The sequence below is a fragment of the Vigna unguiculata genome, chromosome 7, assembly GCF_004118075.2.
Source record: "Vigna unguiculata cultivar IT97K-499-35 chromosome 7, ASM411807v1, whole genome shotgun sequence".
In the NCBI taxonomy this organism is placed as follows: Eukaryota; Viridiplantae; Streptophyta; class Magnoliopsida; order Fabales; family Fabaceae; genus Vigna; species Vigna unguiculata.
Window position 1 is genome coordinate 33,038,115 of NC_040285.1, and position 141,343 is coordinate 33,179,457.

The 141,343-nt window shown below is 30.6% G+C and overlaps 10 protein-coding genes across 17 annotated transcripts; 5 read left to right on the top strand and 5 right to left on the bottom strand.

Moving 5' to 3' along the window:
* Positions 1-9,641: 9,641 nt before the first annotated feature.
* LOC114190691 lies at positions 9,642-21,813 on the bottom strand. Of its 3 annotated transcripts, none has more exons than XM_028079671.1 (13): positions 21,337-21,807; positions 20,602-21,133; positions 16,715-17,040; positions 16,503-16,595; positions 16,272-16,362; positions 14,489-14,582; positions 13,542-13,639; positions 13,166-13,235; positions 12,511-12,614; positions 11,086-11,202; positions 10,827-10,903; positions 10,495-10,539; positions 9,642-10,419 (listed from the first exon to the last, which is right to left on the bottom strand). In XM_028079671.1, the coding sequence occupies exons 2-13, from the start codon at positions 20,932-20,934 to the stop codon at positions 9,906-9,908; spliced, it is 1,962 nt and encodes a 653-aa protein (XP_027935472.1). In that variant the 5' UTR covers positions 20,935-21,133; positions 21,337-21,807; the 3' UTR covers positions 9,642-9,905. The 3 variants fall into 3 exon arrangements, with proteins under 3 accessions (XP_027935472.1, XP_027935471.1, XP_027935473.1); XM_028079670.1 differs by having other exon boundaries at positions 20,602-21,115; positions 21,337-21,806; XM_028079672.1 differs by lacking the exon at positions 9,642-10,419 and having other exon boundaries at positions 10,491-10,539; positions 20,602-21,115; positions 21,337-21,813.
* Positions 21,814-26,766: 4,953 nt separating this feature from the next.
* On the bottom strand, positions 26,767-31,424 carry LOC114189533 (protein-tyrosine-phosphatase PTP1). Of its 2 annotated transcripts, none has more exons than XR_003605688.1 (9): positions 31,079-31,424; positions 30,903-30,999; positions 30,739-30,821; positions 30,485-30,625; positions 30,249-30,383; positions 28,929-29,077; positions 28,686-28,822; positions 27,242-27,311; positions 26,767-27,057 (listed from the first exon to the last, which is right to left on the bottom strand). XR_003605688.1 is itself a non-coding variant. In XM_028078121.1 (9 exons), the coding sequence occupies exons 1-8, from the start codon at positions 31,265-31,267 to the stop codon at positions 27,246-27,248; spliced, it is 1,002 nt and encodes a 333-aa protein (XP_027933922.1). In that variant the 5' UTR covers positions 31,268-31,423; the 3' UTR covers positions 26,767-27,057; positions 27,242-27,245. The 2 variants fall into 2 exon arrangements, 1 of the variants encoding a protein (XP_027933922.1); XM_028078121.1 differs by having other exon boundaries at positions 28,686-28,827; positions 31,079-31,423.
* Positions 31,425-41,429: 10,005 nt separating this feature from the next.
* Positions 41,430-44,534, top strand: LOC114190299 (receptor-like protein EIX2). Of its 2 annotated transcripts, none has more exons than XM_028079130.1 (2): positions 41,430-42,486; positions 42,610-44,534. In XM_028079130.1, exons 1-2 carry the CDS (start codon positions 41,580-41,582, stop codon positions 44,151-44,153), a joined length of 2,451 nt encoding a protein of 816 aa, XP_027934931.1. In that variant the 5' UTR covers positions 41,430-41,579; the 3' UTR covers positions 44,154-44,534. The 2 variants fall into 2 exon arrangements, with proteins under 2 accessions (XP_027934931.1, XP_027934932.1); XM_028079131.1 differs by having other exon boundaries at positions 41,430-41,889; positions 42,751-44,525.
* Positions 44,535-47,088: 2,554 nt separating this feature from the next.
* On the top strand, positions 47,089-49,405 carry LOC114190000 (multifunctional methyltransferase subunit TRM112 homolog A-like). The gene is made up of 2 exons (XM_028078736.1): positions 47,089-47,253; positions 48,718-49,405. The coding sequence occupies exon 2, from the start codon at positions 48,765-48,767 to the stop codon at positions 49,131-49,133; it is 369 nt and encodes a 122-aa protein (XP_027934537.1). The 5' UTR covers positions 47,089-47,253; positions 48,718-48,764; the 3' UTR covers positions 49,134-49,405.
* A 5,064-nt stretch (positions 49,406-54,469) lies between these two features.
* Positions 54,470-57,836, top strand: LOC114191858 (probable arabinosyltransferase ARAD2). The gene is made up of 3 exons (XM_028081297.1): positions 54,470-55,185; positions 55,297-55,550; positions 57,001-57,836. Exons 1-3 carry the CDS (start codon positions 54,567-54,569, stop codon positions 57,550-57,552), a joined length of 1,425 nt encoding a protein of 474 aa, XP_027937098.1. The 5' UTR covers positions 54,470-54,566; the 3' UTR covers positions 57,553-57,836.
* A 3,138-nt stretch (positions 57,837-60,974) lies between these two features.
* Positions 60,975-71,571, bottom strand: LOC114189700 (putative 1-phosphatidylinositol-3-phosphate 5-kinase FAB1D). 4 transcript variants are annotated; one of them, XM_028078348.1, is made up of 13 exons: positions 71,286-71,571; positions 69,824-70,081; positions 69,684-69,717; positions 68,946-69,602; positions 67,854-67,998; positions 67,443-67,784; positions 65,808-66,653; positions 65,260-65,576; positions 64,782-64,908; positions 64,466-64,603; positions 62,691-64,016; positions 62,119-62,385; positions 60,975-61,573 (listed from the first exon to the last, which is right to left on the bottom strand). In XM_028078348.1, exons 2-13 carry the CDS (start codon positions 70,062-70,064, stop codon positions 61,250-61,252), a joined length of 4,764 nt encoding a protein of 1,587 aa, XP_027934149.1. In that variant the 5' UTR covers positions 70,065-70,081; positions 71,286-71,571; the 3' UTR covers positions 60,975-61,249. The 4 variants fall into 4 exon arrangements, with proteins under 4 accessions (XP_027934149.1, XP_027934151.1, XP_027934150.1 ...); XM_028078350.1 differs by having other exon boundaries at positions 69,851-70,081; positions 71,291-71,569; XM_028078349.1 differs by having other exon boundaries at positions 68,946-69,596; positions 71,291-71,569.
* Positions 71,572-91,031: 19,460 nt separating this feature from the next.
* Positions 91,032-95,973, bottom strand: LOC114189606 (angio-associated migratory cell protein). Its single transcript, XM_028078218.1, has 11 exons — positions 95,796-95,973; positions 95,381-95,554; positions 95,132-95,176; positions 94,767-94,886; positions 94,474-94,619; positions 94,191-94,338; positions 94,008-94,091; positions 93,487-93,602; positions 92,534-92,598; positions 91,577-91,667; positions 91,032-91,466 (listed from the first exon to the last, which is right to left on the bottom strand). The coding sequence occupies exons 2-11, from the start codon at positions 95,508-95,510 to the stop codon at positions 91,242-91,244; spliced, it is 1,170 nt and encodes a 389-aa protein (XP_027934019.1). The 5' UTR covers positions 95,511-95,554; positions 95,796-95,973; the 3' UTR covers positions 91,032-91,241.
* Positions 95,974-98,574: 2,601 nt separating this feature from the next.
* Positions 98,575-104,445, top strand: LOC114191402. The gene is made up of 4 exons (XM_028080573.1): positions 98,575-103,122; positions 103,216-103,816; positions 104,204-104,257; positions 104,390-104,445. The coding sequence occupies exons 1-4, from the start codon at positions 98,575-98,577 to the stop codon at positions 104,443-104,445; spliced, it is 5,259 nt and encodes a 1,752-aa protein (XP_027936374.1).
* A 3,709-nt stretch (positions 104,446-108,154) lies between these two features.
* Positions 108,155-110,606, top strand: LOC114192389. Its single transcript, XM_028082097.1, has 7 exons — positions 108,155-108,260; positions 108,331-108,393; positions 108,473-108,605; positions 108,715-108,818; positions 109,149-109,320; positions 109,423-109,563; positions 109,691-110,606. Exons 1-7 carry the CDS (start codon positions 108,190-108,192, stop codon positions 110,342-110,344), a joined length of 1,338 nt encoding a protein of 445 aa, XP_027937898.1. The 5' UTR covers positions 108,155-108,189; the 3' UTR covers positions 110,345-110,606.
* A 3,744-nt stretch (positions 110,607-114,350) lies between these two features.
* On the bottom strand, positions 114,351-121,228 carry LOC114190313 (somatic embryogenesis receptor kinase 2). Its single transcript, XM_028079145.1, has 11 exons — positions 120,698-121,228; positions 119,151-119,283; positions 118,959-119,030; positions 118,160-118,303; positions 117,932-118,003; positions 117,773-117,844; positions 117,583-117,695; positions 117,008-117,139; positions 116,583-116,924; positions 115,458-115,852; positions 114,351-114,988 (listed from the first exon to the last, which is right to left on the bottom strand). Exons 1-11 carry the CDS (start codon positions 120,780-120,782, stop codon positions 114,674-114,676), a joined length of 1,875 nt encoding a protein of 624 aa, XP_027934946.1. The 5' UTR covers positions 120,783-121,228; the 3' UTR covers positions 114,351-114,673.
* Between the last annotated feature and the right edge of the window lie 20,115 nt (positions 121,229-141,343).

Genomic DNA, 141,343 nt, shown 5'->3' on the forward strand with positions numbered 1-141,343 from the left:
AATAAGATTTAAACTCCTTAAAAAAAAACATTTAGGTATTTAGGTATCAGACAGAGTGAATAATCTCATACATATGAATGAGGAATCATGTGTATACGTAGGTATATATGTGGTGAATGCCACAGAATTCAAAAGTTGTTAGTTACGTGTGATTATGGTTTCTCTGGAAGGGTCTTGGAAAGTTAATTAATGTCTGCTGTTGATGACAGTTATACCTTGTTTTCAAGGTGATTCCTCAATCTGGTAATCTCCCAAACTATTCATCATCAAAATTGATGTTTTGATGTTTCTTATGTTAGGCTCCACCATTTGATTGTGATCCGATTTGTTTGATTTATTTCACGGGATAATTGATGTTATCTGTAATAATTTTTTTTTTAATAATTTTTCTACTAAAAATTTTATTTTTGAACTGTGATTTGATTCGTCTAATCTCTGTCATGAGACAATTATGTAACCCTCAACATCTGATATCCGTCATAAGATAATTATGTAACCCGTAAGATCTTATTATTTGGAGAATGAGAAGCACATCGGCACCATCTTTTGACCAGATTAATTATAATAATGGTCGGTGGAAAGTGGATAAGAGATTAATCTTACAGTTTTCTGAGTTTTGGTGACACTCATATTCATTAGGTAGACTTTAATAGAAGAAGAAAAAAACTCAGAATCTATACCTACATATCGTCCTACAATGGTATACGTACTTTACTTTAATCTATGAATGAAGAAATTAATACTACACACGTGGAAGATGGAGTCAATTACTACTCTTCTGTGTGAACGGGTCAATTAATTATGAGGAGTCGAAGACTGTGTTGGAGATAACGTAGTTTACTGCACTATCATCACACAACATTCATTGTAAGATCACTGCTTACGTAATTTGGCGTTGGTATCATAAACTTATCCTTTTGCCATGAATGTTTAGTTCTTGAAAAATACGATGGATAATTAATTGTAGATAACCTATTGTCGGTAAATTTTAGTTCATCTAATTCGAAACCTTCTGTGCCTATAATTAAAGTATGTTGGTGACGGAAGCCCCGGAAAAATAATTGGAGGTTAGAGAAGAGGGTGAAAAATAATATTATCTTTCAACAAAGCGTGTAAATTATGGTTAATAATCCCGTGAAGTTAAGTTTAGAAAGATTAAGCATGATGGAACAAGTGTTGTTCTCATGAAAAATGAGCATTGTCAAATTTAATGAAAATTCATGAAGTACGATGTAAATCAATTAATGTAAAATTGTTTCAACTCAATCAAGAATTGAACCTTCATTCTGGATAGCAGAATCGAAGTAGTGAATTTTTTAATATCTTCAACTACCATCTTGTCAAATCAATTTACATGACCACATCATGTATGGTTGACTCTATTAGATAAGCTCTCCCAATAATTATTAGATGACGAGAATTGCCCGAACTCACACCTCAACCACTTTAACTAGTCATGAACACCGAGTCAATTGTGGTGCCAACATCTACATCAAGGTCATAAATAGTTGTTCCATGAACTCTTGTTTTCATAGATCCTCTTGAATAGGTAGGACAAAGAGTTTCTATGAAATTTCTTCGCATATATCCACACTAGATGCAACAATATTATACAATCAAGGTGTGCATCAGTGCTAATAATCAAGGTCAATATGTCTTAGGCCATGAGAAACAAAATATCCTTGTGAGCTTTGATCAATTAAGACATCCTATAAACAATAATGTTTGAAATTAATAATAACATATCATAAAAACTTGTAACTTAAGAGATAGGTGAGATTTGTGAGGTACAGAGTCCTTTTGGTATCGTATGTGGTCATTATCAAGGGATGGAATAAAATGATCTGAGACAGAAATATGCATATAGATGCCATTACAGATCTGATGCGATGAAGTTGTGAAATGGAGAAGGTGGTGGAGGTAGTTTCCACGTAGACATGACATTAGTTTTGGTAGAATAGTTGTATATACTGCATGTGTATCGTGGAGATGAAATGGTAGCATATATCTGATGTTGTGACATAGGTGGTCGGCGATTAAGAATGTGTGTTACGTTACGTTGAGAAGTGATTAAGAGGAGAGGAGAGGTATCAGGTTCTGAGTGAGTAGTGGTCACAGCGCACTGTTACTAACCTATGTGGCTTCTATATCAAGGCTTCACCATTCATATCTTAAGAGGTAAGTGAGGTATTTTTCAAGGATGACTTGGCCCACTCTGCATCACTTATCTCACACTGCTATTCTGTATCAGATATATATTTATATCCTTTACCTTATTCATAAATCACAGTAAATAATTGATAATGTTACTGGAGAGTGATAATGCAGTAGGGTTATCATCAAGACAAATGAAAGATATTGAATGAGTTTAGTTTGGTTTAATTTTAGACTTCATAGAATGGAATAGCTAAGGTTTCTTCTGTTTTCTAAGCAATTCATTGCAACTTTAGTTCAGGTTTGGTAATTAAACTGATTGATTAAATAATAATATTTTTTACAGTTTTTTTTTTTTTGTCTCAGTTTAATTTTAAATTTTTATTTTAATTTCTAAATAAAATATTCAGAAATTTTAATTTATTACACATACATTTTAAAAATAATTGTTCTACAACGAAAAAGTATCATAGTGTCAGTAGCTGACATTTATGTGAGTCATCATATCGTTAACTTATCCGGAATAATTTTGTTTGGTAAACTAAGTTTTCGATTTAGACTACTAATATATAGTATAATATTAAATTAATTTAGAATCTTTTAAACATAAGAAAAACTAGTAGTTTGACTTGTGTACTTTTTTTAATATCATGTACATCAAATATAAAATCAATTTATAATATATAACTTTTAATTTTAAAAACTAATTTTATGAAAATGAATTAGATTTAAAGTGAATTAATAATGACATTTATAATTTAACTAAGATCGCTTATTTATATGTGAAAAAAAAAGGAGAAAAATAGTAGAGATATTCTTTGATTCGCTAACGTAACATAAAAACTAAATTCTATTTGATTAACCATTTGTATGAAACTTTGCTATTGTGCTTCTGAAATGCATGTTCCTTGGTACATTGTTAAAGGACAAGAGAATAAGGTGTAGCTAGATTATACAGATAGATATATACACTAATTCAAACAAGCAACCTTTAAAATGTAGATGGAACCTGTTCCTCTTCAACATCTCATCTTTCTCTTTACTCGTCTCTCCATAATTATTAACCTTACAAAATTTCCATTATTATTATCAACAAAAATAAATCAATACGCTAAAACTAACAATAAAAGCAATTTATCACATAAACAGTCTATTTTCAAAACCTAGATCCGACGCTATGATTCAAATTTCAGAGACCAATAATAGAGTGTTCTTAATTAAAAAAGAAAAGAAAAAAAATCAGGGTTAAGTCAACAGCTAATATTCGAGAATAGATCCTACATGGGGAGTGCTCCATGAAAAAAACACCATAATGTTATAGTAATTAACTATTTTGATTTGTTGACAATAACTCTCTTAATATTTTGTTATTCTTTGTTTGGTCAGATATAAGTTGGTTTGATCTGTTATTGATGCCCCTTTGTTAGGTGTTAGGCAAAGTTTGGAGATTACTCATCTTCTGTTGTATTGAAGCATATCAATCTACTTCACATTTTTCGTATTTAATGAAATTCATTGTTCGATTTGTAGGAGGTTAAGGTTTGGTCACGATGATTTTATTTTTAAGAAGTGTTTTGAAGGATGGAGGAAAACAATAATATTTAAATTGCGTTTGATTTCAACTATTAAGCAATATGAAGCATATTAAATGTACTGGAACAGATGATTTTATTAAAATTTATCACATTATTATAAGTTTAAATTAAAAAAGAATACTTAAAGCTTTTATTAATAGAAGTGGAATCAAATTGAATATAAAGAAAAAATGAAATTAAAGAATGATTAAACTCTATTTTATGTATGAGAAAGGAAGTAAAATAAAAAGAAACAAGAGTAGTGATGGAAGGTGGGTGTGGATAGTAGTCTAAGGTCCAAAAATGTGATATTGGTTTTTTGAGGCTCCCTTTTAAAGGCCTTGCCTCATTAGCCTGTAAGCACCTGTCAAATTATTTTCCAGAAAACATTGTGAACAGATAAAAGAATACATGATGATGATGATACCAAATGTTTATTAAAATTCATCAAATGTAAGAGAAATAAGGATATGCATACATGTACATATTTAACAATAGGTAAATTAATTAGCCACATGTGTATGTAATTCGGAAGCTTGAAAATTATATTTGATAGTTTAATGCTGATATTTCCCATTTATCATCTGCGCTGTCACAGAATTAGGATCAATATATATTTTATAGTATGTTAATTTGAAAACATTTACTATTCAACGAAAAGAAAGAAAAATAGTTCTCTCGGCACTATTTTGTTGTTTTAATTATAAAAAATCAAAAATATTATTTTAATATTTAAGATCAAAACTAGTTTGTTTTTTCTATATAATTTATAATTTGTTAAAGATGAATTATTTTGATAGTCAAAAATTTTGACTCTTATAAACTAATTCACAAATTAATTATAAATTTTTACTGATAATAACAATTATTTTAATTATCATAATTTTTAGTTTATAAATTATTTTTTAAATTGATCACTATAATAATTAATTATTTTTTAACTAAAATTAATTATTATTTTAAAAAAATTATAACTTTTTAACAATTCGAAGATTTATTTTGATGACCGTGAGTACAATATGAGTCTTACGTTTTATTTTATTTTCTTCTAATTTCTTTTTTGTTTTGGACTTTTCAAATGTTTATAAGAAGCTAAAATTTACTTCTTCTTTTTTTAGGTTTGAAACCAAACTTACATTTATGTTTATGTTTGAATATTTATTATTTGTATATTTCAATATCTTTTTTCTTTTTTATTTCTATTCTTATTGTGAGTTAATCTTTATGTTTGATACTTTTTAGTACGAGGATGGGAATCCTTTATAAACCTAAATCTGAAGTTAAACTCCCAATAAATCTAATGTATCTATAGATAGAACTTGGTTTATTATCCATCTTTAACCTCAAACCTTTATACAAATCACTTAATTAATTTCTGAAGAAGTCCAAAAGGGAAGTTAGGTTGCTAACCAAGAAGTAAAGGGATGAAATGAAAAATTACTTTTTGACTTATTTTTTAACAAATTTTACAAAGTTTCCATAAATAAAATTAATATAAATTAATATTTTATTTTTTAATCAAAATAAAGTAATAAAGTAATATATTTTTTACTTAAATAGATAGTTTGTCTGTAAAAAAAAACTTTGTTAAACTTTTATTTTCTGGATGAAATACTATTGTTATAGGTTGATGTTATTGTTGGAGTATGAAATGAATGGCCATGAGAGGTATACGTATGGTGAATTCAAACCCCCAACGTCTTATTATTATTATCATTATTTTTATTAAACATGTGTTTTGCTTCCTAGCTGTATGAAAAATTACACAAAGAAGTTTTCATTTTGAATTTCATAATTTCATTATTACAACATTTTATAACGTTAACAAAACTAATATATGTTATTTAAAAATTTTGAATTTTTTTTTAATAAAAGGTTATGATTGATCAAATATCACTATAGAATAAATAAACGCAACCAACATCATCATAACCCAAAGTTTATTCACTATTTACACGTAGAGACTATATAAAACGTAAAAAAATAGAACATATAATCGTGAAAACTAATTAAGAGAAATTGAAAAGAAACAAGCTAATGAAATGATCCTACAAGACCAAACTTTTTTCTCCGATTTTTCCGACACCTTTATAAATCATATTGTTGGATATGTGTTCCTGTTCAATGAAGCCGGAGGGGGACATATATCTGCAAAAGACGTTATTGATGTCATATAATATAATTCAGTTATCTGATTATAATTGTGAAGTGATTCGGTTATAATTTTATGCGAATGATATTATAACTTCTATTTGTTTTACTTTAATTTTTTATTGTTTGAGTTGGTTTGATATGGATTATTGATTAGTGTATCGTTATTTTATTTTTTAAAAAATTAATGTCTCACGTTAAATCACATCAAACAACAAAATATGTAAATCAAGAAATAAAAATCATATCACAATTTTTCATATTTTTAATGTCAAAGTTATTATAGTAATTAACATATAAGAAAATAGAGTAACAGAATATGTTGCTTGCGGAGCATGGCATCTAAAAAAAATTGAATATGTTTATGTGGAGAGAGACACAGAAACCTGAAATTACGTTTGATATGCTGTCAAAGGCACAAAAACAGAAAAAAATTACGTGGGAATAATCTCTTGCGAATTAGGTGGATAGTTAACTTCATGACATAATGGCTTTTCAAAGCAGGCAACCTTCGAGCTTTTCATCACTTTGGATAATGTTATTGTTTCCCTCTCATGCTTTCAACAGGAACACACACCAACAACACGCATCTTTTAACATTTTGGCATCATCTCTTTCAATTGCATAAAACTTAATCTCATCTTCTATGGATTAATTTCATCACAATCTTTATTAGGTAAACCACATATATAGAGGGAAATTTCAGAATACTGTCCTACAATCTTATATAAATGTCATTTTTATATATCTGTTTACATTATCTTCGTGAAAATCTCACATCAATTATAGGTGAATTAAGTTCAGTGCATGGGTCCTCTCTCACTTGATAGTGGCTCAGTCTCGCAACAGAATCTTATGGACAAGCTAGCAAAGTTTTTTGTTTGTTTTATCAGTCGCAAGAATAATCTAGCAAAGTTTAAAAAATAGAAGCTTTATTTAAAATGTTCATATAATGTATAACATGAATACGTAAATGTCGCAATTATGACAATTATTTAGCAACAACATCTGTATATAGATAATGGAATAAAATTTGCAGAAGGAGACATGGGCTTCGATGCAAGGATGATATATACCTTTTTTTTACATTCTTTTGTGCTCATTCGGTTGTCGTCATATAGGATTTATGAATATACTATGTCTGAGATGAGATCATTATAGCATTATAGCATTATAGCATCTGTGATTTCTTTCAAGTGGAGTGGAATATATTGTTGCAGAAGATATCGATCGACTCTTAGAGGTAAAGTGGAATGGGTAACAATTGAATCGTGATATTTAAATTATTATATTTTTAAATAAAAAGAGTTATATCATGACTAATAACTATAATTTTTTGTCTGGTGATAAGGATTCGTTCTTAATTAATATATATTTATATATAAGGTTAAATATGATTCTGATCCCTCAACTATAAATAAAAATTGGAATTAGTCTCTCTTTGAAACTTGAACTCAATTCAGTCCTTCAACTTTAGAAATGTGTGAATTTAGTCATTTTAACCAAATTTTGTTAAGATTGTTTGACATTTCGAACACATTTCTTAACTAACATTCAACTAACATTGAGGTAGAATTGTGTCAAATGGTGCAAACAATTTAAATGTTATCATGAAATGCATTCGAAATGTCAAATAAACTTAACAAAATTGGATTTAAAGGACTAAATTCACTTGGATCAAAATTTCAAAGAAAGATTAATTCCAATTTCTACTAAAAGCAGGATAAAAAATATATTTAACCCTTTTATATATATATATATATATATATATTAATTAGTAAGCATTTTTTACGTACAGAATAGAAGAATCTCTGACATGTCCCAACTATGACTGGAATTATGTCTGGGAATCAGTTTGTTTTGCATCAGGTTCTCATGTTCTATTAGGTTCTTGGAGCATTCTTGGATATTGGATTGGAAGCAATTATTCATTTTATTTTTGGCTATTTCTTCATCAGCTTCCATACCTTCTATTCGTACCTCCATAACATAAAAAGATAGGTTATGTAAGTTAAAATATAATTTTGTAGATTTTTCAAAATAAGACTTATGATCTAGAGAAAAATTATGTAATCGAAGGAAATAATATACAGCAATATTTAAAATTGTGTAATCTAAAGCATGTAAGTTTAATTTATCTATGATATATTTTCTTATTACATTATAGAATTGTTTATTTAAAAAAATGCAGTTTCGAATTAATTGTAAAGATGTTATGACAAAGATATATTAATCATTTTGTATATTGTATGAGAGTAAAGAATAAAATATGGCAAACCCTTTATTTCTTTATGTGGAGATAAGAATGAGTAGGGTCACAATAGAATATTAAAGTATACCAATCTACCTACTTAAGTTTTAAAAAATATACCAAGTAATTTTAAGCTCATCTCCTATTAGTTTTTTATATATCCATTCTCGTAATAGTTATCCTCACTGTATTATATATAAACTTAATAAATCAATGAAAAATATTAGTTAAAAATTTACTATGAATTTTCACTCTCACACTTCCTAATTTTGTTAAAATTATTATTAAATTATAAAAATTATTTTATCATTCCTAATCTTATATAAAAAAATATAAAAATTATACGGGAGATTTTTTAAAAACATAAACTAATTCTGAAGTTACGAAGAAATTAATTTAATTTTTTTTCCTTACTTTTTTTTTCTTATTGGAGGAACTTGTGGTGAAATTCGTTTAAAGACAGCCATAAAGTTTTGATCATTGTTAACTAAACATGTGCTACACATATGCATCCATTTTATATGTGCATATTTTAATAATTAATTTTATGTCATTATAGAATAAATATATATTTTCTTACTTTTATTGATATCAAGTGCCAAATGTTAATTTATGTATTAATAATTTCTTTTTCAAGATTTAAATGCATCTTGTATTTAGATATCCTATCTCATTTTTTTAAAAAAAGTACTCCTATCTCAACCATTATATCGAACAATCTGTTTATGATCTTTTTATTATATACAATTCAATTGGTTCAGTTTATAACCCGTTGGTTAAACAAATTATTTAGTACCTGACTAAGTCAACTTACATGCCAATTTTAATAACATGGATTAGAAAATAGAAAATGCCTTACACATCAACATGAAAATCGACAAATGAAGAGGACACTCTACATTGCACTTCAATTTAGAACATGATCTGTTAAACTAAATTAAAACTAAATATTTTTATAACATGAAAATCCAAGCTTTAAATAAATAAACCAAACTTCAACACTTTTCTTGACTAAGATTTCACGCACCGAACTGCAAAAGATTTAAGAAAAAAAATACTATAAAAAGATCAATAATCGGTACATAGGAAACATGGGGATTTCTTCCTACACCCTCATGTTTCTTCTTGCACCCGATGGTCATAGTGAAATGACTGAATTGTCCCTTATTAAAAAATTTACACCTGTCTGTTTACTTTCAAATTTGCATTAAGGATTATACCATCTGAAATATAAATTTGAATGAAAGATTATACCATCTCAAACATAAATTTGGACTATGATTGTTTAATCTGAAATGTAATTTGGATTCCAGATTTTTATTTTTCCAAATTTGTATCCGGAAACATGTTATGTATCAGTATTTCTTTCAGTGTTCTGTTTATGCAAGAAACATCTATCACGCTATCTATAAATATTTGCTTAGGAAACTCCTTTCCCTTCATCTGCTACTGCCTTCTCTATATTCTTAATTGATTCATATATGTGTATATATACACACAAAAGATTGAGAGAAGAGAAAATTATAGAAGAACAATTATTATATGAAGATGTAATCTGTACATATACATCTAATGAAAAACGGTGACCCCCTTTGTCCCCGCCCCATAATCATCTACAACAATCTCAAAAAGACTATGGCTCACATCATATCACTCTTGCCATGGAAATCAACAAACATTTCTCATGGCACACAAGAAACATAAGGGAGCACTTACCTTGAACTCATTTAATTCAAGCATCCCCTGTTGCTTAAAGACCAAGATATGCCACACAACTATGAACTTCCAATGTTATCCACCCTATCAATCACATCCAAGGCCTTCATTCGATCAATATCAAAGTCAATGACAGGCACAGAAGGTAGCCTCCTTGTTGAGAATATGTCATTTTTGTTTTCACTGATTGGGGAGTGACTGCTACTCTTGCTTAGCCTATGGTGTTTGCTCAACCTGGTTTTGGCAGTGTCAAATTCTTGGCTCTTACTAATGCCTGGTGTTAGCTTCCTCTTGCCGACATCTCGGAGCATTTGTTGATCTTCAACTGTTAGCATGGGGGAAGAACATGTTTTCTGTGTAAATAATTGCCCTGTCTTTTGGGTAGGAGAACGGATTGGTGATTTAACTGGGGACCTTATTCCTCCATTTCCAACTCTTACTTGGCTGACAAGATGATGGAGCCAGATAACAAGTTCAAGTATATAAGCTTCTGTTTTGTCTTTATCAGCATGGTGCAGTGTTTCAATTCTCAACAAATCGGTCTGGCCGGCGGGTTTCCGGTTCACCTCAGACCTACACAAGCTGACATTAGAAAACTAGGTAGAACATACAAACATAAAGGAATAGAATCCGGCGATCTGTCCTCACCCAGTATTTGCCCATTCTCCAACCCATCCAAAGCCATGATGAGCTCTGAATTAATCCAAAGTGAAAAACAGATAGTTAAATTTGAGAGCAGAACATGTAGAGGTTAATGCTAATTGAATAGTAGAACATAGTTTATGAAAGCTAATGCCTAATAGTAACACGGTTAAAGCAATGGTGTCTTTAGAACAAGCAACCTGAATTGCTATTCAAAAATAGAATGATGAGCATTGTTGTTTAATGATCATAATGGAAAACAAAGTTAAACAGATTTGTTGTACCAAATGCAGTACTAGGACATCTAGGAATTGCTTAGTAGGGATTAGTAAATATACTTCGTTGTGTTGGCAGCAATAGGGACTAGCCACTGCAATATTTTCTCCATTTCAGCTTTGATTTGTGGGACAGTAAGCTGCAAGAATGTTTTAGATTTAGAATATTAATGATCTTACTTGGAAGAAAGTGAGATAAAAATTCCAATTAGATTCAATCTTTCTAAATGAAAAATTAAAGGGACAGATATCAATAACTAATCAAGTATTTATGGTATGGATACCCAACTAAGAAAATGTATGATGGAAATGGAATATGCACCTCTTCTTTAACCTGAAATGACTGTAACCTTGAGCGCAATGCTGATTTTACATTAGGCGGAAGCCCTTGATATAAGGCATCCCTTGTATTAGGAGGCACAGAACTTGATCGAGACACCTGGTTAAATTAAAATGTAAACTCAGGGCTACCTTCCTAATAGTCTTGCTATCATTTTCTTTAGAAACAAATAATAGTGCAGTTGTGACCATTTGTGTCTCTCTACCAGCTTGAATAGCATTATATATATAAAACTATAACACAGCCTTTTCGCCTTATAGAGTTGGCACCATTTTTCTATTCAATAAAAATATATGAAATGATTAAAAAGATTTTTTCATTGTATGTCAGATGACACTCGTTTATTGGAGCATGGCTACTCATTACGTAATCATGATCTTATTCGTGCAAATATAAGAAAGGGCTTCTGTGTTCAATCTTACTTCTCAAGGGAAGTAGGTAATACCCAAAACAAGAAATGAAAAAGAATTGCATCTCCTGATTGACAGCTTTGCTTCCTAGTGTGTGTATCAAAAGAAACGAGAAGTGGCCAATCAAATTTGATCAACTTTTAAAATTTTCTTCTAATGGACAAGCTTAACTTAAAATATTCAAAAGAAAAAAAAAATCACTCATTTTATTAACTGCATTTAGTTATTAAAACTTCACTTGGATAAACAAATGACGAGAACCCAGATAGCCATAGAATCAAACTGACTTTAAAATGCGGTAGGAAAACCCGAGATGTTCCTACAGTACCCAACTGATCAGTTTCTTTTTACCATAGAGGAGTAGTATTCTTCCTTCTGGTAACATCTTTTAAATAAAGTGAACAGAATGACAGATTAGGTCAAATCACATAAAGTCATTAAAGAATTCAGAATAGAGGAATTTTGCAATATATAAAATGTCTTGTATTAATAATGATTGAGTTACAATACTAAAGTATTTACAAAATCAGATACCTTGAGCTGCAAGATAGTCAATTAAGATCTAACTGTCTACAACAAACTCCAGCTATCCTAATAGAATTACAGGTGGCTCAATGCTAAGAATAGTATAATACTAATTATCGTAAACCATCATTCATACCATTGTGACAAATATGAAGAGAGAAGAGAAAACGAGATAACTGTTTCATTTCATGAAAATAATATAAAAAGACAAGTTGAAAGAACCAATACTATCACCATATCCCCAACATTACCATGAATAGGAAGCTGATTTTGAGGTGATTTTTTTAACACACTATTATGCTTGTTTGTGACCTATGTAAATGCATTTAATTCCCTTCTTTTCTTTCTTTCTCCAATTTTTGTTATTAACAACAATATTTTACAGCCAACAATGACGAAGAAAGACAATTGAACTTCCAAGACCATGACAAATATTAGAGATTATGTAATTTAAGTAGAATCCTAAACTCACAAGAGTGTCAATTTGAGTGATAATGTTCGCATAATGCAAAGCAAGACCGGCAGATCCCAACTTCTTGTGGTTACTTTGAGAATCTTTCGCTTGCTTATCAGTATCTGCAAGGAGGAAGAGGTATAAAACAAATGTTTTATTGACCTGGTATTTTAGCAATGGCAACGGATGCTCTACATTTTGTCAGTAAAATGAAAGGAGGAGCAACTAAATTGAGCGGGATTAAAGAACAAAATAGGTCAGGACAAGGTGAACAGATCAGAAAATTCATTCACAAAAAACATAGGATAAGTTAAAAACAAATTATGCGAAACAAATTATTATTGCATCAAATTGATGCACACAACTTCACATCAAACCATTGAAAGTACATGAGCTTTACAACTATAACCATACAAATGAATTGGCCCTTGTGCCCTTGTTGAATACCATATTCAGACTATATATCAATGATATAGCAGAGTTTTTTTCATCAATAAATTAAATACTGTTTATATAAACAAAACTCCAGCGTGTTTGACGAATACATGACAGGGAAATAAATAGATATGTCAGGTCCACCCTAACTCATTTGTCCATACTCGGAACAAAAGTAAAGAATATCAAAAACTTAACTAAACACAATAAAAAATACTGGAAATTCTTGAAAGCGTACCAGAACTACCAAATGCTTCATGGATCTCCAAGTATAGAAAATGGACGATGTCTACAAGCTTTTCCATCACCTGCAAGTACAACAATCAGAATTTATACTTGTATGATGAGAAAATGCTCAAGAAAAGGAGGCTGAAAGAATTGGAAAAGTAAATTTTATTAGGGAAAAGGGGGAACAAACAAGGGGAAATGAATTTAGTTAAACTGAAACAACAAAATACAATAAAATTAATTCAAGGATTTCAGAGAAAGCACGTTTCAGATGCCAAATCACCAATACTACAAAACTAAACAAATAAAAAATATTAAATCTAAGATCACCTTCTATTACAAAAATTGCATTAACTGAAAATATTTATAGAAATAACACTGTTTACCTCTTCCAAAATCTTGGACCATAATGATTTTTTCTTCAGATTTCTTACATGCTTCTTTTGACTCTTCAGTTCTGCTCTTAAAATTGCAAGGCTGTCTCCTACACAGTTTATAATCATTGATCACTCAAAAATATGAATATTATTGTGATAAAAAAGACCAACATAGTTATAACAACAAGAGGAATAAGACTTAGAGGTAAGTTTCATATCACAGGTTAAGTTTAAGTAACTAACATAATGATAGGAAAATGAACTAAGATGTCACCCACAACATACAAGCTCAGTAGTTAAAATGGAGAAAGGCATCAGAGGTTATTTGTGACAACAAAGTACCAACCAAACTAAAAAGAAAGCTTTATCATATTGTTATATGGTAGTGAATGTTAGGTTTTAAAGATATATCACGAGAAAAAGGTGAGAGCCGAACAATTGAATACGTTAAGATCAATGTGTAAACACACAAAAGACAATACAAAATAATTTTAATATTGTATATGAGGAGATATTGGCTGGATATCTATTGAGAAAGAAATGGAGAAAATTGGTTAAGGTAGTTTGAATACAGGCAAAGAATGCCACTAGAGGATGAATCAACATATTTTTTTGTTAAAACTACTATAAACAAGACATTGACTCAAACAAATAACTTTTCAAATGCATAATACAAAAAATGGAATTTGTTGTAGCTATATGTTATTATTCATTATTTCCTTTATTTATTTTTTTTAGATATAATTACACTTGCTTCCTCACTATATGTAACTATTACAGTTTTCCTTATTTGTACTTAAAGTAATCATGGTTCTGGGATATCATTTATAACCAAATCTGTATACATCGTAACTTGCATTGTACAGTTTTCAATTATCAGAACTAATATTGATTTTTCTTCATGTCTCAAGTGGATTTAATGACAACTGGATAAGTAAATATAGGCCAACATCTACCTCTTTGTGTGGCATTTGAATTGTCCTCTTCTTGAAGCTTGCGCCGATAATCTTGATCAAATCTATCTAAAGCATGCAATTCATGGTATAATTCCTGCACGCAAAGAAAAAGGTCTAACTAAATTAAGTCAAGTCTTAGATTATAATATTTTTGTTAGTACCTGATTAACATGATTAATAAGAATGTAATATTTGATTTGACTAAGAAAATAATACAATTACCATTCAAAATATATGTCCAAATTAGAATATACAATGGTGGTCTCAAATAAAAATGTTTATGTAAATAATGACGCACAAGTAACTTAGATTATAATATTTTTGTTAGTAGTTGATTAGCATGATTAATAAGAATGCAGTATGTGTGTATGATCAAAAAGGAATGCAAGTAATTCAAAAATATTAAATTGACAAGCTATTTACCCACAAATAAAAATTGATATCCAATTAGTATAGCACAGATGTTGCTTGTGTTTGTTGAGTTCAAAGTTGAAAATTAAAATGAAAAGGTGATAAATGCCACATTAATGTAACTAAAGGTATGTAAAATTGTCAAAGCTTAGTTTGTAAGGATAATTTCTTATCGAAAAAGTCTAATATAACATTAATTACTCTTTTGTCAATTACAACCTTACTCTTCACCTAATCTTTAATTATAAGCTTTTATTGTAATGTGAAATAAAAAAATTCATAACTATTTTATTAAGAACTAGAAAATTGTGTTTCTTGATTTCTACAAAAGAACCTTAAACAATTGACAAAATAAAACGGCGGGAATATTTATCTCAAACTACATAATCACTTTATAACTTAATTGTCCATATCTGATTCATGATTTCTTTTTTTTATCAAACTTTTTTTCATAATAAAATAAGAATATTTGGAAATCAAGCTTAACTTAAATCATACAATTGTTCATAGGTTTCTTAATATGCATAACATGACGGATGAAAGAAAGTGGCAATTTCATTGAGAAATAATCCGTAAATTCAAGAGTGTAAAACCCAGAAAGCACAGGAAAAAGGTCCATCTAATTATCTCTCAATCTCAATGTGCAAATGCATGACCTGTTTATACACCTTCTTTCTTATAAGAAGTGCAATAGCATAGATAGCTAAGATTAAAGTTTCAGATATAAAGTGGAAATATCCTAGACAGTAAATTATCAATCTCTGAAATGAAAGTTTATATCTAATTAAAGATGGACGGTGACAGTGAATCTAAATAAGCTACCTTTACAAACATGGCTGCAGCATAAAACAGAAGTGAATTCAAGTAATAACATGCAATTACCAAGCAATTGAGACAGCTTTATTTTCTTCATATGATTGTAGTTTTGTTTTAAGTGATATTCCTGGCAAAGAGAATGAGGGTGATAAAAGAATTTCAAACTACAACAGAGGTTTGTTTGAATAAAATTCTTCATAAACACTTTTATAAGAGAAAAAAATAAATTAAAAAGTGAAATAAATCTCTCTACGAGCTATTATATAATAGCTTCTCCAAAATCTGTTTTTTATACTCTAGCATAAGTTAATTTAAGTTTATGGAGAAGTTTATTTCATTTTTTTCTTGTTTTCTTCTCCTAAAAGTGTTCATAGAGAAGTTTACTCAAAGAGACCCCAAAACACAGTTTCCCATTAGTTTAGTGCAAACTGTATGTTGAACAAAGATACAATACTCAAATACACACTTTAACAAAGATATAAAATGTTGAGTTTAGCATACAAATCCGAAGAAGATGACAGGCATATGCATTGTTCCGTTTAACAGGCTTACTCACAGCTGTATATTGAACAAAGGTCATTAGTTGTTGCATCACAATTTCTGCCTCCTCTTTCAATTGTTTTTGTGGTGTAAGCTCTGAACCTAACCTAAACATCAACAAAGGCAAAGAAAACCATAACTAACACAATGTTAGATGTTACAAGAAAATATATAAATAAAGATTAAATCCACTCAGCTATATTTGTTCTTAAGAAATATAAGATTAAACCAATTCAACTACAATTACTTCTCAAAATAGCGATCTAGATTGTGCCACTGAGGATCTTTACAACGATTTCCAAAACGCACAACTTCTCCCGAAAATATTTTCAACTCTTCTCTGTCAAAAAAGAATAAGAAAGCGAAAACTTTAAGAGCAGTAGTAGCTGAAGAAAATAAGCTCCAAACTAAAGCAAGAGTTCTACTAAGTTGATCATGCAAATATCAATTATAATCTACCTCTTGTCTGCTGCAGCAATTCTTAGGAGTTCATCCATATCTCTGGATATCAAATTTTTCACTCCTTCAGATGGCAGAACCACCTCTTTTAAATGTCTGATGTTATCTTTTGAAAGGGATTGCATCAGATTGGCACCCTTAACAATTGTGTTTGCAACTTCGAAGGCCAAAATTGAAATTTTATTCCCTTTTGTTGACACACCCGACGTAAAACCACTACTGAGATTCAAATTTGTCATACTACTACCTAGTGTGTCCAAAACTTCTACTGCCTTGCCAAGCCCAGCTGTACCAGCTCTTCCTAAAAGTGAACTCACTTCTGATACCTGTAATACACCAAAAGATAAGATAAAAAGCCAATCTAATCCCTTGTTTGCATATATGGGAAGCCTTAAAGACCCTAAAATGAGGAAGGGGCGGGGGGGGAGAAAGGAAATGGTAAAGAATATAGATCCAATCTAATCCATGAGATCAAGAATAAGTTCTTCTTTAAGACCAATGTTTGGCACCATGTGAGGTATTAGCTCATTAGAAAAAAGGAGTCTAATTAATATAATCAAAAGCACAACATATGTAAGCACTTCTCTGTAAACTCACATATCTTCTAGTAGAAACTCCAGCCTTCTTATGACAAAGAACAGCAATTATCTAGACATATAACCCCACAATATTGATTAGCAAGAAAAAAGGGAAGGTCCTTCCCATTGCACCTTCCAATCAATTGGCTGACATTCACTATAACTCTCCTCCCTAAAAACCTCACAATGTGTTGCCAAGCTGGGACTCTTGCACATCCACCGTCAAGCCTCTGGGGAATATTGCAATTGCAGTTTGTTATTATTTTCTCCTATTCATAGATTGCTTATGCATTATTTGTAGTGGGACACTTTTCACACATCCCTCTCATTCCTTCCCTTGTTTGTTAGGACACTTGACACACATCCTTGTTATTCTCTTTCTTGTTGGTTAGATCCAGTTTTCTATACAGCCCCTTGTACTGATCTTTTCTGCAATGAGAATGCATGAAATCATTTCATAAGAAGTATCTTCAATGCTCACTGTAGGTTCAAATGTGCTTAGGTTTTACCTTCACTTTGATACACTAATTTTGTTGTATTGGCCTTAGCTAGTGATGAATCTTAATCACATTTCCAGAGAAAGATAAAAGAGAATTTGTATTAATGTTAAATGAATACAAAAGTGACTGAGTCTCTAATTTACAGGCCTATATATACTATCAGGACTCAGTAAAGGGGTCCGTCAAAACTCCTAACAGATACAGCTCAATACAAAATACAGAGAAGAGTATTCTCTTAAATCTGAAGAAGATTCACTGAACCAATTTAGAGAATTAAATACAAAAAATAATAAGAAATGTCCCGTTAATAATTAAAATTAGCATAGTTTTGTACATATTGGAATTTTTTATGGATATTGTTTTACATAAATACACACTAAACTTCATGAAAAATCGCAGAAAAATGTGGAATATGCTCCCATTGCCCAGCAGCAGTCTTGTCAATGCAGGGTGAGGAGTGCAACCTGGCACAAACTATACGTACTGCCATAATCGTTTTTAGTTACAAGGATGTCCACTAATGTACTCAGCGCTCCGCAGCGAGAATTCCGGAAGCAGCTCCATAGCAATGGTCTGATAGCATTGGGCAATGAATCAGCTGCTGCATATATAGCATTTTGCACATTTTTTAGGAGACTTTCTGAATTTTTTGGATTTTTGAATGGTCTTCACATCCTAAGTTATTGTTTGTGTTTGTTTTGTTGTTGTAACAACTGTATTATTGTTCTGAATTTGTTCGTTTGAATTTTAATTTCCTGCTTTTTATGCGTCAATTTTATTTTTCTGTACCTAATGTATTTTGATAAGGTGGAAATCAACCAATTGTAGCCAGATTAGGGTTAATGAGAGAGAGATATAAGATTCCGAGTCAGATATATGAAAAATTGAGATATATGATTTATATAGGCTCTAGAAATGGAGACGTATAGGTTGTGTGCACTGTTAGAGAATCTTATGCTCAATGCACAAGTGCTTAATGAGTGCATCTAAAGGAATTAGAGTATTTTCTTTGACAACTAGGACATGTTGTCAAGAAATTTAGACAAGATTGTGAGGAAATTTATTGTGAGGTAGAGGTATGACAGAAAGCCAAGGAGGTAAGACACGAGTTACTTTATGTTTTTTAAATGTTTGTAGTTTTTGAGTCATTTTGAGTCCATTTGGCGAAATCCAAAGTCCAACTTAAGTCCAAGCTAACCCTCACAACTAACCACTAACTGTGATAACTTAACCTGGATTCACATAACTAATGCCAAAATTGGTATTGGTACTTAACCTAGTCCGTGTGGGATGATAACTCACTTTATTACTAGTTAACTAGTACACTTGCCGGACAAGGTTGTGATAATTCTTAGTTCACACACATTCACCATAGCACTCAGTGACCACCTTTCACCAATGATTAACTGAACACAATTTGCACATCACAACAAAACATGTCAGTTGAACAGCTAGTTCTGGTGAAGAAGGTGCTAAGTTTAAGTATTACCAAGGGAAGAGTGGGGTGCTGACAAACTTTAGTTGAAAAATCATGATCATAATCAGTCACCAGAGATGAGAGATGAGAGAAAAAGCAAATCACAGATTGAGCATGAGACCACAAGAGGAGATAACTGGAGTAAGATTGAGAGAAGTGGTAGATACTAAGAGTGACCTACGTTCCCATGATGATATAACAAGATGAAGAATCAGTCATGCAATGACACAGAAGGCCATAGCCCAGGGCAGAAGTGCCAATAGCGCATGGTGACCATTGTGAATAAAGGAGAGGTCCAGTGGTGTTTGCATAAAGAGAATTGCAAATGGGTAGGGAAAGACGTAAATAAGAAGTGATTTTAGGGATTTTGGAACCTGGTCAAACAAACACAAACCAGTCTTTTTTACTTGCTCTGTCTTGCTGGGGACCAACGATCCCACAATTGCACATGGAATGTCGCAATCCAGCTCCAACCTTACTCCTTGACAATCCCAACAACAATTCAGCTTGCCTAGGCGTGTTCGATTGATAGATCATATGATCCTATAAGGTAAATCACGATTTTAATAACAATGGTACAGATGACTTGGGATCACTGGAAAAATTTTCCCATGTCAGCTCGATTAAAAACTATAAGTTTGGTTTTACAGGAATTCCAAGCATGGAACTGTTTATGTGGTAGAAATTGGAGATGCAGTCTGCCCGAAAATCAATATGTTGTCACTGTATGCAAATTTGGCAGCTCTTTAGCGAATTTCATCAGTGTATGTTATCAGAAGCTCTGACCTAATAGCTTAAGCATTTTGGAGAAATAATCTTGATATTGTATCAAAGCCTCAATAGGCAAGAGCTCAAAAGTTTGATGTTTGATGCCACTATTCTAAATAAATGTGAATTGGTGTGTTAGCAAGGCAAAAAAAATGCCTGAGTTCCCACACAATAGCTTAAGCTTATCTTTGTCAGAATGAGATACTTAAATTTTTAAAGGTATACCATTTTAGCTAAATATGCTTTGAGATTTGGTTCATGGCTTCACCTAAGAGCTCTATTCATGGTTTTTTCAAGAGAGATTCCGTTTCTACTCTGAAGACAGTGTGTTTTCTTTCTCTGAGTAGTAACTTGTCCCCCCAACTGTACCTCCCCTCTTTTCTCTCTAATGAAAGTACTTTTTCTATAATAAAACTTCTTGGTTTTCCTTCATATTCACACAAAAAAACAGCTTTCCAGCCAGAGGCATCTTTGCAGCATATTGATTATTCGCACTTCCAAATACAAAATAAGCTAATCCAACCTAGAAGAATAAAAAGATCAAACATGAGAAAGGTAACTCAACTTAACAGCAGCTTGCTTGGACTTAGATTTATGCGATAAAGCCCTGGACAGGCGAGGAATCCCATCATTGATATCATCTGCCATTGACCCATACGAAACATTTTCCAATCCAGTAAACGAAAACGACTCCCGTTGATGTTTATCCAAGTCATCATCATCAGGAAGCACATTTGAATTGCTATCTATACTTCTGGGGGGTCCAATAGACTGATAACCCATTCCAGCTTCACTATTAGCATGACCATTAGCATGCCTCGAGCTTCCACTGAGTGCATTATCCACAGCTACACCATCAACAGTGCCTTTCCATGACCTCGAGCAAATACCTCCCATGTTATGTCCAATTGCTTGTGACTCTATAGTTTTACTCTCTGTACACAATGCCCATACAACACACCCTATAACTCAAACAAAACCTCAACACAGAACCTTCAATTCACAGGAATGGTATAATCGAGGCACAAAATTTGATGATACCAATTTTGATCACCCTTACTGCTCCACTCCATCAACTCTGTTCAAGTCACAAAATCTTTTCCGAATTAGAAAAATAAATTAAAAATCCATAAAATCTAACATAATAAAAAAATAAATCCAGAGGAAAATTAGAGAGACCCAATTAACTAAATTAGAGAGAAAAAAACGGAACACCCCAACCCATGAATCAAAGCTATTCTACAGAAACCCAATAGAGTGGTGGATCCATTAAAGGTAATCGACAGGGTAGAGAGATACCAGAAGAAGAGATCTGTGAGAAGTTGCATGTGTGCCATTCTGAGAGGAAGATAAAAGCAAAAGGGGTGCAAGAGAAGGTGAATGGCAATGGAGGGTCAAAGGGATCCAAGAGAAGCAAAGAGAAGTTGAGTGAGCTTTTTTGCGCTCTCTCTCTCTCACTCACTCTGTTTCACATACACAGAGTCCTCTGCCCCCGAAGTGAAACAGCAGCAGCTGGCACACGCAACACAAAGGCACAGAGGCAGACTCAGTGAATCAGCTATTCTCTCTCTATCTTTCTCTCTCCACTGTGCTGTGTTGTTCCATTTTCAGCGATGGTCAAAACGCAGAGTTCACACACACATCACAACACAGCACAACCCCACTAACTGTTGTTTTGTTTTATTTTGACCGTGGGTGAAAATGAACATCAAAATGTTCTCCCAACTACCAATGAAACACATCCATTCATGGGGTTCCCTTCGTCTTTTTCACTGCCTTCCTCTCTCTCTCTCCTAATGACAACAATCGCCTTTGTGTAATAAAAACATTTTTCTTGACAAACCTGAAATTTCTTATTTCATTCCAAGATTCGGAAAACACAACATTGTCCATTTCCCAAATCAAATCACATTACACGTGTCACAAGCTTTAATCAAAACCTTTCAGAAAAAAAAAACATGTTTTTCTACAGAAGAAAGAAGAAATATGTCAAATGTTACTTGCTAGTAATGTTGAGGGTAATGAAGCGATAGAGAAAGGTATTTTAGTGTTGACTTTATTGCATATGGAAATCATATTTCATTACATAGAAACTATCGATGGAAAAATACTAGATCAATTCCTAACGGTTAAAATTTACTCTTTTAATTGAAATAAAATATACTAACAAGAAAGGAAAATATACTAAAATATTGTTAATTTTGCATCAAAATTATATCAATGTGCTATTAAAATGTTCAGTTATTTTAATTTTATATGATATTAAAGCTTGTCTCCACATGTTATATTAACTTATGTATGTTACGTATATATAAAAGGTACGAAAATTAAATAATTTTTCAAAATATAATTAAAAAATGAGTAAATAAATTTTTATATAGATATACATAATTTTAATTAAAATATAAAGCTAACTGCTTAAATAATTATATTAATGTGGATTTTTCATCAGAATATTTATAGTGACTCTATATATTACTATGTTTTTATGTAAAATATTCAATCTTGAAAAGTGGTATAGTTATATTTTATAATTTAATATTAATAAATTTTACAATTATTAGTATGTTTCTAAACTTAAGAAGCATGCATTGTCAGCAAAAAAAAGTTCGTATGTATTGCCTATTGATAAAAGATTAGTTTTTATGTGATTTTTAAAATAATTATAAAAATAAGCAGATATATTATATGAGATTTTCACATTATTCATTCATGTGTTTATTTGTGTTTTCTTTTTAATGTTAGATGCTCATACATTTTTTAAATATTTCCATGGTTATACTGTCACCATTTCCTTTTTCAATAACTTACGTATTAATTAGTTTACATGTAAAATATTCATTTATGAGTTTATATATATATATATATATATATATATATATATATATATGAAATGGATTTCAACATTTGTGTGTGTCAAAATGGATTTTAATATTCAGCTATTTCGGCTTATCACGAGTTTAAGTTAGATTAGACTGAAAAAATTTTATTTTTTTAAGAATGGATTGAACTGAACCCGAATTTATTCAACTCACAGGTTTGAATTAGGTTGAAAGTGGGTTGACTCATAACCCACCAATAATAATACTATTAATTTTCTTATAATTAAAAAAATATAATTATTTACTACTCCTAATTATATAGATTCACAATTTGATATTTTTAAATACTAAGATATTGTTAAATAAAATTTAAATAATTTGAACGTTTGATTTATTTATCAAACTATATATATTGATACTATAACTTTTAATTGTTATCTTTATCATACATAATATTTCAAAAGGTAAAAAAAACATTCGTAAGTAAACTAATTCACTAACCTACTAAGAAATGAGTTAGATTCAATTAATTTTTTTAATTTAATTCGAATGAGCTAATCCAAATTGAATTGACTCGTATTGACAATCTATATATCGTACAAATATTTGTTTAATAGTATTTTGCTTGCACGTTAATCATTTCTTTGTATAATACAATGATTATATATAAATATTTATTGGTGATCGGAACTTATATCATTAAAAGAAGACAAATTATTTTATAAAATAAATAAAAAACTTAAATATCCAAACATTTATATATACTTCATTACATATCAGAATACTCAATTTTAAGTATGTCAATAAATATAAATAAGCTAAAAAAATAAAAGAATAAAGATAGTTTAACCTACCTTTTTTATCCACTTTTAACCCATTTCTTTAATTATCATTAGATTATCTATTTTGATTCTCTCAAATGATGTGATGTGATGATCTAATGGTAATTGAAATAGTGAATTAAAAGTGAGTTAAAAAAAGTGGGTTAAAATATCATTGTCCAAAATAAAATTTGAAATTAGTTTTCATCTTCTACATTTCCTTCATCTTGAATAAATCTTTAAATGTTAGTTATTGTTGATAAAATTAAGTTTAACTTCTTGTGCGAGAAATAATTTGTATTTATATGACAAAAATAGGTAAATAATGTGATCTGGACAGCAACATTATGTTGTTGTTGAACGAAAAATACTGCATATAACACCTCTTCCAATACAGAATCGAAAAGTAGTTCATTAATTTTTTTTGAGAAAAATAAAATTGATTTGGATGATTTGGAAGGGGAAGTAGGAAAAGTTGTGAGCTCATCTCTCCTCTAACAAAAATTAACTAAAAAATATATATAATTTTTGGAAAACTAATCCCCTCTTCCATTTCCAACAAGCACAATACTTTTAATTTAACTGATAAAAAAAACTTTTAAGTTCATTAATATGCCTTTAATAATCACATCAATTTGTAAAATGCAAAGTAACGGAATTGTTTTATTAAAGTTATTGATTAAAAAATAATTTTTAAAAGAAAAAATACAATGAAAAAGTAATAAAGTTCCATACAGTTTTGCTTGGGATATTTTGAGAATTTTTTAATGCTAGAATAGAAAATAAACTTTCATGGTACATTTTTTTTTTCTAAAATGGGATTACAATATTTTCTGTGTTTGGATTAATCAACCCATCTCCATCTCCACAAGTGATTGTGGGGGAATGAAAAGAAGATTTTCACCATCCTCAATTCACATCCAAAACACACAAACATGTATATATTAAAATTCTCATTTAACTAAGATCACAAAAAAACGTAGTATATAAAAATGTATTTTTGTAATTTTCTACTGTTTTGAACTGTAGTATATAACTCCTTTTTTTTTACCTACTTAGAAATCACTTTTGTATCCTTGGATTCTAAAATGTATTTGGCTCCACCTGGTGAAATAACGAGTCTACGTTGGTTTTTGCCGTGAAAAACAAAAGTAATTGAAGAGGACAATCCAAATGCACGGTTAAATCTTTCAGTGTAGGTTAAGCTTTTCAGTTGTCTTAAGCATGTAAATTTTCTGAAAACTATAACTACTCATATTCCAACGTATTAAAGCAACTTGTTAGACACTTTCTTGTGCGAAAGCTTGTTGAAATTTCAAGGAAATTTCTTAAGCATGGATGAAAAACCAAACGAAAAAATGGAAAGAAAAACTATATGCAATGAACATAAAAGCAGCTCTTGTCGGTTTGTAAAATCCCAAATGGCTTCAGATTTTTGCTTGTTAAGGTAAGCAGGGAAAAAATGCATCTTTAGTCTTGACCGATGGGTGCTAATATTTGTTTATTTTCATATATAGCCATTGACAAACACCCATTTAGAAGCTTCAAAACTTGTCTGAACTAGCTATTCAAATGATATGGTAATTTTTCATTAAAAAAGAAGTTTTCCAAAATGGTTTGGTAGTTCTTTAAATAGTTAAAAAAACTGCATGAACCTCACTAGGGAACCCCTAAAAGCATCATTACCTAAGGAGTAGAGTGGCATCCTGTAAATTAAGGTTGGTCAACTTGTAGGAAATGCAAACAAACAAGGACTCATTGATTAGGTTTCAGCTACAGTACCTAATCATTCCCCTGATGGATATGTAGCATAAACTAATCATTGCAGTGAGAACTTAGATGGCTAAATGAACATATTCAACTTCAGTGAGATGTTGTGATTAGATTTATGCTATGAATATGGTAGGATACTGACAGAAAAAACAAGAAAAGGATTGTAAGGAAGCTGGAAAATGAGTCTTTGAATATGTTAGTCATTAAGCACTTATGTTCCATAAACAAAATTGTATTAGTATGATGACCAGGGTAATCATATTTCTTAAATTTTAATTAGCAATAAACGAACCCAAGTACTGTAGATTAAAGTTTAAGAATAGCATTCAGTTCAGCCAAATTCATAAATATCATTAAAGCTAATGCTTCAGACTCGGCTAAAAGTACAAATTTTTTATATTCAAAATGTACTTAAACTATCTTATATAAATTATTTGATACTTTTATAAATCATCATAGAAACTTTACTAAGATAAATTTTAAATAAGTCAGACGAATTCTAAAGTTATTTTCAGTAATTCTTTCATATCCTTAGACAAATGTTCTTATATCATAATATATAAGTTCAAAAAAAGTTGTAAATAAATTATTCCAAATAAGTTTTCAAAAAATGACAAGCTATTCTCAACTTATTTTAGTAACCACTTTAGGACACTATAAAAATGGCTCATAACTCAAACGATTTAGCCTTATTTTTCCGTCTATTAAAATACAACTCATACATAGGTGCTTATAAATAAACGGGTATTCAGTATTTTTTTTATAATTAACTATTTATCCTATAAATGTTTAATTGGGATATGTTCCCAAATGGGATTAAGGTAATTAAGTACATTTTATTTTATTTAAATTAAATCATACTCATTCAATGCATACATACTTATTTGTTCTTGTAACAAAATAGAATTTGCATTCTTGTTAATGTGGGCGTATTATTACACTTTTTTTTTTTCACTAGAGCTCGTATTTACAATAATTTTATTATTATTTAATGGTAATAATATTTTGAATTTAATAGTTATGCACTATCTATGTAAACAGATTCACACTGCCAATTAATCAGAAATCATCGTTAATAAGATTTTTAAGACAATACTTGCTAAAAATAAACTTATAATATATAATACTGTGATTGTATGACTGCTTTATGCTGTCAACGCAAGGTTTATTTTTCTAATATTTTTCTTTTCTTGAACGTTAACTAAATATAAATATGCACAAATAAATAACCCGATAAATTTGCTAATACTCTTTGATCTCAGCTCAAGTTGACTAACCTTGAGACTTAAGCACATAAAATGGGATTACTTAACTTCAGTAGGGCAATGGACTTTTGATTATTGCAGCCATTAATAATTATGCCATTCTGTTCAACAATGTAATTCTAACAATATAACCAAAAGGATGCTAATATCTGTGAGCTTTCCCCTGCCTGCAATTATACATGAAAAGCTAGAGAATAATAGAGTCAAATTCATAAAATATCCAGAATGCTAGTGTTTCAGTGTCAGCTGCCGGGAGACATAAGCATTGCATGAACCAAAAAAAAGGTCGAAGAATTGGAAGTTAGCTTCAAAATGAGGCAAACAGCTTTCCTTCCAGCTCTGGATTTAGATCACACAAAACACAGCAATTCGTCAAGCTAGCAAAATAAAAACTTTGAAAAGGGTATAGCAGAATTAAAGAATAGAGGAAAACTCAAACAATCCTATCAAGTATAAAAAGAATTTGAGGACCTAAAATATTTATACCATCTGAAAAACTAGAAAAGAAAGTAGAAGTACGTACCCTTCTACCGTTGAGATACAAGGTCTTCCAGTTCATCTATGATAGCTTTATAGCAGAAAATGTACTGATCCTGATAAAGTGAGAATCACCAAAAGGTTCAACTAGTAAGCATATAGAAGAAAAGGGCCAGACGATAATAATAACAATACTTATGGTTTATGATTACAAATTATGGGGATGGAGGGAAGGAATATCAGGTTAACTGAGGTCTCCTCAGCCAAAAACCCTACTGGACTGAAGAATACAATGTCATCTTCCTTAAGATTTTCTTCGATTACATTAATCTCGTCTCTTGTTCTTAAAAATTATAGAAATTTTCCTTATCTTTGATTTTTGGTCTGTTAGGAGGGTACATGTCTATACAAAACTTTAGTCGGTGGTATTTATCTGATCAGAATTTGAAACAGGTCATTTAATTTCTGACAGAAAGCTAGAAATAAATTTCCAATGCCCCTAAGCTCAAAGATTAAAAAAAAAACATTGCATAAAATATTTGTGCTAGAAGTACTGAATACAATTGTGTCATGAAGAATCACAATAGTGTTGGGAGATTAGGCTCAAAAAGATAGTTTCAATTCCATAAGTTCAATGGCACTTTTTGGTGGAAAATGCATGAATTGTCATAACTTGAACTCACAGACAGTACATTAGTTCTTGATAGTTGTCAACCGTATCTTAATTGTCGTGTGCTTCTATCTCGATTGTCCATTCAACACTAGTTTTTTTATTTGATGGAAAAATGTTTTTTGCTGAGTGTGTTCAAGACCATGTAAATTAATTTTCCAAATTTATTTCTCTTCTTATTATTCTTAGTTTGAGAGCAAGTCGTACCCTATCTTATTTCTTAGAGTACTTATGTCGATTGGTAGAGCCTCCACAAGTTCATTTCTTTTTTGCCTTAATTACCTCTATATTCCACGTGAAGAATAGTAATAGGAGCATTGATCCTAGTAATAAACTAGTTGATAGAACACACTTCTCATGTAATTAAAAAAACAGGGATGGATACTTTCGAAGGAGGACTCAGTTCCTCAACAGAGAGTTTGATTACATCATATCTAGCCTAGTTCCTTGCAACAATCTGCCTTCATTACCATCAAAATGTTACTATTATTAGGAGTTCCAATGTGGGCAACACAATATTCCTTTTTTTCTAAACATATAGGAATTGATAGATTCTCCATTGAAGGAGAATGAGTTCTTTCAAACTTCTAATTTATACATCCTTGCCTAGCCAGCTAGCCTAGTTCATCGAGATAATCTGCCTTCTCTACCATCAAACAAAACAATACACCACACCATCACTGTTTTATATTTCAAAAGCTCCTGTGTTTTTATTAAGAAATGGAACTTGACTAACAAGCAGCACACCTAAATCTTGCCATTCAAAAAATCAGTATATTCATTAGTCGTACTTAAATATTAAATCAACAAATCTTGATACCTGGGTCTGAACCATTCCAATACGCTGGGCCCTGAACACAGCTACTGTGTTAGCAATATCCACAGCAGACATATCACCAGCAAGTATTCTCTGAATTGTGTTGTGAATTGTGCAATATGTTCCAGTTCTACCAATACCTGCACTGAGTGATAGAGTTTGTCTCAGACATACGTACACGTGATTTATTGTCATCGTCACTGCCATAAAGTGAATAAACACAGAAAAAGAAGGAACGAAATGAACCTGCAGTGGACCACTATTGGACCAAGGTTTGGTGGTAAATGGTATAATCTTTTCAAAATTTCACGCACAGCTAATGTATCTTTGGGAACTCCGTGGTCAGGCCATTCGGGATACTGAATATGCAAAACAGATATTGGAGCATCTTCTACCTGCAACAATAGATAAAGATTAGCATGAAACAAGATGCAATAAACATTGAAGATATAGAGAAATTGAGTGCATTCCAAAATTATAACAAAAAATTGTGATGTTTTTTTCTTCTTTTTATAGAAAAGGAAAGTTTGCAAGGGGGAAAATATGATATATTGCAGTAAGGTAAACCCCAGATATATAGCTTGGGATGAATAATATTTCAGGTTAGTATACATAATACAATTGCCCCCATCAACCTAAAAACCAAATTAACAACTAAAAAATAGTTTTCCATCAATCAATGCCAGATGGGTTTCGATCAATGGTTTCTTTCAAGTTTCTTGTGCCTATATAACTCAACACCAAATTGCCATCTTAAGACCACGAAAATAAAATATTAATAAAACAAAATAGATACCCTCCACCCAAGTTCACTTGATATGCAGAACATTTAAAAAACAAAAAGATTAAAGGTTATCGTTATGGAATTTTTATCTTGGTGCAAAAGAAATTAAATTTGAAAAAAATGGAAGAATATACAACCAAGGACAGGAAAAAAAAAAACTCCAAATTAGAAAAAACTAACAAATCGAAAGAAGGTTTATTTTTTATACTTATGTTATTTCTCCTTCCAGATAACTTTGCAAAGCTTTGTGTTATTATAGTTAGAAGGGTGTCATTTATTTCATGTTGATAAAAGTTCCCATCGTTATTTTTCTTAAAATATTTGAAGAGTACACAAAAGAATACCCTAAACTTCCAAAAACAAAACTAAGAGTCAACTGCTATATTTTAACCATAATCTAGTTCTAGAACCACCATCCCTGGCAAAGCATGAGCACAATCCACCATTTCATTAAACTTCCAAGTTAAATTTGTAGTGGCCTCTCAGGTTCTAGTGTTAACATAGTTGAGAGATATATTATTATTAAGGAGAGAACTCAGTTTAAGCATTAAAGTGAAGGCTATCTAAGAAAATTTCTGATATCCTAGGGTTTAGAGTAGGTATGTTTATAGCAATACAATTACAAAAGGGCCAAGAATTAGATGAAATAATAGTTTTCAACAGAAGGGGACCTCTTCCTGAATCTCACATCCTCCCATCTACAAACTAGTACCCGTGCCAATCTGTAAAGAAAGATATATAGTCTGAATGTCACAACCATTACAAGAGGAAAATCATCTGACCTCTCTATGGTTCACCTCTAAAAGGCGCAGCACCAATGAAGTTTCAGTAGTGTTCACCCATTTACCAATAACAGAAATATTACCAACTTCTCGAGGTCCATCCTCCGCTTGAAAATAATCTCCACACTTTACCATCTATAGAGAAAGTAAAAGAAAACGTAATTAAAAAAATACAACGAGGAAGAAAAAACTCAATATGTTAGTGCATAGGCTAGGAAGGGCCAAGTGACAAGTACCTTATAATTATCCACCAACCTTGTAAGCATGATAATTGCAGGGCAGCGATATTGAATAATCATCTCCCAGAAATCTTCATAAGTATGTGGAAGTGGACCTTGTGTGGCAATAAACTGTGACACGTTTCCAGAGGAGGAGGTCTGCATAATACATTGAAGAGGCATATGCAAGCCAATTTAACTATCTATCTAATCCCTCTAAGTCTCCTTGCACAACAGTTATTTAATTAAAAGCACATTAAATAAGTTTATACCGAGACCAAGCTTGCATTGATATACCCCTGTGCCGCAGGTCTATAATCCGAACTCGATCTGAGAACAACCCTGTTATTGTCAACTGAAACAAGAAGTGACAAAATTCAATTTCTTTTCCCGAAAATAAAACAATAATCCAATAAACCCTCGGCAACAAATTTACATGGCAAAACGTCCGTGTATCTGTTTTTGTTCAAATTGACGCCGTCAAGAGCGACGGTGCATCTTCTCCTCATCTCACTCGGCGTTATTCTGTTTGCCTGAAACCGCAACACAACACGGTGCGTTGAATCTTAGTGTGTTTGATATGAGAACAATGAATTAGGTTAGGGTGCGAACCTGCAAGTGTGCAAACTCCCGAGTGATGGTGTGAGGAGCCTGGAGTTTGTCCTTCAAAAGGTTGAGGGCTTGGGTGCAGAGGCTGACCTGATCCGCAGTGAGGGTGATCGGGGAGGGGCTATCGGGCGAGAAATTGAAATTCTCGGGAGGTGGTGCGGAGGAGGAAGTGGTGGTGGGGTTGCCGTCCATGGTGGATCTCCGGCGGGGACGAGAGCGAGTAGCGACGAGGTTCCCCAGCTCCAGCTACGGTGTATTCCTCACTTCACTGCAGTGGAGTTGACCTGACGCAATAACAGAATGCGCTGCTTACGATTCGTTTTTCCATTTTTATTAGACTGAAAATGAATGGCGTTATTGAATTTATATTGCCTCTCTAATTTGATTTCTGAAAAACAACTAAATTAAGAAAAAGAAAAAAGATCTTGAAACTTTAACATATGTCTTTCGTGTTACTTTTTTTGTAATCTTTGTTTTCATGTCTCACGTATTCCTTTCTAGATATGGCAACGGGTTGGGTCGGGTCGGGTACGGATAGTGTCTACCCGCAATCCGATCTACCAAAAGAAAAATTTGTTTGTTATCCGTTCGTTTATTCGTTGGGTATCCGCTTAAAAAATATTCGTGAATATTTTTAAAATCTGCGGGTACCCGTGGATACCTGATACCCACAAATATTTAAATAAATATGTATTTTATAAATTTTTTAATATAAAATTATAAAAATAAAATATAAATTAAATTAAGTTTTAATTATAATTATAATTGGGGTTAAATATCTTTTTTGTCCCTCAAGTTTCAATGAAATTTGGAATTAGTCTCTCTTCAAAATTTTTGACCAATTTAGTCTTTTATCTTTAGAAATGCGTGAATTTAGTCCTTTTAACCAACTTTTGTTAAGTTTAGCTGACGTTTCAAGCGCATTTTATGATAATATTTGAATTGTTTACACCGTTTGATACATTTTTTCTTCAATAGTAACTCGAATATTATCATAAAATGCGTTTAAAATATCAAATAAACTTAACAAAATTTGGTAAGAAAGACTAAATCCACATATTTTTAAAGATGAAATTGGTATAAAGTTTCAAAGAGAGACTAATTCCAAAATTCACCAAAACTTAAGGGACCAAAAACATATTTAACCCTTATAATTATAATTAAATTTGACATAATAAAATATACTATTACTTCTAATTTCAATTAAATTTAACTTAATAAAATAAAATTAAATTTTAATTTTTTGCGGGTAATGGGTACCCGCAAATACGGATAGTATGATACCCGTACCCAACCGTTTATAAGCGGGTATTAAAATACTCGTTACCCACTACCCGCAGGTAATAAATACTCACGGGTAATAATTATCCGTCATGAATTTTATCCGCAGATATCCACGGGTACGGGTATTTTTGTCATCCCTATTCCTATCTTTAAAACTGGATTAGGAAGCCATCTGTTAGAAATAAATTTTTGTACAACGAATTTTAACACAGAAATTGAAAATAAATAAAATATAATATTTCAAACTCAATTACGTTTAAAACATATTTGGTATTTAAATAAATAATTGAATTACGTAATAACACGATATTTAAATTTATTATGACTTGATTATAAAAATAAATTAATTATTTTTTAAATGAATTAATTTTAAATTTATCAAAATATAAAAACTAATAATATAGTAGTTCTAATATTTATTTATTTTATAAATGAAACTTAAATTTAAATAATAAATATAATAATATTTATATGATAAATAATAAAGTTTTGTCGGACTAAAAAAATTTTGAATAAATATTTGTCTGACATAAAAATATTAAAATGTAAAATAAAAATAATTTAAAAAATTATTTTTTATATAATTATAAAATAAAAATACACAATAATTTTAATAATTGATATCTACAAATTAAATTTTAATTATTATTATTATAAAGTAATTTAATATGTAATTACTTTAATTATTTTAATTTAATATATTAAAAAAGTTAACAAAATATAATATAAAATTTATACAAATAATTAATTTAGTTTCAATTTAAAAAGAGATATCATTGTTCCATTTTTAAAAAATTGAAAATGAATAATATATATATATATATATATATTTATTGAATTTAATATAATAATGATATTTGATATTAATATTAATACGTGGAATTTATAGTGTCATGTGACACATTACATATGTGGACAATGATTTTTATTTTTTTAAAAAAAATTAAAAAGTTAATTATTTAAAAAAATGGAGATCCTAGTTCATATGTATTTAGCATTATTAATAAGGTAATAACAGGAATTAACTAATTGAGTTAATTTTAAACTTAGATTGAAATAAAAATTGAGTTCAAACTTTTCAATCATACTTAGAACGAGTAATTAAACATGTATAAAAATGATTGTTGGGCCATGTAAGTCATATGAATGTGGTCAGATCCTAGGATTTTACAAAAACATTTCTTACAAATAAAAACACTTGTCAAAAACTTTCAATAAACCAAAACAAGTACAGATTGGGCTATACAAGGCACCCAAGTCATTCTATCGGCCCACTAAAGAAACAATCTTACACTTATTTAAGCTTCAATAAAATATAACCCACATCACTCATTTAATATTAGGTGGACTATTTATTTAATTCAATATAAATTATTCTAATTACTTAATTTAATTTTTGACTAAGATATCGATACACATGATTATAAATCCTTAATAAGCAACATTTTCAACATTTAAAGTTACTCATTCTTTTACATTATGTTTTCAAAACTAATTAATATAATTTCTTTCAGTGATGTCAAAATACAATTGCAGCACAACCATTCATACTATTAAATAGAATGGTAAAAAAAGTAAACAAAATACTTCTTTATTTATTTAAAGATAAAATAAAATGAAAAGATAATATTTCATATATCATCTCCTTTTAATTCCTTACCGATTTCAAAAGAAATTATGTGTTATAGCAAATAAATAGCTTGGGAGCACCATGAGTTCAAGACTCAAAGTATTAGGTTGTTTATGACACTGAGGAAAGAAGATGAAACGGTTACACTGAAAAACTGAAAAGACATTCTACATCGATTGGCTTAGATACGACATAGTAACACAGCTTTTACATTGAGAGTTTAGAAGACAACAATTCTTATGATAGGATATGCACCGTATGGCCTACCGTCATTCCTAACTAGATCATCGTGAGACGGTCCAAAGACAAACAGTCACAGACCGTCCGTTACAGACAGATAATTCTTTGGGTTGTTGATGTAGCCATCTGTAGTTGGTTTTCTCTCATTTTTTTAGCTATAGTTTACACATGTATATGGTTTTTTTGCACACATGATTTAAATTGAATAGATTAGTATACTATTATAGGAATATAATGATATGTTATGTTTGTGAATCAAGATATTGATAAAAAGTTAGTAATTTCTGAAGTGTTATAGATTATTCAATTTTATTTAAGGAGCACAAGATGGAACGAAAGGGGAGCAAATAATTTTATTTTTTACTTAGTAAATTTTGGATTTGACATGAAATTTGATTATTGAGTTGAACATTAATGAATTATGATGAATTGGTTTTTTGTAAAGTTAATCCAAGTTTAGAGATTTATTGTAACTTCTTTTGTAGGATTAATATGCTTGACTAAATGAACATTTGGATTGGTTTTATCTCATTACTTTAAGAATGTTATGACATGTAGAACTTGGAAAAATTAATGTTTTATCTTATTTATGTTGGAGATTGATGGATTGATCAAATTTAATTTGGTTTTAGATCAAATTTATTGATGGTGTTGAGATGTTTTGGAGTACAATCTCTAATCATATCCTTTTGTGCAAAGTACACAATTTATGTAACACAGCCACGTCTCACTGTTAGAAGAAGTATATATAAAATATATTAATAAATTCTCGTCCAACTTGTTAAATTTTCCACATGTAGACTGTCACTAATTTTCTACACAATGATTAGTCCGTATGGAATTAGTAATAAAATAGCAGAACCACTTTTCCAATTCTCACTCAAAAGTGAGTACGCGTTGGGCGACGACTTACTGGTCGTAATTGATCCGGACAAATAAATGTGACTTAGTGCTGTCTAATCAATTTATCAAACTCTAGAGTTACCAACACATTAAAATTATATCATAAAAAATTATTCATCTTTCTTCTATCCTTATTCAGTTTAAAATTAATAATATGTATTTATATAATAAAATTATTTTTTGTGTTTTTGACATTAAATGTATAATATTACATTTTCTTTGTTGTGTTTTTTATTTATTTTAAAAATATTTAATTAATATTTGAATCGATAAAAATGTACGAGTAAACTTTTTATCCAATAAATATATGATACAAATTTCATATATACTTTTTTATATGGAGTCAATAATGATGATAAATTTTTATCCTAAAAGTAAAGATTAGAAAGTAAATTTCCCACCTATTTCACCACACATTGGTGTAATGGAGAGTAACCTAAAATGAGAAAAAAGAGGACACAAAGTTCCTCCATTTGGAATTAAAGGCACACTATTCGGACACACGTGTTTTCCGTTGTAGAAACTACAAAAATAATGGACCAGAGAGGACTCCTTTAGAATGAACAACCAAATCTTCAACGTAGAGTTTATTACACGTTTCAAACAGTCAAAACGTGATATTGATTTAAAGAAACTGCGCCTAATTTCAATTTTTTTTCGTAGAAGTAGAAGACAGGAAAGACGATGAATTTACTACAAATTTATTTATGTTTATATTTTATTAAAAATATCCCTACGTTTAAAAATATAATTAAGTAGGAGTATTTAAATATTATTTTGGATATTGCTGACAATATAATCTCAGGACAAATACCCACCTGCCTACATAATATCTCATCTTTAGTTTTCAACAATGCTTCAAAAAGCAGCCTTACTTTTTCCTTGTGCAATTTTCTTTAATACAAAATGGAGGCATGCGTACTTCAAGTTTCTTTATAAGATCAGAGATCGACTTTATGTGATGATACTCATCAAAATTAACTCTTCTGGTTGAGGTCAAACATATACTGGTGAGTGAAACCTTTCCATCGTAAATTTCTCTAAAAACTTCAACTAGGAAAAAATAGTGAAATAAATTGAATTTTTGCATGATTTAAAATCAATTTATGTACTTAACTTTTGTATAAGTTGATTGCTTTTAAAAGCCCTAATTATTCTATTTTTATTATATTTTCTTACAAGCAGTATAGATAAGTATTTATAGATAATTTATCTAAAGAAAATATTTTCTTATAAATGTGTTGACAAATATAGAGAAAGAAGAATACTTATTTTCACATTCTAACTTTCAGTTTTTGTAAATTTGAATTAGTTATTATACAGTAAAATAAGTTGTATTTCTGTAAAAATTCTAAAAATATTAAATATGTTCTTCAGATGTTTTTCATCTTTTAAACTTTAAATACATTTTGTAGATATTTTATTATAGATGAAAAACCCATATAAAAAACAGTATTAAATAGTGTTCATTATGTATCTAATTAAGAGAACCTTTAATTATAAAGTTCGTATGTTAAAGTTGTTGTCGACATATATTTTTCTTTTGTCGTCATTTCTAACAAGACTTAAAAGAGTATGTTTCAATTTTAAAGAGATAAGAATTAAATGAATATATTTTTTAGAACATATTTAATCTCTTTGAAATTTTACAGGATGCAAAAAACATAATATTCATTATTATAATAGTTAAGCACACTTAATAGGAATTAATAGTAAAGTTGAAATTAAATATTTTGAAAAAAAGTATGATTTAGTTAATTTCATTACTATAATTACATTAACTTATAAAATATATTCCAAAGTTAAAACGTATGTTATATATATATATATATATATATATATATATATATATATATATATATATATATATATATATATATATATATATATATATATATATATATATATATATATATATATATATATATATGTTAATGTATATAATACTTTTCTCAAATTTCTCTATTTTTATTGTCATAGTACTTATACAAAATATACTACCTGATTTAATAATTTCAAATAATTCGATAATTTTAATAAACTTTCTTAATACTAGCGAAAAAAATAAAGACGTTCTCAGTTCTCACTTTTTTTTAAGTTTAAAAAATAATCTATGTTAATATTAGATACTGGAATAAAAAGATAAAATAAAATAAAATCATTTAAAATACGTTTTATTTTGTCTTAAAAAGAGAAAAAAAACATAAATTTTCTGGTAGAAAAGATAGCTATATATAATGTGTCTTATATATTAAAAAAGATAATTATGATAAAAAATAAATTTCAAAAGTGTATTAAATTGTAAATTTTCATTATAAATTATTGTAGATGTTATTTATATAGAAATACAAAATCATACTTGAATTTTAAGGAAACTAATTTTTTATTTAATCTTAAAAAACACAAATTGTTTTCTGTTTTTCTCCAAAAATATTGGCATGGTTAATGAAAAGGAAATATTACGCTTGCAGCACTCTGTTATTACGTTAGATATCCACTCTAATATAATGACTAACTACAATAGACTTACACATTTTATTATTTATTTGATCTATTTTATATTTTTACTTGTTAAGGATATTAAAATTGAAAAAAATATATTTTAATAGTTCTTAGATTAAATTACAGGTCACTCTCTAGTCAGTCAAACCAACCTCTCTCACGTATGATATGAGAAGGCAAAAGTAATGTTAAAAGTACATTATTATTATTTTCTTAAAATCTAGGAGAAATTTATATAACTTACTTTAATTGTTCTTAAACTTACGTATTCACAAGAAATGTTTTCTTTATTAGTCTAGAACCATAACAACTTTTTTCCAATCTTTTTGCCATAAAAAAAAAGATTTCCAATCATTTATCCACAAATTTGGCTCCTTTAAAGTAACTCACTTTTTGAGAGTAGTACAAAACAAATCTTAACCATTTATTAATAAATGAATCATGAATATTATATTTGTATCCATAATAAATCATGAATATATTGGCATATATGTAACATTGATTTTCTCACCAATAATTAATATTTGTATTACTCTTGTTCACTTTAAATGAGCAAAAATTTTCTTCCACAATATTTGACACATCGGTTTTTCTTATTTCACCTAGCCAGAGACTATTTTGGACAATATTTCACTTTATGATAATTAATGCATTTTATTATCTTATGTATTTAGGGTTTTATGATTTGTGAAAAAAGAAGACTAAAAAGTGATCAACTGCAAGGTAATAGAATGAAGCACTGGCAGCATTTATGAACTCGGTATTTGGATTTGTTTATTATTAGTTGCTCTATTTTGTTGCTTTGAGAAACACTGTTATGGCTGTGTTATTCTTCGTTTCTCTTTTGTCATTTGTTTTATGTTGTGTTAATCATTGTGGTTTTATTATACAAATATCCTCCTTTTTTAATGTAAGAGTATTGCGTTGATTTTGTTCTAAAATAAAATCTTCTATATGATAAATACTATTTATTCAAGAGATTATTTTCTTATTAAAAAAAATAAAGATAAACTTTTTCTTGATTATAATTGCTGGGTTCTTAGTGATATATTGTTAATGTCACATTGTTTTAAAAATAATAAAAATCTCATTGATTTGATTTATTTATTGTTTGATGTATTAGTATATTATTTCAGTGAAAATTTAATTAATTTAAATGATAAGTGCTCTGAATGAAAAAAACAATTAGTTAAATAATGATAATTAGTTAAATAATAATAATAATGATTAGGCTTACACGTTCATTTTGAATGTTTAAGTAATAACTCTTGTATTTATACACTTACACATAACTCGTTTTGTATCATGAAATACTTGTCTTTTCATCCCATACTGAAAATTTACAATCTAAATGTAATCAGACTATGTGAGCCAGTCTACCTTGTCTCGTTATTGATCCTACAAATTACAAGTGAGACGAAATGGATCAAAACGTTAATAAGTTAAAAAACTCACCATGTCCCACATTATTTTTTTCTCATGTTTATAAGTCAGCCTACACGGTCATTGTTATCCATAATATTATACCAACAAAATTTCAATTCAACTGAAATTTTGATGTTTACGCATATTTATAGCCATGTGTTTCTATGTATACAGAGATTGTTAATAGGTACATGAGAATTATGGTTAAGAAATAAGTAATGTGTATCGTTTTTATTTTTTTTAATTAAGTATATTAATTAAAATAATATAAATCTATATAACAAATTTTGTAAAAACAAAAATAATCTTTTAAATTTTTAGATAATAATTTTTTATACAAAACAAAACTTTAAAATTTGTAAAGTCTCTATTAAAAGGTAAAAAAAAAAATATTTCTACCAATTTTTTTTTAAACTTTTTTACATGTTTAACATTATTTATTTTTGTTGATTTTTTCTGATAATTTAAATTTTTTTATGTTTAATTATATTTAATTTTTAGCAACGTTAAAATATAATTAAAATATAATTTAAACACATATGCACAATACTTATAAGTATTTTTGTCATTTAAATAAAATAAAATTGTATTAATAGTTATTAGATCATATTTTATTTACTATTATACTTAATTATGTATTTTTGTAAGTTTTAATGTATATTAATTATCTTTAACCGATGTTTTAGGAACACTGATTAACAAGACTCTTATATTTATTAGAAGAAAGATATAATATTTTTAAATATTTTAAATTTATCTTTTAAGTGAAAAATTAGAAAATTTATTCAAAAATAAATTTTAATTTTATTTGTAATGTACAGTATTTATTATTTATCTTCTCCAAAATTTAATTTCATAATTATCCATTGTTAATTTAAGTATTAGTTTGATGAATTGAAATAAATTATTTCAAATTACTACTACTTATTACAATAATTTTAATATATTATTTTTAACTATTGAATTTATTTGAAAAGTTTATTTGTGAATTGTAAATAAATGTTAAATTTTTATTATAAACAAATGTTGAATAATTTATTATAAATAATATATAATAATTTTTATATACAGTTATTTATTTGTCCAGTTTATTTCAATTTAACACATTAAATTATATCAGACCATTATAAAAAGTTTAAATAACTATCCAAGTTAATATATACAACATTTTAATAAATTTTTTATTTATTATTTTAATTATTATTATTCTAATTCAAAATATATTATATAAAAATAATTAATTATATAATTTTTTTATATTTAAATATTAAATAAAGTTATAAAAAAATACCGTGCAGTACCAGTGAGGATAAAAAAGAGAAAAGTTCATCTGCTTCCTATTTAGGCGTGTAATGATACTCTTTCGGAAAATAAACTGATAAAATGAGAAGAGTTTAAGAATACAAAGCTCCTCTGTGTGAAATTAAAGACACATTATTGGGACACGCATTTCCCAGAGAGAGGATTTGTTTAAAATGAAATGAATAACCAAATATGGTCTGTGTTTACTGCACATGTTTCAAACATAGTCAAAACAGCCTAATTACAACTAAGAAAGTTCTACCACTATCATTGATTTAAAGAGAAGCCGCCCAATAAAGTTCAATTAACATTACAAAATATTTTAAAATATATCCTTTGAAACAGATATTTACATATAAAAGATTTTGATAATATGAGTGCGTCTTATATTTAATACTAAATGTTTATATATTTTTATTTCTCAAGTAAGGTGTCTCATTAAATTATTATTTTATTAATAGTGCTTAATATTTTATTACACTATTTATTCATATAGTTCAACATCTAAAAGATTTATAAATGTATATTTAGTATTTTTCCATCAAATACACACACTTGAAATACTCATACTCCTTCTTATCAATCTAATTCTTTTACCGACTTGAGGTGAATTTTTTCATGTGTGTTAAATCTGTGAAAATTTTTATCAAACTCATTTAGATATTGTCACTTGTCCGAAATAAAAAAATTTAATTTTAAAATACATTTATTTAAAACTATATAAAATAAAAAAATTAGTTAAAAAATAAAAAATTAAAATTAACAGCTTTGTTATATACATTTATTTAATTCAAAATAGTAAGTGTAAAATAGTGAAACAGGAAGATAGTTAATATTAAAAAATGGCTTTAATTCCGATAAAAATAAACACTTAACTTTTATCAAGTAAATATAAAAAAAAAATTAGAACCAATAATTCTTTAAGTTTTTTCTTTCTTTCTAAAACTTACAGAATTACACTAACTATGTAAATAAATAATATCAAATTCACATTTTTCTAAAAATCCTTTCGAGTGTCTTAATACGAACGTTATAACGTTTTTCACTGGTATGGTCTTGAATCGACACCACGCCATGAAACTTTTTTGTCCAAATCGTTGAAATACATTTTGGAACAGAATTCTATGAAGACTAACTTTCAATTCTATAAATAAAGTTCCTCTCAATCAAGTTCAAGTTGAAGTTCATCCCTCCTATCTTGCCTTTTCTCTCCTAACAATGGATACATCTTCTTCTCCATATGCACTCATCTTTGCATGTTTGCTACGGGCAATGATGTTCGACGCCGGTACTTGCAACTTCAATAATCGCTGCAGCGAAAAAGATACACAAGCTCTCTTAAACTTCAAAAAAGGAATCATGGATCCATCAGGCGTACTTTCTTCATGGTCCACTCAACACAATTGTTGTGAATGGAAAGGAGTTACGTGTGACAGAATCAACAATAGAGTCACTCACCTCAGTCTCCCATGTTTTACAACTACTCTAAATTACATTGACAAAGAAGATAAATCACACTGCCTCACAGGTACCTTTTCCTTTTCCCTGTTAATGGAGTTGGAATTTCTAAGCTACTTGAATTTGAGAAATAACGACTTCTTAGCTATCCAGTTTGATTCTGTGCATAATCACAATTATTATTCTAACCTATCTGTATCTAATCGTCCTCGGCAATTTCTCAACTCATCAACACTTCGTCATCTTGATCTGTCCTTTAACGAGAATCTTGTCATAAATAGTCTTCAATTTCTTTTTCGTATGTCCTCCTTGGAAAATCTTTACATCAGTGGCGTTGATCTTCACATGGAAACTAACTGGCTTCAACTAGTCACTATGCTACCATCGCTTTCAGTGCTCCAAATGAGTTATTGCCAACTTAAAGATTTGAGTCCATCTCTTCAACATGCTAATTTTACTGCACTCAAAATTCTTGATCTATCAGGAAATAAATTTCACTCAGAGTTACCTAAATGGTTATTCAATCTTAGTTGTGGTGTCTCTAGTATTTCTATTGGTTTATGTTCTTTAACAGGACAACTTCCTAAGGCATTGTTAAATCTTCGACACTTGGAAAAACTGTTTTTGCTAAACAATGACCTCAATGGACCAATACCAGACTGGATAGGTGAACTTGATCATCTACAAGATCTTATGCTCGATGAAAACATGTTTTCTGGAATTATTCCCAAAAGTTTGGGAAATCTATCATCCTTAATTCACTTGAGTCTTGGCTCCAATAAATTCACAGGAGTTGTGTCAGAGAGAAATTTTGCCAAAATGTCAAAATTAAAGAGCTTGGATATACAGTCTTCACCACCATTAATCTTTGATTTTGACTCCCACTGGATTCCACCTTTTCAACTTGAAGCACTAAGTCTCTCATTTTCAGGTCCTCACCTCCCTGCATGGTTATATACTCAAAGATCTATTCAGAGTTTATCTATTTATGGATCATGGTTTCAGGCCCCAGACAAATTTTGGAATTTTGTATCAAGGGTGCCCGAACTCACTTTAGAAGATAATTCGATAGTTGGGAACCTATCAAACATATTGTTAAACTCTACAGTCATACGTTTGTCATCAAATAGGTTGAAAGGTTCCCTGCCTCGATTATCCCCGAATGCAGCTGTTGTCAGTTTATCAAACAACTCATTATCAGGAAGTATCTCTCCACTCTTGTGTGATCATAAGATGCTGAATGGGAAAAGCAATTTGGTGTACTTGGATATATCTCTGAATCATTTATCTGGAGGTCTTACAAATTGCTGGGAGAAATGGAAATCACTGATTCATGTTAATTTAGGAGGCAATAATTTAACAGGCAAAATACCCCCATCAATGGGTCTGTTATCTAATCTTACCTCGCTACATCTGCATGAGAATAAGCTCTACGGAGAGATTCCTCCATCGCTACAAAATTGCCACATACTGATCTTCAACGTTCGTGGAAACAACTTCACAGGAAATATACCAAATTGGATACCGCATGCTGCAAAGGTTCTCGAATTCAGATCCAATCATTTTAGCGGTAGCATCCCAGCACAAATATGCCAAATGTCTTCCCTCTTTATTTTGGATATTGCAGATAACACAATCTCAGGACACATACCCACCTGCCTATGTAATATCACAGCCTTAAACAATGTTTCCCACAGGGAGTTTTCTTCAACAACCCTACAATACAATTTCTTAAATAGAACTTTTTACTTCTTTGAAGAAAGTCTTGAGCTGGTCACAAAAGGCCTGGTATTAGAATATGAGAATAACCTGCCCTTTATGAACTTAATTGACATGTCAAGTAACAATTTATCTGGAACAATTCCTCTCCAAATGTTTAGCCTCATTGGATTGGCTTCTTTGAACTTGTCCCACAATAAATTAACAGGAAAATTACCCGATGAGATTGGCAACATGAAAAATTTGGAATCCCTTGATTTTTCTGTGAATCAGTTTTCGGGTGAAATTCCTGAGGCCTTGTCCAAAGTGTCCTTTCTCGGATTCTTAAACCTATCATTCAACAATTTCACTGGCAAAATCCCATCTGGCACACAACTTCAAGGGTTTGATGCAATCAGCTATATTGGCAATTCTGATCTTTGTGGACCTCCACTTACAAAAATATGCTTCAAGTCCTCAGATGATAAATCTAAAGACACAAAGCCAATAGATGAAGATGGAGATAAATCTGAATTTTTTCCATGGTTTCATATTGGACTAGAATCTGGATTTGTGGCAGGCTTTTTGGGAGTTTTCTGTTCCATTCTCTTAAATAGAAAATGGAGAGAAGCTTAGTTCAAGTAGTCTCTTTATGACTTAAGAGACCGACTTTGTGTCATGTTGTCAACAATATAAATCCCTTCTGCTAAACATGGCCATGAGGTAAGTAAAACCTTTCGGTTGAGATTTCATTTGATTTCTAGAGGATGTGTGATCGTGTTTGTATTATAGTATATTTTCATGCTGAGTCTTTTCTTTTTATGAGATTTACAAGAATTACAAGCCGTTGCTGTCAGAATATATAAGAACAATAATGCTTTTATTTTATTATTATCTAACATCTTCTGGTGTTTCTCATTTTTATAAGGGAATAATTCATCAACTGCAGGGGATAATAAGAGCTAATGCGATGCAGTTTTGTTAATGTCTATAGCATTGAAATACGAAATATACAGTTTTTAACATTCTGTGTGTGCTGTCAAATAGAAAAAAACAAAAAAATTCTCTTTACTTCAGCCAAAATAAAAAACGTTAAAACAACAATCAAAGCTGGCTTCTCTTAATAATCAAAGCACTAAAAGAACTTTTTAAACGAAATCAAACTTTAAAAGAAAAGAACTAAATAATTGTCCACTAATCCAGGATGAATTAAAACATTATACCTAAAATACAAGTTCTTTTACTAAATTTAAACTACAAACTAAAACTAACAGTTTATTAGTATGACTAACATTAGGCTATTCATTAACTAAAATTTCAAGTTTGAAACTTCTGAATAATCAAGAGAAAAATTATTTTAACACTTTTTAAGAAAGATCAATGATAAAAATTTCTACGGACAAAAGAAATTTTGAGATGATATTAAACTAAGGACAAAAGACACATTAGCATCTTAATTTCTACGGAATAATGATAAAAATACAATGATACAATAAAATAAACCTATATTTTTACTATTCGCCAAATCTATTTTATTGTGATATGATATGTTTTTAACTGAAATCCGTATAGAACAAACATGCATTGATCCAATAGGATAAAATAGATCATGTGAGTGCTAATAATTGTAGCAATGTTACAAGAAAAACATGGTTTTACATTCCTTTAGGTGACACATGTGTTAATTAGAATGAGACGTTCTCTAGATATAAAGTATGATTAGCCAAAAGTGAATCCCCCTTTGTTTAAATTTAAAATGCTATAAAAATAAATCACGATCAAGAAAGGAGAAAAGTTTTAGAAAATATATGATGATGAACAAAACAGGGGTTGAGTAAGTGTTTGATATGGAAAAAAGTTTTTTTTTCTTTCATATTGCAATCATAATCGCATTAATGATAAATATTGTGTCATATCATTTTTAAAATATTTACATAATTTTTGTGAAAGTTACAAAGTAACATGATTTTTTTATCATAAATATTAATTATTTATCTTATTAAATAATTTAATAAAAGTAACATAATATCTTTATCGAAGTAAAATATATTTTTAGCTTATGGATATAGTTATAAAAATATATTTAATTAAATTTTAAACTCTTATAAATTTAAATACTTTTAATTAAATTTTAATTAGAAAATTCTATTAAATATTTTTTTTTAAATTGCATTTTTTAATTAAATTTATGTTATTTAATTTTTATGTTAATTAATGAGTGACTATTATATAATTATCGTGTTTACTTGTTTTAATCTCTTAAGAAATGTGAGATTAAAAAATGTAAAATATTATTATTAATTATGAATAAAGTCACTTATATCATTACATTAGCAATTATATTATTTATGTTAACTATAAAAAAGTAATTAAAAAATATAAAAATTTGAATACTCAATAAATCAATAATTGGGTTACAAACTTATAAAATTTTAAGAGTTATGTTACAATATAAAATATTATGGGTCATATAATTACAGTACAAAATATTATGAGGGTTGAAAATTTGTAAAAATTGTAAAAATATGATAAATATAAGATATATGATAAATATAAAAGATATGCTAAAAACAAAAATTATTATTTTATATTTTATTCATCTACTTTCCCTTTCTCTAAATATTAAAAAAACAAAATGTAATATAATATAAAAGTCAAATGACTTTAAGTTATTTTTTATTAAAATAAAGTTACAAAATTGTTAATCTAAATTTTTTTCTTTGTAAATACGAATTTAAATGGGATGTAAATTTAAATGAGTGTGAACTTAAACTACTATAACATTATAACATCAAACTTATGATATATTTAGAAATTTTAGTAATATTTAAAATAAAAATATCAATAAATAATGTATCACCTGAATGATCTTTTTACTAAACTTTTCATCAAATTATTTTCGTTTAATAATCTTAATTTTCCGAATTAAAAATAAGTTTTTTAAAAAATATTTTATTGAATCATGAAATGACAAATTAAAATTTTAATAATCATGACTTCCAAATTTAATATAATAATGACATGGAATGTCAAATAAGTTTTATAATTTGGATCCTCTAAAGAGTCTTCATAATAAAAAAAATTATGCTATTATAAAAATGAGTTTAACGGTACAAGTTTATCCATGATTCTAATAATATATATTACATTAATCTCTTTGTACATTATTTTTTTATACTCTACATATTTTTATATACTTTTATACTTTTAAAGATTTTACTTTATTTTTACATATATTTTATCTTTTATAATTTTACATAGTTTATTATTTATATTTTTATAAATATATTAATCTTTTAAATTTATAAATTATTTTAAAAATTAATTTTATTCAAAACTTAATTATAAATTTAAAATTATTTATTCTTTTTTCTTCTGTCTCTAATTCTCTTTTAATAAATACATAAATTTGTATACAAGCGATTAAAACTAGTTATTTCTAAAAGTGCAAACTATCTCAAATTGTAAATCATAAAATAATTTTTTAAAATTAAAAATAAAAAATCTTGAAGATATAACTAATGGCAGAAGGTACAATATAATATAATAAGTGTATTTATATAAAAATAAGAATTTCTATGTCCATAATTGTTTAAAGAACCTAGATTACCTCCTCACCCATCTACCCAGGCCACCTCGCCGCACACAGCAGTATTGTGACTGCAGTTCGCAACGCCATCGCAAACCCAAACCCAAACTTTCCTCACAACGTCCTTCGCCATAGCGTAGCCGTCAGGTATCTCTCTTTCTCTTTCTCGTTTCGCATGAATCTCTTACTCATGTAGGGTTCCGGTATCATAGTTCAATGTTTCGTGTACAAATTAATCAACAGAAAGAAGGCATACAAATACCTAAATTAGTGGCTTTCCTTTTTGTCTATCGAAATTAATGGGTTAAAGATGTTGAAACTTGAAAATAGTGATAGGTGAGTGTGTCCCATGTTAGCTTTGATACTTGTGCTATTCTCTAATTTTACCGCGTACAAGGCGGTCTTGTAAATTAAATCGTGAAAGGTGAGTGTGTGCTGAACCAATTGCGTATTTTGTAAATTGAACTCCATCAATTCTGTTTGATGACAGTCTGCATCGAGTCTGGTTATATACCTCCTTAATCGTTGCTTGGACTGAGAAGTTTGATCAGATTGTGCATTCTATCAAAGTGGATTTTGAAAGGCCATGGATTATGGAGCTATTGTTACAGACATGTGTTGGGATTTTAATGTATCTGTAGACCGAAAGGAAGATTTAGCTAGAATTGGACTGGAATATGCTATGGAGGTGTTATAGTTTATTGTTTGGAGATTATAAACAAAAGAACAATCGATGAATAGTCCGATTCAAATATTATACTTTTACTATAGTATCTCCTAGATTATGGAATCTGTGAATGAAATCAAAACCTCCTAAAAGTCTTGCACCCAATTCGTGGGCAACATAACTTTGTTGTATCTTCAAAACTCTCCAATCAACTCAAAATAGATACCACATGTATTTGGTCAGTCCATGGACTCTTTATTCATTTTCTGAAACAAACTTCAGTATTGGATCAGTCTTCGAACATGTTATCATTCTTTCTTCGGATTCGGTCGGACCGAGCAACCAGGATGGTACAGGATGTATTAGGTTGGTTCTTTTGAAGTGCAACGGAAATAAAAGACAGAACAAGCATAAGCAAGGAATTGGATTGATGTGAAACAATAATAAACCTTGTCGTACAAGTTACTTTGAAAGCGGTGCTGTTCAATGTAGTAAGTCGCCCAGTTTCTCTGGGTAATCTTTAGATATTTCTTGAGTAAATTTAATTCTAGCTACCCTCTCAGATGTTTAAGTTGCGAGTTGTTACTGGCTACGTGAAAGAAATTCATGATGCTATGTCTATCATAAGGTTGTTATGACTGATTGATTGCTAATATGTGATGATAACAATGGCCACTTAAATGATACTCGCATAAATTGTTTACTATAGATTTTCATAAGGATTTATTTTAAAGAAATTAGTAATTTAGCACTGGTAGTTGATATTTGTACTTTGGTAAAAAATTCTTGCCTTCTTTTTAATTGCATTTATTTTTATATTGCTTATAAATTTGATTTGTTCAAACTTCTAACCCCGTCAAGAAGCAACTGAAACCTGACACAAATTTGATTCAGTGGAATTAATGGGGATGATGTTTGATTGTGTTTATTTGTTTTTTGAAAAGGGCTTAGTTTCAAGTGCTGCTGCTGATATTCTGACTTGTAAGCAAAGATGAGACTGCTAACACATAACATGCTGTCATCGAACATAAAGGGTGTGGTGAATGGATTCCCATTGCGCATTGAAGTTGAGAAAGTGGTGGAAAAGACTGTGGAAATGAATGGGGAGTTTCTGAAAAAGATGTTTGAGAAGGTTGATTGGAAGGCTTTGATTGATGCATCACGGGCCATGGGATACACTGAACTACCTGAGGAGGCCGACTCTTCCATGCTGGACTCTGATGAATTTCTGAACAGGTTTCACCATGCTCTCTTGGAAATCCACCTTGAGGAAGGGGCTCTTGTTTGCCCTGAGACTGGACGACGCTTTCCTGTCAACAAGGGCATTCCAAATATGCTTCTTCACGAGGACGAGGTCTGAGTTTTGTTATTACTCATCACCTCTACCTGTTTAGTGGCACTAGTTTTCTGGACGCTCTAGTTAAGAATGCTGGTAATGGAACTGCAGACTTTAAAAGTTGTGGCTGTCAAGTTTACCTTCTTTTACTAGCACATGATGTATCCTTTGGCTGGGCTGTTCTTGGATAGTTTGACTATTCCTGAATGCAGGTTGCATTAGACTGCAGCATTAGAAATTAGCTTCAAAGATTTCTTTATATGCTTTTTTTCTAGTACTATTTACTGCATTTTGTGTGGTGATGCCTATGATGCACGAATACGATACGAGTATCGGACACGACATGTATGCAATATGGCAATACGTTTATTTTGAAAATAATAGGATACGATACGTGATATATGAATATAAAAAAATATATAATAATGCTTAAAAACATAATAAATATGTGATTGTTATTGTCTGAATCCAAAATAAAAGTATATGTATTAAAGTTGTCAATATAAAATTATAAATTATTGTCATCATAAGTATCACTACAAGAAAACTTTTAAATAATGATCAATTTTAGTAATTAGAAATATGTTAGAGACCAATTTTTCAATTATAAACCAATCTAAAGATTAATTATTCTGGTAGTCAAAACGTTGATAGTTAATGTTATTGATCAATTTAAGAACCAATTATTTTGATAGTTAAAACCTTGATAACTTATGTTAGTGACCAATTTAAAAACTAATTCATAATAAAAACTATTTTAATTACTAGAGATCAATTATAATTTTTTGGAACTATTTTAGTTACCAATAATTTTTAGTTTATAAGTTGGTCATTATAGTAACTAATTATTTTTTGTCATTAAAATTTTTTATTATTCAAATTTTTTTTATAGTGTACTATGATTTTATAAATTAGATATTTTATTGATAAATATTGATAAATATCTTAAAATATCATACAAGAATACGTGACTCAAGTTAAAATAATAATGATAACTTATAGATTGATGCTAATGGCTATTCATCATAGTGCTTATCTCCCCTTTTGAACATATCATATGCCCCAAAGGCATAATGCGATTTTTTAACTAGTATAGACCATTCTTGAACTTTATTAACTTGACTAGACTATAAAGAAATTGTTTTTCCACAAATTAGAACCTGTTCAAGTACAGTATGTTAAGACTAAATTCTCGTTGGAATCTATTTTTTTTTATGAACAAATTTCTAACAGTTTTTTTTTTAGATTTATAAATTTGTATATTTATTCATAATAAATTATTTTATTGAAAAATTATATTTTTTTTATAAAGTCATGTGAATATAAATTTAAAAAATAGATTTAATTTAATATTTATAAATTAATCGGAAATAGAAAATTTGAAAAGTGATTATAATAAATAAAATAAATAAAATAATTTAAATATATTATAATTATGATAATAGAAAAATAAATGAAGAAAGAAAGTGAATAAATAAATGATACATAATATTTATTGATCAGTTGTGAACACAGGAAGATTGGAGTAGAGCCATTGTACTCCCAAGCAAGACTTGCCGGTTGACTTCATTAATGCTTTTGTTGAGAAAGGTCATATCTTTGCCTTACAGGAAATAGATTCATTACTGCTTTTGTTGAAAAAGGTCATGTCTTTACCATGTGAACTTCAACTCTTTATTCATGGATGCTCTTCCTTCATTTTATTCTATAAAGACAAACTCTGAATGTTAATCAAGTTCAGACCATCCATCCTTATTAATTCTTCATTTCTCTTTTAACTATGAATACATTTCCTTCTCGGTACGCAATCATCTTTGCCTTGTTGTTATGCACAACCATCTTCAACACTGGCACGTGCATCTCCAATATCCGTTGCAACCAGAAAGACAAGGATGCTCTCTTAAAGTTCCAGCAAGGAATCAAAGATCCAGCAGGTGTGCTGTTTTCATGGTCCTCTCAACAAGATTGTTGTGAATGGAAAGGAGTCATGTGTGACAATTTTAAGAGTAGAGTCACTCAACTCAGTCTCCCTTGTTCTACAACTTTTCCAACTTACACTGATAAGATGGATAAATCACACTGCCTCACAGGTTCCATTTACCTTTCCTTGTTTGTCGTGGAGTTTGAATTTCTGTATCACTTGAATTTGAGTAATAACGACTTCTCAATTGTCCAATTTGGTTCTCATGTGTATACTCAAAATTCCCATAATCTATCTACTGCTACTCCTTCCCATCGATGTGTAAACTCTTCAGTTCTTCGTTATCTTGATTTATCATTTAACTCTGATGCCAAAACTAGTCTTCAATGGCTTTCTCATTTTTCTTCCTTGGAATATCTGAACCTCGATGAATTGATCTTCGCAAGGAAACCAAATGGCTTCAATCAGTGACCAAGCTTCCATCACTTTTAGAGCTCCACATGCGTAATTGTCATCTTAAAGACTTGAGTCCGTCTATTCAATATGCCAATTTTACTGCACTCAAAGTTCTTTCTCTTCCCGGAAATTATTTTCATTCAATGTTACCAAAATGGCTATTCAATTTAAGTAGTGGTATCTCTTTTATTAACCTCGGGTCAAATTCTTTACAAGGACAACTACCTAAGGCGTTGTTAAATCTTCAACACTTGGAAGTCTTGAACTTGCAAGACAATAACTTCAATGGACCAATTCCACATTGGTTAGGAGAATTTGAACATCTGAAACATCTTAATCTTAGAAAAAACATGTTTTCTGGACCTATTCCCACTAGCTTGGGAAATCTATCATCCTTAGTTTTCTTGGCGGTCAACTCAAATAGATTGGCAGGAGTGGTGTCTGACAAAACTTTTGCCAGACTGTCAAAATTGAAGGAGTTGGGCTTATTCATATCACCACCATTAATCTTTGATTTCGACCCCCTCTGGGTTCCTCCCTTTCAACTTAAGCGATTAAATCTTGCCTTTTCAGGAACTAAATTTCCTGAGTGGTTATACACACAAAAGTCTCTTGAATCTTTAAGTATTTATGAATCATCATTTGAGGCTAACGCAACTTTTTGGAATTTTCTGTCAAGAATGAAAGAAGTGAATTTAGAACAGAATTCGATAGATGGGAACTTGTCAAACGTGTTGTTGAACTCTACTTTCATATCTTTGTCGTCAAATGATCTGAAGGGTCGGTTGCCTCGATTATCATCCAACGTGGTCGTTGTACGGTTGTCAAACAACTCATTATCAGGAAACTTGTCTTCTCTCTTGTGTGATGATGAGATGTGAATGGGAAAAGTAATCTGGTGTACTTGGACATATCACATAATCTTCTGTCGGGAGGACTTACAAACTGTTGGGAAAATTGGGAATCACTTGTTCATGTTAATTTGGGAAGCAATAATTTAACAGGCAAGATACCCCCGTCAATGGGACTATTGTCTAATCTCACTTCATTCCATCTACATGAAAATAAGCTCTATGGAGAGATTCCTTTCTCGCTGAAAAATTGTCACTCTTTGTTAATCTTCAATGTTCGTGAAAACAACTTTTCAGGAAATATACCAAATTGGATACCAGATGCTGCAAAAGTTCTCCAATTAAGATCCAATCATTTTACAGGAAATATCCCACCACATATATGTCAGATGTCTTCCCTCATTGTTTTTAGATATTGCAAGTAACACAATCTCAGGACACGTACCCAACTGCGTTCACAATATCACAACCTTAGTTTTCAGCAAAACTTCAGACCACAAGCTTTCTTTTTTCTTTCCCTTGCCTGATGGTCGCCACTACACCTTTGAAGACAATCTTGAGCTGGTTATAAAGGGTCAAGCATTAGAATATGGAAAAAATCTGCACTTTATGACCTTAATTGATATGTCAAGTAACAATTTGTCTGGAACGTTACCTCCCCAAATGTTTAGCCTCACTGGATTATGTTCCTTGAACTTGTCCCACAATAAATTAACCGGAAAAATTCCAAACGAGATTGGAAACATGAACAAGTTGGAGTCCCTTGATTTTTCAGCAAACCAATTTTGGGGTGAAATTCCCCAAACTCTATCAAATCTGACCTTTTTGAGTTACTTAAACCTGTCATTCAACAATTTCACAGGCAAAATACCATCTGGAACACAACTCCAAGGGTTCGGTGCACTTAGCTATATAGGTAATGCTGGTCTTTGTGGATCCCCACTTACAAATACATGCTTCCAAGTTGATGTAAAGCAAAAAAAAGATGAGGTTAAATCTGAATTTTGGTCATGGTTCTTTATTGGAATGGGAACTGGATTTGGCACGAGTGTTTTGGGAGTTTGCTGTGCCCTTTTCTTAAGTAGAAAATGGAGGCACGCTTTCTCTATTGTTTGATAGATCGACTTTATGTTATGGTACTCATCAATATAAATTCCTTCCCTTTGCATAGTGGTAAGTAAAAACTTTCAATTGAGGTTTCATTTTGTTTCATTTATCAAATTGACTCACTAGTACTGTCATAATGATAATGCTTTTGTTATATTACAGCTTCAGAAGGGAATAAGTCATCAAGTGGAAGAGAAAAGAAATATAGTGATGCAATATTGATGGCAACAACTACCAATGTCCATTAGCTCAAGATTTACATTTTGATTTTATTGTTAGTTACTTTTATTCCATCGGGAGACTGTAATTATAGTTCTAGACTTCTCTTGTGTTTCTTTATTTTCCCACATAAGGATCTTACAGTATCTGGGAAGCATATAGTTTGAATAAGTTTCTAAAGATGTATCCATTTTCAATTCCAAAAACTTTACTTTACTCTCCCAATTTAAGTTTCTTCTTCATTTACAATCCTATTATTTTTTGTATCTGTCAAGTCTTTAATTTATCTGGCACATTTTATCCTTCTCATGTTTTTCATTAGTTGAAACTTCTTTAAACTTATATCTGAAAAAAAATATGTTTTAGGAAACTTACAATGTTTAAAGTTTGTATTAGTTTGATTTAAATTTTATTTTATTTTTGAATGCTTTATTTCAATAAATTAGTTCCATTTTTTAAAATTTTAAGTTCTTATTTTAGAAACAATAATTTAATTTTTAACAAAAAAAGTTAAGTAAATTCTTTAATAAATTGACATTATAATACTTATAAATAAAATTCAGATAATTTAAATATTTAATTATTAAAGTATTAATATATAATAAAATTTAATAATTAAATAATACATGACACTTTACTTCTATATTAATTCTAATGGAAAAGAAATAAAGAAAAAGAACATATAAAATGGAGAGAGGAGAGATAAAACTGATACAAAAGAAAAATACAAAAAAATAAAAGATAATATAAGTATATATTATTTATTCTAAAATATACGTTACATGAAGTAATAAGTTTTTTTTTTTTTTAACCAAAATATCCAGCATCTTCTTGTTTTCTTCTCCCGTGTGTCACCTTTCTGTACTTTCAGGGGAGCCTGAGGGAGAGAACAGTGAGAAAGCGATGGCTATGGCGGCGAAGAGTAACAAGAGCAGCACCTCCTTAACCGTTCCCAATCTCTTTCTCCTCTTCACCCTCCTCTCCCTTTTCTCCCTCTTCATCTTCCTCTTCTTCCCCACCGCCACAACCATCCACTCCTTTCCCTCCCCTCACGCTTCTTCCACCATCAACGTCTACGTCGCCGACCTCCCCCGATCCCTCAACTACGACCTTCTCCACCGTTACTGGACCTCATTCTCCGACTCTCGGCTCTCCTCCGATGAAGATCACCAGCATCCCCTCTCCCTCCATCCTATTGCCAAATACCCGCCTTACCCGGACAACCCTCTCATCAAACAGTACAGCGCGGAGTACTGGATCATGGGCGACCTTATCACCCCTCCTCAACAGCGAGTCACTTCCTTCGCCAAACGCGTCCTCGACCCGCGTCTCGCCGACGTCGTTTTCGTTCCGTTCTTCGCCACGCTCAGCGCGGAGATGCAGCTCGGAGCGAACAAGGGCGCGTTCAGGAAGAAGACCGGGAACGAGGATTACAACCGCCAGAGGGAGGTCATGGACGCCGTTAAAAGCACCGAGGCCTGGAACCGTTCCGGCGGACGAGATCACGTGTTTGTGCTAACCGGTGCGTTTTGGAAACCGTTTTTTAATTTTCGTTGAATGTGAGGGTGTTTCGCCTTATGAATTTCTAGTCTTTGGATTCTCAGGGTATTAAAACTGAAGCGTTGTTTGGCAGACCCGGTGGCCATGTGGCATGTCAAAGATGAGATTGCCCCTGCTATTTTGCTCGTTGTGGATTTTGGTGGTTGGTATAAGCTTGACTCCAGAGGTTCTAATTGTAGTGAGAGTGGCGTGCTTCCTCATACTCAAGTTTCTGTGATTAAAGATGTGATTGTGCCTTACACGCATTTGCTTCCGAGGTTGGATTTGTCACAAAACAAAGAGCGTCATCAGCTTTTGTATTTCAAAGGAGCTAAACATAGGCACCGGGTAAGTATTGGACTATCCATGTTAACTTTGGTACATTTCATGAGTTTTATGTTGTGCTTGCTGTTTTACCATCAGTGGTATTGTGGGAAATTGCGAACAAATATGGCTGATGCAGCAACAATTCTAGTAGCTTGATGTTGGGATCGCAATCGGGGTTGTGGATTTTATTTTTAAACCTTGTGACCTGTGATTTAGTGAATGTTGTTCCTTTTGTCTAATTGGACTTGTTCTTGGTGGGATTTTCACATCAGATACATATTTTCTTGGATAAATTTATCAATGAAGTGGTTTATCTTTTTTTGACTTAAGATTGTATGAAAAATGCCTCAGCTGCTGCTCTTTGGTGAGGTTGAAGAAAGTTACAAACTTGAGCAGATCTGCCATCTGTGACTGCGTTTCTACAATTTTTATCAGAAAAGAAAATTGTGTTGGCCGCCTCTATTCTTTAGAGTAATGTTGTTGCTCAGAAATTTTTTGAGGCAAAATGTCCTCCTTTCTGTCTCTGAGTATAAGACACTCCTCCATGTTTTGGACGTTCTCTGGGATAAGAATCAATCATCTTAGTGTACCTATACCAAGATAGAAGGCAGTATTCAATTATTTGGCCACTTATGCAACTTGCAAGTCAAGTTGATAATATCTGTGACTGTGATGTTGCTCTCTTCCTGCCTTTTTCACAAAAAGTGGGATATGTTGCTAGATAGATATAGATAATCACTTCAAAGATTTTAATATAATGCTTCTTATAATTGCAATACGAGCATTATGGTTTTTCCCTTTCATCGGTTAGCTCCCTACATTCACTAGAAGTTTTAATCAATGAGTCATCTGGGCAAATATAATTCATGACTATTAAATGGCATTTTTTTATTTACTGAACAATCGGTTAGTGGGAAGTATAGCATTGTTTTCCTTGTTCTGAATGTATGATTTACCCTTAGAGAACCGTTCACAAAATAGGTCCAATATTTCCTACCTCATGCATCAAGCCTACCTTTTGGCACTGCAAACATAATTGTACTTTAGATTTTTGCCGCTGTATTAAGAGGTATTAAGGTTAAGGATTGATTTGACCTATATAATTTACTTAACTAATATATCTAGTTGTGTAAACAAATTTTATTCTTCATGTCTTCATTTGACCACTAGGGGGCTAGTTTGTAACACTTCATCGTCATAGGTTGCCTATAGCATAATGTTGGTGATAAATATTTAACATCCTTGGAGGATTTTTTCTCATGATCAAATACAAAACTTAAGCTAATTCATCCCGGCTCAACAAAGCATTGAAAATTTGATTCCACGCCTTATTTAATTGTAAATAGAAGCCAACAATTCATTATACTCATCCAACATACATATGGTCATTCTGGTCCTTCGAATTGTGAAAACCCAAAACCATACCTGTTCCATGTTTATCTCAGTCATTGACAATTGTTTCAATTTTCAGGGTGGTATGATTAGAGAGAAGTTATGGGATCTAATGATTAATGAGCCTGGGGTCATAATGGAAGAAGGTTTCCCTAATGCAACTGGGCGAGATCAATCAATAAAAGGGATGAGAACATCAGAATTTTGTCTGCATCCAGCTGGAGATACACCGACTTCATGCCGACTTTTTGATGCAATACAAAGTCTTTGTATACCTGTCATTGTCAGTGACAACATTGAGCTGCCCTTTGAAGGTATAGTGGATTATTCGGAATTTTCTGTTTTTGTGGCAATTAGTGATGCCCTGAAACCAAACTGGCTAGTCAATCATCTTAAAAGCTTTTCAAAAGAGCAGAAAGCTACGTTCCGCCAAAATATGGCTCGGGTACAGCCCGTTTTTGTCTATGATAATGGTCATCCAGGTGGTATTGGACCAGTGTCTTTGGATGGTGCAGTGAATCACATATGGAAGAAAGTTCACCAAAAACTGCCAATGATAAAAGAAACCATAATTCGAGAGAGAAGAAAGCCACCTGGTGTTTCAGTTCCACGACGTTGTCATTGTACTTGAATTTAAGTAGTTCTTTCTGTTTTTCTTCTTTTAAAGGGACGAGATATAGGTTAATATCTGGTTCGGTTTTGGATCAATTTCTTTTCTTTTGGTGAGAGGAGTTTGTTAAATCTTTAGATAGTGAATACTTATATATATGGTGTAGAAGTTAGTTGCAGTTGACGGTGACTAGTGCGGAACTAAGCATTTGAATCTCACAGCACCTGAATTGATATGTTTCCATGGTTCTCTTTGTATTGTAGACTGATAAGTTTTTCAATGAAATGTTATTGTTTATTATTTGAGTCGCTGATTTCTCTTTTAAAAGTTTTTTCAGTGAAGTTTTGTTGTAACAAAAAACACCCATCCCTTAATAGACTTTAATTAAATAGTGAGGATAGGGGGGGTGTTGGTGCATGGAAAAGATCAACCCATGTTAGCCTGCTAGTATAGGTGCAAAAAAACTGAAGTAAGGATTCATCCATGTCACAATCACCGAGTTCATCATAATCATCCTCATTTTGATCACAGTGAATAACCATGTTATGGCTGGTTGAGTTGTTCATCTCCAAAAGGAAGCTATTCAGAATTCCAAAGAATGAGGCTCACTAGGATATGAGGAAAAGGAGAGGAAGTTTGTGACTGTCCCAAAATGATGAGGATATTTTCAATACTTAAGTAAAGGAAGTAATTCCATGTTTCTTTGTAGGTTCCTTCCTTTGGAATGAAAATTCTTGTAGGAATATACTTTTCCTTCTACAGCAATAACTTTTGGTGCCAATTTGCTTTCAACTTGGGCAATGTTTATTATACCTTTGCATTATTGTGGTTATAACTAACTGCCTATAGAATATAGTTTGGATTGGGATAATGCTGTTTGATCAATTATGTGACACAAGGTATAAATTGTTACTGTGTGAAATTCTGTTCAATTATTGAAAAAACTTAATAAAATATTTTTGTGAATTCTAATTTTGAGTTTCATTGTTATGCATTGTATTTTTCTTTTTAATGCCAATCAATATAAAAAATTTCTTTCCTATAATCTCTTTTAAAATACTCATTATATAAGTTAATAAATTTATCGTGTATAATAATATGTAATTGAATTTCAAAACGTTTAAGTTAAAATGTTTAATTATTAACGTAATAATTTTAAGTTATCATGGAACACCAAATAATATAAGATTTATCTAGAGATGAACATGGATTAAATTTTTAAAGATTTATTTTAGATCTAAATATTTAAATTAAATATTAGATCTATATCTATATTTTCTGTAAAACTAGTTTAGATTTTTTAAAAATCTATATCAAAATATTTGGATCGATTTGTAAATTCAAATTCATTTCTAAAATTATCTATTTTATAGATGAAATTTTAATTTTAAATCTATATTTTAAAAATAAAATAACTATTTCATCTAAATATATATATAAAAAGTTCAATAAAATAATAAAAATATAAAAATATTATAATTTAATAATATTAAAGATTAAACATAATATATTATATAAATTCTTAAATTAAAAAAAATAAAATCATATAAATCTCCACATAAATCCCATAAAAAAACACATTACAGCAATATCTGATATAAATAATACATGCCAATTTAGTTTCTTGTCGTTTAACTATTGAAAAGCAACAGTTCATTAAAAAGGATGAACCAGTGAGTTGGTAGTTTCTTGTGCCATTTTCTTCCATTCCATTGCATTTTTTCTTCAACTTCATAATCCTGTAACTATCCTGCTTTGTGAAATTCACAATCAGCAACACCTGGAATAAAGGAAAAAAGAATATTTATTTAATTAAGGCCCATCAAGACAAAGCAATTGCAAGAGAACTGAGATTGCTTGCTGAACATGAATATGACACAAAGGAAGATTTGAAACTAAATGAAATCATGAAAACAAGTAAAGGATTGGAAATTGAGGCTAAATTTGTCACAGTGGTTAAACTCTTTTTAATTCACTAACCTAACGTACTTGTAAGGATTTACCGTAAGTTTTTTCTGTTCAAAATATCAGGTAAAGTGGAAATCACGACGACAAGAGTTGATAAGTTATTAGCAATAAATTATGAGGTACCTTGAGTTCTGATATGTTAAGCTAAGGATTGAACCTACGAAGTGCCTAATAAGAGGTTGAGTGTGAAGTGTATGATTATGAATGGCACTAGCACAGGCCAAAACCAGAGGTCAAAGCTTTTTTTTTTTTACTGTCCTATGCATAGATACAGAGATGCATAACCTGAAATTTTTGTGATAGTGCACTGATCATGCATGTCCAATCAAAACCTTAGTATATGCCACAGTGTAGTAGAAATAGGACACATCCACTTTATATATGAAAACAGTGTCTTTCGTTTTTCTCTTTATCACTTTTTCTATAGATTAATGAAAGCACTGTGGCACTGTAAGCATATGCAACCTTGAAAAAAACATAACATATATAAAGGTGCAGGTGCTCCACTATATAAACCCACCAACCCAGAACACTGTAAGTTTCTTCATTCATTCCTCTCTATAAACCTCCAACTTCGGCACCTACTACTTGTCATTGTTAGTCCTTTCAACCTAATAAAATGGAAATGAGAACGTGCCTGGGATTTAAAAGATCCCCAAAGTAAACTTATTCCGCTGAAATATATATATATATATATATATATATATATATATATATATATATATATATATATATATATATATATATATATATATATATATTATTGTTAAATATTTTGGAGCAAATTATTAAACTAACTTTGATGATAAAGTTAAAATATAATTTTCGCCAAAGAAAAAAAGGTACATCAAATTATAGCCTGACGCCTAGCCGAAAAAAATAAACCAGAGCAGATAATAAACTGCTTAAATGAAAAAATCCGACCGAAAAACGTCTTTTTAACAAAACTCTTCATAAAGAAGGAAAGTATTATTCACATAAACATTATAGAAAGGTTACAAGAACGAACAAAGTTTTTTTTCTTTTTAATTTGACATATCATTTAGGAGTCTGTGTATCTTTGGAATTCATTATCCATCACTACTTTTGTATTTAAACTTATTCTAAATTTCTCATTTAAAACCTTTTCAAAATATTAGTTAATTTCCTTAGATTCAAAATTTGTCACATGTCACTCAACAAATCCAAAGTCATTCATTAACTCGATGAGATGAATCTTAGAACTAAAAAAAATTCAAAGAGTGGTTTCCTTAAATATTAAACTTCATAAGGGGAAAAAGTTTAAAAGATAAAACTATTGTTTAATCAGCCAAAAGGATTTCATACAATTTCCTATCAATTTATTCTATTTTCTATTTCTTGTCAAATCCTAACTTGCAGCTTTTCTTCCCTGTAATAGGACTGTTCATACAAATAGTAATAACAAAATGTAAAGAGTGTGCTTTTACTGTAACATGTAAAGAAGCAAAAACCAAGATTAGCAACTGTACTCTTCATTGATTAAATAAACCTTTACAGTTACCGTAGGCTTTACAAAAATTTACTCTTCTCTTACAGGGAGAGGATGGACATGTAAATGACAGCATCCCTAGAAATTCGCTAAAAAATGCAGAATAGCAGGGCTAGGCTTACAATCAATATTTGATTGTCTATATACAGTGCTAACTACTTGCATAAATTCTCAAATTTGTATATATTTTTTGGAGAGAAATCAAAGATTTGGACAGAGAAAGCACTTGTCACTCTTGTACTAGGGCTTGTCTGGGGAAGCATGATCATCATCTTCTTCCCCCGAGCAACAAAGTTTGCAAGGATTGGAGGATTTCTGAGAACACCAGTGATCTGGAATACTAAAAAAATATGTAGACATAAACTTTCTGAACCTCTTTTTGTATTCTTTTGGAGAGATTACAGTTGGCAACACATTTCTTGGCACAACAAGTGATGACTTCATCCATGTCTCAAGATGCTTGTCCCATGTATATTGCCTGAGATAATCAATGATCCCGCAGACTAGCTCGCGCTTCTGAGAATCTACTCCAACAAGCAAGGAGTAATCCATCACATTGATTGACTGCATATTCAGCAAACAATGAAATGAACAATGTCAGATAATCAGGAAAAGAACTCCAAAACAAAAACGAATTCAAGAATAATATAAACACAGGGGTAACGTAATGGCATGATATATATGCTTTTTATAAAGAATTTAGGAACAAATACCACGATGGATTGCAGGGGTGTTTAGTAGGGAGAACTAGGGAGGAATTATAAGAGTTCCCATCATTTGAAAATATTGATCATATTCAAATAAATTGTGCTACCAAATATACTATTGGGTTTTCATTAAGGAAAATGTCAGAGAAGATTCAACACCAATAAATTATGAACATTTCATATAAGAAAATCAAGACAGTATTTCTATCTTAAAACTTAACACAATGGATATGTGGGTCTTATTTCTTATATCTTGCTCATTCCTACTAAATGTGGGACCAAACTCACTTGAAATCCTAACATATACTCCATGTATTAACCCAAGAAATTAGTTCAGAGAAATACTACAATTCAATCAGAAAAGTTAAGCTTCTAGGCAAAATGCTTCCAATGCAGACTTACATTCAGAAAAGATGTGTCATTCCAAACAGCGCGTTGAAGAACACGCTTTGCTTTATGACTGACATATAATGGGGAAGAGTTCATGTCATTCACAAAGTTCTGATCCAACAGAACATCTCCATCACCATCAGCAGCGGAATTGTACCGGGCAAAAAGGGCACCTTTAAGATCATATTGGCGAGTAATATTTCGATTATAGGTAAGATTTTCCATCACCATGAGGTCATATTTAACCTCTTTTCCACTTTTGACATGTCTTTTAGTAACCTGCATTCAGATTGAAATGCTTAAAATTCCATGAAGCTAGAAAACGAAACACTATTTTAATTATACTTTTGGTTTCGGAAAATATATGATTTTCTTTTGCTTTAGTTCCCCTATCTATTTGCTTTTATTTCAGTTTTAATACCAAAAGAACTAGGAAAACCAAGATCCCTGTTGAGGGACTACAATACTTTGTTACATTTAGGAACTAAAAGTGAAAAAAAAACGTAAACAGAGACTGAAATTTAACAAATTGGTGAAAAAGTTAGCCAATGGAAAAGAAAAAGATGCGCAAACAGCTCACCAACCTGATAGATCCCCAAGACTTTTGCCAGACAAGTTTGACTTCCAGACTCAAATGACTCTCTCATGTGTTTGAAATACAAAGAAGAAAACCCCAAAAATGAATCAAGTTCTGTCCTCTTTATTTCCTTTATGATGAATCTGTCATCAAGTGTTTTTGCAAAATAGGATTTGCTTTTTCCACCTTTGGCATCCCAATTCCTACAGCGGCTTAATGAAGCAATAAAATCAAGCTCGGATGGGCAACACCAGTTTCTAAGTTCACGAAACTGCTTGAAATAATGACATATCACTGAATATTTTTCCCTGCCAAGTGATTTCGCACCACCCATAGCAATCTCTATGCTATGGTTTTCTGTAGCACGAGAGGTTCGTGACTCTTCTGAACTGCTTGCTGCAGAATGTACAGACTCAGAATCTGAAGAACTCCTTGAAAATGATTGAAAAGAAGTTAAGGTACCATTGGTCAAGCTATGCAAACTTTCTGTTGAATTTGAAGTTATACCAACTTCATTTCTATCGTCCTCATCATCAACTTCTGATACATCATATGTATCTTTCAATAAGGCCAGTGCACATGCAATAATACTTGAGGGTTCACCCTCGAAGTCAGACACAACATGATTGTCCGTCTTGAGAGGGATATGCAACCGTGTACCTTCCTCGGTGATTAATTGATTGGCTGTGGGTATATATTCAGCAATGGAGCTGCTTACAGATTCAAATTTTGGCAATAATCTTTTCTGGAATTCCCTTATGCCTATCTGCCGAATGTCAGTAAATGGCTTCCAGAACCAATCATTTGAATCCAGCAAGTTGGAAACTGGTGAATTGGAAGCACTTTTATTTAATAGCTTTAAATCTGCAACTGGATGATTAGCTGGAATATCTGTAGAAACTGGAGAATTCTTGCGTACTTCAAGATGATCTGGTAACCGAGTGGAAACATCCAGACTCAATTTCAACTTTTGGTCAGAAGATCTCCTTGATATCAAATCATCAACAACAGGTACTTTCACATCCTTTGTGTTGGATGGATCATCTTGTTCATTACACTCGAGGAGAGGTCCTTCAATTGGAATTTCCTTTATTGATAGTTCATGTGCTGGAACAGATGTGTCAAACATAATTTCTATATCCCCATCTTGCATAACTTTCTCAGAGACATCAGATTCAAGTCTTAAACTATCAGCTGAGCGTAGTGGGTATAACCGTTGAACCCACACATAGGATTGAATCAAAAGATCCCACATTAACCGGTTCAAATTGAGAAGTTTGAAAGAAGCCTGGTCTGGATCCCCCTTTTTAGCAATGGCAGTCTTGACATTTTCCTGTTATCAGAACACAAGAAGTCAGAGGAAATTAATACTCGTCATAGTAATCACAATATGTAAGACTTCCATCCGAGGGAAAACTTGAAATGAAAATCCAAAACTAATGTATCACTAGCAACAAATTAAACCTTTCCACATCAAACAAAAAACTAAATCTTGCATTGGCAATGAAACTTTGGTTAGAGCTATAGTAACAGCAATATCAAACTTCAGACTTTTATTGTACTAATTCCACCACAGACTAAAACTTCCATTTGGTGTATTACTATCACTATTGTTAATGCATTCTAGCATATCAAATTAAACAAATATAAATCCAAAGTTCAGGTTATAGCTAGAAAAGAGAGATTTGGGGTTGGCAACTCGTATAAACACATTCAAATTAGGACTTGAGTTGGTTCCATGTAAAAAGAACTGTCTCAATCACTTCCAAACAGAAAGCTAACCTCAAACTCTTCTTGCTCTTGCTTTAACATCTTCTCAACCTCGGAGAAATCTCTAATTGATCCTCCAAGACCATCAAATTGAATTGTCTTCAAACACTTTGCAACTTCTCTGAATAATGATATGCCTTTCATATACACCTTAAAACAGCAAAAAAAACGATAATTCAAATGCAGGCAATGTATGAGAATTGAGAATAAAACTATTCTCAACTTATGTATATTATAATTCATCCACTACATACGAAATATATATATATATATATATATGTGTGTGTGTGTGTGTGTGTGTGTGAAAATAGCATAATAGGAAACATACATTCTTAGTCTCTTTCAAAAGCCACTCTTGTCTAATTGCACCATTGAACTCCAGTTTCTGAGGAGGCATAGACACAGTGTATGTGGTGACAGAAGCATATCTGAACATAGCAACCATGTGACCTAATCTGCATGATAAGGAAAGACAGAACGAAACGCAGCGTCAGTAAAACCTTCCTTTAGTTTATCAAGTCACAAATTATGCAGTCTACACTAAGCACAACACAAAAATAAGCACCTTAAGTAAAGAACATTCCTAAATCTTAAAAGTACTTGGGTGGCACTTCAAATTTGTATCAGCACAAAGGGAAATAAACTAAATTTTACGTAATAACCTAATTCATAATCATCAGACCGTAGAAGTCAAGGTGACATGTCAAACAATACATGTGTTTCTCTAAAACAAATATTGAAAATGTTAAAGATAAACAAGACAAGTACAAAGCCTACTATGAAAAGGAATATATAGATAATTTTACCCGAAGAAATAGAGAAAATCCCTATCAAGAGAATGGCCACAACTCAATTTTCTGCTAGAAGAATAGCGAGAAAGGCCAAGTTCCAAAAATTTTCCAAATGATAGACTACGGGCAGTGGTAGATATCAACACTCTCTTTGTAGAACCAGAATTGCATTTTCGACAACGGCTCCACATCCAAATTTTCCCTTCTGCCTCCCCAGGCAAACGTTTTTCCAGGGGCAACCGTTTAACTTGTATTGTAAGCTGTTTATTGTGATGAGCATAATAATAAAAGTGAGCATCTGGCAATTCTTGACAGGCATCACAAAGTCTTGTCTGTATATAAAACAACAACAATCCATTAGAACAAAAACCTAGTCCAACCTTGTTTTACAGAGAAAATACACACAAGAATGATATTGCATTTTGAAACTTCAGTCCCAACATACTATTTAGCTAGCTGTAATGCAACTATACCTTTATCAAATGATTCAGAATCACGCTCTGTATCATATGATTACCAATAGTCAACTAAATAAAGTAGAGGAGAGAAAAAGCAACGAAAACCTGATTGAGCAAGTTGTCCTCAAGAAACTTTCCAAGTGGAATATCAAAATTGTTGTAGAACATAATATGGGAAAAATGACTTTGCTTGCATACGGTCCCTCTTAAGGCATTCCGGCTAGACATCAAGACCAAAATACTCTGAGAATCCAATACTGAATTGATATCATCTTTGCTTTGGAGTTCTTTTCTATCATTATGGCCATCTTTACTTATATTCCCACTGGAATCTAAGTACACGGGTGAAGACAGGGATTGCCCATCATTAAGTGACTTCACTTCATTAGAATGATTTTTTCCTTCGATCATGGTAATTCCATCAGCCTCTGGAGAGTTTAAAACAGAAATTGACTCATCAACCTGACCATCAGGCTTCCTTCCATTGAAGCCAAAGTAAGCTGATAAAGATTGATAAGGAGCAGAAGAAGCAAAGGGAAAACTATCCCCCATAACTTTCTTAAGAGAAGATGAAATAGCTGAGAACCCAGAAAAGACAGCTGGATTATATGGTTCACAAGAGAATGGAGAAAACTCCTCTGATCCTAAGTTGTTTCCATTTGTGTTTTTTTCTTGAAGTCCATTTGATATAACAATATCAGTACTAACTACTCCATTTTCACCAGAATACTCAAGAGATGGAATGCTTGAATTTGTCGAAGTTGAATCACAGGAATCTTTATTGGTTGGCAAGATATCTGTGACACGCAAAGATGGAATGGTAGAGAACATAGCTTTCTGATCAACAAGAAACGAAGTTTCGAGAATTAAATGATATGCCATGACAACTGCACAGCGCAAGACACATTTAATCCTTTTCAGTTCATCACTGTGAGTTCCTTTCAGTAAAATCTGCAATTGCAGGCAAAGCAGCAGTTAACAACATCCAAAACTCTAGACGGGAAGAAAGGCCACAAACTATAACTTCAAGTTCATAATGACAGATGATGGTAGAATAGAGGTTAATAATAGTTGAGATACACCTAAATTAAGCACGGATTAGACAATAAATACCCTGTAGGAGCATCTTAGAAATAAAAGATTATAACCAGCTTTTAACTTACTAATATGTTGATAATAATGAAACAGACATTTTTCGAAATTTCCTGCATCCAAAGTCACTCAGCCAATACTCTTCAGGCATTTTACTAATCTATCGAAGCAATCAAATTTATTATGTGAAGGTACCGGAGTGGTTTTATTTTAAATCTAACTAGTCGTAGGTGTGAAAGGTTTGTTATGATGTTCAGCATTGGCCAGGAATATAAGTAGAAATACTCATTGTGAGACTTGACCCTTTAGGCCAAAATACATCAATGGTTCTACGTCACGTTTGTATCTCATACTTTCAAAGTGAAAAATCAGTATCAATTACGTAAAAAGTGCTACTTCATTGTTCAATATATTGCCATATACAGCTGTAAGGGTAGTATGGTATCCATCCAAATTGAGGCTTCATTATCATGGTATGCTAAAGAGACAAAATGTTCAACTATACAAGCATGTTACTTTCAAATAAATGCACTTAAGTAAACACAAAAAAAACTTGCAACGTCACCAAAGAAAAGGAGTTTAGTTTGGAAGATTAAGAACTGGAATAAATAAGAAAACAGAGATTCCAAGTAACAGATAATGGCATACCGTGCAGCCCAAACGTGTAGGACAGCCGTCAATGAACATCAAAGTCTTGACGGGCTTCTTTCCTCCTTCACCAACCCCGTCATGTTCCTCCACAAACTTCTCAAAATAAATAAAATCACAGTGTCTTAGCTTTTGACCGTTCAAATTATCACATGATAAAATTGGTGAACCAGTGCAACGCGCAACTCTTTCCAGACGGTGAAGCTTCATATCAAGCACAAGTGTCATTCCCTTTGCCAAAATTGACTCTTGTATATCACGAGAGACAGTTTTCTCCACTAATATAACATTTGGATGGCACATTTCAATACGATCCATTTTAGATTTCAGATCATCCTTCTCCTGTAAGCAAAGAAATAATCAGCTAGTGAATGGAAGTGAATAACAGAATGTAATCTAATTTAAGATTACCTGGTCCATGGAGTCAAATGAGGACAGCCCATCAATAGAATGACCAAGCACGCCGCTAATCAGTAATAATCTAGGATTTTTATACTTAGTTGGCATATGCTTGTGAGCAGCATGTTTTTTGAAGACCAAACCTCTTATTAGTTGACTGCAGCACAAAATATTTCTTTAGAATTTGCTATTATGAATCAAAATGGCAAGTTAATTTTTATATACTAGTTCATTACAAGAGATGAAAGGGTTTAATAGTAACCATTAGGCCTAAATCTACGATCCAAACTAAAAACAGTCATGTGACCCTCTTTCACGTTCATCATTAAGTTCTCTTTTTCACGTCTTCTTTTCTGTATTTCTCACTTATCGTGTTTTTCTCCTATTTCCTTCTTTTGCATTGCACTATATGTGGGAATCAAAAGATAAATATAAATTTACCAATTTTTAAATTTTAAAAACATTTCATAAGTTAAAAAAATTAAGAGACACGTATCAAGAATTTTAAATATCAAATATTTAATAATAAAAAAACTCGATTAAGATATAGATTAAGTGAAATTAAATTAAATTTTATAAATATATATCATAACATAAATTTTAAAATCACCATCATGGGTATAAATAAATAAATGTATATAAAATAGTATACTATATAAAAAATTCACCACTGCATACCATTTTAGAAGGAAACATAAACTTACAACATGTAAAAGAAATCACTGACCACAGATAAAAATATAAATGTGTTTTAATTCAAATATATTTTCAGTGAAAAAAAAATATTAGCAACAAATATACATTTTTGATTCATGCAGGAATTATTATTTATATTAATTTGGGTGAAGAAATGAATAAAAAAAATTTATTCAATTTTAAGAAAAAAAACAGTGTTCATTTCATATTTTTGGCCCAGGTCGAATTTGGAGGTTGGTCTTAAGAGCTTATTAAGATCAGCCAAAACCATCTTCTGGGTAAGTCATAAGCTATTTTCATAAACTCTCTCAAACAGCCACATAAACACTTCTAACATAAATTCTCTGAAGTAAAAACAATAAATAGAAATGTCAGAAAGCAAATTCTTAATGAACAAACTACATTTACCTTTGGCCACGAGAACCAGCAGCAATGCACTTCACTTTAACATATCCATCAGGATTCATTGTACTACCTCCTACTGCATCAGGCTTCAGAAAAGAAGCAGCTTCCCATGATAAAGACGTAACTATGTCCACCCAACTCTTATCACCTTCATCCGAAGAGGAAACCCCTACAGATTTAAGCAGCTGACCAACAAGTGCCTTGAATTTCCCATTCATCATTTCTTCCATTGCTCTTAGTTTTTCCTCTTTGAACCTGTAGATCCCACTTAATTCATCCTCAGAACTATTGATAGAAATTGGCTCACCCAAGTTTGCAATCCCCATGCTGTGGTCTTCATCATCGTCATTACAGGTCACACTATTGTCCATGTCATCCTGTGGGTTCTCTGGCTCAGGAGGTTCCCAAGTTTGGACTTCCAGATCATCAGGAAGAGAATATTCAGTTTCCTCGACAGAGGATTCAATAGGGTCTTCAGAATGATAAGCTTTTTCTTCTTGAAAGTTATGCCCTTGTGCAATTTCCACATCTCTCACTGTGTAACCCTCATTGTTGTTATTGCTTTCTTCGGAATGGCTTTCCATCACTTTTTGTGAACCATTCACCCGATAACCGAGATCTTCCACACCACGTTCAACTGTACTTTCTTCTTGACTATTCCTAGCACAAGAAACAAAGCAAGTACTTGAGCACAGCTAAGTTAAACATTTTATTCACAACTGTTTGGACGTAGCTACGTACCTGTCACATGAGTTCACATCAACTGAAAAGTCACCTGAAATATCAGATATTCAAGCAAAAATTGGTTATATAAAACCATCTTGCAATAAAAGAAAAACATCATCAGCATTATAGATGAAAATATAGGGATGGTAATTTACTGCAGGTGGAGACACAGCTATCAGTACTTTGCAATGACGTAGTTGGACTGACATATGGTGTCACGTATGGACTATTACTACGCCACTTCGCATTTGCTCGCTCTAGCTTCTCTCCACAGGATTTGCAAGGCCTAATGGAAACTTTGGCATTGCACTTTAGACTACTCTCATTACCCTCTTTTTTATTGTCAAAATTTGATTCTGACAAGCCCGCACCACAATAATGGCACATAATACACATCCGATCCAACACTAATTCTGGTACAACAAAAAGTATAAGTACTGAATGAGATTTGACGTTTTTTTTTCTCTTTGTTGAACTAATTCATAATCCTACTCCTATATAAAGCCCAACTAGAATAAAATAAATTCTCCATAGAAAAGCTGTATGCATAAAATTCAATTTCAGTTCACTGTCCCTTTTCACAAAAATAATAGAAACACAACATATACAAATTAAAACGTGTACATAAATTAAAACTGTAACATGTAATTTGTAATTTAAAGATGGAAAAGAAAGAGGAAAAGGCATATCTACCTAAACAAATAAAAGCTAAATTCTCAATAGCACTCAATATCAAACAGATATTCGTTCTTGTATAATCCTAGAATAAAAAACAATTGTTTAAAGAACCTAACTGTTATCATAGAGTATAAAAGGATCACAGAAAGCATTGTTTGGGCTTAATCAATTGGTTTTATGGAAAAGATTTTCAGAGAGAAAGAGGTGGAAAGCCCCCTCGTAAAATATGAACATGTTGAAATTGATGGACAACAGGAAATTTATCAAACATTTTAAGAAGTGCACCTAAGGTAAGAAATCGGCCTTTTTTTTGTTGTATGGATTGATGCAATAAACAAAGGAAATACAGAACAGTTTTGCAGTAAGTTGAATCAAACAAAGCTTAAGGGAAAGAAAGCATGGTTTCCATCGGGAGAGCGAAAAAATAAAATATATATAGTATGACAGTGCACCAAAAAAATAGCAATTAAGGTGATATGTTTGCGATATTAATTTATAAACAATAGCCCATTCCATACAAGATCAAAAGATTTAGTAGAAACAACTGAGATGGCTCAGATTCATTAGTCCCACAGAAATCAACGAAGAACTACAATTGCAGATTTATTTGCAAACAATGCATTGACAAAGAGTTGAGAACCCAAAATCTTAAATTGGAACTTTTAAAATGGCAAGCAATGCGAACAGTAATGAACAAATGAATCAAAGCTCAATCTAGAAATAACATTACTAGACAAAAGGAAATGCACATACGACTGATCCACCAGAATCAGAAAAAACACTCAATCAAATCTTCTGTTTCCAATCAAATCTTCCGTGTTAGACCAAGATTCATCAAGAAAACTGCCATTTTCAACTCCCATCAAGCCTTAAAATAAGTGTACGAAATTTGATTTTTAAAACAAAAATAATAAATTAAAAATATGAAGAAATGCACACCTTACCGTCAAAGCAAACCCAAAAACGAATACAAGGATGTGACCCCCAAATGAATCCCAGCTCCTAAACCCACACAAAATGCACTGTTTTGAGAGATAAGCAAAGAATTTGGTGTGAACGAGTCAAAGAAACCGAACCACATAGGCAAAGTCGCAATCTTTTTTTAGGAAAGAGAAGAGGGAAAGCAAGAGAAAGGAGAGATATGAAGAATGGAAGAATTGTTGAATGGAAGAAAAATAAGCAATGAGAGAACTGTGTGAAGCCGAGGAGAAGAAGAAAGAACGAAGAAGAAAAAAAATACCAAAAAGAATAAGAAAACACAAGAAGAAATTTTCCCTCTCTGGGACCCACTCTAATTGCTTGCCTCCGAAAAATATCAAAAAAACTATTATTATTTTCAAAAACTCTCATCTACAGCAAAAATGTTACATGGTAATTATTTACGTGCTACTTGCTGGGTCGCGTGTACTCTATACTGACAGCTACATACGCTAGATTTTGGGCTAATCTTTGTCCAAATACGTGCTTATATACGCGTTATCGTCGCCGAGGGTACTTTTTCAAATTGCAGCTAGAACTTTCATCTTTTTAATATTGCAAGATTCCCCCATTTTCGTATACTGCATTTCGTACCATTCATGATTAAACGATTATACATAATTAAAGGACTAAAATGTTTGTAATTGTTTATGATATAAAATCTCCCTATAAATGTAAATCATAACAAAAATTGTAAAAAAGTAAACTAAAAGTAAAAATATTATCTCAATAATTTGACCGTAAAACTCTGATCAAGTTTTCCAATATCCATGACATAATACGAGAATACTTACCTTTTCAAGATCGAACAACAATAATTAAATCATTTGAAACAAAATCCTACTTTTAACGAGGCCATGGAAAAAGATAATCAATAAACTTTAACATTCACTAGGCCGTGAAATAAATAATAAATAATTTTCAACATTTACAGCAAAATTAGAATAACGACAAGTTCTTTTTTGAAGGGAAAAAGCTAGTCTTTTATAAAGTGATAAATTAAATTGTTAAGACGCGTGTTTATACGTTGGCATTTATAACTCAGTTATGTGATTACAATATTGAATTTTTCCAAATGTTTTTTTCCTGTTATATTTCATCATTACAATAATATTATTCCCAAATAATACTATTCTTTAACTAGAAGGATATTGTCTTTTACACGAGTCAATAAATATAACGTTAATTCTTAACAAATTAGAAGCATTGAAGTACATCAACAAAAAATTGTTTTCCTTTTCATTATAACATTAGACTACAAATAATTTTGTCTTCCATGCACCACAACTTAACACGCATTTTTAAATAAATTCCAAATCCGTAACTTTGCTAAAGAATCACGAAACAAGAGAAACAATAATTCTTTTTTCAAAATTTCATATAATTTTTTCATGTAAGGTCACGATCAAATAGAAAAGCATTTAATATATTGAAGTATAAATAAATATATATATATATATATATATATATATATATATATATATATATATATATATATATATATATATATGCGCATGCATGGTAAGAGACAAATCAAATCATTAAATTTTCGTAATATTTTATATAATCATACTTAAGATATGAGATCACGGTGACACAAATTTATGACGCAAATGAAAAATTGAACATCATGAAACTAAGGGATTCGTAAAAACATTAATATACTGAACTATAAAGATTCGTTTCAATCACATGATTTCTCATAATAGTTTTAATATCAATCAATATTTTACATAAACATCTCAACAACGACTGAATAATATGGTAAAGAAAATGTTTATTACAAGTAAAATATACGAATTTAACCTAAAATATAATTATTAAATAATATAAACATCAATTGTGTAGGAGGGCGGCACATGGTTCTTCCAAAATTTTCAAACTCTCTAAACTTTAATTTCATTGTAAACATCTTTATCTTTCTTTTCTTTTTTTTGTGAGTGTAAATTTTACTTGAAAATAAATTTAAAAGAGGAAAAGTGATAAAATTATGAAGATGCATCACAGTGTGATATGTGTTGAGGTAGATCCAAAAGTAAAACGGTACTTGAGTTTGAAATTCAAAAAAAGTAGCTACATGTTGTGAAGTGGGACCAATAAGAGGGGTACTACCAGATATTTAAGGTTGAACAACAACAACAATAATAATTATTATTATAATAATAATAATTAACTGGTGAAAGTTGACATTCTTAACAGTATGTATAAATTTGAATTAATGGTATCATAACTTTAATTAGAAATTTTGTTATCAGATTTTGTCTTACATTTTACAAAATATCCTAAATTTTTGACATTTTATTAAATACTAAGGAGGTTGATGACGTAACATTTTTTTAAAATTAAGGATTTAATACATCTGTATTATCCATAAATTCTATTAAGTTAAAATCCTCTTAAGTTTGTCTTGATTTACTCCTTCAAACTATCAAAAACATTTTTCAACATGGAATTTATACATTATACATTAATATATTTCTAGTAAAGAATAAAATATCTAACTAAAAATCATTCACATATGTGTCAACAAGTTTATCCGAATTATTTAATTCATTCGTATTTCAAAATTCATATATCGCAAATTAAATTTCATCGCTAAATCATTTAAATTCTAATTTTTTACTTATTTTTGAATAAGATTTCATTGGTGTTATCAATTTTAAAAATATACTATTTTTGACAGATAACATCGTTACGTGAATTTTTGTATATATACAGTAAACTTTAAGCAATCCAAATAAAATAGATGCCCATTAATATATATATATATATATATATATATATATATATATATATATATATATATATATATAGTTATGTATATATAATTGAAATAGTTTAAAATATGAGTCAATATTTTTTTTTATGTTTTAATGGTATATACAAATATGTATTAAATTTAATTAATATTAATACTTATTTAATTTTCAAATGCTTTACATTAATAACCAACCATTATACGTTAATGAAAAATAGGATACTTAAAAAATAAGATATATTATAGCAATAGAAAATATTTGTTTTCTGATAATTACTAGTGATATGAAAAAGATGTTCAGATATTAATTAATTAAGAATTTTAGGATTAATTTATTTCTACGTAGTTGATAAAATTTTGGTATTTTTAATTGAGTTTATATGTTTTTTGTTATATTCTTTAAAAACTATAATTTTCCGTGGTTAATATCGAATTATGTTGTTATTAATATAAAACGATAATGAAGTTTTATTATTTTTAATGAAAAAATATCGTACGATGGATCATTATATTTTGTTACAGCCTTTATATCATCATTTACATCAGTTAAGAAATGATAGTCATAACTACTGTTGATATAGCTGATGATGTTAATTTGTTCAACACATTTTCGACTAAAATTGTTTTTATCATACTAAGAGAATTCAGTAAGACAATCATGTTATTCGGTTAACATAAAATTTCAGTTAAAAGATATAAAATTTAAATATTAAAATTATAAAAGTTAATATAATCAATTGAATATCCGTAAGAACTTAAAAATTTAATTAAGTTTTAATTTTATTTATCTTATGATGTCATTAGTTATATATAAATACTATACTTTTTATTATTTATATCTGAATTTTCTAAATTTAAAATGAACTCTTTAGTATTAAAATATTAATGACTAATGAAAATATAACTTTAAAACTTATGTAATTTTTTTTCTTAATTATTTTTCATTTCAATGTAGAATGAAAAGATATATAACCCCGAAAAAAAGTTAATTTTAAGTTTTAAAGATTATTTATAAACGAATCGACATATGAGTTTAAAAATGTGATGATAACTCAGAATAATCCAAAATTTAATATTATTGTTTATAAATAAAAAAATGGTTGTATGGATTCCAAAAACTGGCTAGATTGTAATGATATCACAAGCATGTTTGGCATCTGACATTTGTGGAGTAGTTTTGTTAGGACAAAATTAATTAATCCATAGTTAAACTGGGCCTAATTTAAAAATAATTGCTTCCTACATTAATTATTCACCAAGTGTGGCATTTTGGAATCAATCAATATAAAATACATTCATACTTTTCCTCTTCCAATCCGACGGTGGAATATTGAAATCTACTATTTTTCGCGTTTCAGATATATTACAACTTGTACTTTCTGTTTTAGATTTCTTTTATTTTTTTAAGCAAACAAATTTAGAAGCTGATTAGCTGTGAATCACGATTTCATGTATGAACATGAAAGTGGAATAATAAGTAGGGGCGACTCAACAAGTATAAAACAAACTTAAGAAATTATTTTATTTAAAATTTATTTTTTTGAGTTTTTTTTATGTTAAATTATTTATTAAATTTATATAATTAATTTCATTTAATATTTCTTAATAGATAATATAACTAGTTTGTTTAATTTTTCTCTGTTGATCTTAATAAAAAAATTATTATATTTAACTTTGAGAAACTTCTTTTGACTGAAACAACTTACACTATAATTATTAACATTATTCTTAACATTATTCTATAAGTTATATATACATTTAGAAAATAATTTATTTTTTTATACAAATAAGAATGTAAATTGATTTATCATTTTCTAAACAAATAATTTCCCTTAAGATATTTAATTCTAAAATTAAATCAAATCCATCGATATCCAACAAATTATCATGTTTTAAAGATTTTTCAAGCTTTAAGCATTTTTCTTTCAAAAATGCAATATCTACACACAAGAATACACAAGACATTTGCTATTTTTTGTTCATAACTCCTTTTTGTTACGCAATTAAAGTCTCAATTCTTCTTCTTCTTTTTTTTTTTTGAATTCTTGAATAGCCTAATTCAAATTTTCTAGTTGACATATCTATATATTTTTATATGAAATAAAAAATGATAATATATAAAACACTACTAAAGATAAATATATAAAACAAATGAATTAAAACAACAAGATCTGGTTCTAGTTGTCAAGAAAATAAATTTGATAATAGACTTACAGTATCTTGATGTTTCAAGTTTCTTTTTCGTTCTTAAGTCTAATTTTTTTCACAAACTTGCAAAGTTATTTATTTTAAAATTAATCATTAATAAAAATAATTAAAAAAATATTGTTTTTTCTAAACTCGATAGTAAGTATTTTTTTCTTCTTAAACTTGAATTATCTTTCTAGAGGAAACTCAACTTTGAATTATGCTCTGATTAATTTATTATCCGCCAAAAGACTAAACCATAATATAATTAATAGTTTTGTAAAAAACTCCAGCTTCTCCTCAAGATATATGCAAAAAAAAATAAGACTTTGTAAATCTAAAAGTACCGAAAAACAAAACTAGTCAAAAAAAACATATTTCTAATTTTAATACAAATCCAAAACAGAATAAAAATAACAACAACACAACTAGAAAGAAAAAACATACTAATCATAAATGAGGATGAAAAGATTGGTATACACAAACAACATGAGATTCAATAGATTTAAGGGATGTAATATATCAGTACCCTACAAAAAAGACTATTAGAAGAAAATAAAGTAAGGAAAAGTAAGAGAAGTCATACAGAGACAAAAGAAGAAAATAGAATCCAAATTTATTATAAGAGAATAAAGATAGCTAATCATTCTCTTCCTTGTGAACAAAATTATAATTTACTAAAAATATATTTTAACTCATTAATTATAATTTTTACTATTAATAAAAATTAATATTCACTAATAATTATTTTATTTTATTTTATTTTTAAACATAAACTTATAATTAATTTAATAGAGTTGTATTAGTAATCAAATATTTTTTTGAGGTTTTTTATCTTAAACATAATTCTATAATTAGTTTAATCGATGCATATTAATTAGTATTAAAAAAAATTGAGACATTTTTTTTTCTTAAACAAAATTTAATAAAGAAATATTAATAATAAAAAAATTTGAAGTCTTTTTATCCTTAAGGCCTCAAGCGAGTGTTTTACTCGCTTTATCCTTGAGTCAACCCTAATAATAATAAGTGATTGGTAAATATTGACAGAGTTTAAAATGGAAGGATTATGTTATCATTGTCAAAATAAATTAAATAACATTATGTACATAATAGAAGGAAAAAAAACACACACACACACATATATATATATATATATATATATATATATATATATATATATATATATATATATAATTAAAAAATTGTTATTGTTTTAATTTTTCTTTAACCTGAATTCAACTCACATGATTAATTAATATTATTTGTTCTATCAATTCATCATGGAATCAAAGTCATATAAAAAATTGACACTATTTTTAACTCAATCTTAAAATAAAAAGTTTATGATTTTTTTTCTATTATTTAGTTATGTCATTTTTATCCCATATAAAATTTATGTGTGATTTACACTCACATTTTGAATATTTTTTATTGTAAATAGTAACGAACAAACTTGATAACACAATATAAATAATATACTAGAAAAATACAATAATACATAAAATCAATATTGAAAATACACACTTTATTTAAATGAAAGTACGCACTGGTGTAAAATTAATGTCTACTTAAAGTTTAACAAAATCATATATTATAATTCAGTTTATATATTAACAAGGTTATGATAGAGTTCACGCTCATAACATTTTGATGATTCTTGATCTCTTAATGAAAACTATCTTTCATCATCTTTTTTCTACTTAAAATTTTATTCTATGCGATTCAAATTATCGATATAACTTATATCTATTTCATATGTTCTTTGCAGATTAATATTTATATTATGTTCAACCTAAATCAAATTGATTTCCTAACAAACACATCTGACATGATAACATCAATGATTTTATCACATAAAAAAGTTTAACATGAACTCATTATGTTTCATATGTACAATAACAAATGTCCATGAATCATGACAATTATGATATAGCACAATGTATTTGTAACTACTGCAATGATTTTAAAACAAGGAGAAAATATTCCCTTGGGACAGGAGAATTGATAATGTTGTTTTTTATTTATTATTGGTGTTAAATTTTGTGAATAAATTTAATTTCTTCACAAATTTCATCTTTTTTAATTTTCAAGTTTTATGTTATTTTTGTATTGTTTTGTATTTTAGTTGTTTTATATTTTTTTACTTATAATTTCTATTGTAAGTGTGTGAAATAAATCAATAGAAAACAATTTTGATGGAGGAAAACAAGTTGGAACTCAAGGAATCATGATTGGACAAGAAATATTGACTTTTAGACAAGGACAATGATATTATGACTCACATTTTTTGACCCTCATCATTTACTCCGTGACGTGGTTTAGTGTAGGTCATTAATTAATGTACTACTATTTTTTTCTTTGAAAGAATCAATGACCCACACTAAACCACATCAAGAAATAAGGATGAAAGTAAAAGAAAAAAGGGAAGTCAAAGTATAATTTTTCTTTAGACAAATACTCATGTTGGGGGCACCGGAATTGCGTCAAGCACTGCAAACATAAAGAAATGACTCATATATATTGCCTTAGACCACCCCATAAGGTAAAAAAACCACCATTGGGCGCCAGGCTGACTTGCTAAGCGAAAATGACTGACTTGTCCAGTGAGTTACAAGTCAAAAAGCGTCGATTTTAGATCTCATTGTGCGAGAATGAAGCCGTTGGCGCGAGAGTATCAACCTGATACACGAATATGATTATTTAATTATATTTCTACGAGAGTTTTTAAGGATTCTTCATTTTGCAGGTATAGAAACTCCTTAAATGTTTGGAATAGAGTATTGGAGGTTACCAGGGGTGTTGAGAAACTCTCTCTTCTTCTTCTTCTTAGGTTTCCTTCTTCATCCATGGATATTTTATGAATATAAATGAAAATGTACTACTTGTTGCACTTTCCCTTAAAGCATGTTGGATACAATTTAATGCAACAACTTATTTTATTTACCCTTTTTTATCCATCCTACATCAAACTTAGGTAAGAGACAGTTCATTATTATGCAAACTCTTAAATTATAATTAATATAATATGTATATATGGATCTGTATATTAGAAAATATTTTTAAAATAACAAACATATGCAATTTAAATAACAAGTTAAACATTCGCTGCAAATGTGTGTGATTTTAACTTATTATGTTATAATATCGTGTTTGTAATATTTTTTTGGTTGCTACTTATATTTGAATTATTTAGGATTTTATTTTTAATATTACATTTGAAACTTTTAACGTCATATTGGACTATTATATTTTAAATTGTAATATATTTTTATTATTTAGTTTTTTTAAATTTTAAAAAGGATGGTTCATAAAATGTAATAAACAATTTTATTTTTCTTATAAAGTATGTTATATCATATGTGGTAGAATGAAAAGAAAAAAAGTAGCAATAATTTTCGTGGGAAATATGGTCAAAGATTAATGATTTATATATATTTCATATCTGAAATTTCTAGGTAAAAGTTATTCAGAGTTATAATTTAAACATAAATAAATAAATTATGATCTCCGATAGATATATACATAATTTTAATTTTTATAACTAATAAATGTAAGTTAAAGTGTCAATTTCAGAATTTCAAAATATGATAACATGTTCGTCTATGGCTTGGGCCATAAATAATTATATTTTATAATTTAAACTTAAGAATACTAATGTTTATTACATTACTTAGTTATGATTTATGTTTAAATGCTTTGAGTTGTTTTAAGTTTTATGTTTAAATATTTTTTACATTATGTTTTATTTAAAAAATAAATTTCAATTTATTAAATTGTGGTTTACTTTTAATGATATGCTATGTCTAAATACAGAAATATAAGTAAATATTCGTAATTATTATATAATTCAACCTTTGAAAAGTGATACAGCAATAAATAAAATAATTACGAATAAGCATAATGTATTCTTTTGAAATGCGCGTACTATACTACTATACCCAAACCCTACTAATTTAAATTCGTAGTCTCACGTACACATTGATGGATAATTTAGGCAAATACGTTGAGGTAGAGGGGTTGAACTAGAATTAAAAATTATTGGCGGCCTGAACAGAAATGTATTTGATTGTGGAAAGACGGCGTTGTCTTTTGCGTGCATTTATTAATGAGGTTCCATGTCTCTTTCTTTTTCAACCTTTTTGAATATTTTAATTCTCTTTCACACCCTTTTCTTTTGCAACCAACACCTTATTCATTTCACCATAAATCGTTTGTTGGGTAGAATTAGTCACTCAAAATTAAGACAAATCGGCCATCTTTTTGGGCCAACTTTCAAGGAACATGCACAACTTTTTCTCAGTACATGATTTTAATAGCAGGCATTTTACAGGAGAAAAACCTCAAAATTTAGATAATATTTATTTCTATATTTGTCAACCTATTTATAATATAATGCTTTCGTTTTCTTTTAGGAAAAGAAAATCACTCAGTGTACAACTCTATATTAATTACTTATCATAAATCACATCAAACTTAATTTCAAAAAATTAGTATTAATTCATAAAGACTAACACATGTTAACAACTTAATATGTCTAATCATCTTTCCTTTTATTATATAGATTCTTCTCAAATTTTTAATAATTTCATGATTTATATGTTTATAATCGAGTACTAATAAAGTTAATTTTTAAGTTAATGTAATTTTCATTGGTTCTTCGTCGTGTGATAATTTTGTTTATCTAAGTGAGAATATCATCATAGTTTTGGTAATTATTAACACGTACAAAATATCACATTAATACATATCTACACACTAAAAATATCTCAGTAATGTCCAATATTTCATACTTTACAATCAATCATACTCATTGGTTCACAGATCATCATTAGTAAAACACATGATATATCACATCTTTAATGAATTAGTATATTTAAACCTTTTTTCACGTATTTATACACACTTATACACAGGAGTTATCAACCTAAAAATACATAAATTACATCATATAAATATCATATACTATTTTGCCTGAGTTAAGATTCAACTAGAGAGAAAAAAACAGAGAGTCAGGCCTTATTCTTGCTCAAATGAGAATACCATCAGTTAAACAACAAATCATCACTTCAGCAATAAACACATAACAAGTTATCATAATAAATCATCATTTTGTAACATATACTAGTAAATAAATAAAATATTATATATTGGATTAATTTTTTCAAGAAAAATAAACAAATGGTAATCTTTTGTTTGTAATGCAAATATAACAATATAATATTTATAAAAATAAAGATTTATATCTAAATTTGTATTTTTCATTTTATTTTTCTATGAAATAATAAAAATGTACAATGAAAATTAACGTTTATCCTCTCAAATATAACCAAGTTTTTTTATTCTCATGATACCTCGAAAAATATTATAACTACAATAATAAATATAGATATAAACACCTAAAAACCTTTATTATGTTATTTATCATAATCAAGGCTTGTGCTTGAGTTACTATGTGATTGATCTAGGGTGTAACAACTTTTGTAAAAGAAACAATTAACAAAAACACACGTATACGAAGATGTGTCAATTCAATTTATCCTAGTTAATTTGTCGCATATTAATTAAATAATATATTAATTTAAACTGAGATGATGACATTTTTAGACACTAACAAAAAACAAAGTTTGAATAAAATTCAATCTTGTGATGACTCCTCAGTTATGACTCGTATATAAAGAACTTTTTGTAATGAATGTAGTTAATTCACTTACACAAATGACTGAGAAGTACATAAATATCGAATAATATTAGTTTTGTGTAATAATAAAATATAAATGAAAATTGAAAGTATTTGTATGTTTTAAAATAATAAATATTCGTACGATGAAAACTTTTTATTTACGGTAACGTGGTAAGTCGATAATTAGAAGTTGAGAAGATGGTTTGAAATAAGATGTGTGGGTGGTGTACGTGGAGCGATATGATTGGGCCAGTTGTTGTGGTGTGATTAGAAGGTGAATGGTGCTGATTTGTTATGTTGGTTCAATGATTGGGATGACAGGTGGGTGGCCACGTGGCATTAAAGGCATTAATATAGGATGAATTATTGGGAAGAGAGTTTGTGAAGATGATGAAAATAGGTTATGAGACGGAAGAAGGTAATTGGGTGTGATGCGTTTCGTGTGTTGAATGGAAGCATATAATTGCATCCATAATTGCTATTTCTTCCTCTCTTCCCGCCACTACAAATTTGTCACCTAATAATTTTGCATTCTCTCCCTCATAATATAACAAAAATTAAAATCCAAATAAAACACGTTCCTCTTAAAAAATTTAAAATCTCCCCATTTCAATTTAATTTGAATTTTGTAATGTTTATCGGACAAAAACATTAGATATGATTTTTATTTTTTAACTTTTAATAAAAATTAAAATTAATCATTTTTTTAATTTTTGACTATTTTAATCTCCTAATTTTATAAATATGTTAATTTATTTCATTTAACCAAATTTTATTAGATATACTTAATATTATTAATAAATACATTTGATGAGATTATTTAAATTATTTATATTGCTTTGACATATTTTTGTTTTAAATAAATTTTGCAAAATTTAGTACAATAATTAAATCCATATATTTTTAAATATAAAAGTTAAAATTTGTCCAAAACTTGAAAACAAATTAGTTATAATTTTTATTAAAAGTTAATGAATAAAAAATATATTTAATTTTTTAAAATATATTAAGTGTAACAACTGTTCTAACTAAGGTGTTTCCTATAATTCCAAGTACCTCAAATGAAGCATTAAGTTTCTGTTTCAATGATGTTTTCTTTTTCTCTGTTGCATGTTATACATTCGATTCTTAAAATAAGCTAACAAAGAAAATTATCGCAATTGATCAAGATGTCTGTGGTTTGGTCAATTATTTTTAATGTAACAAACTAGATGATTAGATATTTATTTCTTTAGATTACGGTGAATCAAATAAAAACCCTGTTATTATATTTTTATCTCTTAAACGTATAATTAAGAATTGATTGAATCCGATTAATCAGACTCATTCGTTAATGATATTTCAATTATCCAGGAACAATACTTCTTAAAAAAAATTAAATACGTATTTTGACAAATATTAAAATTACAATTTGTAAAACAATTATAAGCCTTCTTTTTTAAAACTATAATAAAAATTTAATTATGAAAAGTGTACTGGATTAAAATATATCCATAAATATTGATGAAAATATCTATTAGATTTTTGAGGAATAATTAATCAATCATAAAATTAAATAAAATAACTTTATTATCGATATCATTAGATATTTGTTTTCTAATTTTATCCATACGTAACTTTTATTAAATTAAAATAATTATATTTCCAATTTATTATTTAAATAACCGTTTTTTAAAGTTTGATTTGAAATTATCTTTTAAACTATTGTTATTATTTATTATTATTATTATTATTTTGAAATATAAATTAAAAATTTAAAAATGGTTTAGTATTTTTTTAAGTGAGGTTCAAAGTAGAGATCCAAAATATATTATGAAGATTTTATAATTTATTTACATTTTATTTTCAAGTTTTTTCAAATTTAATATATATTTTTATAAAAAAAATAATCAAACGCCGTAATTAAATATTATTTTAAATAGAAGAGCAATTTTACCACTTCTGTAAATCTGTTTGTTTACTTTCTCTCTTTAATCTAAAAAAAATTATTTTTTTTATACTCTTTCAACTTTCTAATTTAAACAAAACTAATTCGATGAGATTAAAAATTTGAATATTTTTTAGAAAAGACATGAGATTTAATATCAATACATTATGAATAAATTTATATAAGAAACAAGAAATTATTTATCACTCAAAATTTTAAGATCATTAATTTATTATTTATTTTTATTTAATATGGAACTTTCAACTCATCCTAATTAAAAAGAAAAAATAAAATCCATTATTATTATAAATATCATGAAAATAAAAATACATAAATTTTTTAGAATTTCATATTTTCTTCGCGGGATAAATATTATTGCTTTAGTGATTTTTTTGCGTTTTCTTCAAATACCATGAATCGCGACGATGGAGTTAATATTAATCGAGTTTAATAATTGAACAAATTTTGTGGACCACTCCTAGAATTGATATAATACAATTAATATATATTATTTTTTTATTTGTTAAAATGAGAATTGTTTTGGTTAGATATATATTCTTTATCCTTGGAATTGGTGAACAATTTTTTGAAGATATATAATTTGAATAGAATACGAAAGAAGAATGCATATATGATGGGTCGTAGGGTGGTATTGTGGATAAGTAGATAAATAAGCCAACCATCTTTTCCACTCAATACCAAACAAACCGTCCATTCAACAAACCACCTAGTTACCCAAATCACAACATACTCTAATATCTAACCCTCAAAACTAAAGACACCACATCCTAACAATTAACAGTAATGTTTATCTTTAATTGTTTGAGTTCATTTAAATATAAAAATTTACATTTCTTTAGACATTCTTTTGAAGTTTTATTGTATTTAGCTTGCATGAGTTTTATATAATTTTTACATAAAAATAATATATATTTTTAAAATTTTGTCAATATATATATTGATTTAATGTAAGTATTAACACATTTCACTTCAGAATAAAAAAAAAAATCTTAGTAAGAAAAATAATTAAATTATTTTTTTAGCTCTAGTAATAATTGAAATAATTAAATATTTATTTATTGTTTACAAAATATTATTATATGTATTTGTTGTTCACAAAACAGAAGAAATGAATACTATTATACAATCAACCTTAAATAAAGAGTTTAAATCTACAAAAATATATCTGCATTAAGTATATATATATAATAAATAATAAATACGACTATTAAAGACTAAACATAATCAATAATAAAATTAAAAGAAAATTTAATAAAATAAATTTTTTGTATTAAAGTTTTTTTATTATAACAAAAGAAATACATTAATATTTTTATATTGATCCATTTATTTATTTTTTAAAATAATAAGTATAAACTATGAGATATTACATTTTTTTTTTCGGTTTGAATTATGTTTACTAGTTTGATTTTGTTTTGGTGATTGGTTAGAAGCTAGGTAGCTAGGAAGTTATAGAAATTTAAAGAATATTGAATTAAATTATTTGGTGACAATGGTATCTTGAAAGCGTCACCCGTGTCGCATGATTTTGCTAAGATAAGATCTCAGACAGTTTTTGTCCTCCTAACTTCTGCATTCCCATGTTCCATGTATTTTTTCTTCTTCTTCTTTTTCTTTCTCCATCTCCACCACATCTTTTCTTATTATTTCTAAACTTTTATAATTTGTACAGTTTATTTTTAAAATTAAATAAATAATGTGTCAAACACATTTTCTAAAAGATAAGTAATTATATATTATCTATCTTACCATTGTATCTAGAATTAATTAAAATAATAATGTTAAATAATACCACTTTTTACTTTCCAAAAGGGTAACTCTGGCTCAGCCTTGATTAAATACTGCTTTCCCTATTTTTTTGCTCTTGATAGTTACAGTTAGAATCTGTTGATGTTATTTTATCTTAACGTAATAAATAGCAAAAAGAAATAAAAAATACTTATATGGCTTTATACATTTCATTATTGTGTCATTATTAATGTTGTTTTTTGTGTAATTAGATTGGAAACTTGATTTAAGATTAAATATCTTACATCGCTGTCACACACTTATACCATCGTTTAAAGATTAAAGCAAGTGTCAATTCCGTTATATGCTGGTTAACCTTTATTAATCTAATTTCACTTTTTGCTATTATGCATTGTTATTAAAGGATTAGAAAGTTAAGTAGATAGCAATGGTAGAACATTCCATGAGAAAAATACTATACATGGAAAAAAAAAATAGAAAAAACCTTTTACTTTAAAGTTCAAGAGGTTTTCTTTTTTTAATAAAACATAAATATTTTTTAAACTCAATATTAATCTGATAAAATAAATCACTAAATAACTACGGAGTATGGCTCATCTGATTTGATACCATACGAAATAACTTCAAGTTCAAAATAGTTATTTTTTTCACCTATTCACAGTCATATACAAATATAAAGTTAAATTATATTTTTATTCTTCATTTTTCTAACAAAATATCGATTTGATTCATTTATTTATTTTTATCTCAATTTGGTTTTTATTTTGAGAAATTCGATACAATTAAGTCATTCTCGTTAGTGATGCAATAACATTGTTAACGAATAGTGTCACGTGTCAAGCTAACGTCGTACCACGTGGCAATGAGAGTGTGATGTATAGTAATAGTGTCACGTGTCACTATTATATCAGGTGTCATTTCCTTGTTCTCATTTTAGTTCATGTATTTTTATTTTGTCTTAATTTAGTCACAATTCTTGTAAAAATTATACAATTTCGCTCTCTCCAAATTAAAACAAAAATTAATTTTTATATAAATATTATACAAATTTGTATTTAAATTAATGTTTTTATTATAAATTTGTAACAAAATTAAGTTTATTTAAATTTGTGTTTTACATTCAACTTTATTTAAAATTATTTTCAAATTTTAAATTTATTTATTTTCGATTTATATAAATCGGTAAAAATTATTTTAAAATTTATATAATTGTTATTTTTATACCAACTCAAACATTTGTATATGAATTATCGAACTTTACACATTTTAAAAATATATAATTATTTGAAATATAAATTCAAATAAAAAAATCATATTAAAGTATGATATAATAAAATATCAATATAATTTTTTGATTTTTTTCTATTAGCATGATTTTTTATTAACAACTTTAAAACAAATTTAAATAAAGTTCAATATAGAATATCAATTCAAATAAACTTAATTTTGTTAAAAATATTTACTGAAAATATAAATTTTGATAGAAATAATTGTGTATAATTTATATGAAAATTAAATTTGGTATTAATTTAGAATGAGACAAAATTACTTAATTTTTACAAAAAATTGGGACTACATTGAGATAAAAATAAAAAACCAGAGACCAATTTGAGAATGATGAGATGACACCTGAGATAATAGTGATATGTCACACTATCACTGTCACATCACACTATCCTACCACGTCATCTTGACACGTGGTAAAATTTTTAATTTAAAAAAATAAAAAAAAAATAAATTAAAAAATAAAAAAAATCCAGAATTGATATGACTCTAACGTTGTTAGTGCACCACTAACGAAAAAGACTTGATTGCATCGAATTTTTCAAAATAAAAACCAGATTGAGATAAAAAAATAGAATGACCAAATGGATATTTTGCTACGAAAATGAAAATTAAAGACATAATTTAACCAAAATCTAACTAGTCATTAAATTAAAAAATATTAATAACGTCAAATTTTTAAAGATACTATGTGTGGTGCTTTTATGAGAAAGAAATGTTAAAAAATTATGTAAACAAATTCATTTAAGATATTAAAATATCATCTTCAACTCAAAACTTTTAAGTAATAGATTACTAGATTTTTCAAGTTATATATTAATCATCTTACATTTTTATCTAAACTTCCAACTCACTTTTTAAATAAGTTTATTTACATTGGAACACCTCCTTTTAAGCACAAGTATTTGAGTAGTATTCAATCTTTTTAAAGTTGAGGGATTTTCACTGCTTTATTGTTATACTTTCTTTGAGAAAAGACACACGAAAGATTCAACACAAATAATATGTGCAAATTCATATAAGAGATCAAAATATCATTTACAACAAAAAAAACTTAAACAATAAATTCTTGAACATATATGTTAATTATTTTATTTATTTTTACCTAATATAAAACATCGTCTTTAATTCTTAATATTTAGTATGAACATATATTACAATAATAACAATAAGAATGAGTTAGTAACCAAGTCACTTTGATTATCCGTAAAAATCTTATTTCGACTATAATTAATAATATATAAATAAATATAAATCTCTCATTTTAAACAAATTTTGTAAAGTTAAATTAAATTTAAAATTTATTTGTTAATCGTTAGCGACTAAAATTAATATTAAAACAATAATTATTATTCATTAATATGTTAATATGTTGTAATTTGATTTGATTTTTATTTTACTCTCAAATCCAGCAAAAATAGACTCTAAAAAAATTATGATCTATCTAAATAAACAAAAATGTCTTCAAATAAACTGCACTGTTTGTGGAGGTGAAGAATGAGCGGAGAATTTAATTGTTACTACAAGCATCATTGGGCATTTGACGAAACTTTCCAGACATAAATGTTGGTTAGTTAAATGTCAACATTGTTATCTTGTATAGGAAAGTGAAAGTTGCAAGTTGGAAATTTTCTTTTGTTGTATTGAGTTGGACACAAATAACATAATATATGCAAGTTGTCAATAAATTAAGACACAAAATGCTAATTTCATGGCACATTGCCCTCCATTTGGGAAATTAAGGATGTTTTCAAACTCTCTATTGCTCTATCTGCGTTCATCGTCCTCTGCATTGTCACTATCATTTCGTTTGTGACAACCCACAAACAAATTAGGTTTAAATTTTTATGAATGTTTCTTATTTGACCCTAAAATGAAAAAAAAAAAAGGAATGCAGAGAATCAAAATGTCTAACCTAACTTTTTTTAGAGGTTAAAAACTTTTGAAGAGTTGAAAACCAGAATTTTGAAGTTAAAATTAACTGTGATTTCAAACTTGAACTTCTTTTCAGAAAGCATTATCAGATAGAGATTATAAACTTTAAGTGTGGTTAGATCTGAATCCAAATTAGTCTCAGAAATATTTTAAAATATGAAGCTTCAACGATACCATGAGATTCTATCCAAAAATTGAAGTCAAACTCTAAACAGTGGTTAAAAAAATCTCTAAATGAAATTGAGTTTGACACGTTATTTTTCTCTTAGAAAAAAAATATAAACTAAAATAATCTGAATTAAGTGGTGTATTAACGCGTTAAATTTTCACACAGGGCCTAAGAAAGAAGTTAGATAAGGCAACAAACTTGATTTACAAGATGGAAAGAAGTCATTTTCTTTGGACACAAGATATGAGATTCTATCCATAAAGCTTAATGTTTAAATTGTTGTCATTTTCAAACAAAATATAAATAAATTACAGAACAGTATATGAAATTATCAGGGCCAAATTGATTACTGTTCATTTTAAAAAAATCATTTAAAAAAAAAGAAAAACAAAAAAGCACCTGTTTGATGTTTTTTCTTTTTCTTTTTTGTTTCCAAACTTTAAAACAATTTTCAAACATGTTTTTTAAAAGCCGTTAAACGAGAACAACGTAAGTTTTTGTAATGAACTGATAAATAATCTATTCTGTTCTTTCATTCTCAGTGTATATTTATATATAAATAGATTTTTAAATAAGTAACTCCAGATATATTTAAAATTTCATATTTGTGTGTCGAAAATAATTTAAGATAATCTATTTTGTCTGAATTTTCTGAAAACGACAACTTTTTATATTAAAATTTAAAAATAAATTTATAAGTATTTATAGTGAATGGTTTTAAATTTGAAATAAACAATCACTTGAAATGAAAAAAAAAGGTAATTGAAGTTTAAATAGTTATAACTGTTAATCAGACTCTTTAATTCTTTAAGCAAATTCTTTGGCAATAGAAAAAAAAAATTATGATATTATTTTCATGAATACTATCAAACAAATGAGAAGAGAGTTATAAACATCATTTTTTAATAAAAGAGACTATTAATCATTGATTATAATTTATACCAAACATATCCTGAAAAAAAAGAAACCATGACAATACTCTAGTATTTGTAATATATGAGTCTTAAGCAGAATTTTAAGTTATTAAAAAAATTCTATTAAATGTACGCTGATATGATACACTGAGAGTCTTAATAAGACTTGTATCTTAAAGATAAATAAAAGTTAATTCTACTATTAATTAATTTTTTAATCTGTTAAAGATTAAAGTACAAATTCACGATTCTCTTAAAACTGTAAAATTTGTAAGAGACTTTTAAAAATGATATGATTAGAATAAACTCACTACTAAAAAAATTAGAATGTTTTTGCATTGGAGGTGTTGTAAAGATATTTGATGTTATCAGGATATTCCCAACCGCTATAGGCAAGGAATAATACATGGAATTTATTCATTGAAACATCAACTATTACTTTATTAAGACGGTGATTAGTGGAATTTTCGTTTTTTTTTCTCATGACAAGGAAAAATGGGAATAACTTGCTAGCAAAAGTAACTTCAAGATAACTCATTTCGCTTCGACACACGTCAGACCTGGAAAAATGGATGAAATAGTGGGAAGAGAGAAAACTTTTCCTGATGATAGTGGAGAAATAGTGGGAATTTGGCTCTCTTTTCTTTGAAAATACGTCCTTATAATCATGTCATCAAACGTTATTTTATTTCTTTATTTTTCTTACAAAATCTATACATTTATTTTACGACATTATTTTGAAAAATAAAGCTTACTGATTACGCACAGCTAATGCAAAAAGCTTTTACACCATCAAGTAGGGCTGCTATTAATAATGGGCATCTAACAACATTCATTGGGCTTTAGCAGAATTAGGACTACTAATAGAAAAATATCCTTTCAAATTTGGCCCTTCTTTAATTTCTGAACCGCGTATAAATTATTGGCAATGTGATTTGATAAGATGCCGAAGCATCTTTTACAAGATTCATTTTTTGTTTTTCAGTCCATGTTAGCTTGTAAATGTGAAAATCCCTAAAAAAACATGAACATATAGTAAATAACACACAATTTATGAATGAACATCAAAGCCAATAAATATGAAAACGATGTAAAACAATCCAATCTTTTGTTATAAAATTGTCCGGGTCCAGGAAAATTTTATGTTACTACAGTTTTCACTTTCGGCATAAAAATAACAATCTGGCTTCTGTATAGTAACACCACACCTCCAAGCCATGGACATAACATAAAGATTTTGCTTTGATGATTGACAACTTCAATCCTACGCAATGCTACAACAGGGATTGGTTACCGAAAATTTTCAACCTCGAAAGCACAAGCAGTTCCATCAAGTGAGGCCGAAACAAGGTAATCCCGATTAGCAGACACAGAAAGAGACTGAATGGCATCAGAATGTCCCTTTAATGTTTTTACACATTCACCAGACCGGCTATCCCACAATCTTACCTTACCATCCACACAACCAGTAGCTACATATGATGCACCGAGCCATGCCAAACATGTCACTCCATCCTGTCCCACAAGGCAAAGTTAACTTTAAAGCACGAGATATAAGCCAGTGTATGGTGCAGACAGACCAATCTAGTCTCTGAATGCATAAATAAAGCAAGATTACAACAAACCTCGTGTTCACAGGTGGCTCGGGGTATTAAATGCTCTATATCCCAGATGATCAATTTTTTATCCATGCCTCCAACTGCGGCCCAGGAATCACTATCATACAATTTCAAGGAACAAAGTTATTGATGACTTGTAGCAAATTTAAGAGAACAAACTATTCAAAATTCCATATGTATAAACTATTCATATTTGAGCAAGGTTTGGATCATTTTGCTCTCTATTATTCCTCGTGAATAACTACAATTATTTCTTGAATCGGTGTTTGTCACCGAGTAACTTCTAGTTCAGCTATAATAAGTTTAATAACAATTCATGAGGCCATGACACTCAGTTTTCACTCATTTTAATAAACAAACCCTATTATACTATGCCTGTCATTCTGTTATCAACAAGGGCACGTTTGTTTTACAGTATCATAGTGTTCCCAATAATCATATTCCTTGGAATATTATACCCAGGAATGATATTCCTATAATCATGTCTGGTTGATATTTAATAATTTAAAAAAGAAGTAAAATTAAATTGAAACATATAAACATAAAACGAAGATAGAAAAGAGAGAACGATGTAGTGATAATAGGTAGTTATTGTGGCGATAACTTCCATCCCATGGCATACCCACTCCCTTCCCACGGGGCATACGCAGTCTAAAATGTGAAGGGGTCATTTTCTTGGATATAATGTTATCAGAGAATACATTTTCTTAATCATCTCACAAAAGCAGGAATATTTATTCTCGTCTTCACGTTCCCAGGAACGAAAACGATGACGTTAAACAAACACTCCACAAGACTAAAGACTTTTGGCTGTAACATTGCATTTGTGGACCTATATCATCATCATCATCATTGTTTTCATCCCTTTCAGAAAACCTCTCCGTCCATTAAAATTTCTATTGTACACATGCAAGATTGCACATATAGATAGAATATGAGCAGTCTCTTAATCGTAATACATACCTTGGTGAAAACCCTACACATTCGATGGAATCTGAATGAGGAGCAAGGGCATTATTATCAACAACCTGTCAAACATAAACATGTTTCTTAGAGACAAAATGGGAAGGTAATAAAATCTGTAGAATGCAGATACAAACAGACAATTGCACGGCATAAAGTGGTGAAAGTGAAGGAATTTGCTGTCATAAAACAGGACAAGATAGGCTACAGTATTAAGGACAAAATTCTTAGAAAACTTTGGTTCATCCATGAAACACAAAAATAGTAAAATTGAAGACCTCCTTAAGAGTCTAGCTAGGTTACATACAGACTGCCAACCTGAATTAACTAATTACTCAATTTCCAAACACAAGTCCACCAAGTAACTATTATCCGTGTACATTTGGGCATGACAAAGATATACCAATTTGACCAATGTATATTGAAGAAAGGATGGCAGCTGCTTTGAAGTTAACGTCGAATTAAGCATCAGACCACTCTTGCCATTGTGAACTTTAAATTAAACATAGGTACAATATAGTCCGAAAGTAGTCTTGCTAATCGCTCCATGATCTGATTCCCATACATGTTCACATGCTTGTTCCCTTTAGCCCTTGACAGGAAAGAGGAAATTACAAGACAACAGTAGTCCAACAAAAATTGTTCTTCAGTCAAATCTTTATAACTGACATTGGAGGCTATTATTCTTTGAATAACTACCAAGATATTTAGCATCAATCAGTTCATTAGATGATTTTACCTCAAATTTCTTTTAAGCAACTATTGTCTCTGACATTTTCAGTAAGATATATAACTTGAAGTCATAAGACAAATTTTAGAAACATTATCAATAGTGAAGACACAGCCAAAGGCTTCTTAGAATAATGAGACATACCCGAGGCAAAGACACGAGACAAGACAAATAGACTAAAGAAAACAGTGCAGTGAATATCAAATGCAACGAAAAGACATACTCTTCCTGTGGTAATATTCACAATATGAACAGATCCATCCTTAGAACCAGAAAGTGCGAGAGTTGAAGTTGAATTTATTGTCAAGCATGTTAACCCCTCGGTATGATATGGATGGCCTAGAAAGCAAACTCTAGCAGGTTATAAAAAGAAAATAGAAGAAAAAAAAGGAAAAAAGAAAGTTTGCAGATGAAAGAAAAATTATTAGATTTTTGTGAAACTATCATGACATGATATCTATCAAGTTTCATATCTTGAATGGTGTCCCTACTTCATATAAGAAAAATAGATAAAATATGCATGTGAAGCAAGCTGCTTTTAATTGATTTTAAAAATTGCTCAAACTACATACTATCCTTTATTTTCTAGTGGAAAATTCAAGGATATGTTTTCAAAATAAAATAACTACAAAGAGTTGTAATACCACAAACTATTTAGACGGGAGGCATGAATAATCGGCAATATGTACTACCGGGACATAGAAAGAAAACACAATAAACACAAATAAAGAGCAATTTACATACCCCGCACAACATGAGTGCTTTCTGCACTTTTTGGATTCCATATTCTCAAGGTTGCATCGTTAGATCCAGTACATATTATTTTCCCTAAGGTATCAAGTAAAAATAAACAGAAGCGTGTAAAATTATATGGCACAAATAACAACAATTAACAAAAAATGCACTAAGATGAAGAGAAATACTTACCATCAGGAGTAAAATCACCACAGCTTACACTATCACCATGACCAATAAATGTATTAAGTAAGGCAGCATTATCAGTATTCCACATCCAAATGGTAAAATCCTCAGAACCAGCTAAGAGTATATGTCCTCTTGGATGCCAACTAAGCCACTGAAAAGTTTCATGACATCTAACTTAGCAACTATTTAAAACAAGGAAAAACAAGAAAAATAATGACATTTCCAGTTGATATGTTCTTTTACTAATAACTACAAAATAACACCTTGTTTTGACTATCAATCTCACCTCAATGCCCCCTCCAGGACCTTCAAGTTTTTTACCTTCCAAATTTCCTGATACATCCCAGACTTTAATGATTCCATCTAAGCTTCCTGATGCCAAACGCTGTCCATCATAGCTAAAAGCTAAACTAGATACAGATTCTTCATGACCTGCACAAATTTAATAATAACAAAAGTCATTTGGATGTTCAATAAATTGCAAGTAACATATCTTGACTTTACCAATTATTGTGCAACAGCACTAGTCCTAAATGGAAACATATCAATCCATGAGTAAACCTGGAGTCATGCAAATACCTTGAAGCTCAAAAGCCCAATCTCCTTGGCCAATCTTCCAGAGAAATCCTCTGTCATCTCCACCCCCAGTAGCCACTAGGGCTGCATCAGTTGGGCTGGAGGCAACTGAGTACAACTCCCCTATATAAGAATTCAACAAAACAAAGAAAATACCATAAATTCCCTGGTAATACATTGCATACATAAAATACACCACTTCAGAATTTGAAAAAGGGAAAATAGTAATGATAACAATGATAATATATTGTCAATAAAACATTAGCAGAACGTCTACTTAGAATCCAGAATTTGATCTCAATCTAATTAAGTCTCAGCAGAATCAGGATACCTATGCATAAACACAAACAAAAAGGTACAAAACTTACCAGTATGAGCGGTGAATTTGTGCACAAAATCACCATCCTCGTCCTCTGAAATGGTTCAAAAGAATATCATTATCAAATATATCATCGCATAGAAAAACAATACTTCTAAATTCTGACACAATGAAGGTATAACAAATTAATAACAGTTGAAAATTTTCACATAATAGAGAAATAATACACAAGACATGCCACATAAAACCCTACTAATATTGAAATTAAGGATCAGAAGGTTTTACAGAAATTCCCTACCAAGTTCAGAATCATCATCAGCGTCAGGAAGATCTTCATTATCCATTTCAACTTCATGGATAATGTCAGTCTCGTCAATGAAAGATGGTCCGTTATCGTCTTCATCATCATAAAGAGGTGGAGAACTCATTGTGTTTGCTCAATTGTCAATGAAATATTTTCAATACTCAAAAGCTGAGAAAAATTAATCATTATCATATACCTTCTTTCTTTATCCAATCAAAACCAAATGCAAAAAGTACCTTTAAGGTTTAAACTTGTGAATAATCAATAAGTACGGACGATTAATATGTATACATCATAGAAGTCAAAAGTAAAGGTGAATTTTAGAACTTAGGCTAATGTAAATGATATGCAACGATATGCAACTGATAAAGAATAATGGAATTTAAAAGAGAAAGCTAAGTGAAATTACCGGAAGAAAAGGGATAAAGAGAAGTGAATCTTTGATGAGGACTTCACTTGTGGTTTCCGTACAGTTACTTGCTTCTCTCACTTATGTTCCTCTCTTCTACAGCGACAATGGAGGGTGCAAAGTGGAAGACACGAAAACGGGTTCTGAGGCTAGGAGTAGGACTGTCAAAACGACCCGACCCGCGCCCGTTTGACCGCTCACTTCGTCACACTTTATTAACGGACTGGACCGACCCGGCCTATTTACAAACGTACCAATCTAATTCGGACCGCTTAAGAAAAAGCCGACCACAAGGTTGTTCTACCTGAACCCCCATTATTATTAACTACACCTTAATATTAATGAAAAAAGACTAAAATATTAACATTATAACTCTATCACAGTTAAATAGGGATGAGAACAAATATATAAGGAAGGAACATATAACTGGATGATAGAATGGATCAGTCCAACCCAGCCGGTCCGCAAAGTTGGAAAATAGAACCCATCCGGCAACACGGCAAGCTGGCGTAACGTTTTTTTCTTTTTGCACTGATTTTTTACTTAATTGATAGATACTGACCCATTTTGGTTTTTTTTTTTCTATCTTGTTGTGTTAGTAAATGGACTAATCCAGGTCGAGTATAACTTTTTTTTTTCTGCACTCTTTTGTTATTAAATGGATCCAATTTTTCTGTCTGTACTCTTTTGTTCCTCCTCTCAGCAAGTTATACTCCAAAGGATTATGATATATTTTCATTATTACTGAGTTTTGAAAAATATTTTTGAATATTTTATATTTCTTAAAAAGTAGTGATATGATGTTAAAATTCAGTTAAAATTTTCAACTCAACATAATTGTTAAGAGAACTTTTTTTCTCATGTATTTAATTATTCTTCACAAGTCTAACCTACTTGAATTTAGTTATGTATTAAATAAATAAATAAATAATCTGTAATTCAAAGTAAATAACACGTAACATATTCAAATCTAATAACTTTTATTCACAAAATCAACTACGTACTGTTGTTATTTTTTTTATTGCTGTTTACGAACTAAGTACTTAACGACTTTTTAAATTAAAAATACTTATTCATATATATATATATATATATATATATATATATATATATATATATATATATAAATAATTCTTAATTCAAAAGTACTCATTATATATACAAATACCGGTAATACAAATATTTTGTTAACTTAATAAATCATACAAAATTAATAGGATAAAAAAATAACCAAGTCTAAAAAAATATCGGTGAGAGATAGACAAAGTCTTATATTTTAAGTATTTTTTTCAACCACCAAATATTTACTTACGTAAACTTTATGTACAAAACCCATAATTAATATATATATATATATATATATATATATATATATATATATATATATATATATATATATATATTTCTAATTATAATAATTTGAGGTAAGTATATGTTAAATAATACAGTACAATGAAAAATCATAAATTCATATTATAATCACCGTTTTAAACTGACATATTAATTATTAAATATAAATTTCACATTTACATCATTAAATAATATTTATTTTATAATTGTAAAATTCGGTATAACTACAAATCTATTTATAATTAATATTATTTTATTATGTATTACAATAAAATATTTGATATAATTATAAACTTATTTATAATTAATATTCTAATATATATTTCAATAAAATTTATTAATTATTTATTTCTATTATAAAATATGTATTTAAATATTATATCAATCACTATTAGTAATTATAATATTTAAATACAATTATAAAAGTAAATTATTCATTCTAATATATTATTAATATTAATTTTTTAATTAAATTTCAGAAAACAAAATAAAGAGACATTCTATGGATTCGAGTCTTAAGCCAGTTAATAGAAAAATACTCAAATATTAATATTATATTTAGAATGATTATAATGGACTATCTGATCTTCTTCATTAGGGTTGACTATCTAGTCAACTAAAATAGTGGTGATGGATTATTTTAGTAATTGAATAAAGATATAACCTGTATCAAGTAACTGTGCAGAAAAAGTACAAAAACTATTTTAGAAGAATATTATATAGAAACATTATTTATTCAAAACTCTTCGTAGAACGTCTATAAATCAACGGTCAAACGAGAGCAGTAAACAAATAGGCGCAAGTAAATAGGTCTCACCCTGACAGAGGGTGAACGTGATACTTTGGTAAGCACTAAGTAAATTGTCCTGACCAGAGGAAGTCGGTTTAAGGTTGAGAGGAGGAGGGGGTGTTGTCTCGGCAGGGTGCCGAGTGTGGATACTGTATTAGGGGGAGTTGGAGTCAAACCGAGGGTATTTAGTCTCGGTATGATGGCGAGGGAGAATGCATTGATCAGTTTTATATCTGGCGATGTTTTTGGGTTAGTAGGGTGGTTATTATATTTTAAATATTTTATTTTGGGTGTAGAAGATGGAAGATAATTTCGTTTATGAGAGAAGTGGTTATTTTTAGGAAATATTTTAGAATTAGATAATGGGTGCTCTTTTAGTTATTATTTGGTGAATCTTGGGGATCAATATTTTGTAACTGATTATGATATAAATAAGAAAGTTACTCCCATGGTCAAGGGACAGAGTTTTTTGGCCTAAGCAAGTCATAAAAACTTTCTTTTTGTTTTGGTGAAAAATTATCTCGTATTTTTCTGAACCAGAACATTGGCGCCCACCGTGGGGCTCGGTAAAACTCGATCCTTACCCCATCAAGATAAGAAACAGTGAAAGAAAAAGAAGAGGGAGAGACGAATTGGAGGATGAATCGAGGCAGAGGAGCGACGCGTGAAGGGCCGCGTGAAGGGCCTACTAGGCAACAGATAATGCAGAGCATACTGGAGCTACAACGACAGAATGAGGAGATCAGAATGAAGGCGGAGGCTGATCAGGCTCAGCTTGAAAAAGAGAGAGAGGAAGCTCGCAAGAAGGCAGAAGAAGATTTACAGGTGTTAAGGGAAGAAGCTTTGGGAGAAAGAGAGAGGTTGCGAAAAAATGCAGAAGAAACGCATCAACGATTGGAGGAAGCACTTCGACAGCAAGAACAGTTACGGAAGGCGAACGAAGATATGCAAAGCAGATTGGAGACTACTAGGGCTGGTTTCAGCTATCCATGTCGGTTGAATCCCGATGTGAGTGATGCCAGTCCTCTGGTAGATGCGATTATGAACGAGCCGATCCCGCAGAATTTCGTGATTCCCAAAATCACACCTTTCACAGGGAATTCTGATCCTGAATTACATTTAAAAGCGTTCCAGGCTCGGATGATGATATCAGGTGGTAATGATGCTATACGTTGCAAAATGTTTGTGGGTACGCTGACCGAAATTGCCCTTGAATGGTTTAACACTATACCGAATTTGTCTATCAGTTCATTCAATGATTTCAAACGTCTTTTCCTGGAGAGATTCTCAGCAAATAGAGCCAAACCAGTGGAGATGGCAGACATGTTTGATATAAGGCAAACCGCCGAAGAGACGTTAAAACAATTCCTTAATCGATTCACCAATATCAGTATGAGGCTGATAGACCCTAACGAGGGTTTGCTCGTAAAAGCCTTTGTGAAAGGACTTCGAGCCAGCTCGTTCGGTGAGTCCTTGTACAGATATCCACCGAAGAGCCTTACAGAGATTAGACAAAGGGCAGCTGTGGAAATAGAGACTGAGGAGGCCATGCGCCACAAAAAGGCAGGAGACAAAAGACCAGTGGCTCATTCCAGGAGTGAAAGAGATATGAGAGCTTATCGGAGAGAAAGAACTCCTCCTAAAATGAAGTCAGATCGACGTTTCATCCCTTATGTGGCACAACGAAGAACCGAGTATCCGCAAGTGCGGAAAATACCTAATCTCAAGGTGCCACTGGCCCAAATCTTGGAGGATGTAGAGATAGCAAAACATTTGTGCTATCCTGACGTCGCAGGGAGAGCACTCGGCAGTAGATTGGATGCTTGGTGTGAGTTTCATCAAACCAGAGGTCATGACACCAACTCGTGTTATGGTTTGCATTATCAACTTTCCGTTTTAGCAAACAGGGGACTTCTGGAAAAATTCTTGAAGTCGGGTGCCGATGAGAAATCATCTGAGATTCGCACGGTTCCCGATGTGCATGAAACACCCATTTTGGGGGATTTCAATACGATAGCAGGAGGTTTTGCGGGAGGAGGCCAAACCAGCTCGGCTAGGAAACGATATATAAGGAGTGTCATGACTGCGGTCATGGTGGACAAGCCGAGGCAAGCTCCGGACATAACATTTTCAAATGATGATTTAAAAGGGGTAATCCCACATGAAGATGACCCCATAGTCGTGTCGGTGATTATGATGGGAAGGAATGTCCACAGGGTACTAATTGATCAAGGAAGTTCTGCCGACGTGATGTTTTGGAGTACTTTCATAGGGTTACAAATACCGATGGATCAATTAAAGCCATTTGACGGAGTGCTTGTCGGTTTCTCTGGAGATCAAGTTGAGGTTAAAGGGTATGTTGATCTTAGAACAACCTTTAGAGACAAAGAAGATGCCAAAACCATATTTATACGTTACATAGTAGTCAATGCTCCTTCATCATATAATTTGTTGTTGGGAAGACCTTCTCTCAATAAGTTAAAGGTTGTAGTGTCAACAATACATTTGAAGATGAAGTTTCCTTCTGAGGAGGGGAAAGTACTCACTTTAGCTGTAAACCAGGAGACCGCTCGTAAATGTTACGAAGACAGTCTGAGGTTAAGGAGGAAAGTAGCATACTCAGTAAGCACAACTGAAGTAGTACCGGATCCCGAGTTGGATCCAAGGTTGGTGCACCCTGAAAGAAGGCCTCAGCCTGTGGGAGAGGTGAAGGAGGTGCTTATAGAAGGGAAGAAGTTGAGAATTGGGGGCGATCTGAGTCTGGAGCAAGAACAACAGCTTATCCAAGTGCTGAGGAAGAATCTTTCTTCATTCGCTTGGAGTGTGACTGATATGTCGGGGATTGATCCCGATTTTCTATGCCACAAGCTTAATATTAACCCGTTGGCTAAACCTAAAGTTCAGAAGCGTAGGCGGTTGAGTGAAGACCGTGCTCAGGCGGCAACCGAGGAGATACATAAATTGTTAGAGGCGGCCCATATTCGAGAGATACAGTATCCAACCTGGTTAGCAAATGTGGTGATGGTGAAGAAGTCTAACGGAAAGTGGAGGATGTGTGTAGATTTCACGGACTTGAACAATGCCTGTCCAAAGGATTCGTATCCTTTGCCTAATATAGATGCCCTAGTTGATAGTGCATCGGGCTGTGCTTTGCTAAGCTTCTTAGATGCTTATTCGGGCTATAATCAAATCAAGATGCATTCGTCGGATGAAGATAAGACGGCGTTTATGGGAGGTGCAGCAAATTATTGTTATCGAGTAATGCCGTTTGGGTTAAAAAATGCGGGAGCTACTTATCAAAGGCTGATGGATCGAATCTTAGCACCCATGTTGGGAAGAAATGTTCATGCGTATGTGGACGACATGGTGGTCACTTCGGTGGAAGAGAAGAAGCATGAGGAAGATCTGGAGGAATTGTTTGTTACAATCAGCAAATACAGGCTTAAGCTTAATCCCGAGAAGTGTGTTTTTGGGGTTAAAGCTGGAAAGTTTCTGGGTTTTCTACTCACCGAGAGGGGGATAGAAGCTAATCCCGATAAATGTGCAGCCATTATAAATATGAGGAGTCCTAGTAATGTAAAAGAAGTGCAGAGACTGACAGGAAGGATGGCGGCCTTGTCCCGTTTTCTTGCCAAAAGTGGGGATCGGGGTCTTCCTTACTTTCAATGTTTGAAGAAGAATGAACGGTTCCAATGGACTGATCGGTGTGAGGAAGCATTCCAAAAATTGAAGGAATATTTGAGCAAGCCGCCGGTGTTATGTAAACCAGAAAAAGGGGCTGAGTTGTCATTGTACATATCGGTGACCGAACACGCTGTCAGTTCGGTCTTAGTCAGAGAAAGTGGTGGAGAGCAGAAACCGGTATATTTCGTAAGCAAAGTGCTCCATGGTGCAGAGGTGAGGTATCCCACTATAGAGAAAGCTGCATTGGCCGTGGTTGTGTCGGCTCGGCGTCTGAGACATTATTTTCAGAATCATAGTATCAAAGTGATGACGGATCTTCCCATTAGATACATATTACAAAAACCTGATATATCGGGCAGGTTGGTTAAATGGGCATTAGAGCTGTCGGAATATGGGATACAGTATGAATCGCGAGGACCGATCAAGGCCCAGTTTTTGGCTGATTTTGTGGTAGAATTATCCGAACCGCCTGTTAAGAATCAGGGTGTAGGAGAGATAACGTGGATATTATCGGTGGACGGGGCTTCCAATTTAAGGGGTAGCGGTGCTGGTATAGTTTTGGAAGGCCCGGAAGGGGTATTAATCGAACAATCATTGAGGTTTGCTTTCAAAGCCAGTAATAATCAAGCAGAATATGAGGCTTTGATAGCTGATATGCTTTTGGCTAAAGAGATGGGGATTACTAGGTTGTTGGTTAAAAGTGATTCCGTACTGGTGGCAGGTCAGGTGAATGGGGAATTTCAAGCCCGCGACCCGCAGTTGTCCAAGTATTTGGAAGTTGTCCAAACTATTGCGAAGAACTTTGTTCTTCTTGAGTTCGTGCATGTTCCGAGGGAGCAGAATTCCCGAGCTGATTTGTTATCCAAGTTGGCTAGTTGTTCGAAACCGGGGCAGCATAAGTCAGTGATAAGGGAGACATTAATAGCTCCTCGGGTCGACACGCAGGAAAAGCACCAAGTGATGGAGATTGTGGCAACCGAAGAATCTTGGATGGCACCTTTAAAGAGTTATCTTGCTGATGGTAAATTACCTGAGGATTCCAATGAATCACAGAAAGTAAAAAAAAACTCAAGCAGGTATACGCTGATAGATGGTCACTTATTTAGGTATGGATATTCCAGACCTTTGATGATTTGCGTAGGAAGGAGGGAGGTAGATCGGCTCATGGCCGAGCTTCATGAGGGAATCTGTGGAAGCCATGTAGGGGGAAGAGCATTGATGCTGCGAATAATCCGAGGAGGGTTCTTTTGGCCCACTATGAAAGGTGACTGTATGGAGTATGTCAGGAAATGTGAATCATGTCAGAAACATGCCGATTGGAGTCATGCCCCGCCAGAGGTACTGCACTCTATTAATGCACCGTGGCCTTTTCACACTTGGGGAATAGATATTTTAGGTCCGTTTCCCAAGGCGGTGAGGCAATTCAAGTTTTTGATCGTGACTGTAGAATATTTTACAAAATGGATTGAAGCCGAACCGGTTGCTGTCATCTCGGGTGGGCGAGTCCGAGAGTTTATTTGGAAGAATTTAATATGCCGATTTGGTGTGCCACGTTGAATTATTTCAGACAATGGAACTCAGTTTGCATGTTCACAGGTGAAGCAGTTGTGCACTGAAGTCGGAACTAAACAGGTCTTCTCGTCGGTGGAGCATCCTCAGACGAATGGGCAGGCGGAAGCAGCTAATAGGGTGATATTGAGGGGATTGAAGCGAAGATTGGCGGCGGCCAAAGGAGAATGGCCAAATGAGATACCTCGAGTGATGTGGGCTTATCATACCACTCCTCAGACGACTACTCGAGAGACTCCTTTTTCTTTGGTGTATGGAACTGATGCTATGATCCCTATTGAGGTCATGGAGAACACCAGGAGAGTAAGGTTGTTTGACGAAGAGATTTATGAGGTTGGTTTGAAGGCAAACCTTGACGTTATAGATGAGGTTCGGGATTTGGCTCAGATTTCTAATGAGGCAATGAAGAGAAGATTAGAGAGAAGTTACAAGACTAAGGTAGTACCTCGGAAGTTCCAAGAACAAGATCTAGTATTAAGGAAAGCACAGTTAATTCAGATGGATAGCAAATTGGCGCCGAAGTGGACTGGACCCTATCGTGTTAAGCAAGTGTTGGGAGAAGGAGCTTATAAGTTGGAAACATTAGAGGGGAGGGAAATCCCGCGAACATGGAATGCAGCAAATTTACGTTTTTATTTTAGTTAAAATTTGGTTAAGTTGTTTTGCTTTTTGTGAAAACATTTATGCTTTGATTTTTAATACTACAATATTTTCGTTTCACATGTAAAATTCCGAGTTTGTACACTCGATGTTAAAATTCCGAGTTTGTACACTCGATGTTAAAATTCCGAGTTTGTACACTCGATGTTAAAATTCCGAGTTTGTACACTCGATGTTAAAATTCCGAGTTTATACACTCGATGTTAAAATTCCGAGTTTGTACACTCGAGGTTAAAATTCCGAGTTTGTACACTCGAGGTTAAAATTCCGAGTTTGTACACTCGAGGTTAAAATTCCGAGTTTGTACACTCGAGGTTAAAAGGAGTTCTATTTTCTTTAATTTGGTGTTTTGCAGGATTAGGAGCTTGGTTTATGAACAGGACTGAGAGCTCGGTTTATAAACGAGTTGGTATTAGTTTCATTTTGGTGTTTGCAGGATTGAGAGCTTGGTTTATGAACATGTTTTTATTTGTTTTAGTTTGGTGTTTAATAAACTCGGTTTATAAACGAGTTAGTATTTGTTTCATTTTGGTGTTTACAGGATTAGGAGCTTGGTTTATGAACAGGACTGAGAGCTCGGTTTATGAACGAGACTGAGAGCTCGGTTTATAAACGAGTTGGTATTAGTTTCATTTTGGTGTTTGCAGGATTGAGAGCTTGGTTTATGAACAGGTTTTTATTTGTTTTAGTTTGGTGTTTAATAAACTCGGTTTATGAACGAGTTAGTATTTGTTTCATTTTGGTGTTTGCAGGATTGAGAGCTCGGTTTGTAAACGAGTTATTATTCTCTTTAGTTGGGTGTTTCCAGGATTGAGAGCTTGGTTTATAAACAGGTTCTTATTTGTTTTAGTTTGGTGTTTAACAAACTCAGTTTATGAACGAGTTAGTGTTTGTTTCATTTTGGTGTTTACAGGATTGAGAGCTCGGTTTGTAAACGAGTTATTATTTTCTTTAGCGGGGTGTTTCCAGGATTGAGAGCTTGGTTTATAAACAGGTTCTTATTTATTTTAGTTTGGTGTTTAACAAACTTGGTTTATAAACGAGTTAGTGTTTGTTTAGCTTGGTAGGATTGAGAAGCTCGGACTATAAATGAGTTATTATTTTCTTTAGTTTGGTGTTTGCAGGATTGAGAAGTTCGGTTTATAAACGAGTTATTGTTTACTTTAGTTTGGTGTTTGTAGGGTTAAGGGTTTGATTTATAAACGAATTATTATTTGAGCGTTTGAGAGATTAAGAGATCAGTTTATAAACGAATTATTATCTAGTCGGATTAATTGATATAAATTGCGAAAGAAGAGAATAGGGAAAGTAAAAAGGAAATTCAAAACATAATGTGTCAAGTAAGAGTTGGGAAGTAGAAATGTAGAAATAAACAAGTTAAAAGTTCGAAGAACAAAGGGAGAGCAGGAAAAAGGAATGCCTAGTCATCAATATCAACAAGTTGTCCATCAACCACCGTCTTGGAGATGTCCGCTGGTGATAAATCTGCATCGGGGTAAAGAACTCGGACTTGCTCTAGGGCTAGTTGGAATCCCATGTTCAGCGAGGAACCGATCTGATCTTTAAGGAGTTCTGAATTATGGAGAAAGTCTTTCTCTTTGAGAACCCATTTTTCTTTCTCGGCTTCAAGGACTTTCAGTTGGTTCTGCAGATCGGCGAGTAATTCATCCGATTTTTTGATTTGGGTAGTTAGTTCAGCTACTTCGGTGCTCAGGCGGGAGGTTTCGGTTTTGGAAAGAGCCAAGGCTCGATCTTTTTGTTCTAGGTCAAGAGATTTCTGGGTGGATTGAAGATTGAACTGGTCCATCAGCATGATGCTAGATGCCTCTGCCCTATGAAGATCAGCCAGGATATTTTCATGGAGAGTTTGGGGGTCTTGGGCTCTTAGCAGATTGACGTCGTGGCGAAGGTAATTGTGTTTCCGGCTATGTTGGGAGTGAAGGAATTGGGGATGCCAGAAGCTTAATTCAGTATCGTCCGCGGTGTGAAGCGGAGCTATTGGAGTCTGGGAGGTCGAGTGTTGGGAGGTGCTCTCAACAACTTTCTTACCTCGGGCTCTAGATCTTCGGGTTAAGGCTTCGAGGTCGGGTTCTGAGGCTTCTTCATGAAGCTCAATTCGGGGAGGAGGCGCTGAAGGGCTTGCACCAGGGGTGGAGGTTTTTTGTCTCTTAAGTTGGCGGGCTCGTTTCAACATATCTTCGTGGGACATCGCCATCAGGTTCTCTGTAAAAAGAAATAAGATCGGTTAAAAGGAGAGGATCAATGTCAAACTTGTTATAGTAAAGGAACAGTTGTAAAGTAAGTACCGATGTGGAATTTTAGATCTACCACTCGGAATTCCAGCTCTAAAAGTTTTCGAGTGTCAAAAACAACATCCAGTTGTTCCAGCATCAAGCAGTCTTTTTTCTCGGAGGGGTCCAGGTCGTCTAATTGCCGAGGTGATTGAAGATTAGGTGATTGACACCAATACAAGGGGAAGCCTTCTAAAAGGGAAGGACTCTGGTCGGAGGCGACTATTTTTATAAAGATGCCTTTGAAACCTTTGTAGGAGGAGTTATATAAGGTTAGAAGGGCTCGGCCGCTAACTCCGCTAAGAGAGGCTAGTAGTTGCTTATGAGGGGATCTCAATTCGAAAAAATAGAGAAACATGTTGCTTGAGGGGGTAATACCGAAGTGGGTACATAAAATTTGAAATGCACGAATAAAGGCCCAGCTGTTGGGGTGAAACTGACAAGGAGAAACGTTCAAAACAGTAAGGAGTTCCTTTTCAAAGGTGTTAAAGGGAAGGCGTAAACCTAATTTCTCAAATAAGGTAATATACATGAAGGTAAATTTGTGAGGGGAAATAGGGAATAAGTTGCCATCCCTGCAGATGGGTTCATCGTTTTCACAAGCAATTACAGTTACGTCAGACTCATTACTCTTACACAGTGTTTGGTGGCACCTAAAAGCCCTAACCCTAGTCAGGGTGGTCATGGTGGAGGTTTCTCGCCGCAAGGCCAGAGGGGCCCAAGAATAGAGGGCGTTATAATGGTCATTCATGAAGGGCGATTAAACTATACCAAAGGAGGGTTTTTTTCTCGAAATAAGTTAGGGTGATCGAAAAAGAAGGTACAAGCTAAAACACAGTGCAGAGACAGAGACAATGTATAAGGGACCAATACAAAGAACCAGAAAATGCAGGTGTAGAATTTGAAAGGAGAAAAGAAGAAGTACCTGGAGGAAGAAAATGGCGGTTGAGCAAGATGTTGGGAGGTGAAAAGCTTGAGTGAAGAGTGAGGCGAATGCAAGGGAGTGAGGAAATGGTTAATGGAGGGAGTTGAAAAGGGGGAAATAAGCGTCGTTTAATATTCAAAAAGGGGAAGTTGAAAGAGTGACCGTTGGATGGTTTACACGTGGGGGCGCAAATGCAGGGAGTAACGGCAGATAAGTTACATGTGGATGCGTAACTGTAGGGAGTAATGATGATTTTACGGAAAGTAGTGAAGGACAGGGGTGACAAGACAAATTCTGCTCTTTTCGTCTTAAAGCCGAGATCGTGCACAATTTGGAGAGCTATGTCCTGGACCAGAGGAAGTCGGTTTAAGGTTGAGAGGAGGAGGGGGTGTTGTCTCGGCAGGGTGCCGAGTGTGGATACTGTATTAGGGGGAGTTGGAGTCAAACCGAGGGTATTTAGTCTCGGTATGATGGCGAGGGAGAATGCATTGATCAGTTTTATATCTGGCGATGTTTTTGGGTTAGTAGGGTGGTTATTATATTTTAAATATTTTATTTTGGGTGTAGAAGATGGAAGATAATTTCGTTTATGAGAGAAGTGGTTATTTTTAGGAAATATTTTAGAATTAGATAATGGGTGCTCTTTTAGTTATTATTTGGTGAATCTTGGGGATCAATATTTTGTAACTGATTATGATATAAATAAGAAAGTTACTCCCATGGTCAAGGGACAGAGTTTTTTGGCCTAAGCAAGTCATAAAAACTTTCTTTTTGTTTTGGTGAAGAATTATCTCGTATTTTTCTGAACCAGAACATAAATAAACTACAAAAATGTAAAAACTGAACCACTCTGACTGAGACCATAAACAATGTCCTTAACCCCAGAGAGGTTTCTGTCAGTATTTGAGTACTCGTGAATGGGTTTTGCTGGGACTTTCATTAAAAATTAAATATAAAACTCAAATTCACTTTAATTTGGTTTTAATTTCAACTAGTCTCTTTACCTGATGACATGTTATATTCATTTGTGATCACCATTTGTATGTTTTTAGAATGGACAAGTTCACTACCCATTTTCTATATAATGAATCTGAGAATACGAAGTAGGAACAGAAGAAGGTGAAGATGTGGATGTGTTTAATGAATCTGAATACTACGCCTCACCCACATTCTGGTTTCTTGCTTGCTACGCAAAGGTATCAACTTTAATGAATTCCCATTCTACTTTCAGTATTCTAAGCCCTCTGCTATTTTTTACCTACACAGATTCATCCTCACCATGCCAAAGCTTCATTGCTTCTTCAACAAAGCCTTTAAAGCCTCCAAATGGTACTTACTTTTGTCTCCTTTATCTGCTCCTCAGTTTTATTTTTTTCTGCTGAAGTTATTTGTTGTTTTCCATTTTCAGTGCAACCTTGCTGAAGCTCACAATTCCTCGTATAAAGTTGCTTAGAAACAGAAGAGAGGTTCAGCTAAAGCAGATGCGAAATGACGTTGCTATTTTACTTGAGGCTGGTCAAGAAACCAAGGCCATTGTTAAGGTATCAATAATAATACCCTTCGCTTCCACGGGATGTATACTGTTTAATGTTTCTGTTTCAGGATTTTGAACACTTTTCCACCTGGTGTTGTTGCTAATGATGATATTAGGTGGAGCATGTTATGAGAGAGGAGAACATGATGGCTGCTCAAGATATCATTCAAATCTTTTGTGAACTTATTATTGCACGCCTTCCGATGATCCAATCACAAAGGTTTGCAAAAGAACAAAGCAACAATCACAAAACATGCACATGCATTGATAAGAGTCAACATTCCAATATAAAAGCTGTGTTTGAAAGTGTTTGATATTGGTAAGAGGGAGGAAGAACGACATATATGAATGACCAACTTGTTTTTCGATTTGTTTGTTCTAAACAGAGCAGCTGTTAAAATGTGATATTTTGCATTTAGTTTCATACATGCAAAGGTCTCTTGGAGCTAACACTGCAGAGGACACACATTGTTGCATAATAAGTTAATAATTTGAATGAACCAGTGTAATTGTTTTGGAGTTAGAAATCTGATTTTTCAATGTTGTTCAGGGAATGTCCCCTTGATTTGAAGGAAGCAATATCTAGTGTATGTTTTGCTGCACCGAGATGCGCTGATCTGCCAGAGTTGTTACAGGTTCAATCGCTATTTGCTTCCAAATATGGAAAGGGTTTTGTATCTTCAGCAGCACATGTCACCCCTGATTGCAGTGTTAATCGCCAGGTTCCATGAACTTTTATATTAGAAAAAACTTGTAATCAGTTACTTGTATCCTTTTCATCAATTTGCACAGTCAAATAATAACAATGTGAATTACAATGGCAGTTAATAGAGCTGTTGTCGGTTCAAGCACCTTCAGAGGAAAAGAAACTGAACTTTCTGAAAGAAATTGCCGTTGAGCATAATTTAGATTGGGATCCAACTGCTTCAGAAACCAAGATCCTTAAAAAACACGAGGATTTACTGGTAAGTATAACATAGTATTGCTATTTAGGATTTACTAGCCAGATGAAAAAATAAGATGACTATGGTATTCTTAGTTTATTACTTCTTTTTCTCACTTCATTGTGTTAACATGTTATCTCCTTGTCAGAATGGCCCCGTTAAATATTGCAGTCAATGTGAGTCAAAACTGCCTCTTCCCGCAGAAAAACACAGTGAAGTTGATCTTCACTCATCAAGCCAATTTGAATCATTTGACAAAGATAAACCCATTACTTCATTTGGTAAAAAGGAAAGTAAACAGTGTACGTCTAGGACAAAAACTGAAGCCAATCTAGAGTCACAGGATGTGTTGGCTGCTGCTGAAACTGCTGAAATCCGTAGTACTAAGCATACCAAAAAAAATAGAGCAAATGTGTCAGATAGCAGCTTTGAGAATCCATTCTGTACAAGTGTTGCTAATAAATCTGAAACAGAAAAGGGACATTTCACTGATCAAAATACAGCAATTGACCATGATGGTGATGTCATAAATGATGTGGAACATGAGCATGCCTTCTCATGCTCTCATTCATCAAGTTTTTCATCATTTGATACGCCCAAGGAAGACTCTGGTTCTTCCCTACATGACAAATCCCCTCATCAGCATAACAGATTGCCTTCAGTGGATGCTTGCTCGGATTTCTCATATCCCAACTTATTCACCTCACAAAACTCAAATTTTGGATTTCATAGTTCAGATAATAGGTATTCTAGTCATGATTGTGACAAAAATTCTAATACTACTACACATTTTTCCTTATGACTTTCATGTTGCTCGGGAGTGAGTAATATACAGCTGCATAAGTTATTTGGATTATTGGTCGAATTAAATACATATTATTTCTGTCTTTGCCGTATTTCATTGCTTTACCAGGAGCATCTCGTTCATGGTGAAATAATCTGTGGTGCCCGTGTGGCTGTTCTTGCAATGAATGTAGATATTGAAAGTAGAAGTATTCAATTTCACGTTTCACAAAAAAAGCAGCACATTTGTGCTTTCCCTTGCATAATAAAGGTGGTCTAAATTATCGAATGCGATTATTGTAACCTTGATACAGATTATACTATTATGAAGTATTAGATAGTTTATTTCTGTGTTAAGTTTACAGCATATTTACTAATATAAGGGACCATTAATTGCTATTTACTGATATTCAGTAAGTAGTATATTTGAAGGTGTAAAGTGTTATAGGCTGCATAACAACATAGTTCTGAAAGGCAAGGAAAAAAACAAGCACAACGTTCTCATCTTATATGTTTAAACAGATTGCAAGCACCATGTTTAATTACAAAACTTAATACGCCTTAACTTGTACCAACTAAATATCTTCTTCTAATTTTCAAATGCAAATCCTCCATAAATGCTTCCACAAAGCTTTTGTACACATGATTTTTTTCGAGAAAAAATCACTGAATCCTCAACCAGTGACACTAATGCGGCAGATGCACGTTTCTTTTTATGATGTGTGACGCAGATAATGAGTCCATGGCCAAATGGCATTGAACAAATCACTCAATGCTTAGTCAAAGCTAGAGAAAAATTCAAGCAGGACCTTATTTTTCATGTTCATAGTGACTGGTCAAGAGTCACTGTATACATGGGGCAATAATTGTGTACTCAAGGTAGCATAGTGCCTACCCTTTTCCCTAACTTGATGCAGAAGTTTCAATCATATTGGGCAAGCCTTTACAGTTGTGCTGTCTCCTTAAATAATCAATTACTTACATAACATTTTAAAAAATTAACAAGAGTTTTTATTAATTTGTATGAAGCATTATGGTGGAAGAAGAATGTCAACAAGGTGTACACAGAATTTCATAAAATTGGAGGGTCACCAATGAGTGCTGATGCTATCAATTTAAATGGTCAAAAACTGGTGGTCTGTCTCCTCTTTGCTCAAAATGAGGTATGAATCAAAATTTCATTTCACAAACTTTGTTGTTGTGGCTTTAATCTATTTGGTTTGGTTTTTACATGTCACAATCATTATCAAACTAACACTATAAAGTACTCTTTAAGGCAAGTTTACTTTTTCTCTGTGAATAGTAAATGTGCACTAAGTCATTGATAAGTGACTACATTTGTGTACCTACAATTCCATTGACCCTCCACTTTTAAATACAGTACCAGTGCCTAAAAATGGCTGGGCAGCTATTAGATTCAAGGGTACCAATATCATACACCTTCTCAATACAACAACAACCAGAGTTAGTTTCTCACTGTTTCTTCATGCTAAGTTTTTCATCTAAGTAAGTTTTCTTTGACATTTTATTCTGCTATTTTATGCTAGGACTTTGATTTATATAGACTAGCCATTAAGAATTTTAAACAATAACTATGATACTATGTTAAGAAGTAAATTTTAAATCTAATTCCACTTATAAAAAAGTTTGTAAGATAAGATTTGTACCTCATTCATAAACTATAGAATTATATTATCTTTACTTCCAAAACCTGCTTTACTGTTTCTATTGTAAGAAATAAAAAATTTAGATAAACATTTTTTCTTCACACTACTTTATTTAAAATCTTAAAATATTAAATTTGTAAATTATTTTATATAGTATTTGATTTCGTTATTTTTATGTAAAATTTAAATTCAGAATTGAATTATTCCAAACAATTATAACTTTGTTGAATGTGATTAGCGCAAAGTTAAGGGTTGTAGTTTTGCTATGGCTCTATATGGGTGGCATTCGATTAGAATAAACTATGTGTACGAGTTTTGAAGGAAACTGAAACCTGTTTTCTGATTTTTGTCTTTGCATTGAACTTCATTATAGTGATCCATGTGGTGTCTTTTCTACGTAATTATTAATCTTAACACACGTGCATGTTGAATGGACAGGATTGGATCTCACACGGTGTAGACATATATGTTGTCGTCTTTATGCGTGTTCTTCATTGACTTTTGCATGTCATACATGCACCTATAAATATCACACCATTTTTTATTAGAAAAAAATCACGCCATGATATTCATGATTGATAAAGAAATGAGGTTTTTTTATATACCTTATCTTTTAAACATCAAATTAACATGCATTAGTGTTTTATATTTCTTTTTTTATTATATCATTTTTAGTTTATTTTATTCCATTGCTAGGTGTGGAATAGGCTTTTAAGTGATTCGAAATTATTATTCTCACTGAAAAGTGACAAATATTATTCTCGTGTGTATATATATATATATATATATATATATATATATATATATATATATATATATATATATATATATATATATATATATATATAAACCGTTAAATTATAAGTTTATATTACTGCAATTTAAAATCAAATAATTTATATTACATTTTGAAAAATATACATTATGATGATTAAGATATTAAATAATTTATATTGATATCAAATTTTGTGTATATAGTTTGGATAAAAAATAATATGATAGTGAATTTCTAAAAAAAAGGCTATAAGGTATTATAAGTGTAATATTTGAAAAAAAAAACATAAATTCAACTATAATTCATTACTGTTTTGTTTTATCTTATGACTAGTTTAACACGGATGTTTTGGGAAATTCAATATTTTAGATAAATTAAGATAAGAAATAATACTTTTTTAAATTTAGGGAAAAATGAAGAAAATAAGCTATTGGAATAAAAAAACATGTACATTTTTTTTTTGTGTTATTTTGATATGGTGTGTCAAAATTTAGATTAAATTTTTTTATCAACCATATTTGATTAAAGTGACTAAACTTAAGAAATATTATTTGAAAATAATATATATATATATATATATATATATATATATATATATTACAATAAAATGTAATATACTTAAATAGGAAATTATGATGCTGCAGATGTCATTTGTAGGAAGATTTAATTTCCTAAGATAGGGGAATTGAAATAACTAAATTTGTAGGAAAATTATAAAATTTAGTTATTTCAATTTCAAAAACATTTTAAATCTTTCTTCAGTTGATATTCTCTTATGATTTAAACATAAAAAAAATGTTTTATTTCTGAAATAAATATTTTGGGATTTTTTGGTGATAGTAATTCTCACAAAAAATGATGATTGGAGATAATTTTTTGATACAAATGAGATTATAATACTTCATTCATAAGCTTATTTTAAAAGAGAAAAACTTGAAATTTTTATTAGTGCTCAAATAAATTAACTTACACAAGGAAAATTTTTCAAAAAGAGAATCTGTTTGGTATTATATAAAGCTTTCATACTTGAAATGCCCCTATGTTAATTATAATTCTAAACAATAATTAAAGTATGTTTGGCCAATAAAATATATTCATTTAAATTCCCTTTGACATCTACTATAATTTTAAAATTATTACCATATTATGTTATTTAACAAAGCCAACACGGTAATCTTTTCATTAAAATTTCCATTTTAATTTGGAAAATTTATATTTCTACCTTTCCATGAAAATCATTTAGTAGAAAAAGCAAGTGAAAATATTTTGGAAAAAGAATTGGTTAAAAATCATTCCCAAAACATAGTTTCTAAGAGTGCTAAAAAGTCGATGGGAAACAGTTTTTCAATTTGAGGTTCTTTAAAAGCATAAAAATTTCTGATCTTACAAGACAAATTCCTGTGTATTACAGACCACTACACAAAATCATGGCTTCAAAGTTTTGTCAATGGTACTATTTCCATAATTTGGTGAAAAACTTCAACAAAATCCACATTTAACATAGGTTTTCAGCAAGAACGATCTGAATAAAATGTAACTCCTAGGGCTTTTAGGGCCACTAGTACAATCATGCAAAACATGTATGAGATGAGATAGGGTATAAACTATAGATTGAAGGAATATGAAAGAAGGGTGTACAAAAAGATTAAGTGGCCATTGTTTCATCTAAGTAAAAATCACTTCATCAAATGCAGCAGATGATACAAATTGCAACTTGACAAAGCGACCCCTATGCACAAATGTAAATGAATATAATGCAGCGGACTTACAAGAGATTAATCAGGAGGATATGGCACTTGAAGGAACCAAAAAGGAAAATGTAAAGAAAACTTTTATAGCTAAAAAACAAGTCATAAATAAATCCATTCTTTTCTTCTTTTCTTCTTAATTTACTACTGTGCCAAGGTCACCTTGGACCAGATAACTCAACTGCATGCAGATTTTCGGTCGAGTCGACAATCCAGTCAGAATTGGGATGAGGGGCCAGCTCCACCTCCTGCCGGAGAACTTCCACCTTCTGCCACTCATCCCATCTCTCTGCCAAACCATCACCTTCAAGCATTCTCACCACTTCTGACATCTTTGGTCGGTCCATAGGGGAACCTTGTGTGCAGAGCAGTGCAACCTGGATTAATTGTTCTACCTCAGCTTCTATGTAATTGTTTTGTAGATCAGGATCAACCAACATTTCAAGCTTTTTCTCCTTCAGGAGTCCTTTTACCTGTGAAAACATTCAGCTGAATTAGATTTACATACATTATATAATACAGAAAAGGGAAATTTAAACATATTAGAAAGCTTGTTTTGGAAAATACATCAGCAGATAATTCTCAACTACTCAAACAAAAAGGGAATTGGAATACTTGTGATTCTTGCCTTGGCATAGCTCAGATGCATATTTTACCGAATAAAGAAATGTCAATATTCTGAATCGTGCTTGGAAGAAGAATAATGCTTAGTTTGGATTTGCATTATTATATAGTTATTGTTTAATAAGCTTTAACCATATTTGCATGTCAGATATATATCTATGCAATACACATCTTATGCACATTATAGATGGACACAATCATTCTTCCTAACAATAAATATAAAAAGAACTGGTACTCCGGCTATTAAGGAATTGCATGAAATTAACTGCATGATAAACAATAACTGAAACACAAAATATACTTTTAGGCTAAACATACCCAATCAAGCAGCATAACATCATCGTCATTTGCCAGCCGAGCAAGGTCAAAAGCTCTCTGTCCAGTGATCAGCTCCAGAAGCATGATACCATAACCAAAAACATCGGTTTTCTCTGAAGATTTACCAGTGGATAGGTACTCAGGAGCTATGTGACCAATTGTGCCCCTTACAGCAGTTGTCACATGGGTGTCCTTGTAATCCATGAGTTTGGCCAATCCAAAGTCCCCAACAACAGCCTCAAACTCTTCATCCAGTAATATGTTTGCAGCTTTCACATCACGATGAATAATCTTCGGATCACAGTGATCATGCAAATATGAAAGACCCCTTGCAGATCCCAAAGCTATTCTTTTCCTAGTTGGCCAATCCAGGGGTTCTTGATGTGGAGGACGCTCTAAAATAAAGAATGATTGAATGATTAAAAATCCAAGGTGGCCAACTATATTTACTTTAAGCACAGAATGTGTGCTACTATGCACACCTTGATTTCTTCCAGTTTGGCAGTCAAGCTTAAAAAAAAATTCCATAAAACAGCATAGTTTTTTATATCTTTACTCTAGCGTCTCTTTTTGCTTTGAGCATTGGAATTAAGGAATAAACTTTCCCAATTAATGCCATATTAAAATGATAAAATTGAGAATATTTTTCCAAGCTGAAGGATAATAAATTTAATAATTAAGTTAATGGCAATTAACACCTGGTTAAACAATATAAAATAAACATGGCCAAAATCCCAGGCTCTAAATGGGTAGATAGATGACATTAAGAAGTTAAGAGAAGAGCTAAGACCAGTTAAGATTTTAGACTTGAGGAAGTCCTCAGGGGCTTTTACAGCTACAGGTTCCTTTTTAAACCACAGGGTGTAAATGTATACTTTTGACCAAATTAAAAGAAAAAAAGTGCATAACTTGTTCGATGTTTTCATCATTCCCAATATAACATGTCACAGCTTGACCACCCAACAACTATACTACTTTCATAAGCTTATGCTAAAATAGAATTACGGGAAAAATGGTAAATACGACATTGAGAATCCTGTTCCAAGCAAGATGGGGAGGGGGAGAGGGGCAAAGAAAGGAATGAAAGAATAGTAACAGCTAAAAAAAATGAAACAGAAGATCTACCTCTTAAGCATGAGGCAACACTTCCGTTAGCCATGTAGGGATAAACAAGTAGCCTTTCTGTTGGTGTCATACAAAACCCACGTAGTCGGAGGAGATTTCTATGCACAGCCATGCTAATCATCTCTACTTCAGTCTGAAACTGAAGCTCCCCACCAGGTGTGCGTTCCTCTTTCAACCGTTTCACAGCCACCAATGAACCATCTGCCAACCGTCCTTTGTATACCTTACCAAATCCTCCTCTCCCAAGAATGTTCTTATTGCTGAAAGTATCTGTTGCAACTTGCAGTTCTCGTAGAGAGAACCTTTTAAGCTGTCCTAGATGAACTTCAGGATCCTCTTCGGCTGCAAACATACGCAATCAAGTCAAATTATATTCTTTAAATAAGTTCAGAAACTGTTACATTCATTGTTCAAGTATGGCTCACCAGGCACATCAAAGAAAAATTCTTGTGGTTTCCTTCTACGCCACCAGGCAAATGCAATTGCAGGTGCAGCAAACAATAGAGCAGCACCAGCAGCAACTCCTCCAGCTATTGCTCCTGTGGCACTGTTACCTCCTGAAATTAGATATACAGAAAGGTTGGATCATCACTGTTTCTTCTATCTTTATGTTTAACATAAATAAACATTTCTATACAAATATAAACCACGTAGGAGCAGCAATACAACCGAATCTTGAGGATATTACAAGATATGACTGACCAATGATTTTCAATTCCAAATGGGCTAATAAAGAATTTAATCTTCAAAACTCAACATGTTTACATGAAATACTAGAATCTTTTCCACAGAGAACTGGAAGAGATCTTAAACACCACAAGTGAAAAAACAAATTCAGTCCCATAGCATGACTAAAAATATTCATCTACACAGGTGCGTCTGTATGATGGTCAGCAACTATAAGCCACCTTTATAATAGAAAATTGAAATAGCCATCACCATAAGCTTGGTAAAATCACCTTTACAACTAAAAGATCAATTGCAACAGAAGGAAGATTACCTGGGGCAGAAATTGGAGGTGGAGGAACAAAAGGAGGAGGAGGAGAAAATGGAGGAGAACCAGGACAGGGGTGCCCAGTAACAGGTCCACATAGATCCAAGTTATTTGCAAAACTGAGATAGGAAGCACGTTCAGAAAAAACTTACATATCAGAACCAATATGACAACAACACGAATTTCAGTACGAGACCTGATAGGAGTGAATAATGAGAAGGAGCCATTGTCGGGAACCACTCCTGATAGATGATTATTAGACAAATCCCTACATGTGACACAAATTGAGGGGAAAATATTAGCACCGCGTAGAAATAATAAAGAGAAAAATGCATGGCGTATTAGTGGCACTTACAGAACTTGGAGAGCAGTAATATTAGTCAGTGACATGGGAATAGGACCTGACAAGCTGTTGTTGTTAAGCCGGCTATCCTTAGACATAACAGGAGAAAAGAATTAAGAACCATGTGGATATTAAGATCCACAAGATTGACAAACACCAGATCAATCTTTTACCCTTCAACAGAAAAGAAAAAAAAAAAACAGCTATTTACATAATAAAAAATTCAGAATCTATACTCACAGGAAACGCAATTTTGACAACTTGCCCAATGAATCTGGGATTGGGCCAGTGAAGCGGTTTAGGTACAGATCCAAGCTCACCAGGTTAGTAAGATTCCCCAGGTCACTTGGGATAGGGCCAGTAATGTTATTGCTGTAAAGTTCCCTATTATGAAAAACAATTTACATCAAAAAGTTACGAAGATAAAAGATACTTCAATCAATATTAGTAAAAGCAGCATCTGTCCCAAAAATTAAATATTTCGTGGAAATTCAATAATTAGATTCCGGAGCACCCCATCTTCTGCATAAGGATAGAGTTATTAAAATAAATGCAAGGTAAAACAAGTTCTTTTTTTCTCATGTTAAACACAGATAAAATCAATCCATTAGGTTGACTTGCATAGCAAACTTAAACGTTAGAACACCATGTTCCCCCGTAGTAATATTCATATGAATAATCATTCCATTGAAACGACTAGACAGATAATTTTAAGTGAGGATGGAGCAGCACACAGATAAGCATCATCACCTAGTCTGTCTAGCAGTCCAAAAGAATTATAAAAACCAGATGAAAAGGAACAGAAACCACGTATTATTGCCAACACACAACATGATCATCCAGCTGGATATTGAAGATTCAATAACCAGGACCCCATTACATCATGAACCAACATGAGAGTCACATTAAATAATTTATAATCACATGTCCAAATTAAACAAGTTAAGTAAAAGTTGTCACTTCACTAACAAGGCCCATACAAAATTAAATTACAAAAGAACAAAAAAACATTGGAATATCAAATCAAGTGATAACATACAAATACTGCAAATTCTTGAGCTGACCAAGCTGCGGAACAAGTTGACCAGACAAAGCAGCATTCCCCAGATCACTGACATCAGAACAAAGTAAAGATCAAAAGCAACCATTAGAGAAGTCGTCCTCAGTTAACAGAAACTATTCAAACAGAATTAACATAGATGTGACAGATATCAAGGAACAAGCAGCTTACACTCTGATAACACTATTGTCATTGTTGCATGTTACATGAAACCATGTACATGGATTGACGAGTGTAGGATCCCAACTTTGCAAAACATTGTTAGGGTCCTGTAAATTAGTCCTCAGACTATGCAAAGCATCACCTGTTTTAAAGCACGAGCGCATGCAATCAGGTACTTTAAAGTTCAAAATAAACATGTTTCAAATCCACACAGATGATTTTTTCCAGTAAAGTTGCGTGATAAAGTAGTTAGAAATTTGCACAAAAGAAAAATATTATACCACACAGTTTGAACTAACACACTCACGCACACAAAAAATAACAGGATTGAACACACTTCAAGCACTAATTAATGGAACACGACAAACTCCTGTAAAAAAAAAAAATACACTTCAAGAACATACCATATAGGTTGGAGAAATACACTTCAAACACAAAATGCCGTATTGAAAAATAGAAACAACACGACAGGCACACACATGGCGCACATGAATTACATTGCAATAAGATAGCATGTAGACATATTGGACGTTTCAAGCCCCTAAAATAAGAAATGAAAAATAAAGGAAATTTTACCTAGTTAATTGCAACACGACAGGAACAAGCACAGGGACAAATAGATACACTTCAATAAGATAGCATATAAGTTCGAGTTGGAGCAATGCACTTCAAGCACACAATCAGGATTGAAAAATACAGAGAAATTCACTAGTAAATACAACCTGACTGGCACTCGAGTGTGCACAAAAATACACTTCAAGAACATATCACATAGATTTAGAAATACATTTCAAGCACAAAAACAGGATTAAAAATACAGAAATTCACCGATCAATACAACACGACAGGCACATGAGCGCCCAAAAAAACACACTTCAAAAACATATCTTATTGATTGGGGCAAAACACTTTAAAGCACAAAAAAAAAACGATCGAGAAACATTGAGGAGTTCGCGAGTTAATGCAACAAGACAGCACACACAGACACGTTTCGGTCAGTTTGGCAGAATACAACACAGCATATATTCTAAAACGTCTAGTAGGTTACAACTAAGACTTTATTGACCAGAAGAGAGGTGAACGTAATCATAAAGGTCGGACACATTCCATGGTAGACACTGTTACTACGCATAGAAGCAATAATTCAGTACTTGGTTTGAATTGCGAAGGGTGGCCAGCAAGAAGGCATTGTCTTAAAATGGTACTCATCAATTAAGAGGAGAAAAATCTTTGAAGACTTGTTATACCAAAAATAAACAATGACAAAAAAGATTCCATACGGTCACTTAGCTAAGGGAATGAAGATGGATTAAACACCCAAAGTGAGCAGTGCCAAAACAACATGAGTCTCCTTCATGAATACACAAACCCCTTCATATCCAAGAAGGAAACAAAAAAGAAAGGAATCTTCTTTACCAAACTCAATAAAATCAAGGAAGCAAGAACCAAAAGTCCAAATAAGCTTGAAAACAGCTCACTCTTTCGCTTTTTATTTAACAAGGCATAAATAAATCATCAAACAAAGAATAATTTGACTCCATGCAAGCATTACAAACCTTCCATGTTAGCAGAAATCAGGCATAGCGGCTGAATCAGCAATACCCAACAAATGAAACTCAAATCCATCAACTTTCTCTCCATCAACCTATGTACTCGATAACTTCAGATCCAAACAAGACCTCCCAGACCAATACACCATCACAAAAACACCCCAGTACTCTTCCACCACCACCACTATAAATACAAACTCAAATGAACCCAAACCCTAACTCTCAAATCTCCGCCATTACCACCAGCCACACTACACCCACACCCCGATCTCACCAAAATACGCCAATTTTCGACAACTCCAGATACTCAAACCCAGAAACACAAAAACAAGCTCTCAAAAACTAAAAGAATCAAAACATTTTCCCTTCTCTTCAAGTTATGAAAAAATAAAAAACTTTTTTTTTTCTTTTTTTCACTTTCGCTCTTGCTATCTTGGAAAGGAAAACACAGATACTGTTTCTCTTTCTCTCTCTATCTCTGTCAGCTGGTGAGAGTGTAAGATTGTTATCTTTTTTGAGTGAGGCGTGGAGTGAGAGTGTAAAATAGATGGATAGAAAAAGGAAAATGAAGCTGCCCGAACGGTGCTGCCCGCTGCCCTAACGCAGTCAAAAACGCTCTCGCGCGAGATCGTGGAAAGTGACTTGACTCTAACATGGAGGGGCAAAACCCCGTTTTTTGGTCAAAATGCGAGTGAGTTTCCTGGGCCCAACATTACTTTTGTTTTGAGGGTCTGCCACGTCACCATTTCCTTTTAATTTTTTTTTATCCAAGATGCTCTCTTGCTTTTCTTCCTTCGTTTTACTTCACTTTAATAACCTCACTTAAACACTATTTTATTTTTAGGAAAAGGAAATTACTTTTTAGATGGATGTATATTTTAAAGACACCTACAATTAATTCTCTTTAATTTAATATTAAATTAATAATAAATATTTTTAATTATTAGTAAATAAATTAAAATTCTAATTTAATTCTTTACGATTATTATATATATATTATAAATTGTTCTTTAATTGATGTGAATTTTTATCGTATTATTTCATATCAAAAATATTTATTTTAAGTGTAAAATTATAATATGTAAAACAACAAATATTATTCGTAAACAACAAATATTATTATTAGAACATCATAGGATGCATTTAAACTCATAACTATAATATTATAAAATTAAAATCATTTACATGTATTATAAATTAATTTTATTTTTAATCAAAATAATATTTATTACTTTTAAATCGGTTCCATGAATAAAGATGAAATTGTTTCCGGAACAAATCTATTTGCGAACCTGACACGGTTTTGCAGTCATTAAGATCGATTCCTGCCCTTCAACGTGCCTTTGATTAACCCTACCACTAGGAATGGCTCAAGCAGCATCTTTTGTTGTTTTCATCTTAAAAGTTTCTGAAACAGTTCAGAAGTAGTTAAAATAAATATTTTAATTCTTTAATTTTAAATAAAGTATTAAATATCAACCATAGATTTAAAATAGTAAACATGTTCTACCAGGAAACTTTACTATGTGAAACAAATATTTGATAACTAATAAATGCATGAACAAGTAATTTTAGTGAGATCAATGCGTGATTATTTGAACTCATTGTATATTAATATTAAATAAAGCAATAAATCTAGCTGGAATTAACTCAAATGTAGGGAATTAATAAAGCTTGTATCCATGAATGTGTGTAACTCTGTTATTATCGATTTTGTTTGTTCTTTCATCGTATCGCTTGGATAAAACAAAAATGCAATTCATTGAATTACTCAATGCCATTCATTGAATTACCAATGTCTTTTTGTTACTGCTATGAATTATTTATTTATTTTGTCTGTATTTCTGACCCGAAGAAAACAAAAATACATGCAATTGCATGTATTACGCGTGTCTTGGTTACCGTTAAAATCACTGCTTCTATTTCTCCAATGGTTGCCATTTGCCATTGGTGCATGCAGAGGACCATAGGGAAGCACTGATGAAACACCTCATCAATCGTTAATCTTTGCTGTCAAAAGTGACAACGTTGGTTGGTTTGAAATTGTTTGGCATGAGTATTCGTTTCTTGTTTTAGGTAAATAAGATACTTAATTTGTGGTAGATACAAAGTTAGATTAGATATGATTTGTTAGGCTAGGGAGAAGAATAATGAACTTGGAATAGAAAAAATTAGGTATTGATTGAATAAAAGGGGTAACCGGACACGGGTGCAAGAAGTAACTGAAAACTTCTCCATTTTATATTTATTATGGACCCACCTTATTCTTACCATATTTATGTTTTATGATATCAATGAAATGCTTCTGTACTTTTTATAATATTTAGAAAACATTAGTATATTGTTTTAATTTATATATAATTTATTGTAATTATTTATGTTGTCAATCAATTTTTAGATAATGTTGTATTAAAAATATCAAAATAATGTATTATAAGATTATTAAATTTACATGTAACAAATATTTTAATAATATATTTAATTAATATATAATGGACAATTTATCTACTGTATATAACATGTTTAGTGAAGGATGTCTTCTTCAAAGTTAGAAGTACAATTTCACTTTAGATCACAAATGTTGAATAATACCTAACTAATGATACGATACAAATAATAATAGTGTTTCTTCCTTACACGTACTTAGAGAAATATTTTGGTATACGAGATTCTAATTTCATGTGTCTTAATATAACTAAAATAGTTGGTTTATATAATAATATTCTCTTGAAACATAATTTATTTGATATTCAAATTCAAAATAATGTAGTGATTAAATGCTTAAAAAATTATAAGATAGGTTAGTGTCACTTATATTAGTTAATGTCAATTTTGTGGATCAATTTAAAGAAATTATTCTTGACAGTGTAAATAAATTTGTCAGTTTTTTAATAATTATATTTTGAGCATTACCAAGAGTGTTTTTAAATTAATTAATTATGTTAAACTTTTGGGATAACATACACAACTATTAGTCTGTTTAATTTAAACAGTGTATTAAAGCAATAGTGGGAAATTGAGTGGATTCTTTTAAGCTATTTTATCTTATTGCAGCATCTATAAAGGTTGTAACAGTGTTTCTTTCACTGGATGATGATAACACATTTGACCACTCTTGCATATAAATACAAAACATTAAAATAGGTAGCTTAGTCAAAGGCATGCTTGTGTATATATGAAATTATATGATATGATATGGTAGGTACCACACACCGTGGTACTTTAGATTACTATAAATAATTACTTCAAACTTTTATTTCCTCTGTGACACAATAAATACAATCATATTGGTATCTTAGATACCGATTTCAAGACTCAGTAAATATATATTTTTTAAATATTTAATCTATTTTGATCTACATTTACAAAAAAAAAAATTATTTGTAAATATTTTATTGTATTTTTTTATCAACTGAAATAAAATTTTATTTATCTAGGCAAATGATTAAACAAAAAGTAAAAAGTTACATATTTATTTTGAAAAATATGTAAATAGTACAAAACTGTACACATAAAATTTTAGAATTATATATATATATATATATATATATATATATAACAGTAAAATGCATTTAAATTACATTTGGGGTGGAGGGAACAATGTTGTGTTAGATGAAATGGAAGAATGTGAACCATGGAAACAAATTTGCCATTTAACTTATTTCATTCTTATGCACTGGAAAACAAAATTGCAGTTTGTTAATTCTAATGAATTAAACATTAAATATAACTTTTTTTCATCCAAATGTCCACCTTTTCCATATCTAAGGAAAATTGTCTCAAATAGGATAAATTGTTTTGTAGTCCAGCTTTTACATATTATTAATGAATTTATACTTTAATGTTCTTTCCAAGTTTGTTTAATAATTTGTATTTTCTTATTTTTTTTTAAATGATTAGAAATTATATTTTAAATTCAAATTTATCTTTGAATTAGTTAAGACACCAATATGATCTTGAAGTGATATTATAAAATATTATTAGTAATTAGATTATATAAAAATTAAAATTATGACATGTCATTTAATAGATAAAATTCAAATAAATAAATATTGCATAGATATAATATTTTAGAGTACAATGCGAGGATTTACTATTACAGTTATCTCAAAACATGCTGGAAAATAAAAGTCGAAGGCACTACACAATGTCATGAACAAAATATAAATAATTGCTAGTTGTCCAAAATGCTTGTTCATAGAACAAGAAATTACAAAGACAACAATATCCCAAAAGATGCTCCATAGAGCAAGATCCAATTCATGCATACTACTCCGCAGCATTTCCATCACCAAGATGATTGCCAAGGGTTTCCACATCTGTTTACACAAAGGATTTGATGATCATTGCAAAAAGGAAAGTCAAACAGAAAACAAACACAAAAAAGAAACGGTAAGTTAGAGTAAAAGAAAATTTTTAACATGTTATTGAGCAAGTATATGTTAAAATAGTTTATAAACAGGCAAAACAATAGGCACCAAAAACATATGACAGCAAACAATCAGACTCTATAACTCAATTATCCGGATTATATGCTTGATATAGAATTCTAAAGAAGTATGAACCTGTATTGATTTCTAAACTCTACAGAGTCTAGCTACAAGGGATTATCACCCAATCAATCGCAAGGTTAATCCCAATATATCTCAAGCTCAAACTCCTCCCAAGACTCGAATCTCCTGCCACTCTCACCACATAATCACTCTATTCTACGTGAATGTGAGTGATTGTTAAAGTTCATAATATCTTTATTATCTAGACAACTCTTATATCAAGGCATACACTAACCACACAATTACCAAGAATTTCTCTTGAAACTCTTTTACCAACAACATTTCACATGTCATCTAAAACATTATAATCTCATACCAATGCCCAACCAACCAATCAAGTCATGTTCCATTTCACACCAAACACATCAATTTCAGTCTCATTACATTGTATAAAACATACATGGTGTCGTACTTTATGCTATAAAAAGGGTAAACAAATCAATCATGAAACAATTCCAGCAATTACAGTTCTCCCTACTCGAATTCGTTCAAGCTAGAGGTTCTCGCTCAGGCAAAAGAGATTCTCTCCTCGCCTAGATGAGAGCTCGAATAGTGAGCACTGTCAAGTTTTAGCGACTTATGCTTAAGCGAGACCTCCTCGCCTGGGTGAGATTACTCTCGCTAACAACTGGAACAGAAACCTTGAGGGTTTTCTACTATTTTGTCTTAAGCGAGGGCTGCTCGCTTGGGCGAAAACAACAGGTTCCTCCCCTGCTCACACATGCAATCAAACATTTGAAGCCAAACAACATTTAAAAAAAAAAATTCCAGGCAACCACAACAGCAAACAAGCTTTACAAACATGAAACAAAACTAAAAACAGATAGATACTAAGGGAAAATGTGAAAATCCTAGCTTCCCTTACCTTGATCGAGGCTAACTGAAGAGCAAGCTCCAATAGAAGAGTGTCACTGCACGATTACAGCTTACAGAGCTCGAAAACAGACCAATGAAACTAAGACCCTAACATATGTTAAAGTGAGTGGAACCAAAGCTTCCAAACAAAAAAGAAACGAAAGGGAACATAAGTTTAGAGTTCTACTTACACAGATGACAACGTTCAGTAAGCTCAAAGAAGGATCTTGTTGTGTCCTAACAAAACTTATGTTTCAAACAGGAGAGAAAAGAGGTGGATTGTTTTTGAAACAAAGACAAAAATGAGAGTTAGTTGCTAAAAAGTGGTTCTAGAAACTTCTAATGGGCTGATTATGAGTCCTTATTTAAAAAAAAAAAACTGAGTCAATTTACTTAAAACAAGAGTGAGTCTTACAAATATAATAAAATATCATAATTTTACGTATAAGAAATTGAAATTCAAATTGCTCATAAAAATTAAATATTGCATAATAATTAATTTCAAGGTTGAATAATGCATAATAATACTATTTAAAAATAAAATAAATAATAAATAAATGGTTTCATGCTTAGCTTATATTTTATAATAATCATACGTGTGTAAAGTTGTGTTGTTGATTGAAAGCACACAATTTACCATAAAAAAATGGTTTCATGCTACATCACTGCACCAAAAGGTCTAATTGATCTGTTTGATGAATGTATTCATGTTATTACTAACTCATCTTTTGGAAATAAAAATCACTATCATTGTTCACAGGTAAAAAAAAATAAGTAGCATGATTACACTCTTTAACCTTTTTCATTAATAATCCTTTTTCATTCTTATTTTATTAAAGTTTAATTCGGAGAAGACTATGAATTTTTTTTTTATATTTATCTTTATGGAATGATGTTAATGACTTTTAAAATTATGAAAATAAGTCTGGGAGCAAATTAATATGAATGCAATTAAAATGCTCAAATTAATAAATCTATTTTATTAAATAGTTACAAAATATCATATACGACAATAATTCTATTATTTAAAAGTTATATCTAAGAGTATTAGTAATTGATGTATAACATACTTATTTATAGACAGTTTATTAACATAAACTTAATTAATATATCCATTGATCATGTAAATATGTTAAGTACAAATGATGGTGTGTTTTTAATCATCAAATTTTTACAACTGAGGGTATGTCATCTTTGGTTTAGATTGGTTAAAAAAAATTAGAGATAAATAAATTATCTTTCTTTTCACTCATCTTCATCCCAATATTCAACTAAACACCTCAGTGGTATTAATTGATTGTAATTTTTTTTAGTGATCTCTTAATTTTAAAATGGACAATATGTATAAAATCAATGTTTTCAAATGTTACAATATAAATAACTATCAAATATTTTATATAAAATGAATGATAATATAGTTATATAACTTGAAATGTGTGAGAACCTATAAAAGAATATAAGACTAGTGGTGAGAAACTATAAAGTTAGTATATAAAACAACTTTAAAGTTTATTTATTACAATCTATGTAAAACTTATTTCTAAGATTTCTCTTTGTCATTTTTCTAAATTTTTTATCTTTATTAGACAGTACAATCAATCCTGGGAAGAAACTTTACATGTTCATCCTATAAAAAATTAAAACTAAAACAGAGTAAGTCTTTTATTTGCCTTCTTAAGGTGTTTTAGCTCTTTGGGTTGTATGTAAACCGTATGACTATGTATGTGACTCAAAGGTGCTCTTGGTGATATGATCATCATGATATACTTAAATTTATAATTGAGGTCTTTGTGACAAGTTAGGTTTTCTTGTGTAAAGGAGATGACTTTAAGTCTAACTCAACTTCACAAAACTGACTTGTGAGATGAGATTTGCACACACTTATATACTATCAAATTACCTTGTAAGGTGAGGTTTGCACTCACTTATATACTATGAAATTACCCTATCTCTAGTCAATTGATGTGGGACTTCCAACATCCTATATTAGATAGAGCTCTAAAGAGCATATTTGAGAGCAATGATTGTTTAGCCAAGGAAAGGGAGTTAATTTTAATTTCTATGTACTTTGAATTGTGTTTTGGTTGGTTGGTACATTAATTGGTAAGTTGATTTTGATTATTGAATCACATTTGGAATAAATTGGTTGGTGCATGAATGTGTGTCTAAATGTGAAATTTGTGACATATGTTGAGATTGATGCTAAGTTTTTTTAATTTAACCTTTAATTGGTTTATTTGGGTTATCATGAGTTCTATAAACTCAAATTGGTATATTACGGTGTTAAAAGAAGCATGAGATGATGTTTGTGAATGTATGGTGTTGTCTTGTTAGATATGTATAAGCCATGGGAAGGAAAAATATGCACAAGAGGTCTTTGGTGAAAACAATTCAAAGAGAGCTTGCTTCCTAATTTATTAGAACCTTGATCAATATATAGAGTACAATGTCCCATCATAGAAAGATAAAAGTAAAATCTAATAAAATAGAATATTTGATAATAATAAAAGAGAATCAAATATATGATACCTCTCTCAATATATGAATAAAAGTAGAAGATTATATAATATCTTTATCATGTCTAAAAATGCATATTTATGTGTTTGTCATATGTAGACTCGCTGGGTGTATCTCTTTTCATTGGGCGAGTGTCAAATTTGAGTTTGACAAAGAGTAGGGGATTGCTCGTTGGATGAGTATACTCTCGTTGGATGAATAAATCTGCATTTTGTTGTAGTGCTCAGCTCGCTAGGTTATAATTTACTCATTGAACGAAGGTCCGTCTAGAGGAACTTGTTGAGTAAGCAGTTGGTCTCGTTGAGCAAGTTTACCCGTTTTTATGAATAATTATGGTTCAAAATGTGATGAACTTGTTGGAAATTGTGTTTCATGAAAAAAAAATGGGATTATGAGTAAATAGTGGATAAATGGAATTGAGCGGTGGAAGTTTAGTGTTATGCATTGACCAATGATAACTTCACATAGAGCGTCATAGTTTAAGTGGTGAGAATTGAGAAAGATTCTTATAGCGAGATTTGTGGTGGAACCCCTTTTACAACGAAACCATAAGTTACCTTACATACCCTAATCATAAGGGGGTTTGAGACTGAGTAGTTTGGTATGACCGGCCTTTGTGCTTTGTTTTACTATTACATGGCAGGTACAAGGTTTTTAGTATCTAAGTTAATGGATAAACTCAAATATTGAGTTTGTAATTTTTGTTGTTTATTATATAGAGAAATTGCTTATATTGGTTGTAAGTGGTAATGGTTTTAATATTATGGATGTTATAATATATGTATGTTTGAAATTATAATTAGCTTATCCTTTTTTTTTATTGGTGTGTTTGCTTGTGTTTTCTCTTTTGCAATTATATTTAGGATACAAGTAAAGGATCTTGTTGGTGAAAATGAAAGTAAACCTGGGGAAGGATGATTCAAGAAAAAATATACAAAAATTGATATGAAATATATTTATATATAATATTTTGTATTGTGTAGTCCTACTTTATCATTTTGGTAGCATATCATTTTGGTACATATTACGTGGATAATGTTTTCTCTTTTTGTAAAACTGTGATACGGATTGTAGCTACACATTATGGATTGATATGGATTGTAACTACACATTATGGATTGTTATGTATGTACTATGCATCTAATTATCAAGTTTGCTCAAATACCTAAAATGTACGAGATCACGGTAGAATTTGTCTATTTTAGGGTTGTTAGAAAAATGAACACAACTTAACATTTGAGCAAATTACTTTGTTTTTTAAATTGTTACCTTCTTCTTTTTCCAAGAAGAAAAATAGAGAAGAAATTGATTTTTTTTAAGAGTTGAAAAAATAATTTATACATAAAGTAATTTTAAGTTTACAAAAAAGAAAATAATTTTAATTTGTTTTCATCTCCTAAAAAATATATGAATTTTTTTTATTAAATATATGACATTTAAAATTATTTCAACAAATAGGTAGGGATGTCAAAATGGGTCAGGCGTGCCAGCCCGCCAAGAAAAGGGTGGGCCGGGTTGAAATTTTCAACCCGTCAACCCGCCAGTTTAGTGGGCCAAAACGGATCAGTCCGTCCTAGTCCGTCAACCCGTTTTTTTTATATTTTTTTTTTATGTTTAAAACTAAAGATAATTAAAAAATAATATTTTTTTATATTATATAAATATATATATAATAGATTTATATACAAAAAGTTAAAAAAATAAAACAAAATTAAAAAGAAAAAAAAGAGGCGGATCAGCCTGGTCTTGACCCATTTATGGTGGGTCATAGGCGGACCAAAACGGATCGAACTTACCCGTTTTGTCACTCCTACGTATAGGATAATGGTGTAAAACGGGACAGTTTCCCAAAATTATTGCTTATAAATATGTTTATATTATTATTATTATTATTATAAAGGCAAAAAAATGTTTTTCATGAAACTGAAATGCTAGCTGTAACAGTACAAACACTTGGTCAGAGGCATGATTTCTCCTTTTCTGGCTTTATACAAGCGAGGATTCAGAATTTGATGCTTGAACTCAATCATGCCAAAAATTTGAGGACAAAGAAAGAAAAATTCATGAAAGGACTGTTAAATGCGCATTTAATCACCCGAGGACATGCATAATTGTACTTTAATCAATAATTTTGAATTCAAATTTTAAATAATAATTATACACAGTTGCCTTTGAGAAAAAAAATAATAAATTACCCGATAAAAATATGTGGATATTTTATAGATATTTTATTTTAGCCAATGAATGCAGAGTCTACTAATAATATTTAAAACAAAGTTCAGTTCAATCTCTTGCTTTGATATCTGAAAAATAGTGCGTAGCCAATAACTACTTACATAGGCTAGTGATGAATATTTAAAAGCAATTAGTGATGAACATTTAAAAGTAATGTGAAGTGAAGAACATCTCTTGCCAAAGAACAAAGTTGACTTGCTACAATTAGAAAACCAACTTTAATACAATTTGAATACTTTTTTCAACGTCTGTATCACGAAGTGACATTATTTTAGAAATAAGGTCTTCCATAGTTAATTACTTTGTTGAAGGAAATAGTAAATTTATATTACTGAATTTATTTAAATAATAAATATTAAAAAGTTACTATATAATTACTAGCTATTTAGTTTTAATTTTCAATGCCTCTTGTTTCTAAAATAAGCACTATTTCTGTGATTTTTTTTTTTGTGTTTATGTGAATGTTTTTGTTCTATTTTCATGATTTTTTTTAATTTATTGAATAGGAAATTAATTTCTTTAGTAATTATGTGATACTGCTGATCTATATGAGATTTTTGAATATAAATTCTCATTACATAAATAATCCCGTAACGTGATAGGGTTGGGCGTTGAATTTGGAAAGGAGTTGTTACATCATATTTCAAAAGTGGACACTTTTCCAAAGAATGTTTTACTGTTGAGTGTATAGTTCATTTGTGTCTAAACAAATTTCAATCATTAGATACATGTACATCATCATATTTAGTTCAGTTGAATTAACTTTCACTGTAAATTTAGGAATTTCTTTTTGTTAGGTATTCTAATTTTTTATATATTTTAATTATATGTATAATTTTTTTCTTGGGTATTCAAAAATTTTATGTTCTTTTAATTAAATATTTGTTATTTAATTTTTCATTAATAGATACTTATATATTGTTTTGTCATATTTTTTTCACGTGTTGACATATTTTGTGATTAATAAAATAATATAACAGTTGTTATTTTAATATTGTTTTGTTACCAGAAAAGCCTGGTATTTTTTAATAAGTGGAAGACAATAAATAAAGCAAAACAGTAGGTATCAATTAACAAAAACGTTAAATAATATAAACTTAACAAAATACGCTTGATTAGAGTACAATGGTTATAAAAATTTAAAGGTTGTATAACCGCTTAATATTCAATATTAAATATCTAAAAAAATTATAATTATATACATTAAAATATCAAATAAAATTTAATAAAAATTAAAATATTTATTAATTTTGCAAAATTAATAAAATAAAGTTGATAAAATTAAGAAATTATTAAAACAAACAGAAATCGAGTTTAAAATTATTTTAAATGTCTTATTATTTTAAATCTCTTTTTTAGATACTAATAAAAATTAATATACACCATATGAATGAGACTGACCAATCAATTGAGATTACGTCAAAGAAGATTCACCCAATAGCATGGAGAGCTATAGTATGACTCCTCGATTATTGTGGTCTGTCAGTGTTCGTGTAACGCGTATTGAACCGATCGGTCTCTGGATCGTCGGTCAACTGAAATTACTTCAAATAAGGCTTTCAAATTATGTACAATGTCTGTCGATTGCCTAAAAAGACTTCGTAGATTACCTCACCCAGTGTCAATAGTTGGATTGTCCACATGATTTCACCCTATGATCCATTTGTGAAGGTATGTGCCACATCGACGGCCACATGTTGAATTTCCCTTGCAATGTTAGCATGTGGACTATCCCCGAGATTCCACCCTGGTGACCTCTTATGCAAATTAGGTGCAATGTCGTCCAACAAGCTTGATCGAACAACATTAGAGTGAATTAATTAGTTTGGTGATAACGTTAACATGTCAATAATCAAGTTTAAAAATCAATTGAGTCATGATTAGGCTGATCCTAATCATGGCTCAAAGTAGAAAACTTAAAATACAAGTCAAATGTGTGGTTGTTAGGACTTTTCTCTCGCATTTATTATAACATTTATTGTTTTCGTCAATCAAACCATTGCTCACTTTAACATCAGAATGTCTTTAACAAGTACACCCCATCGGCAAACAGACAAAAGGATTGAATGGATGATTGGAGTGAAAATCAAAAGACTCGACAAATTATTTAAGTAGACGTTCAACTCCTATACTCAAAACAATACTCATCACATCTCCATACTCAATTGAAATCTATATTCATACTTAATCAACGTGAGGATTTTTCATCAAAATGAAAACAAGTGCGAATTATATGTACGGAGACAAATTTATTTCTCATTTCTAACCAAAATTACTTAAATTTAAATGTTTTTTTTTTAACATAAAATTACCGGGTCATGCTATTGAATGAGTAATAATCACTAATACTGTGTCTTTTTTTCGTCAAGTTTTGATAAAGTAATTTATAATGTACCCAAGTAAATCTAAACAACTTGAAATGAACAGTCAAATAGATTCATATTGTGTAGGAAGTAAAATGCAACACATATATAATAAAACCCGACAACGAAAACCTAATACCTTATGATACAGAGTAAGATGTGGTAGCCACGTAGTTAGTAGTAGTGTATCTTTTTGCAAGATAGAAGTTGTAGTTTTGGTGTGTTAAGGGAGTGCTGTAAAGCCTAAAACATGGGACTACGATATCAATTATCCTTATCAAATGTCAATTTGTGTCAGCCACGTTAGTAAAAGTTTAGGTGCAAACAACACTGTGTCCTTTCCGTCATACAATCCTTTATTCTTCTTCAGTGTTCTTCACCATTATTTGGGGGCTTAAATTGTGGAGAGCTTCTTCTCATGCTACAACTTTTTAATGATTTTTTTCTCTTCTTTGTTTATAAATTGGGCACCCGAGATATCTTTTCTAGGGAAAAATGATTTGGATGGTGATCTTTTTGGTGTGAAAGAGATGGTACTGTACCCTGTGACCCAAAGTCTCAAAGTGGGGGCACTAACACTAATTGCACTCCATGTTTCTCCATACAATACCATGCATTATCCTTTCTCTTCTTAATCATCACACGTTCTTTCTATTCCTCCACCTTTTCTCACTCTCCTCGTTAAATACATTTCATAAGTTGGAATTTTCGAGGGATAAATAAAGTCTATTCTTAAAGTCCCTTTGCTACAAAAAAGAAGCAAATAAGTAAAGTTTCCCTATTGTTAGTTTTTTAAATTATTTGTTTTATTTTTGTTTACTTTTTACCATTTCTATCATTAATTCTTATTGGTTTAATTGATTCATTGTATTTAAATTTTTTAAAATTATAATTCTTTTAATATTTTCATCAAGTTGAATGAGCTTTAATATGTTGAAAACACTTAAAGACCTTTATTCTAGTGATTTGAGTACTGGATTAAAACAAGAATAAATATATTAGAATTAGTCGTATTAACTATGATAGTTAGTTCAATATATTAAATGTTTTTTAATAGGTTAAAATTATCAACTTTATGTAACATTTCCATAATACTAACATGCATGATAAACCTTGCACTAAATGTTTGAAGATATGTTAATCAATTATAAAATACTCAAACGAATCGATTTTACAAAACCAATAATACCAATGATGCAAATATATACACTTATTTATGTCTTTCTAAAACAACATTTGTGAATGTAAATTAAGATGCCTTTTGTACGTGAAAACCTGATTATAAATTCTAAAAAAAGTAAAATTATATTATTATACTAATGCTCTATTTTCTTTGTTAATAATATTATATATATATATATATATATATATATATATATATATATATATATATATTATAAAAAGTTAAAAGATTTTAAAGGGATTTCTTCTTAAAAACAGAGGTCGTATACAAAAACTTATTTCATTCTCGATTCTCAATTTCATTCTTTCTTTTGTAATAAATTGATCTTTTGAAGATCCAAAGTTATAGAAGCAATTAATGTCAAAGATTTTACCATACAAGTCAATCAATTTCATATCAGGACAAGTTTAAATTTTCTTACTTTGATAGAGCAACTCTAATTTTTTGGTGTCTGCAACTTTCTCTAGTTACATGTGATTTCTCTGTTCTCTAGATGCATCTTCATCTAGACGTGGTCCTTAACAATTATTCAATCACTGATTTTAGTCTTTGACTTGTGAATATAGAACCGTTGTAACTAGAGATATTGTGTAAGGGAAAGAACGGTGATAAGAGTCTTCCTTTGGGTAAATAGGCAAGCTACAGAAAAAACATCTCAGGAAACCATTCATTTCCAACATGCCTTTCCTTTCAAGGGATTTATTCTAACCTTGGATTCAAGTAGGGTCAAAGGATGGGGCACGAGAGTTTAAAATATAAAGCAATCAGGTATGGTGGTTGTGCACCACCTTGAAGGGCTGAGGTAATGAAATGAGTGAATTCTTACGACTTCTCTTAAGGTGAGAGAAGCTGATCATTTAAAATTACATAATTGACAACTGCAAAACTGTAAATAATTTGGCGAAGTTTGATGTAGTGAAATTGTGAGAAATTGTGAAGTGTTGGTTATTTGTGTCGTATTTATAAATGGGTATATATTTGACTGGTAATATATTATAGAGTGATGCTTATTAGGAATTTCTTTGATGAATTGAATTTGTGTTAGTGTATAATGGTGATAGTGTTGGTGTAATTACAATTTGACAACAATCTAGAACTAAATATGTTGGAGAAAATTATTATCAGTGAAAGGGGTTAACCTATGAATGTTAAGTTATTTTTTATTTTTGTTTTATTTATGACCAATTGTAATATAAATATGATGTTGAAATGAGTAATTTTGAGAGATTGATATTTTTGTAAAGAATAAAGTTGATAAGTTGAGTACGATATTCTAGTAGAAAAAAACTTTTGTTTTTATTTGTTTAAATTTTTTATGTTTTGTTTAGTTGGGATAATAAGTTAGGTGTTCAGTGACTGTTTTTAAGAAAAAAATACTACAGTCTAAAATGTAAAAGTGTATTGAAAGAGATTGCGATAGTGAGACTATCTTGACTCAACTAGTATCTCACTCACATAGAGTGTGGTATATAGGCTGTGTGAGTCAAAGAAGACTTCACATGACAGACAATATGATATGAAAAATAATGATATTTATGGAGTTAGTGGGTTAACTCTGTCATGGTTGGATTTGAGTCATTTAGTAAGAGTTGAAAAATTAATTGAGGACTTGGGGGAGTAAGCATGACAAGTGCAGAGTTTCACAAGCCCATTCAATACATTTGTCTTCCAGAATACTATGTAGGTGTCTAACAAAATAAACTTCATACAAAAATTTAAGATTTAAATACTGTTTGATACAATTTGTTTAGTTTGGTACCTCTTTTTTCTTTTCTTTTTTTTTCGCATTCAATTTGGTCTCTGTTTTGCTAAATTATGTTCAATTTCGTCATTTTGTTGACGTTATTTAAATTGATAATGACAGAATTACAGGTTGACATTGCTCACATTATATTGTTTGTTTTAATTATGATTATTTGTGTTTTGTTCAAATAAGTCTCTATTTTAATTAAATTTGTTCAATTTAGTCTTGTCCTCCACTTAATTACCCTCAACTTTCACTTCATCATGACTCCCACCATCCACTCTTTCATTACCCTTACCCTCCATTTCATGACCTTTCACCACTGTCACACTGTCACTATCATCATCACTATCGTCACCACCACCAAACTAAAACTATTATTAGTGTTCTTAAGTAATAACTTAATAACATTTAGAGTAATGATTTTATTAACCATTATTAAGTAATGATTTTATTATATATAGATATGTATGACATTTAGAGGAATAATAACTTAAAGTTGTTCAAACTTTTATGGTGTTATATCGTGTCTGTTAAGTAAATTCCTTTAAAAAAATTCATCAAAATAAGATCAAATTAAAATATATAATTACAGATAAATTTTTATCTTATTAAACTTATTGTATGAGATTAACGTCAATCACAAAGAGTTCACTCAATTTCAAGACTCAACTTTCTCAAAGTGAATGCAAAATATTTTTATTATGAACAAATTATTATAAATCTCGTATTAATTAAAAATAAAAGTAAATTTGATTTTACTTATCTGCTTTGGTTTAATTAAGTTAAATTTATAGTTATTTAAAGAACTACGGAAATCGATAAAGATAATTGCGTTTTGTGGATAGTAGACAGTGCCTGCTTGGCAAAGACATCTACGTTTTTTCTACGTATAATTAAATTATAGTTGTGTGATATTTTATGAATTAACGTGTTATTTTCTGTATTGCATATATAGATTTTTTTTTTCTTAAATAGTCTGCTCAAGTTATATGTTTAACGAATTGAAGGATTTGTCCCCACCATTTTAAAATCATACCAGACAAATTGTCAAAGCTACACATGAAAAAAAAATCAACATTCTTGCATGTGGATGTCAACAAAAGTTATCTATTAATTGTTATTTCCAGAGTATTTAAAAGAAAATATAATGAATTTTTTTTCTTTGTAAAATTATTTTAACTAAAAAAACAAGAATAAGATACAATGTAGTTTAGTTTTATCTTTCGAGAAATTGAAGGGAGTGTTTTTTTTTAGCCAATGTATAAAAGTGAAAGAAAGAAAGAAACAGCGTGTTTATTAGAAAACATAAATGTCCATAAGAACAAGACACACGTATATAAGCTTAATATTGTCTTTTTATTTTAACATCATCTTTCTATTATTCTTTATTCCTTTCTGACATACTCTTAAATAATGAGAAAAGTGTTTATTTTGTATAAAAGAAATAACTCAATATTAAGCATCTTTGAAAATAAAAATGTATGAAGAAAACTGGGACAATAATTATATTTTATGAAAATTAACTCGATGATTTAAAATATTACAAGAATATTATTAGGTTGCATACGCCCCAAAAAAATCACGGAATAATACCCTTTATATGTAATAAATTAGCAACGTTTGTAGCAATTATCGTAAAGATATATATAATTATTATTAATTAGGTAATAATAATGATAATTTTCACTATTAAATCATAAAATAAACTCTGAAAACATTATGATGTTAGTTGACAGCTAGAGCCCCACAATGAGAATGACAAATATCAATACACTTCCACGCTGTTTTTAAATTAGATCAATTATTTTATCAATTAAGGTAATAAGTCAATATTAAATAATGGATCTCTGATTGAATAGAGATCATTAAAATAATATTATATAAAGTATAAAAGAAATATAATATTATAACTTTACAAATTAAATATAAGCAATAAACAAGTAATTCTAGAAATATTTAACATTTAAACCAAACACACAATTTTAAATAAGATATATTAATTGCATTAAGTTTGAACAACAACGACATTTGATGTTTAATTTTTTTTCCTTTTTGATACATGTGAAAAACGAATTTAAATTCCTGTCGAATTTTAAAAGTTCTGGAATTTGAATTTTGATTTCCCATCTTTGTAATTTTCTTTGTCCCATTTATGATAATAATTATTTACATATTTTACATCAAACACTTTCAAAACTAGTAATTATGTAAATAATACGAGACATAAAATTTAGTTTAAATGACCCATCAGTTACAAATCTTAATAAAGTTTAAATTGACAAACATATTAAAAAAAAAAAAAAGGATGGAGTATGATGTTGGATTGTAATGACATTAATGATTGCAGAAGTACTTTTCTTAGAGGGGAGAGAGCTGTTAGTTAAAAGCAACCTTGATGGCAACAACACCCAAACCTTGCCAATAAAAACCATTATTAAGATTCATTAATCAATAATTAATTAATGGAAAGTGACTGTTTTTCTTTTTATGAATTGCCCAACTAAGATTACACTCGTTTAATATTTCACAGAAGTTAAATAACTGTGAATAATTATTGTTTTATATTTTTTTAACATGATAGTAAAACATTAATTTAATTAGAGTATATGTTGGAAGTCTCATATCAACTAAAGATAAGTTCAATATATAAGTGAATGTAATATTTATTTTACAAGTTGGTTTTGTAGACTTGAGTTAAGCTTAAACCCCACTTCTAACATGGTATCAGAGTCAAGTTAATAAACTATCGAACTTTCTTGGACATTTTATTTTACTCGCTATCTCAAACCGCTAACGAATCATCCACTAATTTATTATATCATGCACAAGATGAATATAAATGTGTTATGGGGTGTTTCCAGGAATGAGGACAATGAGAAAGGTGAAAAGTTTGTGGTATTTAAAGAAAGAGACATTTTCGTAGTTACATAAGATGTATCCATCCATCAATTTTTTTCTCTAACTCCATCCAATTTAATTCCAAACCAAATAATAATATCCAAACCCACTAATTTTGGACTTTTATGAAAGTGGTTGATTTGGTAGAGAGGTACTTTCCCACTCCCACGTGTGCCAGTTTTTTAAATTTTCTTTTTTTCCTTTCCAACTTCATGCGTTGCAAATAAATAATGTTCTGTTGTTGTATACAAAGAACCAAATGGTCGCATTCACCAGACATTCGTCTGAGGGGCCCATCAAAAAGCCTTTTGCCTTTTCAACATCCACTATTTCTCTATTTCAATTTTTGGGCCTAACCCAAACCCTCCACGTAAAAATCTTCACACTTGTCTCTGCATTTTTTCTTATTATTTATTTTAACAAACTTTTACGTCTAATTCATCCTTAATTTCTTACTAGCCACATGGTTTTTAAGTTTTGTTTGTATTCATTTATCATAATTTTTTTGATATTGGAGATACATTTTAGAGTTAAAAAGTAAGATTTATTTTGTGGTTATAAATTTTATATCAGTTTTCTGCTGAAAAAAAATTGCAGTTTGTGTGATAAAAAAAGTTGTCTCACGGTTTCAACCTTGAAAAAGGTTGGCCCTTTCTTTTAATATGGACGAAGTTTAAAATAAAATACGCTTACACCATGCTTCAAATTAAAGAACACAGGCCAAGGCCCACATTATACATAATGTGGTCCATGCCTAAGTTTGTTTTCGTCGTTTTCTTTGTACATCTCCATAATTTCTAAATGTAACCCCATAATTTTTATAGTGACTTTTTATAATGAACAATTTTTCTGACATTTCCAAAACATGATTTTCACAAGATAAATTTTACAATAGAATTTTTGGAACAAACATTCCAAAACTAGCTTTCCAGAACAAATTTTCAAAAGCAAGCTTTTGAGAACATATATATACCTTGCACAACAAACATTTCTTAACAAGGTCTCCAAAAAATTTCTAAAACAAGTTTTATGTTTTTGTTTTTGAAAATAAGTTCTTTCTCTTCTTCTTCTTCCTCTTAAAGAGTGCAGTGAAAAATAGAGGTGCAGTGATATGACACAACCGTTGCTATAACGTGGCACAGCGAAAAAAATTTCAATATTTAAAATTTTATTAGTATGGGGTTACATTTAGTAATAATAAAGTGCAGGAAGAAAAATTCAAATTTTTTGAGGACAAACTAAGAATGCAAAAAGGAAGATAACTTTCAAAACCCTTTAGAAGGGCCTGCCATACATAGGAAAAACAATAAGACATTTCCAAGAGAAAGTTGGTCATATCATATGCATAATACATTCATGTCGGTAACTAAATTTCAAAATGTGTTTTCAGAAAAATCTCATTTCTCCCAAAGTTAATCTACGCCCAAAGAGGTTACTAAATAATTACGTGTAGGAAGCATAGGTTTTGCGTGCATTGGGCCTAATATTTTAGACGGGAGAAATGGTTAGTTTTTCTTTAAATAAAAATTTAAATTAGTTTTTCTTTAAAATTTTACTTCAATTTTAATTTTAAAAATAACCTAATTTTATTAAATTTATTTGATATTTCAAACACATTTTATTATAATACGTTATTTACGTTATTTGATATATTTTTACTTCAACATTAGTTGAGAAATGCATTTGAATCGTTAACTAAACTTAACAAAATTGATTAAAACTACTAACTTTGCATATATTTAAATATTAGAAACTAAATTGTTTAATATCTGTTAAGTATCTTGAATATGAATTATTTTAATATATGAACCGGCTAATAACGAAGAAATATATTTACAAATTAAGTAATTTCCATATCGGAGTAAAGTGTGTGGGTGAATATTTTGTTAAAAATTGAAAAGAAGTATTACGAAACAACATTTGGTGATCTTGGAAATGGGCACGCACGTGATCGTGCGTGAGTTGAAGGGAGAGTTAACCACGTGAATCGATGTGGGCCTAATACTTTGTATTATCAGTGTTTTATATCAGAGGATTAGGTGAAAAAAGGACAAGAAGATACATGCAATTGCTTTCACTCAGTTAATGCTCAGCACTTATCTCTCATAACTTTACTGGAGTAGGTACTGTGCTTTTTATAACTCTGAGAAGCTCATAAAACCATTGCAGTTACAGCAATTTCCTTAAAATCTTTTAATACCAACTATTCTGCTGTCAAAGTCTCACCTCTGCTGCAATACTATACTTAAAAGGGAAAATTATTTATGGAGAAACTTGTCTTTTAGAGGGAGAAGTAATTTT

Excerpts from the sequence above, each read along its gene's own strand:
- LOC114190313 (XM_028079145.1), bottom strand. The coding sequence starts at position 120,782 with ATGGAGAGAAAGTTGATGGATTTGAGTTTCATTTGTTGGGTATTGCTG. Across the intron at positions 119,284-120,697 it reads GATTTCTGCTAACATGGAAG|GTGATGCTTTGCATAGTCTG; the intron begins GTTTGTAATGCT and ends GCTTTAAAACAG. Across the intron at positions 115,853-116,582 it reads TGTTGCCTCATGCTTAAGAG|AGCGTCCTCCACATCAAGAA; the intron begins GTAGATCTTCTG and ends TCTTTATTTTAG.
- LOC114191858 (XM_028081297.1), top strand. The coding sequence starts at position 54,567 with ATGGCTATGGCGGCGAAGAGTAACAAGAGCAGCACCTCCTTAACCGTT. Across the intron at positions 55,186-55,296 it reads TCACGTGTTTGTGCTAACCG|ACCCGGTGGCCATGTGGCAT; the intron begins GTGCGTTTTGGA and ends GTTGTTTGGCAG. Across the intron at positions 55,551-57,000 it reads GAGCTAAACATAGGCACCGG|GGTGGTATGATTAGAGAGAA; the intron begins GTAAGTATTGGA and ends TTCAATTTTCAG.
- LOC114190299 (XM_028079130.1), top strand. The coding sequence starts at position 41,580 with ATGGATACATCTTCTTCTCCATATGCACTCATCTTTGCATGTTTGCTA. Across the intron at positions 42,487-42,609 it reads ACCAATACCAGACTGGATAG|GAGTTGTGTCAGAGAGAAAT; the intron begins GTGAACTTGATC and ends ATAAATTCACAG.
- LOC114191402 (XM_028080573.1), top strand. The coding sequence starts at position 98,575 with ATGAATCGAGGCAGAGGAGCGACGCGTGAAGGGCCGCGTGAAGGGCCT. Across the intron at positions 103,817-104,203 it reads ATGGAATGCAGCAAATTTAC|GATTAGGAGCTTGGTTTATG; the intron begins GTTTTTATTTTA and ends GGTGTTTTGCAG. Across the intron at positions 104,258-104,389 it reads CTCGGTTTATAAACGAGTTG|GATTAGGAGCTTGGTTTATG; the intron begins GTATTAGTTTCA and ends TGGTGTTTACAG.
- LOC114192389 (XM_028082097.1), top strand. The coding sequence starts at position 108,190 with ATGTGGATGTGTTTAATGAATCTGAATACTACGCCTCACCCACATTCT. Across the intron at positions 108,394-108,472 it reads GCCTTTAAAGCCTCCAAATG|TGCAACCTTGCTGAAGCTCA; the intron begins GTACTTACTTTT and ends TTCCATTTTCAG. Across the intron at positions 108,606-108,714 it reads AAACCAAGGCCATTGTTAAG|GTGGAGCATGTTATGAGAGA; the intron begins GTATCAATAATA and ends TGATGATATTAG.
- LOC114189533 (XM_028078121.1), bottom strand. The coding sequence starts at position 31,267 with ATGGACGGCAACCCCACCACCACTTCCTCCTCCGCACCACCTCCCGAG. Across the intron at positions 31,000-31,078 it reads GGGAGTTTGCACACTTGCAG|GCAAACAGAATAACGCCGAG; the intron begins GTTCGCACCCTA and ends TTGCGGTTTCAG. Across the intron at positions 30,384-30,484 it reads GGTTGGTGGATAATTATAAG|ATGGTAAAGTGTGGAGATTA; the intron begins GTACTTGTCACT and ends CTTTCTCTATAG.
- LOC114189700 (XM_028078348.1), bottom strand. The coding sequence starts at position 70,064 with ATGTGTATTATGTGCCATTATTGTGGTGCGGGCTTGTCAGAATCAAAT. Across the intron at positions 67,785-67,853 it reads CATTTGACTCCATGGACCAG|GAGAAGGATGATCTGAAATC; the intron begins GTAATCTTAAAT and ends CTTTGCTTACAG. Across the intron at positions 62,386-62,690 it reads AAGTCTTGGGGATCTATCAG|GTTACTAAAAGACATGTCAA; the intron begins GTTGGTGAGCTG and ends ATCTGAATGCAG.
- LOC114189606 (XM_028078218.1), bottom strand. The coding sequence starts at position 95,510 with ATGAGTTCTCCACCTCTTTATGATGATGAAGACGATAACGGACCATCT. Across the intron at positions 93,603-94,007 it reads AAGCACTCATGTTGTGCGGG|GCCATCCATATCATACCGAG; the intron begins GTATGTAAATTG and ends TTTGCTTTCTAG. Across the intron at positions 92,599-93,486 it reads TGAATATTACCACAGGAAGA|GTTGTTGATAATAATGCCCT; the intron begins GTATGTCTTTTC and ends TATGTTTGACAG.
- LOC114190000 (XM_028078736.1), top strand. The coding sequence starts at position 48,765 with ATGAGACTGCTAACACATAACATGCTGTCATCGAACATAAAGGGTGTG.
- LOC114190691 (XM_028079671.1), bottom strand. The coding sequence starts at position 20,934 with ATGGGAGGTATTTGCTCGAGGTCATGGAAAGGCACTGTTGATGGTGTA. Across the intron at positions 17,041-20,601 it reads CCAAGCAAGCTGCTGTTAAG|GTATCAGAAGTGAGTTCACT; the intron begins TTGAGTTACCTT and ends GGTGTATTACAG. Across the intron at positions 11,203-12,510 it reads TCACTCAAATTGACACTCTT|GTGTCTCGATCAAGTTCTGT; the intron begins GTGAGTTTAGGA and ends TAATTTAACCAG.